The 144,179-nt window shown below is 41.2% G+C and overlaps 1 protein-coding gene, 2 non-coding genes and 1 pseudogene across 5 annotated transcripts; 2 read left to right on the top strand and 2 right to left on the bottom strand.

Annotated features, from left to right (window-relative positions):
• Positions 1-61,074: 61,074 nt before the first annotated feature.
• Ndfip2 (Nedd4 family interacting protein 2) lies at positions 61,075-111,782 on the bottom strand. 3 transcript variants are annotated; one of them, NM_029561.5, is made up of 8 exons: positions 111,371-111,750; positions 82,594-82,756; positions 78,008-78,141; positions 75,481-75,574; positions 72,246-72,370; positions 68,008-68,074; positions 65,537-65,642; positions 61,075-62,487 (listed from the first exon to the last, which is right to left on the bottom strand). In NM_029561.5, the coding sequence occupies exons 1-7, from the start codon at positions 111,698-111,700 to the stop codon at positions 65,539-65,541; spliced, it is 1,017 nt and encodes a 338-aa protein (NP_083837.2). In that variant the 5' UTR covers positions 111,701-111,750; the 3' UTR covers positions 61,075-62,487; positions 65,537-65,538. The 3 variants fall into 3 exon arrangements, 2 of the variants coding, with proteins under 2 accessions (NP_083837.2, NP_001177918.1); NM_001190989.2 differs by having other exon boundaries at positions 61,075-62,257; XR_001781167.2 differs by lacking the exons at positions 61,075-62,487; positions 65,537-65,642; positions 68,008-68,074 and adding an exon at positions 68,694-71,614 and having other exon boundaries at positions 71,727-72,370; positions 111,371-111,782.
• On the top strand, positions 77,352-77,874 carry Gm16259 (predicted gene 16259; annotated as a pseudogene).
• Positions 93,387-93,494, top strand: Gm24207. Its single transcript, XR_003951329.1, has one exon. It is a non-coding gene; the product is annotated as a U6 spliceosomal RNA (small nuclear RNA).
• An 8,474-nt stretch (positions 111,783-120,256) lies between the features above and the next one.
• On the bottom strand, positions 120,257-120,363 carry Gm22290. Its single transcript, XR_003951322.1, has one exon. It is a non-coding gene; the product is annotated as a U6 spliceosomal RNA (small nuclear RNA).
• Positions 120,364-144,179: the final 23,816 nt, after the last annotated feature.

The following is a 144,179-nucleotide window of genomic DNA, read 5'->3' as shown; positions in this document are numbered from 1 at the left end:
ACACCTGCTCTGTGGAGACTCATGATGAAAGAGAGGATGAGGTAATGATTGTAAATCCTGGAAGCGTTCTGAACCAACATTAACCTACACAGATTTTTTTCCCAGGTAACACTTTAACACATTGCACAACTTCAATGGCCACCAAGTGGCCTAATGACTTTGCCCTGAAGTCATTAGTATAGCTTCAATGTGTAAGGGCCAACATCTTACCACAGGTCCCAGTAATATGTCAAGTTCTCGGAAACACGGAACTCTTGTGTTGTTACTAATCCTCAGTGCTTGTTTGAAACTCTGTGTGCTTTAGCTTCTCCAACAAAAGACCTGAGAGAGATTTCCTACAGAATAAACATCAGCCAAGAGAATAATTGTAATGCCCTTTACAAAAACAACTGTTAGGATATTTAGACAGAGCCAGCAATGTGTAAACTTGTCCCTACATGCTGAAAGAACCAGGAGCTCTGCTCTGAGCTATCCTTACTCACACCATACAGTAGACAGCCTCCCTGCCTGGCTCGTGATGGGTCTTGTCATAATTCAACTGGAGCCACTGGTAACTATCCACCTGTCTATTACTCATTAATAGAGAGAGACAGGATGTCAGCTGTTTCCGTGACTTGGAAAAACAAGGGCTTTTACCACCTCCTGGCTTACTCTCAAAGTAACATAAGAAACAATGAGGCAGACAAAGATAAAAAGGGCAGGAAGATACAATGTCAAAAATAAAAATAAATCATCATTGTCTGATAGATACAAAGATAACACCCTTTACCTTGTTTTACAGGTTTCCATAATTCAACTTTGGCAGTTAGGATGTCTTAGAGGACTCAGAAAAAGTATTCCTAAATTTATTTGCATAGTCAAACATTTTCTTTCAGCAAATTATTTTCTTTGTTTCATATTAATCCTCCTAATTGATATTTTCACTACTCTATAGTTATATTGTTATATAGTTATATTGGTTTGGAAAGTAAATAATTTACATATTATATGCCTAATTACAAACAGATAAGACTACTTTTTTATTCATTTTTAATCCTAACAAGTTATTTCTATAGCAGTTATAATCTTGGTGGTTGTAATAAGAAAAAAAATATTTAAAATTCTGTGATCCAACACAGTAGAGCTTCATTTTTCATTCATCTGGAAGCCAGGCTGGGCTTTCAGAACATGAGAGCTTCCTGTCCCCTGAGTGGCATGGACTAAGCACTAAGTCATGTTCTATAGTCACCAGTGACAGGAGATTAAAAAAAAAAAAAACACACAGAGAGAAGGACAGCACTGGTCATACACACTGGGCTTGATGTGTGGCACATCACATACATCCTATGTATACAACACATATGGTAATAAAGTAATAAGACACAAGCACAGAGTTCGGGCTGGACAGCCACAACCTGTAGACACTAGAATCATGAACTCTGGGAAGCAGCTAGTCACCTCTGCTCTGAGACTCACCTATAAGGTTGAGGCACACAAGGAAACTATTCTCACATGCTTTCCAGCTTGAAATTTTACAAAGCTTTATTAAGATTGTGACTGTCTGTTGTAAGGCAAATGGTCTCCTAATTATTTACCTTGTAAGTTCATGTTTTTCTCCTCCCTCTAAGCCAGAAAGAGGTCTTGAAAAATACAGAGATCAAGAAGGGTGCTGTAGAACCCCTTCCTCTGTGGCTAAACCTACAAACTGACCCTGGACCCTACAGATGCTCTCTCTCTCTATGTCCCTAGAGAGTAAATTGCAATCACAACACCTTAGAAAACAAAAAACCTGAAACCCAGCAGTCTTAGAAAGTGACGGCCCTTACTGTTTCAGCCCAAGTATTGTAGCTACAACTTGTGCTTGGTCTGTTCTCAAGCTGTAGCCAAGTGCCTGGCTTGAAAAACCTCTATAATAAGTTCCTTCCTTCTATGTCCACATGGTGACTTGATCTTGTGAAGCAACTTTACCTACAACTGCCTCATACCATCTTTGGCTTAAGTGTTCAATAGTGAAGGGATTATCATTCCTTTACAAAACTAAAGCCATGGACTCTTATGAAGGTTCAGGACACAGTGAAGTTAGTGCTGGTATCATCCAAGACCTGAAGCCCAACTGCTCAACTCCAGCTAATATTCTTTCCCAGTGGAAAGGAACAGTAGGTTCCAAAGACCTACTAGAAGTGCTTCGTCCTGGATCTCAGTTGAGACCCTGGTTACCAACACAGACCTCTAGTCTTGTGTGTAGAGACTGGTTTCCCTTTGTGCCGTTTCTCACAGTTAATTACGGAAAACTATGTCCAAGCCACGAAGAAGTAGGCATTTTGCTTTCCCAAGGCTAGTCTACTCACTGATAAAAAAAAACAAAAAAAACAAAACATAACTTCATCCAAACCAAGTGTGAAATCTAAGAGCTGCCACTGACAAAGGTGGGGAAGCAGGCGGAGGAAACCTATTCATACAACGCTTTCAGGAAAGTCCCTCTTCCATGTCAAAACTTCAGCCAAGACCTGAGCTGTAAGGAGTGTACTGTGAAAAGACAGGGTTGATATTCCCAAGGTGTGAGTCCCTGGGGCAAGGAGTCAGAGTGATGCAAAGAGAGGAGAGGCCAATGTGAGTGCATTGCGATGGAGGAGCAGTGATGGGCATTTGGGCTTTATCTGATTTATAGTTGGGATCCAGTGAAAACATCTTAGCAAAAGATTAAGGTATTTTTTTTTCCTGGGCTATGGAGGAAAGAGAGGACGAGGCCATGGTGGATGAGTAATGGCAAAAAGGCACTGTAGAGATGCCAGGACTCCACAATGGATGCAGTCAAGGACAGAGCACAAATATGTTTTGAAAGACGAATAACAGGACTATCTTTGTCATCCAAGAGATGCAGGTTATGGTTTGTCGTTTGAAGCATTGGCTTTTGCAGCAGACCGACAAAGGTGGCATCTCTTGTGAATGCCTACCCACCTTCATTGTAAACCTGGCTAAACATATTGATTAGGAAGGGATAAGACTGATTGGAGCTGTATTTCCCAACTCGGAGATGCCTTTTTTTTTTATATACTTTAATATTTCTGAAACGAGGGTTTGCCTTATACACAGAATCAAAAGAAAACTCCAGAGACGCAAGCTGTGATAACAGTTATCATGCATAAGGACGTGAACTCGGCAGGTTCATCTGGTTGAAGTCACCTTGCTTATGTGCATAGGTTGCACAATCCACGAAATGTAACACATCCTATTTAATTGGTTTGTAAAAAGATTGCATCACAAGGGTGTAGTGAAACAAGTTATTGTGTATGCAGAAGAACAATAAAGATATACATAAGAAAAGCTAGCAGATACAAATTTACCATAAATAAAACATAGAATTCATTTGGGAAAATTGTTCATTTGTTTTAACACTGTTCCTTAACTAGTGTTTTCTTGATTCTGAAAATAAAAGATTACAAAATCAACTGGGGCGGAGGTCACAGAACACAGTGTGGCAGAAAAGCTTTTATTGACATGTAAATAAATGATCATTTGTTATTGGCATGGTATATTAAAGGCAGGACAAGTATATCAGCACTGAAGGGCTCACCATAGAACCCATCATAGAAAAGCTTAGTTTGATTCATTCCTTCACTAAACACCCACCTGCCTTCTAGTATTCTGGCAACTTTCAGATAAATTATTTGGGTTCTAATGAGATAATATTTGATTAATTGGGTCAAACACTTCACTTATACATATTTTCTGCTTTACCAGGAAAGAGGAAAGAGCGATGGATCCCTTTTAGGAAGGGGCTGGGGTACATTTCTAGCTCTGAAAAGGGACATGTATGTCTAGGAGAAGAATAAGCAACCCAGCAAGGCAGTGAGAACCAGTTCCCTGTGTTCCAAGACTTGTGTGCAGCCTCATCCTGAGCTAAGTGACCAGTGCTGCTAAGAAGTAGCCAGGCTGAGCTGAAGGGGCCGCAGCTGAAACTAAGAAATGGCTGAAACCAAGAAATGGCATGTTTTGTCAGGCATGGAACTGGTATAAAAACCAACCTGACAAGTCACGCTTACCCATACCAGGACCTGGCATAGAGACACATGAAGACCAACCACAAGAAAACAAAATGAAGGCTACATATTCTGAGCTTGCTGTAGCAAGCCGCCATCAGATGGATTTCTCAATTCTAAGTTGCCTTTTATCCCTTAATTTAATGTTTCAGAAATCAATATAATCTCAATAAATAGACGCCTTTGCCCACATTTACACAGACTCAAAGGCATCAGAAAATGGGGAGCGGGTGGCCTTAGGGTAAGAGCTGATTGAAGTATGTTGGAAGTGTGGAACCTGCTTGTTACAGCGGTAACTGTTTGGGTTTCTGGCTTATTTTTAGACATAGTAGTCTGGTTTTCACAGGTGTAACTTGCAGACAGTAGACTGCCTTCCCCCAGACAGGTTACGTAAATAACTGGTTTGTTTCTGGGGTACTTGATACTGAAACACGTCAGAGATTTACTTTATATGTGGCTTGGTCCATCTCCACTTGTATATTTCAGTCCTTCATTGGCTTCCAGAGATTTTTGTCAGTATGGGCAGGCAGAGAAAGGAAACCTAAGAAAGAAAATTCAGTTAATCATGGCCCTGACCTGGATTGGGAGCAAATAGAGAGATTTATGTAAGTCAGCAAAGCAACCAAAAATTCTAACAGAATTCGGGGTCTATGAAATACAGTCATGTGCCATGTATTGACGTTTTAATCCATGGTGGATGCAATGTGGCCGTACATACCGTAGAGCCTAGGTGTGTGGCAGACTGGACTCCTGGGGTGTGTGGACCTATATATACCCTGTGATGATCATGAAACAATAAGATCCCATAATGAATCATTCCTCAGAATACATCAGAGCAGCTTATGAATATGCCATCTTTGCAAGGTATCTTGTGTTAATGCGCCACCTGTGAGGTATGTAGTAGTTAATGCCGCATGAACTTCCTGGGGAGACATAACCAAATGTCTATTCACTCCACACAGGGCAACGACAACAGAACAAAGAAATCATGCCACTCAAACCTAGGTGGGTAAAGCAACCATTTTACTGAGCATTCTCCTCCACACATGGGCCTGGGTTTTTTGGGGTTGTTTGTTTGTTTGTTTGTTTGTTTGTTTTTACAGAGTACGGGTAACCCCCAAACAGTTGCCTGAGCATGGAAAACAATGTCTCCATAGTTGCAGGGTAGTGTCACCTCTTCAGTCCTTCAATTAGCTTTGAGACTATGGGTAGGGCGCGCAGGTTGTCATTCGGCATGGAGAGAGAGAGGCCCGAGGGAGAGGCTGCTGTCTCAGGAGGAGCTAATGGCCACACCCCTCTTTCAGGGAGGAAAACCAGCAGGACTGCCTTTGTTGAGGAGCTCCTCTGACTAAGGTGGCAATGGCTTTTGTATCTTCAGGACAGTATTTCACAGTATTTCCTTGTTTTGGTGCTGTGACAAAATACTGCTGGAAGCAAATGCAGGGAGGGAGGGAGAAACTCTTTTTGTACCTCTGTTAGCATCCGACATGTCGAAGAAGAGCATGACGTAGGTTTTCTCATGTGCTGGTGGGTCAAGGAGGCCCAATCACAGCAGCTGAGTTCCCTGTCTCAAAGGCTCCACAGCCTCCCAAGAATACGCGACTACTGAAGACAACATGTTCACGCGAGTTTACAGGAGACATTTCATAACCACACAACCCTACACCTGTGAGGGTCTTTGAGCCAAAAGCCTTTTGTCATTAAAAACTGTTAATATGGCAAAGTCTAGAGTGGGAATATCAAAGCAGCCCAACTCTACAGTGGTCTAAGACCTGCTATGTAGCTCTTTTAGTAACGGGGATTAAACAAGTTGTTCATTTTGAGGAACCCAATTCCAAAATCAGCCATCCAGATACTTCCTGGTGGTCCAGAGGCTAGCTCTCCCCTCCACTGCCTTTCTTCTTCCTTCTCACCTCTGTCATCTTGGCTTTCTACCTCTCAGGCCCCTTTCCACAGAAATCCCCCACTTTGGAAAACAAAAATTACCTCAATGACCATCTTAGTTAGCGTTTTCCATTTGTGAACAGACACTATGATCAAGGCAACTCTTATAAGAACAACTTATAACGTTTAACTGAGGTTAACACTTAACAGGTTCAGAGGTTCAGTCCATTATCATCCAGGCAGGAACATGGCAATGTCCATGCAGGCATGGTACAGGAGGAGCTGAGAGTTCTACATCTTCATCTGAAGGCTCCTAGCAGAATACTAGCTTCCAGGCAGCTAGGACCAGGGTATTAAATAAAGCCCACATCCACACTGCCACGCCTACTCCAACAAGGCCACACCTTCTAACAGTGCCACTCTCTGGGCCAAGCATATACTAACCATCACAGTGACACAGCATTAATGAAAAATATTAAGGACAGTCAGAAACATCGGAAGTGATGGTCAGGTCTGGGCATGGTCCAGGTTGATCACGTGTGTCAAAACTGCTCTCATGACTTGATACTTAAAGCAGACACTAAAGCAGATATTCCCTCTGTCACTGGTCCTTCCTTAGCCAATAGAGGTCTGTCTGTTAAATCACTACACTATGTCGGGATGGCATCAATTTTAGGGCAACCTCACACAATGGCCAGGTTTCCTGGGGTGGAAGCAGAGATTCGTGTGGGCTCTGTGCTAAAATCACAGTCCCCTAGCTAGTTAGTGGAGGTCAGTTTCAAACAGCTTTCCGTTGCCCCTCAAAGCTGCGATCTCCCTAATCTCCTAATGACTCCTTCCTTGTGGCAAACCTCTTAAAGGCAGAAAAATATTTAAATGGAACTCTTTTATCATGTATACCAGAAGATATACAAAAATAGGCGTTATACTTCAAAGTATCACAGGGAGCTAATTACCTATTTGAACTTTGAACTTTTCCTTTTCCTTCCTTCCTTCCTTCCTTCCTTCCTTCCTTCCTTCCTTCCTTCCCTCCCTTCTTCCTTCCTTTCTTCCTTTTTTCTTTCCTTCTTGAAACACCAACTTAAAGACCCCCTCTCACAAGTGTAACCACCCATCAGTGTAAACAGCTGCATTTTCCACATGGGTTTAAGAAGATTTAAAAAATGTCTCACTGTCCCCCTAGATAACGCCCTCACATGCTGGGTGAAGCCTGAAATCCCTTCAGTAAAAGCCTAATCCCTTTAATTTAAAGTTTGGATCCTCTGTTAAAATTAAAAACCCTGCAGGAAGCATACCCAAAGATCTGAAAGCACAGCCCAGTTTGCTGCAATTTACACTAATTCTCTCTTATCCTATTTGTAAAATGCTCTTGTTCACATTTTTCTGATTTGGGTTTCTTACCTTGAATAATAGGCCCACATTACAATGATAATGTATACGTTGGCACTTAATGCCATATATGCCCAAGTAAATTTTACTTTTATTTTTGTTTGCAAAATGCTCAAGCCAACTGTAGAAAACTTTTTTTTTTCAGACATACCTTCATATCCTAATTATTCTTTCTTAATCACCCAGATTAGCTTTGTGGTTTTCTGTTATTCAGTTTTGTATTACCATCACAAACTAATGGAGACAAGCTACTTTAAAAAAGAAGTAACGGTGTGTTAAGGACACCTTTGGAAGTCTAAGGGCACAACACCCAGCTGGACTCAGTTCTGACCTCAGGCAGCAAGATGGGAGTGTGTCCCTGAGGAGGTCATCACAGAGGAAAAGCAGACAGGAGGACACCACACACACACTCCCCCCCACCCCCGCCAACCCCTACACAAACACACGCACACACACCACCTTGACGCTCTTAACCAACACTTTTTTGAGAACTATCATCAGTGACATAAACACTGGTCCCTACTTCTCAGGTCCAAAGGAAATTCCAATTCCTCACATGCCAAAAGGTGGTCCAAATATCCAGAAGTGAGTTTAAGCTCTACTATAGGAGAATTTTTTGTGGTTAGATTAAAGCTAGCATTCTTCAGGAATGTGTAAAGCCAGGTCCCTCTGCCAAAAGCAGTCATTTCCCTTACCTCTGGCAAAGAGACTTAGACCTCTCCAATAAACAGATGCCCGAGGTGCCTAACATTTTAGCAAGGTGCATGCTACCCTTCAGACTCCCTCAGCCTCTCCTCACAAATGCTTGTTATGCAAGTCCAAGCCTCCATGCTGGTCTCTGGCCCTTCCAGAAGCCTCTGGCTGTTCTCTCTCTCTCTCTCTCTCTCTCTCTCTCTCTCTCTCTCTGTGTGTGTGTGTGTGTGTGTGTGTGTCTTATCTCTCTCCCTCTGTGTGTGTCTGTCTTTCTTGTTTTCTATCACGCTCTGTCTCTGTCTCTCTGTCTCTCTCTCTCTCTCATATCTACAATAAAAATCCTTCCCCTTGACCATACCATAGAGCAGTAATGTCTACAGTTTCTGCACTGTAGCCCTCTTGCATTAAAACCCTCGAACACACCCTGTTCTTGCACTTTCTTATCACCTACTACTTTAGCCATTCTAGAGACCAAGTTCCCTACCCACAAATCTCTGGGAAGGTTGAAATTATATTCAAACCAGTTGTAAAGCAGTTTCCTAAGAGACTGAAACATCTCATCTTATATGGATGCTCTTTAAGAAGAGAAGTAAACAACTCAAAATAGCTTCAGGTAGTCCCTGAAACCAACCAGATTCACGTTTTGTTGAACAAGGGGTAGAAGGCTCCGTTTTAGAATGTGGATTGTAGATACCGTCGGAGTTTTCAGCCTAATTACTTATTTGTATCTAAACACTCTGAAATACTTGTCAAATACACCCTTTACTTTGTTTTGTGCACCCACACACACATAAATGCACATACATGTGAATCAGGCAGATACATACAGTGAGAGCTCTTTTGTGAGCTGAAGATTTCATACCTCAAAATTGACCATATTACACTCTCACTCAGCTTTGACTTGGTGCTCACAGAAACTGATGGGAGGGCTTTCCACCCATTCATTCAGTTTAGGTCATTATCTGTTTATTCCTTTAAGTCTATATCTGTTTGTTTATTGAGATAGGATCTCACGTGATGCTGGCTTCAAATTCATCGTGTACCAGGAGTGACCCAACTCCTGATCTTCCTGACTTTGCCCTCCGGTAGTTGGCACTAAGTGTTACACAAGTTTGTGCAAACTGAAGTCATCTGTTCTCACACTCAACTTTTTTGAAGCAAAATGAGGTGGGGATGGAGGTCACTTCTCTTAATACTTAACTTTAACTTGTTCCCACACAATGGCTTAACAATTGGGAATATTAGATATTTTTTTTAAAGTAGAGCTATAGAGAGGATTTTGTCTGCTCACAATAAAACTGAAGAATTAAACTCAGGCCTTTTTTTTTTAAAACCTTCCCTCTCTCTCCCTTCCCCATCTTTTTCTTCCCTCTCAAATCTGCCCTCACCCTCCCTCAAGCACATGTTTAAATGGTTTGCAAAATGGTGAGGCATGGGCTCCTCTTTCTTTTGTCCTAATTTCTCTTGAGCTCATGGTACCTTCAGAGACTCATTTGGTTCAGCGAATGCCCTCCTCAGATTCTATTTAAATGACAGTAACATTTGCTGAGCGGGAATAGGACTGATGCTATCAGCAACTTAACAAGGGCTATGAAATTTGAGACAGACTGTGGGAAAATGCTGGCTCAATGGATAGCGCTATGTCCAGAATGTCAGAGAGATAAGATGCTGAGTTCACATGAGTTGCTGTCCCTGGCCTGGCTGCACACTGCGTGGCAGAGGGCCGAGTTGGAGACTGCTGCTCCTGAGTAACTTAAGTGTGGGTTGGAACCAAAGCCAAGTTATTATCTTCACTGTTTTTTTTTTTTTTCCTTGATCAGCGAGGCAGTCTAGAAACTCATGACCCCATTTTTAAACAGTGAGATGTCTTTTTCAAAAAGTTCTGGTTATTTTAGCTAACAAACAAGACAGAAAGAAAGACTCAGTAGTCTATGTATTAAGTTCTAAGCTATAAGAGATACTCTGTATGGCAGAGTCAATTAATAAACTATGTGATAGTTTCCAGGCAATGTTCTTCTTAAGTTATTTTTATGTATCAGTTATATCAAATATACAAAACATACATCTTTTCATTATTTGGTGTATTTGAGACTTCATGGGTTCTCCTTCCTAGTAACTTCTTCCTTCCCTCCTAGGGCAAACATTTCTTCATCTTTCCTTCTCTTCACAGTTTTCTTTGGTATGTATGTGCTCTAGATACTACACAGTCCGTGTCAACCTGTGTCTACTTCTAAAGTTGATGAGCACAGGATTCTTCAGCTTTTCAAATGAACAGAGCAAAGACCTAGTACCAACATTTTAGACATCTCACAATGATCCTGTACAGGAAGTTTTCTATGAGTCACTTCAACAAAGGAAATGACAGGTGGTCTCTGAGCATATGACTCGTGTCTAGCTTTGTCTAGCTTTGTGTGTGCTATTAGCTTCCTCTTCCGATAAGTGAATTAAGCCAATCCATATATTAGTCCCCAGATGTAAATGATCTACCCTGCTCAAATTATCATAATGTTTTTAACTTATATAGATTTTTTGAATACTCTCTTTCTCTGGGATTATATGGCCTTTACTCTTTTGCTTTGTATGCTTGTTTGTTTTATTTTTGTTTTGGGGTTTTGTTTGTTTGTTTGTTTGTTTGTTTGTTTGTTTTATGACTCTTTAGGAGCAATACTGTTGGGTCTGTCAGGGTGACCTTTGTGTATTTCTCAGCATCCTTGATCTTTTACTGTTTGGATTTTACTATCTGTCGTCTTTCTTCGATGTCTAGCTATTGCTTGTGTAATGATGAACTCATTTCTATTTTCTTCTCCCTCGCTCAGACTTTTACTGCATTGTGTGTATTTTGTCATACTACACGGCAGTTGTAAGTTCACTGTCCACCTTATTGCTCTTCAATGTGCTTACATGCACCAGTCCTCTCACTGACATTTCTCCACTAACATGTGCTAGAGGGCTCTCAGTTTTTTAGAGGCTAAATGTTTGACAAAAAACTTGGCTTGGTGACAAGCCCATTGGTTTCTTATTTTGGAGGTCATTAATGTGCTCTCTGCTTATGTATATCTTTCTGGATGTCCACATCTAATGACCTCGATCTTGAAAGTTATTTGAGTATCTCCCTGAAGACCTTAAAGAATTAAGCTTTGAGATTTGATAGTTGATTGATAATCTATTTTGGATCACACACAGGAATAATCATATCAACTGAAATAAATGATTCAGGTTTGCATTCAAACCCCTCCCTCCTTCTCTTCTTCCTCACCAGTCACTGCACAAGTCAAGCCCACTTTGCTTACAGCCCAGTCCAGTCTTCTCCGGGCAATATGCTTGGCCTCCTAGTGCTTGAATCTCCTTTCTGCCTTATCCTCCGTAAGCAACAGCCTGAAATTGCCACATAGTAGGTTTCCAAGTTTGGCCCTCGGGGTACGAAGTTGGAAACCTAAAGTCCTCTTTCCAATGTATACTACCTCTCCCACTCTAGTCTACCCTGGTTTACATAGATTTTTAGTTTACCACTATGAAATACCAAGACAGATGACGATAAATTACAAGTGCACTAAACACTCACATAAAGAAGTAATTAAGAAAATAAGTGGTTTTAGGATCCAATGCTTGACACATTGAATAAAAGCCATAATCTGCCACTTCTCCTTCCACAACATGGGGCCATGCGTGTGCCCTTCATGTCAGCTTTATCACCCTAAATACTACAGACAAGGGACATAAATACTTCAACATTTTAAATGCCCTTGAGGCCTGATACACAGAGGAGGCTAAGTGTGCATCATTTAAAAATCAGTATATTTCCTTAAGAAATGTTTCCATTGCATTTGTAGTGATTGCTTCCTGGGTTGCAGCCATGTTTAGTGGAGACAAATGAACAAAAACAACAGCAGCAGCAGCAGTAGCAAGAACTGAGCAAAGAAAATAGCAAATTGTTTGGCCACATTGACCATAATTTTGAATATAAAAGGAGTAGGAACACCTTCTTGCAAATTCTCCTCCTTTTATCTCACTTTTTAGGGGGGAACCCCCATAGGATATAAGTCAGAGGCTTAGGTTTTCCTGCCTACTTCAATGGCAGAGCACCAGTTGATGTAATAATTTGCATGTGCCAGAGCCTGTGTTTCTGTCTGCATCAGAAGATCCGTTCTATATCTCCTATCCTCTCCCTCTCATTGCTGTCACTATGAGATGACACAATGAGGCCATCAAAGGGAAATCAGCATCTCTGAGAACATCACCCACTGATATATGGCAAGAGGACTATTTCAAGCAGTTTATATATGAAGAAACAGAGACTACATCAATTTAAGAAACTTAGGGCTGGTGGAATAGCTCATCGTATAGAGTGCCTGTGTAAACATGAAGACCTCATCTCAGATGCCAAACATCCACACAAGAGACAGCGGTGATGGAAGATGGTGAAATGTAAATCTTCAGGGCTTGACGGCCTCTCTATGAGCTCAAGGCCAGCCTGATGTACATAGTAAGATCCAGACTTGCCAAAATGGGGAGCATGAGGGTCATACAAATGCAAAGGTGAGGATGCCAACTAACCTCTGGCTTCTGTACACACCTGCATGTACATATTATATATATATATAGTATATATAATATGCATTATATATATATACATATACATACATATATATATATATATACATACATACACACACACACACATATCACATACACCACACACATGAGGAGGAGGAGAAAGGATATAATGAAGGATGGAAGGAAGGAAGGAAGGAAGGAAGGAAAGAAAGAAAGAAAGAAAGAAAGAAAGAAAAAAGGAAAGAAGGAAAGAAGGAAATTCAAGTAGCTTTCACTGGTAAACCTCTGCTATTTACTTCTAAATAGGAGAGATCCAGATTAAAGTAGATTGAGACAAAGAAGTGTACTTATGAGCTTTCAAAGATCACCTCCACCTGGTTACAGTGGTTCATGCCTTTGATTCCAGCACTTAGGAGGCAGAGGCAGGTGGGTATCTGAGTTCAAGGCCAGCCTGATGTTCATAGTGAGTTCCAGAACAGCCAGGGCTATAGAGAGAGAGTCTGTCTCAAACAAACAAACAAACAAACAAACAAACAAAAACCAAAACTCATCTCCCCTGACCAGCAGGAGTGCCTTACAACTGAGCTAAGGAATCCTGTCCTAGAGGAGTCTCCTGCAATAAACCAAAACTGAGGTTCAGATTTGAGGAAAGTTACTTCTGCCTGTGGGAGTCAAAAGATCTGGCTCCATGAGACTGGAGAGATGGCTCAGTGGATCAGGGGACTTGCTGCTCTAGCAGAGGACCTGGATTTAGTTCCCAGCACTCACATGGTGGCTCAAAATATGAAGCTCAAGAGGAAGGAAGACCAGAGCATGGGTGTTACAGTTCTACTTAGAAGGGGGAACAAAATAATCAAGGGAAGTAGAGGATGGGAGGGACTTGGGAGGAAGAGAAGAGGGGGAAAGAAAGGAAAGAATCACATATGGGAGGAGATGGAGGAGATGTACAGAGGGTCAGGAAATTGAACAGAGGTGTGTAGCAATTGGGGATGGGGAACTGGGGTTAGCAACCAGAAAGTCTCAGACACCAGAAAAGCAAGAGCCTCCCAGGACCCCACAGGGATGATATTAGATGAAATACCCCACAAAGGGGAGGGAGAACCTGTCAAGACCATATCCATAGGTTAGGAATGGCCCCCTAGTTGAGGGATGGGGCCACCCACCCATCTCCAAAATTTAACCCAGAATTGCTCCTATCTAAAGGAAATATAGGAACAAAGAGTGGAACAAAGGCTGAAGGAAAGGCCATCCAGAGACTGCCCCATCCGGGGATCTATCCCACATGCAGACACCAAACCCAGACACTATTGTGGATGCCAAGAAGTGCTTGCTGACAGAAGTCTGATACAGCTGTCTCCTGAGAGGCTCTGACCAATCCTGACCAATACAGATGTGAATGCTCGCAGCCAATCATTGGACTGAGCACAGGCACCTCAGTGAGGAGTTAGGGGAAGGACTGAAGGAGTTGAAGAGCCTTATCTGGTATCAATGGGAAGGGAGGCCCTTGGTCCTGTGAAGGCTTGATGCCTCAGTGTAGAGGAAAGCTAGGGCGGTGAGGTGGGAGTGGGTAGGTGGGTGGGCGAGCACCCTAATAGAAGCAGGGTAAGGAAGGGTGGGAGAGGGGGTTTGCAGAGAGGAAACCGGGAAAGGGGATAACATTTGGAATGTAAATAAATAAAATATCCAATTAATAAAGAAAAGAAAAGAAGAGAGAAGAGGAGAGGAGAGGAGAGGAGAGGAGAGGAGAGGAGAGGAGAGGAGAGGAGAGGAGAGGAGAGGAGAGGAGAGGAGAGGAGAGGAGAGGAGAGGAGAGGAGAGGAGAGGAGAGGAGGAGAGGAGAGGAGAGGAGAGGAGAGGAGAGGAGAGGAGAGGAGAGGAGAGGAGAGGAGAGGAGAGGAGGAGAGGAGAGGAGAGGAGAGGAGAGGAGAGGAGAGGAGAGGAGAGGAGAGGAGAGGAGAGGAGAGGAGAGGAGAGGAGAGGAGAGGAGAGGAGAGGAGAGAAGAGAAGAGAAGAGAAGAGAAGAGAAGAGAAGAGAAGAGAAGAGAAGAGAAGAGAAGAGAAGAGAAGAGAAGAGAAGAGAAGAGAAGAGAAGAGAAGAGACCTATAACTCCAGCTCCAAGGGACTTAACAACCCATCTCTCCCACTCCCTGACTCCCCTAATAAAAAGTACTCCCATCACCATGATAGTAAAATTGAGGATTCACTGTTCACCATTGCTTCTCCATGATAGAGGAGAACTTCCATACCAACTCCTGCATAAACTGGAATTCAACCCAGTCCTGATCTATAACCTTCCAGGCATGGGCGTTGCCTCTTACAACTCCATCCTTGGCTTTCCTTTCTTCTCCTTGTTCTTTGTCATCAACACATCCCCTTGCTCCATCTCTAGTTTGGTAAGAATTATCCACCATCCTGTTTCATAACCAGAAGTGACTATGATAAATAACTTTCATATGTGTACATATGCACAAATGCATGTGCACATGCCAAAGCATACTTGTAGAAGTCAGAGTACAACTAGTTGAAGCCAGTTTCCTCCTTCCACCATGTGAGTCCCCAGAATGAATTTAGGTCATTAGGCTTGACAGCAAGTGCCATTATCCACTGAGTCATCTCAATAGCACAGAGTATATCGTGACCTGAAACACCTAAATATTCACAATCTCTTAGCTCCCGATAAGGTTTGATTCTGTAATCTGCCAAACCACTTTGGGCTATTGTTGAGGGAAATTATTCTTAATCTGTTGTAGTTGTCAAAGTAAACAAAAGAAAAGTCATTATGAACTTTTAGTTGAAAATCCATCCCCAAGTACTGAAAATTAATGTTCCACCTTAGGGGACAAAGGAGATAGTTGAAGGTGCCCTAAAGGGACAGGACACTGGCCCAGCAGTTGATCACACTCGTCATCCGAGCAGCAGGGGCAGAGAAGCCATGACTGCTATAATGGATGTCCACACTGTTATGCTATGATCTGAGCTTACTGAAAAATCTTCCATACTAGGATATTTATCACGGAGTAGTTAGAAGAAAAGAAAACACTACATAGCCTTATTTTAATACTGACTACGGAGTATGCTACTCCTAAAATATTTACTGATGTTTAAAGAATAGATCAATCGTATCAATTTTCATCAAAAATCAAAAGTATTACAAAGCACCAGGCAACAGAATGAATTACTTAATTAGATTCTAAAAAGCAAATAAAGAAAACTGCTGACTTGGCTTGGAAAATAGAGGTAGGGTCCATCAATAGAGATTATCTTTGAACTTAATATAGAAAAAAAAATCTTCACTTTCTCCTATTATCCTCCCCCCCCCCCGCCCCCACAGAGGACACAGATCCATTATTGTCACTGAGAAAATTAGTGAGATGGGAATACGAGCCCTAATAAAAACCTTCTGGCTTCTTCTTAGTCCCTAACACATAGTTTAGAGTTCATGCCACGGTTATCAGGAGAAATCTATGGAAAATAAAGCCGAACAGGGCTGCAGATCATCAGCAGGCTTAACCTTGTCAAGCAGGGATGAAGCCGGAAGTGCTGTGTGAATCTGACTGACAGGAACGGAAACCGATGGAGGAAACACACGTGCAAAAAATGGTAAAGTTAATGAGTTCTGTAGTCCGCCATGGCCAAGATCAGAGAAAACTGATATGCACATTATATGTTTCAACAAACCGGTAAGTTCTTCAGCCTTTTTTAACCTTTCCGTGGAACTGTTTATACAATCCTGATGGAGGGCAATGAGTGTCATGTGGAAAGACAACATCTCTAATTGTACAAATTACATTCCCAATGTCCTAATGCTGAAGTTATTGTGGTTTAAAAGTTGTACACTGTATTATGGGAGGTCATAAAGGGAGAGAAATTCCATAGACGAGCAAAATTCTTTTATTTAGTATTTCTAGGTTTTTTTTCCTTTTTAAAAAGTACTATTTCTAAATTGTAGTAAAATATATACAACATGAAAGTCACTATTTTAACTATCTCTAAATACATGATCTAGGATTGGAAAGTACATTTATTTTTGTGCAAACACGCTGCAGAATTCTTTTGCCTTGTGAAACTAAAACTCTCTTCGTCACGATTCCTGTCAACCAGCATTCTGCTCTCTCTATAGAGCTGGCCACTCTAGGTACCTCACGGATGCAATATGTATGGCATGTGCATCTGAGTGTATGAATGTCCATCAACCTGCATGTGGAAGTTACTCTTCACCTCATTTTGTTGAAATGGGTCCTCTCGTTGAACCCAAGGCTCGATAGTTAGCCAGCAAGCTCCTGGCTTCCTAGCTCCAAGCTTCATACTTCCTAACCCCCCAGTGCTGCGATTACTGGCATGTATAGCCATGTTGGTTTTGTACATAACGCTGAGTTTTTAAACTCAGACCCTCATGCTTACCCATGGTGGCATCTCCCTATCGTAGTATCTTTGAGTTTATGACTGGAAATTTCCACTCAGTGTACTGTTCTGAAGGTTTGCCCTTGTGCAGGATAAGTCCGAACTGCTTGCCTCTAAGGCTGACCGATATTCTATCTATTGTATGTGTGTGTGTGCTTTATGCTGATCTGTCCAGCCTATGAGAACTAGTATTCTGTTATATGTGTGCCCCATGTTATCCTCCTTCAGCCTTCTCCCCATTTATCTATAAGCCTGTTTTCCGTTCATCTATCTTTTGACTATTGTACGTAGCACAGTTATGGATCACTCTTTCCATTTCAATCCTGTTTACGTGGGTCTTAGACCCACGTTCATGAAGAACAAAAACAAAGCAAAACAAACCAAAAAACCCATTAAGTCATTCACATTTTCACTAATTGAAATGCCCAGGAGTAGCCTGAAGAAACTCAGCCCAGAAGGTTAGGTGTCCTTCTGCTGAAATATAAAGTTGTGTTAAGGAAAAAGCACCCAAAGATTGTCTCATGCTTACAATCTTTTCTTATTTTATTCATTGCTGGTATTATTTACTTTAACAAAAATCCATCCAAAAGCATTTTGTTAAGGCCACTAGTATGTATTCAGTGCCTTTCGATCGGTCTTGGCAGTAGACAAACCTGAGAGACAGAAAAGCCCAAAGACCTAAGCTGTCCTCAGAAAGAAGAATGGTGTACCATCAGGCCTGCCAGTGCACCAGGAGGCTCAAGGAGACTAAATAAACAGAGGAAAGAGGGGGAAATATGACTGAACATTCTAGATATGAAAAGACTAAACACAGAAGCATATTAAAAATGACAAATTATGAAAACAAGTTCTTGAGTTACATCAAATCGCAAAGACAGCGGTGGGAAAGGGTATTATTGTTACTATCCGCTAAGTGAGAATCACGAAAACACGGTCAGTGGGGAAAAAATGTGTATATTACTGAGAGCAATGATTTCTGACTCCCACCTTCCAACTGGCTTCCACATTCATGTTAATAGATCTCACTGCCTCTCTGTGGAGCCTAGGATTAGTAATGAAACGAATAAAACGATAGTTAAAAATAGCTTCTATTAAGATCTAAATCGAACATTTGCAGTGGAGAAACCACTTTCTAGCTGGAACAGCAACATGGCTTTGGTTACATTCCAAAGCAGAAATCTGACTCTGTTATCTTCGTTTGTGAGAAGGAAGGAGGACTTCACAATTTTCATTTCAGCTTAAATGACTCAACAGCCCTGACAAACATGGAACACATAAGCCAGGAGTCCCTGAGGCCTGCTAAAGGGGAAGTGTGTCATCTAATGCCTTCTCTGTCTTCCCCTCCTCATTTGGCCTTAAACTCCTTCTTATTCAACTCCGGTCTCGAGTCTGCAAGGAAGGCAAGATTTGTTTCTCAGATAAAGAAACTGGGCCTCAGAGAAAGAATGGAACTTCCAAGGTGGCCCACCACGTTAGTAACTGACGAAGCATCAGTCCCCTCTAGGTCTCCATGACAACATGGGTGTGCACCCATGACAACATGGGTGTCCTTCCTCCAGGGTCATGTTCCTACACGATTCCACTGTGAATATAGGTGTCATTCTTAAGCCTATTGTAAGCACTTTGCAAGTACCTCATTTCATTCTAAACCAACAGAATCATGATAATGTCATCATCATAATAATATAATCATATTATGTACATTATATAATAATAAATAATAATAATAATCAAATAATTGTGCTAAAGATGGAATATAAAGTTAAACTTTACGTGCACTATTTTCTCAACATTGTTATGGTTCCAGATCATTAGTTGTTCCAGAATGTTGTCTGAGGCCTTTGAACACATGTCCAGAGTCATATATTTTATGTTATATGTCAGACTCACAAAATGATACATAAAGAAATCTGTCTGTCATCTCCCTTTGTGAAAATTATTTTCTACATCAAATGACTAGTAATAAGACACAGAGGTGGCCCACATGGAAGTTCACAAATGTTTGTAGTTCCAGTCCTGCACATCTGATGCCAGCATCTTACCTCTGGGGACATGAGACATTCGTGTGGCACTCACGAACTCACACATGCACATAAAAAACAAAGAGAAACTCATGACTAATGACTAACGACCCTGCAGAGTGAATGAGTGACTGGATGAACACACAGTGCAAATACATAGCGAAAGCAGGATGCTAACGGCATCATACATGAACAATCAAGCATCATGGCCCAGCCTGAAAGAAAAAGAGTATCCGAACCCAGAGCAGGGGGAGGCACAAGTGGCTTGGACAAACTCCAAGTTTTCACATATAAACCTCTTGAGATTTGTGTCAGTAGCTTCTGGGATTTTAGCTTACCCCAACCAGATTATTTTTTTTAAGATTCAAACTAGAAATGGTGGGGTACACTTGTAATGCCAGCAACAGGAGGCTGAGGCAGGAGGATTTCGAGTTAAAGATCAGCCTAGGCTACATAGTGAGTTCCAGACTAGCCTAGAAAGACAGAAGAAAGAAAAAGAAAATAGTTGTAAACTTAAGGCACTTACTTACATTTGAGAGGTGCAAGTAGATTTAAAACAAAAACAAAGAAGGAACGAAGGAAGGAAGGAAGGAAGGAAGGAAGGAAGGAAGGAAGGAAGGAAGGAAGGAAGGAAGGAAGGGAGAGAGGGAGGGGGGAGAAAGGGAGAGAGGGAGGGGGGAGAAAGGAAGGGAGAGAGGGAGGGAGGACGGAGGGAGGGACAATGTGTTTCCCAGGAAACAGCAAATCAAAAGGAAAATCCTTTACTGCAAGTTTTTAGAATAATCTTAATAATTTATAGTATAAGCTTTTTCCTGTCAAATCTAAAAATAGTCTGTACTTTGTACCTGTAGGGGATTTTTATTTCCCTTTATTGTTGTCTAAAAAGTATCAGTGCATAGAATTTGACTTTTTTTCCCTTACTTTTAAAGAAGCCGTTTGGAGCTGGGGAGATGGCACAGTGCATGAAGTTCTTGCTGGGTGAGTACAGAGACCTGAACGTGCATTCTGAGCATGCATTCCCTCCCAGGGCTCCTGGAAATGGTCTGCAATCGTGGTAAGCACCTCTATTCCAGTGTTGGGAGGCAGAGACAGAAGGATGCCCAGGGCCTGCTGGTCAGCCATACTAGCCAACCAAATGCTGGTCAGCCATACTAACCAACCAAATGCTGGTCAGCCATACTAACCAATCAAAAAGTAAAGAAAAGAACATCTGGCCTCCTAAGGTCTATTCCAGGGTATTTGTATCCACATATACACATGTATACACACACACACACACACACACACACACAGAGAGAGAGAGAGAGAGAGAGAGAGAGAGAGAGAGAGTAAATAAATCGCACAGGAAGTTTGAAAGGCACTTTTAAACTCTAAGATCCCTCTTTAAAGTAAACAGCCAGGCTATGGGCACTGGCTTAAAATAAGTGAAGTGTATGGTAGCAGTCTGTCGTGAGGCAGACAAGTATTTACAGATCATGAGACTTTTCTGGGAAGCTTACAAGAGCAGAAGGTAGCGCTGAGAGAGGTCATGGCTATGCTTGGAAATTGCAGGAGAACCAGTGTAAAAACCATGGTTAATCAAAGCGAGGACGAGCACCTTCTCAGCACCAGCCCTTGCAGGTAGCCCTTGGGTCACTGATCTGTCCTGGACAGGAAAACTTGTGTGGCTCCTACCTCCTTGGGTTAATCTCAGGTCAGGGAGAGATCCCTGCAGGGCATACTGGATCTCAGCTAAATAATAGTTGAAACAACATAGCATAACTTGGAAGCAAGCAGTTTATGCTCAGTGCCTGAATTCAAGTGTGGTAAAATTTACAATATTAAGACAAGATTATTTGGAAGGGCGATACGTGATGTTCTCTCGCTTTTGTCTATTGTTCCATGGTCTTCTAAAGCTGAGATGTTTGTCATGGAATTGCCTCGACCCGTCTTGTAAAGGAGAATTGTTGCGTATTCTGCTTTCCTTGCCTTGCCTCGATTTTCATGCCATTATAATCCTTTGTTCCACTCCGAGTAGCACCTTACCTTCCTTGCTATTTAGACAACCAAGTAATTGCAGATGGTTATCAAGGCGCTATCTTTGCTGTCTCTAAGCCAAGGCCAACCTGCTTAATTCCTTCACCCTGTCCTCCTAACTCAGTCCGCTCCAAGCCCTCAATCATCTCCCTGACTCCTTGTCTGAACCTTTTCCAAGAAAACGTCTACAGCTTTCCTGGTCTCGGGCTCCCAGAACAAATGTGGTTCTCAGGTGCCATTTCAGCAGACTCACTTCCCTACCCTGGGGTTAATCTCTGGAATTCTTCACGTCTCTTTGGTCTTTTTTCTCTTTTCCTATATTCAGGGTGGGTCCAAGGTATTTCACGGCCCAAGGCAAAGTGAAACTTCTTTTTCTTTTGTGCCTGTAATTGGACTCATTTCAGAAGGGCCCATGCTTCCCGCCCTGCCTGGATTTCTGAATTATAGATGAATTGCTAACTTCTCTGGCTGCAAGAGATCATAAATAAATACTAGGGCTTGTAGTGTTTGAAAATGGCATGTGTTATAAGAGGCAGCATTGTGGAGGCTGGCAACTCATTCAATTCCTCAGAGTCTCTGTGTCCTCAGCTAATTAGGAGACCATCAGACAGAGGAGGTTCCAGTGCCGGAGTTTCCGTGTAAGCAAATGGAAATCCAACTCAGTGTAAACAGTAAAGTGAAATTTACGTTCATCCGATCCGAAACCGTCATTAGCCTCGAACTAGAGAATTTTCTTTGCAACAGTCCAAAAGCAGATCTTGCTCTCCCCAGCTAATCAAATATTTGCTCAATTTGCATTCAAGTCCCCCTTTGGAAGACTCAGCCCGGCCCTTCTGAAGGCCTCTTCTGGAGCTGCTCTATTCGTGAATCGATATCTGCTCAAATAAAGCTCTTCAAATTCTCCACGCACCTTAATTTATCTTTTATTATATAAACTAAAAAGGACGTGCACTATTTATAAACATTTTGTATAATAAGAAAAATATGTAAAATTGGGGTTGGGAGGTGGCTCAACGCTTGATACCTAACCATGAACGCTGAAACTACACTCCCCAGAAACCCTCGAGAATGTCTGGTGGACATGGAGGGATGGCGGTAATTTTAGCTTCAGAGAAGACAGAGGGTCCCAGAGAAGGTGGCTACCAAGACTAGACTTGTTGCTGAGTTTGGGGTTTGGCTGAGAGATGCTGCCTCGAAAATTAAGATGGAGAGTGTTTCCTGACATCAGTCTCAAGTGAACCCATGCATGTCTACACACATGTAAAAAACCTGCCTAGACGCATGCAGACATTAAAAAACACAAAAAAGCAAAATATACAAAACTGTGCATAATCCTTAAAGTATTATATAGATGGGGGGGGGGATTGTTGTTACTGTTTGATTATCATGATTCAGGTCGCCAGGAAAACACAACAGCAACGCCAGAAGATGCCATAGCAAGAGTTAACGTTCCATAGGGAGTAAATGCTAGCCATAAATGAGACTTCTGCCTCTACCCTTCCAAGACCTTCCAAACCATGAGTGACCTGTTTAAGTAAGTATCAAGTCAATCCTCAGCCTAACGCTATCAGAGAAGAGCCTGTGCCGAGCGTCTGCCGATACCATCCTATCAGAGCACAGTGGGAGACTACGCAGGTTATCAAACTCATTTCTTAAAGTCATTTTCTTTTTTTTTTACAAGAAACTTGAATCAAAGGTATTTGCTTGCATAGCTAACTTAACAAATCTCCAGGTCAATTTCCTAAGCACAGCTCCAAAGCAAAAGCAATTTGTTTGCACATCTTCTCTCGCTACTGGTCTTTAATATTCTCATTGTTAGGATGATCGATCGACCTCCTTGTAATTTCTAGACAGTCTTCCATAGAATGAAGAGAAAGCTGTTCCAGCTCCACCGAACACGTCAAGGCGCTGGATCCTAGCTTAGGTTCCGCTCTCCAAATCGATGTCTGTTTCCTGCTTGTTTCTATCAGGTAGCAGGCTAATAGTTTTTGGCTAAACCTACTTCTGTAAATTGACCTGTGTTCAAAACAGTCCAGCCCCACGGCATCCAGTGCCTGGCTAGTGGATGGTTAAGGCTTTAGGTGTGAGACTATAATGGCCCAGGGTCATAAAGGAAGGGGTAGCGGGAGCTCCAACCCCAGATACCTCAAATATGAGCTTGGCAGGGATTGGCTACCTCCCCACTCCCAATGTGGTGCCACAAAGCCGGCTCCCCCACCATCAACCCTAATAAGGATGTATTACCCTGACAGTTATCAGGCTTCACTCCTTGTTTGACTTTATAACCCACCCCCTATTACCTACTACCCCTAAGTATGCAGGTGAAACATCTTCCACCACCCCTGGACAGTGGCACATGGCCACATCAACCCTGCCCCAGAGACCCTGGCCACCTCCACAGGGGCATAAATACCCCCTCTCCATACCAACCCAGTTCTCCAGAGCTGTTCATGGCATAGGCATCTTACTCATCACTGACTGAGATCCTGCACTGCGCTCCCCTCTGCCCAGTCAAGCTTCCCTCCCTCTGGTCCAGCTCAGTGTGCAACAGGCCTGGCTACCCTAGGGGGAAGTGGACACAGGTTGGCATTTAGGCACCATGTACTCTGGTGCACCCATAGGCCTACAGACTTGAAAGGCTGTAGCAGGAAGATCACTGAGGCCACAGGTTCAAGATCAGTCTGGGCAGCATGGTAAGACTCGGTTGACTATTTGATTAAAGCTCTAAGGAGTAAATAAAGAACTTATTACAAGTGCTCTGTGGTTCAGCTTTTCCATCAGTCCTAGTCCCCTCTATTCCTCGATCAGGTTGAACATGCACACACTCCAATGATCTCACACCTAATCCGGATCCTGCCTCCCACAGCGCCCCTCGAGGTCCACAGAAGAACAGATTGAAGCGAGAGTTTGGATCAACCTTATAAACCTTTACCACCTTCTGGTGGTAAAGACTCTCTTGCTGGTTGTAGCGAGAGAACAGACAGCCTCTAGCACGTTGTTGAAACTTTTGCTTGTGGAACTCTGGGCCAGTGTGCCAGTTACGCGAGGGGATGGGTGGATGCAATGTGTCTCACGTTTCGATGCACGTGGCTGGGGTCAATCAATGCTCTGGGGAAAGATAACGCATAAATGAGGGCAACTGATCATCAATGAAGATATAAACGTTTCAGCCAAAAGCCCCTTTAGACAGCATATAAAAAGATTCTCATCTTTAAAACCAGAGAGTAGGAAAAATTTAGGAGGAATTAGATGGAAATCTTCACTTCAGAGTAGCAGAGCCCCGGAGGACGGTTTGAGCCCAGATTCATTTGCTTCTCGAAGGTCAGAGCCCTACTTGGACAGCAGTGAAAAGGAAAACACAGAATGGGAACATACCAAGATCAGTGTGTGCAAAACACTTAAATACCCTGAATTTTCTGAGCCTCCCAGACCTGCAGAAGTGGCCCCTTCCTCCCGGCTAAGTTTCAGTGACACTGGGACTCATCTATTCCCACTTTTGGTTACCAGACTAGTAACTAAGGTTAAGCCAAAAATACCGTGCCATCGAAGAAGCACTCAGTCTGCTCAGACAGCAAAGGGACTATGTCTTATATTATAGCAGGACCCCAGAGCGCCAGGGGGAGCTGGAGGGAAGAAGCTGGATCCCTGCAAGAGTCGATGCGGGCACAGAATACAAGTGAGAAAGAAAATGCTTATAGGATGTGATGCTGTCCTATGAGACAGAGCTTAGCCTGCCAGTGAGCACCCAGGGACACAACCTCAGGTGTTGCTACGGTGGTTCTGAGATGCTGGGAGAAAGCAATGGTCCTCACTAAAGAGAATAGAAATAGCAGATCTGCTATGGTAGATAGCAAGGAAAGCATCAAAAGGCCCTGGGGGTGGGGTGGGGGGAATCTACTCATGGCACTATCGTGTTATGAGCAAATCACAACTATGGGCAAATGGATGTCTTCTTTCTTGTACATTTACACACAGCTGCTACAATTACAACTGTTCTACCACTCGGTCCTGATCACATCGCTCCTGTCACACTCCCATACCAAACTAACTCCATGGTGTTAGATTTCTATTGTCAGTTTTGTTGCTTGTGCCTCTCGTGTACTGGTGTTTAGCAAATCTTTGATGAATCAACGGAAGGACCCCACAAGGTCTTTAAGACTGGGTTTCCCCTGAAGACTGAAGTGTGGACACTATGCCCCTCCTTAGATTTGGGAACAAAACACCCATGGAAGGAGTTACAGAGACAAAGTTTGGAGCTGAGATGAAAGGATGGACCATGTAGAGACTGCCATATCCAGGGATCCACCCCTTAATCAGCATCCAAACGCTGACACCATTGCATACACTAGCAAGATTTTATTGAAAGGACCCAGATGTAGCTGTCTCTTGTGAGACTATGCCGGGGCCTAGCAAACACAGAAGTGGATGCTCACAGTCAGCTAATGGATGGATCACAGGGCTCCCAATGGAGGAGCTAGAGAAAGTATCCAAGGAGCTAAAGAGATCTGCAACCCTATAGGTGGAACAACATTATGAACTAACCAGTACCCCGGAGCTCTTGACTCTAGCTGCATATATATCAAAAGATGGCCTAGTCGGCCATCACTGGAAAGAGAGGCCCATTGGACTTGCAAACTTTATATGCCCCAGTACAGGGGAACACCAGGGCCAAAAAGGGGGAGTGGGTGGGCAGGGGAGTGGGGGTGGGTGGATATGGGGGACTTTTGGTATAGCATTGGAAATGTAAATGAGCTAAATACCTAATAAAAAATGGAAAAAAAAAATAAAAGACTGGGTTTCCCTCCCTTTCTTCTGTGGGTCACTAACTTAAAATAGCTAAGCCATGGACTCTTGGTAGTTAAGGTTATTCCTACTAAAATCATTTAACACAAAAGCAAATAATAGAAAGCCAGTAGCAAGGCATTAGATCATTATGCAACAGTTGATTTGCAGTAAACGTAATCTATTACGGTCAGGAAAAATAATGTATTTGCCAGTGCTTAAACATGGTCTGTCTGCTTGTCTTAGTGTCCGATTGCTGTACAGATATACAATGACCATGGCCACTCTTATAAAGGAAAATATTTAATTGTAGCTGACTTAGAGTTTCACAGGTTTAGTCCATTATCATCATGACTGCCAGCATGGCTCAAAGAGCTGAGAGTTCTCTATCCAGATCCTCAGGTAGCAGGAAAGAAGAGGGAGGCACTGGGCCTGGTTTGGGCGTTTGAAGTCTCAAAGCCTACCCCCAATGACATACTTTCTCTGACAAGGCCGCACTCCTAATCCCTTCCAATAGTGCCACTCTCTTAGGATTTAAAAATATGAACCTGTGGTGGCCATTCTTACTCAAACCACCACACCCCTCCAGATGTTCACGCCGACTTCTCATTCCCTTGGAAAAGACTGAATGGATACAGACTTGGCTGATACAGTGTTTGGAAGCAAGGTTCCTGAGAAGAAATTAGGTCTTGGTATGTACATTCAGAAGAGGGCTAATGACTGTATACTGGTGGCATTACACGAAGAGAAAAAGAAGAGAGGCCTCATGTATCCATACGTGCTCTGTGTCTCTTGACGTATGACACATTGAGGGACTCCACCAATAAGACTACTTTAAACGTCTGTAATTAGAGCTAAAACAACCTTCTGTTCTGTATAAAGTATTTTTCTGTATTAATTCAATCTCAGGTTTTTCATTATAGTACAGAGTAATACTAAACATTTTATATATACCATCATGATTATATATATATATATATATATATATATATATACATACATATGCCAACTAAAAATCAAGATTGATCTTATTCCTGATTTAAGAGAACAATGACAATGTAATAATCTATTAGTTTTAAAGTGTCTAGTTCCACTAAGTAAACTGATTGGCATTGAACAGTCATATTACAATATAAATTCCAGGAGTGAGCTTTCCTCTTGAGAAACATACAGTTCAAAATAGAACAGTTCGAAAACACCCACAACAAGAACACTCTAGAAAGAAAGACAGTTGCTCAGGAAATAAAGCTAAACACTCAACAGATGGTTTTATGAAATAAAAATCATCTGCATAGCAAAGGAAACAATCAGTCATGTGAAGACAGCACAGGGGAGACAGAAAATCTCTGCTAGCTACGTTTCTAACAGAAGATTAAATATATAGAATATCCAAATAATTCAAAGACCTAAATGCTAGTGAGTTAATCAACGCAGTCGATACACAAACTAATGAACAGATTATTCTCAAAAGAGGACTCTAACAGGGCATGGTGGCACATGCCTTTAGTTCAGCACTTGGAAGGCAGAGGCAGGTAGATCTCTATGAGTTCAAGGCCAGCCTTGAGTTCCAGGACAGGCAAGGTTACACAGTGAGACTTTCAATAACAAACAAACAAACAATGGGTAGTCTGGAGGCCACCTATCACCCCCACTTCCTACTGGATATGACATGCACGTTGACGTCTTCTGGTGTTGCCACAGGCTCTGATTGGGTACTGTGCAGGTACCGCAGCAAGGATGTAGCTCAGTTGGTACAAGGCTTACTGAGCATAGTGGCCCAGGCCTGTCATCACAGCACTATGGAGACAGAAGCTAGGGCATCAGGAATTCAAGGTCATCCTACATCAAGTTCAAGGCCAATCTATACCACCATGAGTATATGGGCAATACAAATTAAACTTGGTGGGCTATAAACAAACAAACAAACAAACAAAAAACTTAATACAAGATAAAGTAGTCAAACCTGAAATCAATATGCCACAAACAACAAAAGAGACTTAGTAAGCCTAAATGTATATATTTATATGTACATATACATATGCATATACAAATCCGTAACAGGGATGATGGAGGAAGAGGCTATCAATATGAGAGTGAGAGCAGACAGAAAAGGAGTCAGAGCAAGGGCCATGGGGGTGGGGAGAGGAAATCTAAAAAGAGTTAGAGCAAGGGACATTCGAGGGTCTGGTGGGGTGGGAGAGAAAGGGAAATTGCATCATTGTGTTTGACTTAAAGTGTATAATAAAAAGCTAGCTAGCTTAGATAAAAAGCAGACATGAAGTTGGGATGGATGTGGCAGGAATTACAGAAAGAGTGAAGCAGGTTCTAACCAAGAATGCGTTTCGTTCCCACCTGAAATCCTCAAAGAGTTAATACAACCATATCATATCTTTAGGAAAGAAAGATTAACCTATCACTCACTTTAATTTTTTCTCTCATCTCCAAAGAGTAAGTAGAGTTCATATATGTTTATGTAAGTAACAGGAAAATGCTTATCCCTAGAATATAGCTGTTAGCCTATATGCTTCATGTCAGAGTCGTTTCAATTAAATCTCGGGTGTATGGTGTATAATAATTTCAGATTGCACCTCTGAGAAACAGACATTCCTGAACCGTAAGCTCTGAGGGATCAAGCAGTCTGGACGGCTGTGAGAGGAAGCGCTTCATTTACAGCAAGCCTGGGCACGCAGAGCCTTCAGAACCGGTTTGGAAAACTTGCATGGTGGTTTCTTCCAAACTCAAAGGATATTTGCCTATAATCTATGTACTTCTTAGACAAAGTTATGATTACAGACCAACATTGATAAGGATTTTTTTTTTTCGCCCAAGCTGTTGATTTCTCAAAGGTCCAGCTTTCACTGGTTGGATTTAAGACATGATGAGGCAAATAAGCATGCATTTAGGCTGCACTCCTGTAACGCTGTCGAGAAAGAGGGGAAGTCTGCTTTGGTGAGAGCTGAACAAAGACCTCACCGTCACTCTTTGAGAAGTGAGGCCACCACGGCATGTATCGTCCTTACAAAACAGCTACAGGACACTCTAGCCAAGTCTCAAAACACTGTGAAATAAATAGCGAAGGCAGCATTAGTTGCCACTTACTGTTGGATCTCAGGACAAAGAGCCGACTTGGTACTGCTGTTGTCTCTACACACTCAAGCCTGCAGGGTCGCTTCCTGTGGGACTCTAGAGGAACAAGCCACCTTTCCCCCATTACATGCCCACTCATAAAACTGGTGTGCTAAGAGGAGTATTTTGACAAAACCTAGAAGGAGGAAAAATAAGGTGGGGAAGAGGAAGGAGACAAAGGAGCAAGGTGGGTACTGCTTACCTTGCCCCTCATGGCTTGCTCAGCCTGCTTTCTTCTAGAACCCAGGACCACCAGCCCAGGCGCGGCACCATCCACAATGGGCTGGGCCCTCCTTCATCAATCAGTAATTAAGAAAATGCTATACAGGCTTTCCTGAAGTCTGATCGTATGGAGGCTTTTTCTTTCTTTTTTTTTTTTCTTTGTTTTTTTTTAATTAGATATTTTCTTTATTTACATTTCAAATGTTATCCCCTTTCCTGGTTTCCCCTGCAAAAGCCCCCTCCTCCTATCCTCTCTCCCCCACCCCCTACTCACCATCTCACCCATTCCTGCTTCCTGGCCCTGGCATTCCCTTACACTGGGGCATAGAACCTTCACAGGACCAAGGGCCTCTCCTCTCGTTGATGACTGATTGAAGTTCCCTTCCCTAAGCCATCTTTAGCTTGTTTCAAGTTGACATAGACTAGCCATCACATCTGCATAGACATGAATGTGTGTAACACACACGCACACACACACAAAGATCTTCAATCAAAGAATAAATTTAAAAGCTCAAATAAATCTGAGCCTCTCTCCCTCTCCTGTGACGAGTGAAACCCAGAGAATTGGATGATAATAGATAGCAATGTGAAGTGGAGAGACACAGGCAAATGTTGCTATAATGGGAGTGTGAAGGGCCCCACTGCTACGGAAAGCAATGGGTAACATTTACCAAAACTTCAATGTATATACTTTTGACCCCTTATCTTCCGCCTCTAGGAATTATTCCTGTGTAGGTATTTATAAATGTACAAAACAATATATATGCAATTATTCTCACCGAAGCTCTGTTTGTATTAGCAGGGATTGGAGAATGTCCAGGAATTGTGCATTTTACTAAACAAGTCCCCAGACATGTGAACCCTGGCAGGCACTCTTGCTTTCTTCTAGTTTGCTAACTGTGCCCCCCCCCCAACTGTGAAGATGACCATGAAGAGTCTATGTTAACAATGGCCATTCCTTTTTCCTTTTTGAACTCCATAAGCATCTAGTCACAGTCTTGAGGGAAGGGGGGGGGGGGGGGCTGAAAGGCTGGGAAATAGGAGCAGAATTGCCTTATATTGAAAACCCTTTTGAACCCGAGTTTAGTTCTTTGGATGTGTATACAAGAACTATACACATTGGTGGGTTTTTTTTTTAAATAATAACATCATACAGCTGATGCATACAGCTTTGATTTTTCACACATTTTAAGAACAATAGTAGAAAGCCAGGCGTGGTGGCACATGCCTTTAATCCCAACACTCGGGAGGCAGAGGCAGGCAGATTTCTGAGTTCGAGGCCAGCCTGGTCTACAAAGTGAGTTCCAGGACAGCCAGGGCTACACAGAGAAACTCTTGTCTCGAAAAACCAAAAAAAAAAAAAAAAAGTAGTAGAGCTACAGATGTCATTCAGTGGTAGTTGACAATATTTTAAGTCTTTTGTGAGTTTCCATGAGTCCCAACCTTTCAGGACATGTGGTTTGCTGTTATCTGTTTTGCTGTGTGTGTGTGTGTGTGTGTGTGTGTGTGTGTTTTGCCCAGTGAATGTACAGGATGAGTGACTGATGGCGATAAGCTCCCATTCTGTCTCTGTCTGTTCATGTGAATATAGCAAAATATCAAAGACTGAATAGTTTACAAGGAAAATTTAATTCTCATTGTTCTGGAGTCTGGAAGTCTAAGATGAAGGTACCAGCAGGTTCGAGTGTCCGGTCTGGCTGCTCTCTGCTTCCAAGATGGTGCTTGATGCTGTGCCCTCCATGGAGAACCAATGTTCTCACAAAGCGGAAGAAAAAGAAAATGAACCCCTTCCACAAGGCCTTTTCACAAGCAGTAACCTAGTCACAGAATAGGATGCTTCTCGATCCATCCATCACCTGCCAGAGTCTCATCTAGTAAGATTTCAACATTAATGTGGGAGGGGACAGCATTGGTCAGAAATGGTACCTGTCATTGTGTGTAGTGATATGAATGTGGGCAGGTATTCTAAGTATCCACACTCAGCTCATTCGTAGTCAAACAGAACAATCATGAGACCTCAAGGTTCCAGCATTTCTAATGGTTTAAATAATAATTTAGACCAGGAGCCACACCAGACTTTCATGGACACTCCACTGGATATTTTTACTTTTGTTGTGCTTATTTAGTTAAAACAGTTTTAAACAAATTTGGGAGTCAATGTTTGGGGAACTGGTCAACTTTTTTTTTTTTTTTTAAATAACCAGAAACATGGTACGGGGAACCGTCAGACCAAGTCTGGGATAACTCCTAGTTTTGTCAAGAGTACTACAGGCAGCACTTTTAACTTTGCCTGAACATTGAAATTACCTGGGAAAATTTACAACCAGTGCTTGGACCCAATGATTTGGTAGTTTGGGCTAACATTTAGGCATCTGGATGTTTGAAGGTTTCTAAGTTGTTTAATTGAGGAGCTAAGGTTAAGGTCCACCAGCAGCAATCCATCAGATCGTCTAGGTTATTGTTGGTAGAGGTTTTGAGGTCTTGTTTGTCCATTTTACCTACAGATTAGAAGTTTCACTTGAGTTTTATTCTCTATATTTGGGAAAAAGATCTTTTTGTCTTCTTTGTAGTCTTCCTGAGTGCCTTGTAGAATCTCATCATCACTGTTGCTTGACTGCTTATTACTTTACAAACCCTGATGGCAGCTGGACCAGGGTCCTCTTCATAAGATAGGTTGTCTAACCTACTGCCGGAACATCCCAGCCCTGTAGGGCCTACCCACCTGCCTCATTACATGGCAAATATTATAGATCCTGATCTGATCCCTGGGCATAGTAGTCTCTTCCCCCTTGCTCTCCTCCTCTGTGTTTCCTCCAACTTTGAACAGATTGAATAATGATAGGCACAAAACTGTATCCAGAAGTAAATAATTACTGAATGTTTATTTTCTTTTCAGATACCCAGGAGAAGAATGGACTGTAGCAGAAGAGGGGAGACGAGGTCAGAGCATGGGTTCGAATGCTAACCTGCCACTTGACCACAGGTGATGTCACTATTAGAACCCAATTTTCTAATTAGCAGGTAGATAATAATACAAGTATTGAAACAATTATATGTGTATGAGAGACGATCAATTTCTAAAATATAAAAAGTTTTCAAATATTAATCATTATGTTCACAAAAGAAATAATCAGAAACATTATACAACTTACTAAATTGATCCTATCTAGCATTTCCTGACCATTGTCTATTTAGAATAGCATTTCCTGTGTCTGTCTTTTCTAATTTATCCAACCATTAGATCCTGCATACCTATGTAAAACTTTATTCACTTGCCTTTACTCATTATTGATAGGACTAAAATTTGTTCTCTGGAAACAAGTGTATCATAATGGTCATCTTCCTTTTGTCTAGTAGACTCACTAGAAGAAACCTATAAGGGACTTCACATTCATTCTTCCTTCAGATGTGAATTAAGAATTTGCCAACAAAGTTTGGAGCTGAGACAAAAGGATGGTCCATCTAGAGACTGCCATATCCAGGGATCCATCCCATAATTAGCCTCCAAACGATGACACCATTGCATACACTAGCAAGCCTTTGTTGCAAGAACGGTGATATAGCTGTCCCTTGTGAGACTAGGCCAGGGCCTAGCAAACACAGAAGTGGATGCTCACAGTCAACTATTGGATGGATCACAGGGCCCCCAATGGAGGAGCTAGAGAAAGCATCCAAGGAGCTAAAGAGATCTGCAACCCTATCGGTGGAACAACATTATGAACTAACCAGTACCCCAGAGCTCTTGACTCTAGCTGCATATGTATCAAAAGATGACCTAGTCGGCCATCACTGGAAAGAGAGGCCCATTGGTCAGGCAAAATTTATATGCCCCAGTACAGGGGAACGCCAGGGCCAAAAAATGGAAATGGGTGGGTAGGGGAGTGGGGGGGAGTGGGGGGGGGGAACTTTTGGGATAGCATTGGAAATGTAATTGAAGAAAATACGTAATAATAAAAAAAAAAGAATATGACTTCAAATTAAAAAAAAAAAAAGAATTTGCCAGATGGAAAGTACTACACCTTGTTGGAAAATGACTTAAGATATCACTGAGAAACATGAGACAGATGATGGGATTAGCAAGAACCTCTCAGTGTCCAGCGATAAGAAACCACCATGAACATGGTGAAACTCTCACAACTCTCCAGTCCAAACTTAGCTTTACAGTGTTGGTGCTTGGGATTCGGAAGTCATTCAACTGTTGGAAGAACCGGATGAAGAATACACAGTCACACATCTATATTTCCATGTGTTTGTTCTGTTCCTGTTGTTAGATTGCAGTTTTGGAACAAACATTTGAGGGGAGTACTGTCAATTTGAGGTAAGGATCCAACAGTTCACAGCTGTCCTCCAAGAACAACGAGTCATGTGTCCCAAGACCTGCACAGCTGTGGAACTGACAGGAGCAGGGTGATGGAGAAATGAAGAAATAACAAACACATTGGAAAGCTGGGATCAGGTGGTCTGTGCATTCTGATGGAGACATATCAATACCAACCCAGAAACTCAGCATGGTTGTTACATACAGTGCTAAGGAGAAAACGGTAGGTCAGCTAACAGTGGTGGGATGTCTCTGTGGGGAGGCAGTCTCAGACTGTAGTCATCTCAGAGGAAGAAACTGGCATTGAGAGTTTCTGTATGTGGTTTTAGCTAAAGGTGAACCATTTGTCAATATTTGTCCTCGGATCAGGGGAAGGCTTTGAGGTTCCCATGGCTCTGGGGCATTGGGGATCTTGATGTGATTGTGCTTATGTGTTTACGTGAATATTCACTAAGAATTTCATTCACACCCCACAGAAGTGGGTAACTTAAGAGACATTTAGAAAGCCAGATCTATGGGAGCTGGAGGGAGAAAGGACCAGAGGATGTCAAAGATGGAGCAAAGGTTTGTGGTCGGAGTCACAGGGTGGCTTTGGAAAACAGTTTGGAGAAGCAGAGAAGTGGGTTAGGGTGGCTCCTGAGGTGGCTGCAAATCAAGCAGAGATGCTACAGAGCCAGCAGGATAGATGCATGGACTCCCTCCTTCCGGACCACTTACACTGTGGGTTCATATATGTTATCTCACACAACTAAAGTCAGCTGTAGCTATGAATAATTAGCTATCTAACCTTCATAAATTATGGCCATGCAGATCAATTCATTCATCTGGACAAATGAGCAACTTATTTCTGGAGGGGTTAGCAAGATGACCAGAATAATTTCATTTCCTGAGTTTCCCTACAGCACAAAGCAAAGCATAATTTGATGGCTTGGTGAATGGCTTTATCCCCATAGGTCATTTCGTTTTCCCATGTTTCTCATGAGTAATTATGGGGTCCAGTTCGCTTTACACAATCCTAAGAGGCCAAAGAGGGAACCAGCCTCCCCTGCCACCTCCAGTAGCACTTGTTACCCCTATTCCATTCTAAATCTCTTTTCATAAGGATCTCCTCATTTCCTGCTCTGGGCAAAAAGATTTGAAGAGTCAAATCTGTTACATACTTATTCTTCATAGTGATATATTCTGTTCATTTTTGCTATGTGTCCAGGAGCAACATTCTGCATTCAAAACACATTTCCACTCTGTCTTCCAAGCCCACAGACTACTAGCCACTGATCAACAGGACCAGGCACCTTGCTCTATGATATTTTAGAACAGAGTTTATTATTCATAGATGGTCCTGTCGATGCAAAACACAGCTCCTTCCTCCAAGGGAATAAGTGATGGTTTGCTTTAAGCTAAATATGAGTAATCACGGTTGGCCCTGGAACATGGATTCTGACTGCCCAAGTGACATGTTCCACCATGAAAATAGTTACATAAACTTTTATAGTCACAGAACAAAAAAACAGTCATAGTTTACATAAGTGTACATTTACCATCTACACTGGTGGGGACCACAGGTAGGTGGGTGATAGCTAAGCAGGGAAACTCTACTGAAGATTTCAGAGGCAATCTAATGTTAGTCTCAGCTTTGGAAAAGAATAGCACCAATCTGGTAGTTTTATGAGTTAACACATTACAATTGTTTTATCTGTTAGTGGAGAAAACATATTAGGTAACATACAAAAGGTGGCCACTACATGAGAATTAAAGGGACAGCCTGTGGATCTGGAACATTCCACTGTCCATATCACTAAGTCCAAATTAATTAGTAAAGTTCTTCAACATAGGCGTGGCTTTTGTCTAAGACGTTAAGATAACAATAGTGGCCAGGCACATAAGGACCAGGAGGGCTACTTCTTAAAATGCACTCTTGCATCCACACCCAGGTTCTCCGAGTTTCTCAAGACGCGGCTAACAAATGGGCACTTTGAGCAGCTGTCTGTGATACTTGTGTACACCAATGTTTAATAACTCTGGATAATTTTTATAAAGTAGGAAATCATATCATATAGCCCGCCAGTGGAAACACTATGCACTGCCTCCTTAAGGAGAAGCAACAGGCCAAAACAAGCAACACGGGAGAAAATATTTGAAACTTTAAGCTGGAAAAAAAATACCATGGGGCGGGGGAGGGCAGAGAAAAACATTTTACCTGTCTACTACTAGATTACTTGCTAAAGAATCAACTTATTGCTGTCTTAGACATAACTCGCAGGTGTTACTCGTTGATCACAAAAAGCAAGTGAAGGCAAATACAACTAAAAGGAAGTGATTTGCCATTACTAAGAATGAGGAAAATAATTCCTAATTTCTGCTGCTCTTGTTTTAGAATTTGCTGCTGATCTTGTTTAATTGCTTCTCTTTGCGTAAGAGCTTTTGAATAATGTTTCCTTAAAGGTATAACAGGACCAATTCACTGAGTTAAACTCTCAGCTGTCCACAGACCTTTACTCTGTATTCCAATGTCTATGCTGGAGCAGAGAAAAAAATATATATATAATGTAGAAATACACATGATATTATATGTAAAGTCATTGTTTAAATATAGCCAATAATTCATAATACAAATACAAAATGGCTAAAACTCTTTGTCAAGACAAGGACTGTATTTGAAAGACTGAACAAATAGCAGTATATAAGACTAGATCTTGTTGAAGTATATGATCTATATTTCTTACATTTGAAAGAGATAAAAAAATTATTTGTGCAAATTTTGTTTATAAATATATTTTATTCAGGTGCTAAAAAGTTAATTTTTAAATGTGTGGCTTTTGCTGAATAAGTAGAAAATTCCATTATCTATCAACTAGACCCAGGTAAAAAGTAACAGAGAGTGATCAGAGGAGAGATACATTATGCATGCAAGGAAAATTAAAACTCGGGATGTTGGGGGGGGGGGCTGTGCTTTGATGTATGAAAGAGCCATTGTTGTGGGACAAAACCTCCCCAGTGTGGGACAGAGATTAAAAAGGAGGGAATTGCTCAGATCAAGGTCAGCTGAGATATATGAATAACATAAATGCTATTAATCTAGTATTGAATGAATCTCGGGAGTTCAGCGGGGTACAGTTTGTGGCAGAGTTCGAGGCGGGAGAGGTTTTTCTCACTTTGTATTAGATAATGAGCACATTCATCAGGATTCCTAAATACCATCCAACCCGGCAAAGGAGGTGCTTTAAGGAGCTCGAGAGAACAAATCAAAGCCTAGATCTGAGGCTGAGAGAGGTACTAGGGATGTTCCAACAGCGCAGTGAGTTTTGTCCTTGCAGGCATCCATACAATCTCACTCGGCAGGACGCGGCATGAGAAAGGATTTCTGGGTTGGCTTGGGAGCAGCTTATTATGTCTACCGTCGCCGCACTTGTTAGGACCTCGTTTGATAGTCAGAAAAGATGCAGACACTACAAATACAAAACGAACTGCTTCTCCTTTCTTCAGGGAAACTCTAAAATCACTAAATAAGGATGGTTTGCTGTTCTCAAATTCAAATCTGCCCGAATCCTTTGGGTCTGCAGCTGGTATAAAAAATGCACGCTACTAATTAGTCAGATATACATACATGTGTGTCTATAAGACATTCTAGATTCATATTTTAAAAAAAAACACAGTAGTGAAGAATTGAAACAATAGAGGACAAAAAAAGAAAAGAAAAGAAAATGTAGATTAAAATAAAAAGACTGGTAATAGTAACCAAATGGGAAGAAAGCTAAGAGCAGAGAAAATAAAAGTATAAAAATAATTCAAAAATCAGCATATTAATAACATTAATCTTTCACACTAATGGATTACATTTTTGTCATTCTACTAAGGCATGGAACTTTATATAAATACATTGAAAACATCATAACAAGTGAGCTGCAGAAGGCTTGTGAATAACATCTTAAATCAGACCCAGTGCCTACATTCACCGAATTGCTTGGGTCCTGTTTCAACCTCATTCACTCATTCCCATTCAATAAATACTCAGTGCCTAATAGCACTTGAAGCATCGAAGAGTCTAACGGACACAACTCCTGCCTCCGTAAGTCTTTGTTTTAAGATTGGGCGCTCAAGGAGCTGAAGGAGTCTGCAACCCTATAGGTGGAACAACAATATGAACTAACCAGTACCCCCAGAGCTCCTGTCTCTAGCTGCACATGTAGCAGAAGATGGCCTAGTCGGCCATCATTAGGAGGAGAGGCCCCTTGGTCTTGCAAACTTTATATGCCCCAGTACAGGGGAACGCCAGGGCCAAGAAGTGGGAGTGGGTGAGTAGGGGAGCAGGGTGGGGGGGGGGAGATAATAGGGGACTTAGGGGATAGCATTTGAAATGTAAATGAAGAAAATATCTAATAATAAAAAAAAAAAGGATTGGATGCTGGGAGTGTAATATAATTCAGTGTTGGATGCTTGCCTAACAAGGCTCTAGGTCAATCATCAGCACTGGGGGGGGGGGGCGTAGAAAAAAAGAGGAGGAGGGAGAGGAGGAGGAAGGGACAGTGATGATAATGTAGATGGCTACTAAATAAAGTCCTTCAAAAACTTACATCCATGAAGAACCTCAGAAAACTATCTTAATTGGGAATAACAGTCCTTATAGATGCAACCATGCAAAGATCTTGAGATGAAGTCATTTAGATTGAGTCCTAACTCAATGATTGGTGTCCTTATGGGCAGACACAGAGGAAGCAGTGACTGGGAAGGGCATGGAGCACAGGATGGTGTGAGGCCAGGGTGGGAAGCCCTGCGGGGAGCAATGGAGGAGAGAAAGGGCTGGTTCTCTTAGAGCCTTAAGAGAAAACCCAATTTGCCCAATTTTCATTTCAGACTCCCTAGCCTCAAGAACTAGTCGATAATGAATTTCCTTTTGTCTTTTTTTTTTTTTAGATTTATTCAATTTATGTATGAGTGTTTTACACGTGTACCATATGAGTGCTTGGTGCCGTTAGAGGTCAGACTAGGGTATCAGACCTCCTGAAACTGAAGGTATGGATGGTTGTGAGCCACCACACGAGTGCTGAGAGTTGATCTGTCTCTCCAGTTTGAATCTCTGTAACCTTCAACAACCCTGCCTCCCTAGATCACTCTATTGTTCAGCCACTGTCGCTACTGCTACCTGCTGGGAGTCCACCTAGCTATTCAGGAGACTACATGTGGACACCTGCAGCTGAATGAAGTGGCGGGAATGGGCCTCCCCTCTCCTTTATAAAGTGTGTCCACCGCCATTAAGGAGGAGAACCTTGAACAGACTAGCATGTCTTGGTTCCGTTATTTCTCAACCCGCCTAGGTTCCCTCTTTTCTTTCAGCTCCAGGTTGCCTCCCAGGCTCGTACCCAGACATGAGAGCCGCAGGCCGGCCCCAACAAATCTCCTTGTCTTAACCCACTAAGTTTGTGGTAAGATGTGTTATCTCTGCCTTGAGAGATAATGACAGATTGCTGAGGAAAACTGATGGACCAGCCTGACTCCAGTTTGAGATAAAAAGCCATCTTGTTACAAGGTCAAAACTATGTTCATTTTCATTTTCTGTAAAATTTGGATTTAACAAGGTCCTGACCCATTTTCTAGAATTTGACACATTCCAAACCCTGTATATGCTGACCTCCACCCACCCAGGTAAGACATTCTGCCAAAGAATTGTGAAACGTTCTGCCACGTTCCTACATAACCAAAAACCTTTGAAACCTCCTAGCCTTGCAAGTTGAAGGCTAATATCAACCTCATCGTCTCCTATGTTCAATGCCATTTTTTCAAACCCTGCTTCAGGGAGCCTGACTGACAGAAAGCAAAGCTTGCCTAATTCAACTAAAATTTAATTTACTTTGGTGGGAATTAACAAGTGAGTACAAAAGTGAGCATGCAAACTAAAGCCACCCTATCACAGAGGGCCTTGGGGAGGCTGAGGACTCAGCCATGCAGTGGTGGCGCTGTCTTCGGAAAGTCCATAATAAAGGGACTGAAAAGCCAGGATGGGCTCCCCAACAAATGTTCAGCCCATCAGGTCTGGGAAGAACTTTGACTACGTGTCGAGCGGTCTTGTCATTTTACAGCTAAAGAAAGGGAAGTGATCTGACTTTTGGCTTCCTTTCCCATTTGCCTCAAGAGAGGTGTAAGTGGTCTGTCCTGTCTCAGGCAGGAAATCTCCATCGGACAGACACCCTGAATAATGCAGCTGGAGTTCCAGTGAGAGAAATAGCTTAACAGTGGTATGGTAAAAGGTTCATTAATTCCACAGTTATTCTAGAGCCCTGATGTTGAACATCCCCATGGGGGAAAGGAGTAGAATGAGCTGTCTGTCAGAGTCACATACCTGATCCGAGAAGAGTCCCATTTCATTAACTATAGGCACAGTTCTTAAGGTTAAAACTGAAGGGTCCAAACAAGGCAGAAGAGAAAGCAAACAAGGTGATCTTTTCTAGCTCTTGTAACAGAATATCTAAGATCAGGTAATGTAAAAGACGTTTTCTCTCATAGGTTTACAGGCCCTGTCAGATTGGCATAGTGAGGGTCTACTGCCTGGTTTACAGATTCCTATCTTCTCTCTGTGCCCTCACATACTGGGAAGGGCAAAGAATCTCTACGAGTCTCTCTTACTTGGCCACTAATCCCATTAACGGATTAGTTATGAGATCGCATTAATTAGGAGCACCCTGCTCTCATGACCAAATTGCCTTCCAAAGGCCTCACCCCTTAATGCTATCATTTGGCAGGTGAAAATTCATCACGTGGATTCAATGCAGTCGGCCCATTACAAAACTGTAGACCATTTCCATGCTTGGTACTTAAAAAGTGCAGGATTTCACTTTCGAGCTTATAACACACCCATTGTACTACTGGTTGTAAAACTTCTACTTGTAGGCAATCAAATCCAACAACACATAAGAACTACCAATGGCCCAAAAGAACCATAAACGTATTCACAAACCTAAGAGAGTTAAGATCTGAGAGAGAACAGTTAACCAAGCCGAGGTGCAGAGGTTCAGAAGGTAGGCAGAAACCATGCAGAGAAGCCAAGCAAAGCTTTTACCAAGCGCTGACCAAACCACCACCACCACACTTGGCATTATACAGGGGCAGTAGGGATCCAAAATCGTATCCTGGTGCTGTGAAGCAAGCAATTGACCCATCAATTCGTCTCCCCAAGCCCTTCTATGGAATTGGCCACAACTGTGCTTCTTCAATTGGTTTGGTCTGGTTTGGCTTGGTTTGGTTTATTAAAACAGGGTCTTTGTAGCCCAGGCTGGACTCAAACTCACTATGTAGCTGTATAAGTTCGAGGATAAACTTGAGTTCCTGATCATCCAGGCCCTACCTCCCAACTGCTGAGACCACAGGCATAGCATATAGCACCGCACCCAGTCCATAGGTGCACTTCCTTACACCTTCATAACTGTTTTCATGAAGCCCAGCTTTTCCCACACTCGTGAAGTCTTGAACTATTGCACAGTGCTTGAAGTTTGAGTTGTGCACAAGCAAGAAGTTTAGAGAAGGGATTGGTCATAGAGTGAAGAGAATCAGAGTACAGTCTGCAAGTCATTATGCCAAGCAAACTGAAGGAGTTTAGTCACAACCTCAATTCCACTAATACTCCTTTATTGGTTCTCATCAGAGACAAGGGGAGAACACAGGCAAAATTAAGATAAAAGCTTCTATAACCTCAATCAGTCACCTCTCTTAGGATTTTTCTCCTCCTCCACTTCCCCCCATTTCCTCTGAGGACATGCATTCCCAACCCTTAAGCTGTCCTGAGAGTTATGCACACTCTACCGCCTTACCCCTCTGGCAGTTTCTCTGAGGTAATAGCATCTGGAGCCAAGGCCAACATAAGAGAGGCCACAGGGGCCATTCCCCGGCAGCACTAAAACCCCCAGAATAGCAAGGTGTGTGTGTGGGGTGGGGGGGTGTTCATTTACTCCCTGTAAGTGGGCCTGTGGTGGGCTTTGGGAACCACATCTGTATGATGTCAAATGTGAAAGATGAAAAACAAGGAGACGAGTTTTGCTCAGCCTCCCCTTTCCCACAATTCCTTTCAGAAATGAAGCAGTTAACGCGGCTCTCCTCCTCTTGGCTGGAGCGTTCATGTTTTATTGGCACTGTTTTATCCCTTGAGACAATGGCAGATTGTTTCTGGTGTGCGCAGAAGGATCTTGTTCTGGCAGGCAGGCTTCCAGTCAACAAGCCCCACATCCTCTGCAAGAAGCCAGCATGTGCTTTGTTCCAACCTGACTGTCAAGTAGCTTTTCCCAGTCAGACTCCCAGCCCAGCCTGCCGGTGTCAGCGAGAGCTCTGACAAAACTGAAACCAAAAACACTCAACAGAGTTTCCAACCCATGCAAACCCAAGCCAGCCCGGTCAGGGAAGGAGGTGGCTACTGAAATCCTTCGGCTGAGAGGCTCTTCACAAGCATGCTCTGCTCACATTACCTGCTTAGAAAAAGCCCTCTTCCCCTCAGACCTTTGCCCTGCTTAGCAGCCTTCAAACATCGAGGATTGGGTAATCCTAACTGCAGCACTCGCTCCATCTTGAAGAGCTGCTCTGCCAGCAAGTAGGGAACAAATTTAAAACAATAAAGAACTCCCTACTTTACTTGAAAAGTCCATCACCACAATCAAAACCACCCTACCCATCCACTCACCCACTCAGGCTGTCTCCTCCTGAGCATCCGCTGCACCGTACCTAGGAAGGAGTCACCCAAGATAGCCACCATGAGTTGCTCTCTAGCGATTAAGAAATTAGAACTAAGAAGTACTAAATACCAAGACTTCCATTCAGCTATAGATCAGAAAGCACAAAATATTTGACTTTATTAGATCTTAACTTTTTTTTTCTAACCTGAGCACAGCACGCACGCTATCATAGAAGCGAGGCAGAGGCAGGACGTCTGCAAATTTCAACCCGTGCTGGGTTACAAAACAAGACCTTATCTGAGAAGAAAAAAATATATATATTGTATAGAGACAGAATTTAAAGATAAGGAAACAAACCAATCAAGGTTAAGGGTCTATCAGTGGTTATGTACTAGGGAAATGATAAAGCTGGTTATTAAAACCCATTTTCCAGTGGAGGAAAGACAAGTCTTTCGGTAGCAAAAGGCTCTCTCCGGTACCTTCAGAAGTTTGCATGACACTTCCTAAAGGTGGCTGTGCATCTTTCTTCCCTCTTTGTGTGTAGATGTATGTATTTATGTGTACTCATTGGAGGGTGTATGCGCACATATGTGGGGGAAGCCAGAGGACAACAGCTATCTCCTACATGGCTCTCTACCTTCTTTCAGAGATGGAGTCTTTCACTGGACATGGAATTTATCCATGGGGTGGACTGGTTGCCTAGCAAGCCCAAGCTTGGAAGCCTATCTCTCCCAAACCTCTTGCTTCTTGTAGTTCAAGACCACAACCAGGGTCACCTCGGGTGGATGGTGCCTTGCGTCTCCTCCTTTGCTCAGCTAGATGATACCCTGATGCGGAAGGAAGCTTTTGAGTAGTTAGTTGCTACAGTGAGTTGGGTTAAGGCCTTGGGGAGATGTTAAGATGGAATAAATGCATCTTGTATGTGAGACATTAATGTGGAGGAGCATGGATGGAATACTAAGGTTTATATGTGTCATTCCAGCCTCTAACGCTGACCATAGTAAAAGGTGGGACCTCGAGAAGGTGATTGGGCCATGGAGGTCCCTTCCTGGAGAATGGGATCAGGTGTCCTCATGATGAGCATGGCAAGGAAAGCCGGTCGTTCCTTACCCTTCAGCCTTCTTCCATGTTAGGGCACGGTAGGAAAGGAGGGCACCAAGCAGATCAAATGTCAATACCCTGCTCTTGAACTTCCTGATCAGCAATAGGCTGTCACAGCAGCACCAATGGAAACACACACTAAGGTATACTGTTCACAATCAAATCAAGAATGGAATGAAGTTGGAGTCCACTGGGCCTTTAGCTGTTCTTTGTCTGTTTGTTTGTTTGTTTTTTGTTGTTTTTTTTCAAGACAGGGTTTCTCTGTGTAGCCTTGGCTGTCCTGGAACTCACTCTGTAGACCAGGCTGGCCTCGAACTCAGAGATCCGCCTGCCTCTGCCTCCCAAGTGCTGGGACTAAAGGCGTGCGCCACGCCCGGCTCTTTGTGTGTGTGTGTGTGTGTGTGTGTGTGTGTGTGTGTGTGTGTGCTGAATGATGGATACAGCCACACATCTGCCCGAGGTGGTGCCCCTTTCACATATTGAAGTGATAACTTTTAAACCAAGTGCTTGGAACTTGATTTAAAAAAAAAAAAAAGGCAAAGAAAACAGTGTGAGGAGATTAATTAGGCCTGTCGACTACTTTGAGAGGCTGGGATGCTTTTAGAACATGGAGCTGAGCTGCTCTGGCTGAGGCGGTATAGGCCTCCCATTTCAGTGTGAGGTTGTGTGAGCAGGTTCTGGAGCAAGGGAAGTCTCCACTGTTTGGTGCACAGCCTGGTTTTAACTGGGGGAGCTTGTGAGGCTTTCTGTCTGTTTATCTAGCAGTTAAGCTGTACTTACCATCTTCAGCAGCATTTGTGTCAGAGGCTGAGACTTCCTTTAGCATCTCTGTTGTTGTTTCCTCTGTTGTTTGTCTTTGGGCTTCCCTGGTGACTTCTTCTTAAATAAAGCAAGGCAACAGCCAAACTGGGACGTAGTGTAATAGATAGATAGATAGATAGATAGATAGATAGATAGATAGATAGATAGATAGATAGATAGTAATATATGTATATATATTGTTGGAAAAGGGATAAAAAAACAGTTCTATCTAATAGCTTTTCTGAATCAATAGTCTCCTTTAAATTGAGCTTTAAGCCTGTAATTGCATTCAGGAAACAAACAAACAAACAAACAAACAAAAATTGCCAGGAGCTCACATCCATACTGGGCTACATAGCAAGGTCCTGTGTTTTAAAAAATAATTAACTAGTCTTAATGTTTAAAAATTAACTAATTAACCAGTTAATTCAAAATTTGGTTTTATGTTACAATATTTTTCTGACAACATTATAACAATACTGTTGACATGTGCTTCATAAGACTGTTTCTTTAATACAAATGAGGAATCTTCCCGGGGTGGCCTGAATGAAAACATGTTCATATATGTTCATGCTTGGTGCTCAGTTGGTGGAACTGTTTGGGAGGGATTAGGAGGTGTGGCCTTGTTAGAGGAAGTGTGTCACTGGGGTGGGCTTTGAGATTTAAAAAGCCATCCTCATGTCCAGTGTCTCTTTCTCTCGACTTCCTGATTATGGGTGAAGATGTAAGATCTCATCTCCTGCTCCAGCGGCATGCATGCCTGCCTGCTGCCGTGCTTCCCGCCATGACGGTCACAGACTCTGCAACCAGGAGCCCCAAATTAAATGCTTCCTTTTAAAAATTGCCTTGGTTATAGTATATTACCATAGAAATAGAAAAATAATCAAGATACTTCCCTAAGGTAGGTAGTTAGTAAATCGTGATGAAATTAATGTACACATTGGAAACTTTCCTCACCAAAGGCTGATAGTTAAGCTTTCATATGTGAATATTTTATGGTATTTGATCTGAACATGTAAAGCAAGATACAACTTTTGAGAAGGTTCTTAGACTAATAAATAACATACTTTGAATCTCACAATCTACAAATTCAGATTACAAAACGTAGTTTCTATTCAATGAAATTCTTTCCTTTATAAATGACATCTAAATTAACGCTCGTGGAGCAAAACTTCTCCAGACAGTTTGGGAAACTTTCCTCACCCTCTTTCTCTTTTCCACGAGGTAGCATCTATGATGAACAAGGATCTAAGCAATACCCAGGTACTAAAGGGCACCAGAGCCCATTGCCATCCATTGCACATGCTGGCATTTTCTGTTTGTCCTCATTCTCATTGGTCTCACTGCCCACAGTCCTGTCTTGGTTCCATATAAACTGACCCAGTTCCTCTGGGCCAGCCTTGTATAAACCTTGGGGCACTCACTGTAGGTCTGATAACTCTCCCCCGACAGCCCCTCCCACCCCTCCCCCACTCCCGAATGCTCTGTTTCTGTTATCTTAAGGACACAGTGAAGTTTTAGACTCCCTCACCTTGGCATGTCTAGAACCACGTCTGCACTATGGCAAAGGAGACACGTAGAACCTCATGCCCTCCCAGAGCCCACCCAAGAAACAGCACTGGGGGTGTGACGGACACCCTTATGTGTAAGGGCTCCTTCCTTCCCTTACCCCACCCTTCAACCATGGCTATCCTTTTCTATCCCCTTCTTTCCCCATATTGAGATGACTGTAGTCTGGGTGAGCGGAAGCCCTCTCTCTAAAGGTACCATCTTGTTCTCTGCCTCTTGTTTATGTTATAGTGTGATATTTCAGTTTTCTAAGATACTGATATTTTTAAACCATTCATTTGAATAATGCAAAACACCTTCTCCTTCATCGTCCTTGGTCCAAGTCTCAGACACCTGTTTGAAAATTTGAAAGTGAACATTAACGTTTTGCTTAGTTAAATCCTTCAATGCTAGGCTTTGGATTGTGATTAAATGGCTATATACTGAGAACTGCTGGGGTCTCCTACTGCCTAACTGGGGAGTAAGTGATCAGAAGTCACAGGAAAGACCAAGAAAGGACACACACATTAATATTCTAGGCTATTATCTCACTGCTCTAAAAAACTGAAATTATTTTGATACTTTATTTCAAAATAAGTATGGCAGTAAAAACGGAAGAATTTTCCTTTGACTGCCATAATCACGTGAAAAGGTCCAGCTTTAAACATATTCCCGATGGACTAACTGCAGCCCCGCGGCAAGCCAACGCAGCCACCTCACCCTCGTGTGTGTGGACAAATGTCAGAACTGCAAAAAAGCAGGACACTCATCCCAGCCATGGTGAGGCAGAAGGCAATGAACGGAACCTTCTGATGCAAATCACTGGGTTATTCCAGTCCCGCCATACCAGCAGTAGCCTCTTTACGAATCCAATTGCTTTTTCCGAGTCTGGTTTTCAGGTGACCCAAGACAGAGCAACATACCTGTCCGAAAACAAAACAAGGCAGTACATGGAAAGAATGTCACCTATGCCTCTCTGAGCCAGGTCTCTGGCGGGAGCTGTGGAGGGGCCGGAGGGGGCGGGGCCTCCCTTTCATTTGGTGCTGACCGCAAGGAATCCTTGTACCCTGCACCTCCTGCACTCATTGGTCTTCTCCTTCTGCCAAGTGAGGAACTTTATAAGAAGCATAACAAAAGAGGCCGAGCTGGACCATGAATCACCCTCCTGTGAACCTCCGCTGGACCATTAGAGCCCCTTGAGAGGACCAAGATTCATGATTAGAATCTCCACTCTCTTGGCTACTGCTGAAAGCACCCATGTCATGTTCCATCCTGTTTATAGGCCCTGATTTACCACTGCTGGACAACAACGGCACTCGCTGTTTTATTTCCATGCGTAATGCTGCCATGGACATCTTTATAGAGTATTTTTTTTCCTTCTGTCGAATTTTTTCCATGTGATAAATTCCCATAAATGAGATTATTAAAACTCTTCCAAATGATAATTATGAGAATTGTATAAAAAAAATCAAATTTAGGATAAAACACTGTTAAAAGAGAAGCAAGTTTGCCTGAAAACTAACAATAACTGTGCATGTGGTCACGAAGTGGAGCAACATGCCGGGATGAGAATTGTACCAACATAATGGGGCTGGGGCTGGTTTCTTTTCTCTTTCCATGTTTATAAAATAGTTACATTTTTATGGAATTTTTAAGGAGACCACTGACATTCTCTAAGCTTAGGCATATGTCAGTTTCTCATTGAAGATTATTATTCATATTCTTTAAAGAGCCTATGAAAAAGAATGGCTTCCCTTCAGAGCCTTGCAGCTTTAATTACACAGACTATACTTCCATTGTGCGGTGGAGGCCTCGGTAATTGAGAAGTATTTACGGGACAATGAGAGAAAGCATTACTGCTACACTGTCCGTCCCTCTAAATACGTACACTTGGGGACTGTAATCATAGCTGGCTAGGAACTAAGTCCATGGACAGTGGACTTATGTTTTCATATTTCAGTCCTCATTCAGAGCTTAATCTAATTTACATCTTATATGCAAATTCCAGAGGAAAGGCAAAAAATGAAAAGGAAATACCATCACAGTTTAAGTGGCTTCGCTTTGGGTGAACAAGCAAGACATTTGCTTCTATTTGTAAAATTATCTTTAAAACTATGTCTCAGAGCCATTAGTGTATTCTAATTGCTTATTAATTTAAATTAAGCATAATAGGCCACAATTCTCTCTTCTTGTTTCCAAGTGTCGTTATAGTCATGTTACTCTTTCTCTTTTAATAATCTTTTTTTTGTTTGTTTGAAAATTTCATACATGCATATGTTTTGATCAAACCATGGTCCATTGCCTTCCTTCCAACCTCTTCCCAATTCCCTCATCTTTTCCCTACTTTTGTGTGCTTTTTAAAAACCCACTGAGTCTGCCCTGAGGCCTGCTTGTGCATGAGTGTCAGGCCATCTGCTCGCTTCAACAACTACAGAGCCTCTACAAGTCAGTAAGAAGTTTTTGGTTTACATTTTTAAAAGCCCTACATAGACTGCAGCATATTTTCTTAGGCCGTATATCACAATCCTGTATGGGGTTGAGTAACTGAATATAGGGAATACACACATACACATACACATACACACACACACACACACACACACACACACACACACACGCACACACACACACAAATTGACATTAGTAAAATATTTTTAAGCATACAATGCCCCCAAATCAATCCAAAAGCAAACATTCAATGTGTCCAAAGTATTTCTTCCAGCCTTTGCTGGTGTTGTGGGACTTCACTGCGACCTTGGTTCAAACACACAAGGAAAGAGAAGTTACAAGGGAAATGGTGTTTGAAGTTCTATAGACTTGTGTTTGCTAATCTGGACGAGAGTCCTGCAAATAGGTCACTCATTAAAAGTTTATATGGTGAATGGAGGAAGGCTGAACCTGAGAATAGCAATGAAGGGTTTACAGGCCGTCCTGGGTGGGCATGAGCAAGGTGCAGAACCAAGTCTCTTTCATAGACCCATCTAACAAGTCTCCATCCAACCATACAATGGGTATTCAGTCATCACCCTTAAATAAATACAGCAAATCTTTTTAAAAACCTCCTTCTTCTTAGAAGAGAAGAAAACTTGGTTGCATAATCAAACAATTCATTCTTCACACAGGTTTGTAGGTATGTAAATGTTAAAGTGTCAGACCTGGGTAAAGAGAGATGTAAAATATACAGTCAGCAGGCTATTTTTCCTTGACTTAATGATGTCATCTTTTAGTTTTTAATTTTCAAAATCCACTAAGACACATGTTGACCATAACTGGCCCGGTATACTTGGCCCTGTGCACTTGGGATGGAGATGCTGAAGTTCTTGCGAAGGCTTTTCAGTTTCTGTTAACATGAACATCCAACTGCTGACAAGAAAATTTGCTCTAGTTTTTGTTACAGTGGACTCCTGCACACTAGGAATCTTACTAACTTGTTCTTTCTAGTATTTCCAGAAAAGAAAGCCAAATATACAAGTCTTGTTTCTATGTGGCCACTTTAGGCTCATATCTCAGGGTCACTTGATGCTCTGAAGGTCTCTGTTCCTTCCTTGTAAGCTCTGATCATTTATGATGAGCATAGCATCAAGCCTGGGACACAGACCTCTCAGGGCTTTCTATAAATCTCTTTAGCATTGTGCTCCAGGCAACAGGGTCTGTGGTTGCTTGGTTGCCTCTACTCTCCCCCCTAGTTCTTCTCCTTCATTTCCTTACTTTCTCTACTCATCTTCAATACAATGGCTGACTTTTTAGAAAGATTATATAGTTTGGGAGAATTCAAAGACCAAGGGAGACCATAACTAGACCAGAGTTGCTTATGGGCCTCTAAAGAGAAGCCAGAAATTCAAACTATCATCACACATGTTAGGAAGCAAGACAGATGAAAGGCTGTGCACTGCACAGGGATGAAGGATAGGGAGAGAGACGGATGCAACTGCCTCCTTGCTCATGAGTCTGGAAGTCAGTCACTGCCAGCAACACAGTCCTGTCACAAACAGGCATACACTATAAATGGTGCTGTGAGCAGAGCAAAGATCAGGCACCTTAAGTCCAAGTGACCGAAATGCCACAACCAACACAGTAATTGGACTGGTTCAGTTGGCTAAAGCCACAGAGGACACACTGGTAATTTGGGGAGGATAACAATTCCTTTTAACTGTTCCAAAGAAAGAGAAGAAGGAGGAGGAATAGGAGGAGGAAGATGAAACAAACAAGCAAACAAAACAAGGTCCTCGTATAAGGCACATCACATCATCACATACCGTTCTTCCATTTGAGTCATCTCTATGGAAGGCGGGACGTGGAACAGCTAGTGAACAGGAGCTCTCATGAGTTGTTACTGGGTCTCTTCTCATCGAACTTAGGCACCTTTCTTTCCCACCTGGGATACCCATTAATAAGTAAATACACAGCAGTGCCGTGTGGAAATCCAAATAGTAGCTCTATTCCTCATCAAACTAGAGCAGAGGAAATGACCGGAGAAATAAACCCTACAAGGGTGCACCCTGGCCCCTGACCCAAGCAACCCTAGCATGGGACCAACTTCCAGAGACAGAACACACTGCAGAGAAAAGGAACTCCTGAGGGTTTAGCTCCTTGAGAAAAGAAGAGCAGATGAGACAGCTTTCACACTGACATTTCAGATTCATCATCCAATAACTGAATGACTCCCCTGGGCAGGAGCTAAGCAAAGGTGGAGGGAAATTAGGAGTTTTACCAATGACAACCACCCCTGCCCATGCAGGAAGAAAGACAACGGGAGGGGGGGGGGCTTCCTCATGCCTTAACAGCAGCAAGGTGAACCATTACAAACAAATAAAAAATGAGTTCCTATGTGCAAAAGAGTATGAGAATGTAGGGAATTAAAATATCCATGAAGGGCTGAGTCATTTCACTTGCAACTTTCTTCCATTTTTTTTTTTAAACATAGGCTGTAACTATGTTTTCAGTTAAGTTAGATATATATTTAGCAAAGAGGTAGTAGGAAAGGCTAAGACTAGGGAGAAAGGGAAGTAAGGTAAATGGAAAACAAAGTCAAAGGAGGTGTCCATGAGATGGCTCGCTGGGCAAGCACTTGCTACTGAAGCCTGCAGAGCTGAGTTAAGTCCCAAAGACACAAAGAAAGGACCAATCGCATAAAGCTGTCCTTTAATCTCCCTGCACACGAGTAAACTTTCACATAAATATGGAATTTTGTTGTTGTTGTTGGTTTGGTTTGGTTTTTGGTTTTTCGAGACAGGGTTTCTCTGTATAGTCCTGGCTGTCCTGGAACTCACTTTGTAGACCAGGCTGGTCTCGAACTCAGAAAATCTCCTGCCTCTGCCTCCCAAGTGCTGGGATTAAAGGAGTGCGCCGCCACACCTGGCTCACATATGGAAAGTTAAGTGGCCAGGCACAGTGGTGCACAACTTAAAGAGGTAGGCAGAGTTCAAGGCCAGCCAGGTCTACATAGTGGGTTTCAGGACTGAGAGACCCTGTCTCAAAGATCAAAAAGGAAGACTGGGGGTTGGAATGTGTCTGTGTGTGGGGGGGGGTGGGGAGGTAACTGCTGTTTACAAGTAGGTAAAAATAATCCTAAGACTTTTTCCTATAAATCTCCCTTGATCAACTCTGGCTAGAGTGAACTATCATTTCAAAATCTGTAACCTTGACAGACAGGAGGAGTCTGTGTCTGAAGGACGTCACCATGTCTTCTACCCTCACGCCTCTCTGAACGTAAATTATCATTGTGAGATGGACTTTTCAGTGGGAAGACATGTTATGTCAAACTTACATTAAGGAGAGAGTGAAGTAGCATGCGCTGTGGTGGTGGTGTCCACCCTTCAGAGAAGCACCGGTGCTGGAACTCCCTGGTAGGACATCCAGGGAGTCTCCAGGTCATTAACCCTGCAATGGAGCAAGAGGACAAGGCTTTGGAGGCGGGTTTAAGTGGAGGCTGAAGGTGGAGAGAGGAATGGAAGGGAAAGTGCTCCCTACCAATAGCAGGGCCTTCACTCAGGACTGTCCTTGGTTTAAAGGAAGCAATCTTGGCTTTTTTTTCTGAAAAATAAAAACCAAATCTTGTATTTGAGAGCTGGATTACTACGAAAAGGAGTATCCATTTCACTTAGCAGGGACCTGAAAATGCCACCTATTTATTTGGAAGTGTTTTTACTGGTGGTCAGGGTCGGTAGCAGTTAGGAACTTACAGATGGAGACTAAAGAGAGTCAAGTAGGCAAAGCCACGACTTACACAGTGCTAACGTAATAAATCAGCTCACATAAACCCGGTACCAGGAATCTGAACGGCCAGCAAGTGTGAGCAAGTCTACTGTGACGTACGTACAGTGATGGCTAGGGGAAGAGCACCATTGTAGCAGCATCTTTAAAGTCCTTACCAAGAGTTCCCACGTTATTGCCAGGCGCTACTTGGCCCTGGAGAGCTCACCTTCCAGCATACTGAGAGGATTCTAAGAGTCAGTACATAGTCCACGGCACCCAAACTTGGGCTACAGACGGCACTGCACTGGAGTTCAGGGCGGAAGAGCTCAGGAAGAGAGCAGCAGGGTGGATTACTTGAGCTGAGGCTTGCTGTTCCAGTTTCCATTCTGTTGCTGACTAAGAGGACAAAGGCATTCAGCTTATACGATGAGAATGTCCCCCAACGGGATCTGATGTTTGAACATATTGTCCTAGTTAATGGTACTGTTAGGGTAGAATTATCACCTATATCCTTGCTGGAGAAAGTGTCCCTTGGGGTGGGATTTGAGGTCTCAAACACTCGTGCCATCCCCAGTTTTTTCTGTCAGTTTCCCACGTGAAGCACAAGATACGAGGTCCCAGGAGCTGCGCGAGCCAGCATGCCTGCTTCCGGCTGCCTCTGCTTCACCATCATGGTATTTAACCTTCAGAACCATTATCTCAAATAGTTTCTCTCTTATGCAGTGCCTTGGTTGCAGTATTTTATCACAGACACAGGAAAGTAACAAATACAGCTTTTATTTCCGGGTCGTAGTCCATTACGGAGGGAAATCGGGGCAAGAACATAAGCAGGAACTCAGAGCAGAAACCGTTCTCTGGCTTTGGTTTAGACAGCTTTCCTATACAGGCCAGGACCATGTACTGAGGGATGGTGCCACCCAATGGGCTAGACAATTAATAGTCAACATAGTTTCCCCAACAGACAAGCCCACAGTCCCATCTGATCTAGGCAATTCCTCACCTGAGGCTTTCCTCTGAGATGTCTCTAGGCTGTGTCAATCTGACAGTTAAAGCTGATGCCCACAGATGCCCAGAGTTCATGATGCATCTGTGATGGTGCATCCAGAAGACAAGCCCTTCTGGGCCTCCATACTCACATAAGCCAATTCCCATAGCAAATCTCTAGGTAGGTAAATGTATACACACACACACACACACACACACACACACACAGATTCTGCTTCTCCCAAGAAATCTATTGCAGAATGGATCTAAACATTTTTAGATTTAGACAAAGAATGAATGATGTACCTTGGAACCCATTTTGATCCTTAGGCAGAAGTAACTCATTTGAATCCAGAATCATTTGGTCTTTTTTCCCATCAGTCCTGAGCTCCTTCTTTCTAACAAGCTAGTTCCAGCGTCTTACCAACTAGAATTTTAACATCATAAAATAGAATACTCAAATGCAGCAAACATAAGATCTTGGACGGTGCTGTACTCAAAACTTTGAAACTACAAATCCGCCTCTGTCTAGAGACAAAAGGTGAGAAGGATGCCCCTAGTTTTCAACAGAAGTTAACTGTGTAGAAAGAAACAGCAAGAAGTGCTTAAGAAATAGAATACAACGAAAAAGGAAGACCGTTAACTGGGATGCTCTCACGTGGATGTGAAACCACAAGTTCTGCTGACAGCTTAGAACACAGACTCAATCATCCTAGTAAGTAGTTTATGGAGAAAAAATGTCTGTAAAGGCCTGTAATTGTCCCCAGGAGTTAATTCTAGGCAAGAGGTGGCATTAGGTGATGGGTGAAGGAGTTGCTTGCAATTACCGTTTCTTGCATTAGTGTATTTAGGATAGAGGGATGCTTATATCAGTGATGACATCTGCAGTCAGGGATACTGCAGTGGTAAAGAGAAGTCACTTCCAAGAACATGAGGACCATCTTGATTTTTACTTTAATAAATATTTATTTATATGTATGAATGTGTTGCCTGCATGCATGGATATGCACCCTGTGCAGCCTCGTCAGAAGGCATCGGAGCCCCTGGAGCTGGAGTTACAGATGGTTGAGAGACATCCTGTAGGTGCTCAGAATCAGAACTCGATTCTCAGCAAGAGCAGAGTGCTCTGAACGGCATGTCGCTGGCCCCTTGATTTGATCTTGAAAGATACTGTCTACTAGAAACGTCAAACAGGCTACAATCACGCAATCCAATCAGCATGGTTTCCCAAATAAGTCCTGAATGAGGACAACACTAAGGGACATTCTGACACGGAAGGAAGGACCTCAACCCTAGACAAGGACTGTGGGCAACTGGGCAATGCTGAGAGTGGTCTCCCCAGGGAAGAGTCCCACAACTGGTTCTCCAATACCAAGTGGTCAGCACTGAGATCACATACATTCAAGTAAATTATACACATTCAGCAGGTTGTATAACAACAACTAAAGATGATTATGGATTTGAGAGAAGAAGAGAGGTTCATGGGGGCACTAGAGTAAGGAAAAGGGAGGGGGATGGTATATAATTTCAAAAAAATATTAACATTTTTAAAAAGAGAAGACACTACGTTCAAGATACATAGAGACTATGATTATACTAGAGACCTGACCCCAGGCAGAGAGATGAGGCATGAATAGAACGACTGAGACCCACAGTGAGGCTCAAATGAAGTGGGATGAGAATCGGAAAGGTAACTAGCTCCTTCTGAAGAATATCAAAAGAGGCAAACAGAATGCAAGAGTCAGATGACTCCTTAGGGTGAGAGGGGTGCTAGATGGGAAGAAGAGCAAAGAGCGACGGAAACAAGCTGCATGTGAGAATGCCAGAATGAAACCTACTACCCTGTCAGCAAATGTAAAGAATACACCAGGGGCTGGAGAGACGGCTCAGCTGTTAAGAGACCTGCTGTTCTTCCAGAGGACTGGTGTCAGACTCTAGGACCCTCTTCTGGCCTCTGCAGGCACTCTCACACACATGTATATACACCCCCACACACGTAAGTAAATATCAAATCTAAAAATGACACCTTACAAAAATAAAAACATTTAATGATTAATAAGCCTCCCACATATTTCTATTTACTCTTTAAGACCTAATTTTAGCCCTGTTTCAAGCAAAAGGTACCTGAAAACTTCGAGTTCAATTGTTCTAACCCATATATATATACATATATATGTATATATATATATATGGGTTATACGTATATATATATATATACATATATATGGATATATGAATGTGTATGTGTGTATGCATGTGTGTGTGTGTGTGTGTGTGTGTGTGTGTGTATACACACACACACATACAACTTCTCCCTTAACAAACACATTTTCCAGTTTATAAATGAAACTTCTTTTAAACTTAAGAGCTAAAGGTCAGAAAACATCTTTCTATCCACAGAGACCCGGGTAGCAGAATTGATTCCACCCATTGCTGAGTTTTCTGAGTTCTGTGGTAAGCATTGAGAAAAATACTAAATTAAAGATATAAAAGTTGATAATCAAAGAACTATCTTAATCGGATTGACAGAAATGATATTTGGAGTGAAAATATTAAGATAGGAGGAAAGAGAAAGACTTCCCCCAGAGCCATGGTAGAGAAACTTCTTTTTTAATGTGTGGGTGTATGTATACACATGTGTGTGCAGATGCATATGAACATGTTGAACTACTTTTAAAGGTAAAACAGGGGATAGAGTATAAGATATATTTATACACAAGTAAAACCATCATTCCTTCAAATACCATAAGCAGGCACACTTGACCATGTTTACTGGACCTGAATTATCACCATAGTGGAGACTAACAGACATACCCTTTCATTTAAATGTTTCCTTTTTGAAGTAAAGATGTTCGTTTAAATCCAAAGTTAACCCTCAGTAACAGAAGCTGCACAGGAAATCCAGCTTGGAATAAGAAACAACGTGTTGATGTCCTACTCACTCCCCTATCCAGGACTTCAGGGCACTGTCTCATTTGTACATAAAAGAGTTACATCAATCCACAGGAAATCCACAGGCTGGCCAGAGGGCCCCCTTTTCAGAAGGATCTGTGAGCCTCCTAACAGCTGAAGCTAGAATGCTTTGTTGCCTCCATGTGTAACAGTAGCAAAACAAAAATGTCACATAAGCAACTTTTGCTTTAATTCTGATTGTAACAAAGAAGAATAAACAGTAGTTTAATATGATCCTAGGCACCCTGACTTTCAAAGTTACTTAAAGATATGATGGTGTCACACAATAGCTTATTTCAGCTTTTGAAGGTAAATGTTAAGCTAACCGGCAGGTCAGGAAGAACAGCCATTTGATGGACGGATGCTTATCTTGGGTCTCCTGGAACCTCAGGTCCCTGACTGTGCTTCCCAATAAACAGGCAAGAAGTCGGAGGCTTCGGTTAAGCATTGTGTCTAAACTTGTTTTGGAGTACCAAGTCACTCCTTTCCGTAACACAAAGCTGCCTGTCACTGTAAACTACAAGGATGGGGAGGGGAAGATGCCAGTAGAAAGAAATCCTATGTGTTCAGTCAGAAAAATCGCTGGTGTGAGGGAGATAAACACTCATGTTCTTTTTAATCACAATGGAGAAAGTAAGTGACATTCTGTCCCAATACTGCCACACTCTGGTCATTTGGCTCTACAGTCACGTCATAGGTAGTGAGGTATCAAAACTAGAAAGGTGTTCAACACCTAATTCATAAGGCAAGGCCTCAAACTAAAAACTGCCTAAGTCCTACAACCTAATTTTATATGCCTTGAAATCTTACATACGTGTGCTAATTTCCTCGATTTTCTATCACATGTGTGCAAAGAGCGAGGACTCCCGGCAACACGTCAGTCCACAACTTCAACTCAGAAAATGGACTGTCACTGGGGCAGACTTACGGGGCCGGGGCTTCTGGATACTGCGTCTGGGATGTTAACTTTGCAAACACCTCCAATTGATCATGTAGGGCGCATGGCATTGACTAGTAACCTCTGCCCTGGAGAAAGGTCTTTTAAGAATCATTCAAACAAGGTTTCACCCCTGGAGTTTCTAAAGATTAGAGAAATGTCTTTTCAAAGACTCTTCATATGTCAAACAATAAAACTTTTTAAGTGTAAAATGCACATTTAAAATATCTTTAAGTATTTTAAACACTATTTTCTTTTTAAAGTTAAAGCTTTTGGTGATGGAGAGAAGGCTCAGTCATTGCTGCTCTTCCAGAGAACACGTGTTTAAAAGTTAACTCACAACCACCTATGAACCACAGACCCCAGGACCCAGCACCTCTGGCCTCCGCAGATGACACATAACTCAAGATGAAGTAAACCTTATGTTTTATGCTCATAGCTGTCAGTGAGCTGATGTTATTTATTACTTAAAGTCTTCATCAAACCCCTTCTGCCAGGGCTCAGGAGAGGCAAAAAGAATGTAAAAGCCAATAGTGATGGAAGACACCAAGGAAACATGGCCTTGATTATGTACACAGCAGGGCTGATGCACATGCAAACTCAAGAGAGCCCATGACAGCACACACAGGGTCTGCACAGGTCCAAGCCACACGGGGTCCCAGTGCTGAGCCGGGAAGTGAGCACAGCCCTCATCCACACCCCAGAAGCTGTCTCCAAATGTCAACCACTTCACCAATGGAGTCTCAACCAGGGTAGACAAACCACACTCAAGGGCAGTCTCATTGCCCAGGAGGAGAAGTCCAACACAAAATGAACTCAGTGGTATTTCCATAGACTTTTTGTCTTGGATTGCTTTGGGCATTTTTATTCACCTTACATGCTTTTTGCTTATGTAGTATGGCTTTGGATTTTCTCTTTACGGTGTGTATGTGCGTGCATGTGTGTGTGTGTGCTCATATACACTCACACACACACACACACACAATGTTGATTTTCCTACTTTCTCCCCACCTCCATTTATTTTATCTTGTTCGTATCAAGGCAAAAGCCTGTTTTCTAAAGAGAGTGAAAGGCATGGAGTGGGTGGAAGAAGAAAAGGGGCTGGATAAAGGAGAAGGAAACAGGTCAGAGTCCACCACATGACAAAGAAATTATTTTCAATTAAAAATACGTCATACTCTATCACAACCCATTCTGTCAGGATGACTGACTAGCAATGCCTGGCAGCAATGGAGACTCTGGATCTCAATGAATGCACAGCAATTAGAATTTCACAGCCCAAATCACATGTCTCAACCAAACCACTCAGAACTCAGAAGGCTGACAACCTATTTTGTGAGAAATACATTTGCACAATGTACACACAACTCTGCAGAAGCCACACTTTCCAGTACGGTTATTTGCTACTCGCCATATTCTACATGAAGTGGCTGCTCTCCAGAATTCATCTGAGCCTAAGCTAATTTGTAGAACTTACTACTCTTTGGTAAAGCCAAGAGAAGAAACTGCTTCTTCATGTCCCGGAAGTGATAATTTAATTAAGGTGAACACACCTGACAGGGGTGGGGAGGAAAATGGAGAGAGAGAAGGGTGTGTGTATGTGTGTGTGGTGTGACTGACAGAGTGATGGAGAGTACCAGACCCAGTAGCTCTCTGCAAAGAGAGACCAGCCTCTATTTCCTGCCTGTCTTCTTGATGGCTTCTCGAATGGTTTCCTCCGGTTTTAGGTTTGTTTTCTGGGTGGGCAGAGCACACACAAATGACGGCCTATGCCTCTGCATGTGTGTGAAAGTCAGGAGACAACTTATAAAGTGTGGCTCTCTCTCTCCTCCATGGGGGTTCAGGAGCTCAAACTCAAGCCGTCAGGCACCACTACCTTCAGAGACATCTTGCCAGCGCCCGGACTGGAGTTTTAAAAGTGGTTTTCATTGAAATCATGGGGATTTGCTTTTAAGAAGCAGACAGCACGACCCTTCAAAATAAAAGCAAACAAAAATGCATCAGCTGAAAGCATCAAGACAGTAAAGCGTGGGACGGGAAGGAGCTCGAGGAGAGGGCTTGTCCTGCTTACACAAGAAGCCAGAGTCTTGCTCCTACACCAACAAAACCAAGGGGAGAGGGGAAGGGAAGAGAGGTGAGGATGTGAAAGGAGGGGAGGGGATTGATACATGAGTTGAAAAATCAACAGTTTGCACTTTTACTGTTGCAACATAAAAACAAAAGACATCTTCAAGGCGAGGTGGTATGCTTATATGTACTAAACACCTATATCCTAGAAAAATAAATCCTGCAAGATTAAACAATGCGGCACATGCCAACCTGGGTCCACATTGGAGTTGCTTCTGCCTCAGATCTTGAATACGGTACACAAACATGGCAAAGAGATCAAGGTGGTGACAATATACTTAGACTCTTGTTTTAAAAAGGATGACATTTTCACCCACACATTTTATTAACAAACTACACAACATTCCGTTTCCTTATATAGGCAAGTGCACTGTTGAAATGACAAATGGCAGAATGTCATCTAACAGGTGAAATGATGAATGGCAGAATGTCACCTAACAGGTGAACCTTATCAAAAAGGATATCTTAAAAATGCTAATATTTCACGGCTACTTAATGAGCAATCCCAATGATATAATTAAAACCTAAATTCCGTTTATTAAATATTATAAACTATAATCAAATATAACTTCTTTCAAATCTAACTATGCCTCTTTTTCAACCATTTCAAATAAATGGTTGCTTAAGAATGTAACAGCCTGGGGGCTGAAGGCTCAGTGGTTAAGAACATTGACCACACTTACCTGCATTTCATTCCCAGCACCCACATGGCAGCTCCTAACTGTAACTCCGAGATCTGACACCCTCACGCAGACATACTTGCAGGTAAAACACCAATGCATATAAAATAAAAGTAAACATTAAAAAAAGAAATGAAATTGAAAAAAGAACTTAACCTCCTCTTTTGGTTCCTGCCCTTACCCAGTTCTTTTTCTCAGGCAGCGGGTTACAGTCCCAGGACTTTGGACAGTGAGAGGAAGCACCATTAAGGCTGAACAAAACTCTGGTAACAGTTGTTCTGAGAAGACTCAGACACAGGTCAGGAGAGCATCCATCCCTCACTGGCACCATGCTTGCATCTTTAAAACAGCAAGTACCATTTTGGGGAAAAGTATTAAGAATATCTGACTTTTTCTCCAGATATTGTGAACTCTACTTTCCAATTGTGAAAGGTCTAACTGAAAAAGAACATGGGATAGCTGTGTGATTTCAGCTGTGTGGGCAGCCGAGGCAGGAGGCCGGACATTCAAGCGCTGCTCTGAGCTTCAGGGTGAGTCCTGGGACAAACCAGGGATACTCTGTCTCAGAATAAAAAGAAGAGGGCTGGAAGTGTAGCCCAGTGGCAGAATGCTTACCTAGCTTTCAGGAGGCCGGAGATGAAAAAAAACTGGGAGCGGGGAAGAAAAACAGAAAAAAATACTTGTGATTTTTTTTAACAACTAAAGTTTATGAGCTACTTCAAAGATATATCATAATTGAGATTCACCTGACAGGCTTAAAGTAATTGGTTAAAGATTAGTGGTTTTCTTTATGAAGTAGAGACTTTTACTTTAAAACTTAGTATAATAGGACTCATATTTTAACTTTCAAATTTTAGATTCCATCCTAATGCACTACATGAAAATACATATTTTGCTGTAGAATAATCTACTGCATAACTACATCAAAATGGATTATTCAACCCATAACAAGCTTATGCAAACATAAACATCCCTGAAGGTATTTTGACATGACTATCCAAGCCTTCATCTTACTCACTTAAATGGCCCGGACACTGTGCGTTCTCACTGTCTTTACGGCATCATGTAAAGGTGGTGGGGGGGGGGGGCTCTCCAAAATACCACAGCTGTTCAAGCACAGGAGACGACAGGACTCGTGTGGGGTTCCACACATCTGGAAAGGCATGCTAAGCTTTTTAAGTAACACTTCTATTGATCCTGCTTGGATGATGAGATATATGGCTACCATTCAACTATTACAGTTACCGAGGATTCGGTAATGTACATCTGCACTCGACAGATTTAAGAGAGAAATAAAAATGAAGTTCTATGTTGGATCAAAGTGGTCCATACATATGGAAAAATAAAATAGGAATGCTTCAAAAGCTAAGATGAAATGTTAACAAATTGATGTTTGGTAGCTGAGCTTCCTCGTATTTTTAGTTAGTTCACTTAATCCGCAACATCAATGAACAGTTTACAAAAGGATTTCCCACAGGAATGAAGAGAACACGGAGCCCCAGCCCTGAGCTCTCTGTTGCCACTGCACGCTCCCTGTGAGGCGATGAGGCGCACCACTCAGGAAAATCAACAGGAAAGGCTCTAGGAAGGAGAAGAGGAAAGGGAAGTGGGGAAACAGTTAGGAGGCTCTCAAAACAATGAGAAAATCATAAAATACAAGAAATACAAGAGGTTATAAAGTAATAAATTTTATTTTTCCTTAAGATGGGACAAACAGCCCTGAAGAGTTAGATGCACTTTTTAGTCATAGTGTTGCAATCAATTTTGTATGTTCTTTACGGCTATGTTAAATGTTTTTTTTTTTATATGTAAGCAGCAGTGTAATTTCCATCATCTTTTACTTTTAGCATTCATAAGTTAAGATAAAATGAAAACCACAAAAGTCAGAAAATGATCTGTGAGATGGCTAGCATTGTAGCTTTTGATGTAAAAGCAGATTCCAGTTGGAGTAATGGCCACACAAACTCACCACACACACTCCACACCCTAAATTCATTCTATAGAGACATTTCAACAACATGAAATCAGGTATTCTGAGGATCTCAATTCAGGCTGTACGTTTTTACAAATTAGTCTTGGAATCACTAAACGAGGCACTATTAACAGAACAAGATTTTATTTTCTACACTTAACAAATTAAACATTTAAAGAAAAATGATTGTAGTAATACTCTGAAAGATATCTTTATTGGCTTTTTAAAAGACAAATGCAAATGAGGATATATTTGGTAAATTAATTTTTAAATTGTTTTAAATGTAAATAAATATAAGATCTAAAGCAATCTCTTCTTATAAGAACTGTAAGGTGAGTAATCTTAAAACCTAAGGTTCTCATCTGAACACCCCTGAAACTGGCGTACCCCTAACTTGCTCTTTAACTGGCATTTGGTAGACTCACTTTCTTAAAGCCCATCCTAAACCACACATCTTTAAAAAAGTTTATTTTTATTTATTTAGTTTACTTAATTTAAAATTAATGAAAAGATATCTAGACACAATTTAAGAAAACAATGTAAAAAGCAATATATGCATGGTTATTTACAGATTTCCTAAATAATATCATATTCAAAAATCTGACAAATTCTTTCTAATAAGCACACCACAAGTTTTAATAAACATCATATATAACAAAGAATATTTCGTGTGTGGATTACTAGATGCATCTAAGAGGCAGAAAGTAAAGCACTGGACAAGAGTAATAGTGTAACTCTGATTACGCTAACGGCCACGTCGGAAGCGTCACGTGCTGGAAGGCTGCTCGTTACCCAATTCCTCCAATTGTATCAGCACTGAGTAACCGAGCAGGACTGGGCTCTGCTGCTACAACGTTATAGATTCTTTCAAGTATATGCATATCTGTAAGACAAGCACATATGCAAATGTGCAAAATAAATGAAATACACAGATTAAGGAATGAACAGAAATGGCTTTTAGCGTAAACCACCCTGTCATTTAATTCCGAAGCTCCACCCTTCACTACATTTCCTTCTGCTCTCAGCAGTCTTCTATCTTAGCAAAGCTGTCGCTTTACAGATGATGTGGACGGTTCACATTGGTGTAAGAAAGGAATGATGGGTTGATGCCACCTAGAGACAAAAAAAGAAGTTGCCTAAAGTACTAAGTTATCCTTGTAATTATAATACAATAAAGTCCCATTTTACCAACTATAGAGCAGTCTTTGGATGAAGATAATAATGTGCTTTTTACATTTTTCTAAGACAAAGCCTCTATGTAGTCTATGATATTTACATTATATCTGACTCATAAAAAATTACAAAAGAATCACACTTCTCCGGGGACAGTGCACACTTACCAATATTTTTTGCCTTTTATTTTACTGTTAGTACTACCAAATCCTTGGTGCCACTGTTCACAAAAACATTCTAACAATTAAAAAGAAAATTTAGTATCTTTTGAGAGTAGGAAATGTTAAGGAACACTTAAACTAATACTTTCATACAATCCAGAAATACATTTTATATAGACATTATATTTACATGTGTGTTCTTCAGCAGAAATAATGGTATATCCTTTTTACTTTTAAATTTTTAATTAAAATATAATTATATAATTTCCCCCTTCTTTTTTCCTTTTTCACCTAAGTCCCTCTTGGAATCAAGCCTTTTTTTTTAACTGCTCCCATTTTATACATACATATATATATATATATATATGTATGTATGTATGTATGTATGTATGTATATATACACATGTGTATATGTGTGTAAATATATAAATACAACCTGCACAGTCCACTTAGAGTAATTTACCTATATACAATTTCAAGGCTGACCACCTGGTATTGGATAATCAATTAGATGGATCATTGCTGGGAAAACTATTTCTCCCACTCTCAGCACTCTTTGCTTGCCTATAGCCCTTTGCCTATGGGAGAGACTCTTACAGCAAGTCACATAAGCTAAAAGTGTGAGCAGTCAAATCATAACCACACGTTACTACAGGAAGGAGTATAATCTCTCAATAGCTACAGTGTATTGGTTTCAGGACCTCTCTCCAATATCAAACTCCTCAGATGCACATGATAACATGGTATGTTATGTGCACATAGCAGACATATATCTTCTGCTAGAGTGCATCACCACTAGCTACATACAATACTTAATACAACTTAAGAGCCACACTAATGATTGCTACACAGAACTGTTTTTGAATAGTGGCAAGAGAAAAATGTACATATTCAATATGGATGAAACTCTTTGTCAAATATTTAAAAATCCATGGCTGATTAAGCACATAGATACAGAACCCATAAATACAAAGAGCTCAGTAAAGAAACAGTGCATTTATTTGAAGAGACTCCTTGGCTGTTTAATAAATGTGATACACAAAACTTCCACAAACTCAACGGGTAACTAGAGTTATCTCCACTCATTTCCGTCTTTTCTTACTATGGGACAAAGTGTTTCTCAATCACAAATCTGTGGATGTCTGCACGAACTTTGCATTACTTTTTCAGAATATCCATCCTTCCTATTTAAGTATTTTGTTATAAAAATATGCTTTATAAAGTCTTCAATTTTCATCCATTTGCCTAAGAATTTCATAAATTCATTGTTTTTAATAGCTGAGTAATACCTCATTGTGTAAATGTACCACATTTTCTGTATCCATTCCTCTGTTGAAGGACATCTAGGTTTTTTCCAGCTCTTGGCTATTATAAATAAGGCTGCAATGAACATAGTGGAGCATGTGTCCTTATTACATGTTGGAGCATCTTCTGGGAATATACCCAGTAGTGGTATTAGTAGATCCTCAGGTTGGTTGTATTATGTCCAATTTTCTGAGAACAGCCAAACTGATTTCCAGAGTGGTTGTACAAGCTTGCAATCCCACCAGCAATGGAGGAGTGTTCCTCTTTCTCCACATCCTCACCAGCATCTGCTATCACCTAAGTTTGATTTTAGCCATTCTGACTGGTGGGAAGTAAAATCTCAGGGTTGTTTTGATTTGCATTTCCCTGATGACTAAGGATGTTGAACATTTCTTTAGGTACTTCTCAGCCACTTCTTTAGGTGCTTCTCACCTGGTGATCCATCCCATATACAATCACCAAACCCAGACACTTTTGTGGATGCCAACAAGTGCTTACTGACAGAAGCCTGTTATAGCTGTCTCTGGACAGGCTCCACCAGGGCCTGACAAATACAGAAGTGGATGCTCACAGCCATCCATCAGACTGAGCACAGAGTCCCCAATAAAGGAACTAGAGAAAGGACCCAAGGAGCTGAAGGGGTTTGCAGCCCCATAGGAGGAACAGCAATATGAACTAACCAGGGACTAAGTCACCAACCAAAGAGTACGCATGGTGGGACTCGGCTCCAGCTGCATATGTAGCAGAGGATGGCCTAGTCTGTCATCAATGGGAGGAGAGGCCCTTGGTCCTGTGAAGGGTCTATGCCCCAGTATAGCGGAATGCCAGGGCCAGGAAACAGTAGTGGGTAGATTGGTGAGCAGGGGGAAGGGGTAGGGAATGGAGGTTTTCAAAGGGGAAATCAGGAAAGGGGATAACATTTGAAATGTAAATAAAGTAAATATCTAATAAAAAAAAAATGCCTTCATGAGACTTAACCAGAGGGGAGTAGGGGAAAAAACGAAGTCTTTAAGTTTTGTGCTACTAATTATTTCAAATGTGCCTGTGACAGATCATTAAAAAGTTGAAAAGTAGGATTTAAGTTTCTCTGAGGATACCGGTGCACACCTGTAATCTCAGTACTTAGGAGGGTCCCAGTTTGACGCCATCGAGGGCTACAGAGCACAAGTCTGTCTCAAAGACCAAGGGTGGAGCTTAAAGCTCTTTCTTGTTACACATGTAAAGTTCTGAGCTCAATCCCAACAGCACAGAAAACAGAAGTGGGATGTAAGTGAATGGAGTGATTAGTAAGCTAAAATAAAAGATAAAAAATTTTAAAAAAAAACACAAAAAGTACATAGAGCTCTTGTTTATAATTTTGTATTTTAAAATTTAACTTAATGAAATTCCACTTAAAATGTTTTATCTAAATTGTCTGAAAAGGTCAGCAGCTTATTAAATTTCAATAAGCTACTAGCAGTATAGCCATAATAAATATGCTGATATGTAATATGAGTAAACAAACCCACACTAACATTTCTTACCTCTATAGCAGGAAGAAGTACCTCGTCCTATGTGCAGCCGCCATACTTTCAGACATGTTTCTGACTTTTAGGTAATTAACAAACCCTCTGAAGAAAAGGAGCAGGCCTGAGGAGAGAGATGACAGACACGTTCTTACTGTGGGGAGCAGGACAGCATAGGCACGCATAAATACGGTCCCTCTGCTCAAGGAGGACAATCCGCAGATTCCACTGACTCTACAGTAATCTTAAACTACATGACCACACTATCATGATAAAATAGGACTTTTTGACATTCTTTCAATTTCTTAATCCTAACTATAACAAAATTAAAGCAAATGTAAGCTATTAAAATCCACACTATCCACACTAAACTACATGACCACACTATCATGATAAAATAGGACTTTTTGACATTCTTTCAATTTCTTAATCCTAACTATAACAAAATTAAAGCAAATGTAAGCTATTAAAATCCAAACCACAGAGAAGAAGAGAAGCAGTGAAAGCTGTACACAGCAAGGTTAGCACACTTTACACTCCTACAACTCTTACCTTTTATGACACTTTTCAATGACTCTAATAGTGAGCAAATGAAGGTGTTGGTTTTTAAAGTAATCAGACAAAATGAGTGCACACAGATGTTAACAGTACAGATTAAAAAAATAAGACTGGCAATATAAAGTGCCTGCCACTTTTGAAATCTATATTCAAAGATGGACAAGTTTTAAGTTTTTATTTTTAACTAATCAAAGACTACTATCAAAAACTAAGATGAGTCAGGATGGTCTTTGGGAAGCAGTCACTCTAGTGATCTCTGTGATTACATGGCTGATGGAGCTCTCTAAGCAAAACACTATTTTTAAATGATACCCATTTACATCACCTACATCTTTAATAATTGAAAAAGCAATGCCTATGAAATACTTTAGAGCTTCAGATGAAAAGTACTAGGTAAGTTCAGAAGCATTAACACTCTTAGTACACGCCTCGGGAATATTTAAGCACGCAGTTTTCTGGGAAGCACTCATTAACTCCAGGAGATTCATAACCAGAAACAGTGGGGCGCAAACAAAAGCAGGAGCGTGCATGCGTGACTTCTTTCACCAGGAATGAAGAGCCTGTGGAGAGGAGCTAGTCTCTAGCCCACTATCAGAAGGTAACCTGAGCATACGGAAGAGCACGTAGCAGTCTAGACAAGGTGAACACACACGATAACAAATGAAGGGCTAGATGTCAGTTAAGTCTCATCCCACTCCATGTATGATCCTGTCCCTCCCAACTCTACCCTCATTCCCTACCAAATGCAAGGCATAAACATAAGCGCGGTTTCTGCTTTTCAAATACAGAATACTATACTATTGAAAACAGCCGACATTTTGTGGGATCCCTTCTTTTCCCTGTGGAGGCTGCTTCTTAGACCCAGTTTGTTCTACTTCAGCATTTTCTAAATTACGCCAATCATTTCTAAAGTCCACTCGGTGGCTCTTAGTCTTAGCATCCTCCTGGTATTCAGCATTGTTTTAAGTATGGGGCAGCAACATTTTTGGTGCTGATATTTGGTGCTGATGAAGTCTGTGAATAAACCAGGACCATCGCTGGCACTCTGCCCCACGGCCACCCTCCTCTGCCTGCACTCAGCCCTTACAATGGGCATAAAAGCAAATGCACGCACGGTGTGTTTAAGTGCATCACAGAAGTCATAGGTTTGTTTTTTTTTCCTTCAATTTTTAGGTAAGAGACTCAATAAAAAGGATATAATTAACAACATATAAATCCATCTTAACGCTTATGTAATTAATTACGACTCCCCAACCTAGTTACTACACTAAGATAATTTTACCATACTATTACATTAAAAATTTAGTGACCTTAACTGGCCACCAATAATATATATTCCACAAAAATCCTCAAAGTCCAACTGCATGACTAAAAACCTACAGAGAAGACTGCCACCTACTGAAATCTAAAAGAATTAAAATGAGTCAACAGACATTTGAAATACGGGCCAAGGGTATAAAGCTAAAACTAACTTAATTACCACATACTATTGAAAGTTTCACCAGCATAATAAAAAATGAGCCTTACAAAAGAGACGACTATATAGCAGCACTGTGGTCACTGGGCAGAAGCCCTGCCCTGCCTGCAGGGCAGGTTCATGATTGATAAAAGGCACCCTTCAAACGCACAAAGAATGTTTCTGTGATCCGAAAACAAGAGACAGCATTGAGTGCTGAAAGCCTCCCACATGCTACATTATCATGAAGTGTGTACGTGTATGTGTATGTGTATTATCCCTAAGATAAGAGAGAACAGTTTCATTAGGTGGAACCTTTCCCTTCCGTAGCACTTACTTCTTTCCCTATGTTGGTAAGAAGCAAAGTGGGAGCCAACCTTCCTTCTGCACCGCAGTAACACAACTTCCTCGCACCAGTTAAGCTGAGTAACAAACTACAATTATTTAAACTGAACTGTATTAGCGATAAACTTACCAAGTACGAGAAATATCCACCAAAGCCAATACTGTCCATTGAAATAGCCAGTAAAATAGTCAGAAAACTATGGAGTAAACATAAGTACATTAATCATATTTGTTTAATTAAATTTGAACATTCAGATTATCATAGGTTTCAGAATAAATGATCTCTTTAGATAGTCTTTAATGCTTAAAAACAGCATATAACAACAGCACAGAGGAAAGCCCAGGAACAAGGCTTAGTGGTAAACATGTATATTTGAGAAGAAACTCTTACGCGATTGCAAACTTCTGTGAAATACTTCATAAACCAAACTGCTTGCAAGAAGATAAATGCCTGTTATATATTGGAATCAAACAATGTTTCTGACTGAAAAGTTTACATCCGTTTCTTATACTCTCCCAAAGCCACAGCTACAAACCCAAACGGGTTGAGCAACCTGCTGCTTTGGATATTAACACAAAAGCCACATTAGTTTAATCTTATCAGATGGAGATGTTCTAGTGACCTCTAAAATGAAGTTTTTGACCTTCTGTTACACCCCCTACTGTTACCCACTGCCAAAAATACTAGGCACATAAAGACCCCCCAACTCATTAGAGACTTTTTATTTTCAAACTAGATGCCTGGCATTCAGCTCCCAACAGTGAGCTGAGAATAGCTAAATGAACCTTGAAGTGACATTTCAACAGTTGTTACTGCTGGCCATGTTAGTTGCTCTTTTATTCTGTGTGAGGTGGGAGAGTTCAGCCGGCATCTGGAGGCAGGGCCCCACCCACAGCACAGCACCTCTCTAGGGCAAGACACTGCACTCACAGAACTTGAAAGTTTATCAATCCAGGGTTCTTAACCTATTGGATAATTCTTCCCAATTTACATAGCATCTTAAACTGCCTCAAAATAATTATTCTCAAGTGTTTCAGATAACATATTCAGTTAAAAACAAAAAAAAAGATTGTTTTAATTGATTTCTCTCTACTGATTTCCAAATTGAATCTAATTTACCTAAAAAATTGTGGAAAATGTAAAATGACATTTAAATCTAAAATTAGTTAGAAGTATTTCAACTATTTGTTAGTAATTTCCATTAGAGCTTAAAAATCTATAGCTTTGGTAACAGTAAAAATACAAATTATACACGGTGTTGCAACTTGGGAGGCATATAAATGAAGCCGACCAAAGCATGTCTTTAAAGCCTGTGAAGTGCTTCCTCTGGAATAATTTTAAATTAATGAAGAGCTAGGATCTATATTCTAAGCTAAGAGTTTTAGAAATTCACAAGATTTAGACTATCCCAGCCCTTTGGAATGTAGTAAAACTGTCATTGCTGCAGACTTCCACACATAAAAGATTCACAATGAGGAAAAAATTGATAATTGAAAAATTACTTTTTATTCAAAAGCAGTTTAATAAGCTTTAGAAGCTTAGGAAACAGAAAGGGAAAGAGCCAAACAAAACCATTTTCAATGCTCTACAAATGCTCTCCCCAACAAGCAGCAAGCAGAGACTCCAGACAGTGAGCGCTGATGCCCTGAGTACAGGCTGCACAGGGAGCTGACGCGACCTCCTTCTGTGTCTGTCAGCGTTGACTCTAGTAAAGCAGCGACTGAGGAACACGGAAACATTAGCTTGTGAATCGTTTACCATGCTCTAGGATTTCATGAGAAAGTCCATTTGCGCAATAGCGACAGTTCTGTTGGCAATACAGCTAAGTCCTAACTCCAACTTATTTCAGTTTCTCTAGCAAGAAACTCTGCAAGGGCAGGGTTGTAGCGTTGTCTTTGTGTGTATACAACATCTAGCTGATTTAAGCTCATGGTAGAAACTGACAGGACATCATTTGAAGTAAATTTAAAACAAAAACTATCAAGAGTTCTCACAATGATTCAACCTTCAATCATTTTATAATAGAGTCCAATAGATTAAGAGTCAAACCTATTATCGGATATGTACCAGTATAGGAGCTGTTAGAAGAACCAAAATCCTGCAAAGCTACCAAAAAAATTCAAAACTAATAAAAATATCATTCAAAGTATTAATATTTGTACAATGGCTACTTTTAATAAATTAATAAAACAAATGTACTAACAAAACTTCTGAAGCATTTAACAGAAGCAGACATTTTAGACTTGTAGTTCTACTGAAAACTTTAGCAAGATTTAGCTTTCAATCAGAAAGCAATGTTGAAGTAAATACTGTTTGCATAATTTACATATTCTAATTTAGAAATTGTATAACACCATGAAAAATTCTGTGAATAGACTTGTGAGCTCCGTTTTTCCAAGCACACAGAGCTGTTCTTAGAATATGCTTTCCTGCTCCTCCCAGGCGCAGTGAACAGGAGTGAGTTTGCTCCAGCTGTTGGCATTCCTGTGCCTCCACCGATAAACAAGTAGCTTGTCTTTGAGATTGGATTTCCTAAGCCTCAAAGTATCAACTGTCGGAAGCACTGGATAATGCTGGGTACTGCATTAAGACTTTAGTCACCCTCATTTTCAGGCTCCATTCTCCCAGGGTCTGCTGGCTTTAGAGTGGTAGACAGATAGCTTCGAGAAAACTTGACACAACTTGTCACCAAGTCTAATGACCTGAGTTTGAACCTGAAAATCCATATGGTGGAAGGGAAGAACAGACTCTCTAAATGTCTTCCAAATCACAGACAGAGAGACAGACAGGAAAGTGCAAGCACACGCACACACGCTCACACAAAATCAAAGGTAAAAAAGCCAGGTAGAAACATTTTTGAAAAAAAAAAGCCCAAAGTAAACCTTTAAGAGGCAAAAGAAAGAAGCAAGCTAGATGAATCTGCCTGACAAGAAAACTGCTGAGACAGGAGCAAGAAAAGGTTACTCCACTTTCCCCTGAACACCAGCTTGTGAATGATAACCAAGCACAGAAGTTATTCTCAGGAACAGGAAATTAGGAAAGGCTTTGAAAGAACCCGTGGGACAAGGGATGAGGGTTTTCCAATACCCCTCCCGCCCCCCTCTAATATAGGGTCTTACAATGGACCCATCTGGCATCAGAATTATACTGGCTTGACCTCACAGGCTGGGCTGTGAGTGTGTACCACATACCCAGCAGGAGTGAGCACTGATAACTGTCTCACAGGTCTTTACTTTCCAGCCTTCAAAGCTTTAAAGAGGGAGAAACTATTTAGTTATTATTTGAAACAAGATTTTTCCAAGACTCATCTCTTCTTGTATTTCTAAATGTCAGAGTTCTCAGTCAGATTTGGATGTAATTTTTTAACGTCCTGGGCAACCTCTACATTACTCTCAGTGACCTTGATGATCTACATTACTCTCAGTGACCTTGATGATCTACATTACTCTCGGTGACCTTGATGATCTACATTACTCTCGGTGACCTTGATGATCTACATTACTCTCAGTGACCTTGATGATCTACATTATTCTCGGTGACCTTGATGATCTACATTACTCTCGGTGACCTTGATGATCTACATTATTCTCGGTGACCTTGATGATCTACATTACTCTCAGTGACCTTGATGATCTACATTATTCTCGGTGACCTTGATGATCTACATTATTCTTGGTGACCTTGATGATCTACATTACTCTCGGTGACCTTGATGATCTACATTACTCTCGGTGACCTTGATGATCTACATTACTCTCGGTGACCTTGATGATCTACATTATTCTTGGTGACCTTGATGATCTACATTACTCTCGGTGACCTTGATGATCTACATTATTCTCAGTGACCTTGATTATGTCTTTGGCCAACATTAAGATCAAATGGACATTTAAACCACCTTGGAGAACTTTAAACTCACAATAACTTACTAAACAGAAACCTTCTGTTTTACTTAAGGCTCCTGTGTACTGCATCACAATAATAGAAAACATGATTTGTTCAAAGCATAAATGCTGTCTATTATTTGTGAATACTATAGGAAACTGAGTAAGGTACTCTCTTCTCTTCTCCTTCCATCCTCAGAAGCAATCCCTTTAGGCAGATTTTAATCAACGTAAGAAGAAATGAAGAAAATGTTGAGAACATTTAAATAACTTTAAGCAAGGACACAGATACCAAAATCTGGAAGCATCTTCTTATTTCAAAGTTTCTACCTAACAACTTTTCACAGTCATGATACATATAGTTTTACTAAGCTGTCAGAGTTACAGAATCAGAAGTGTAAATCTTTACTCAGTGGAATGCATGTGCAATAAGCAACAAGGTGAAAAACAGACATTTTACATAAAAATGATCAAGATGCTCACCCTGACAATAAGGATCCATTTGATCAGTGAAAGGCCAAACCCACAGATAGCACCGTATCTTCCAGCGATGGTATTGGTGATACAGAAGGATAAGCAGAACCCAAGCCAGTTGAATATGAATGCCACTAAAGATAGCAGAAATACGTTTTTAAGGTCATAATTTCTATACAAATAAACAGAAACATGGTACCAGCAATGCTGCACTGCTTGAGTCAAACAGTGGTTTATTTTAACTCTACACACGGGCTGTCCTTAGAGACCACCACAGCATGCTGTTTGCAGACCTATCAGTTACACCACTGGTCATCAGGGAAGGAAGTCAGGACAGGAACTCATTCAGGGCAGCAGCTGATGCACAGGCCATGGAAGGGTGTTGCTTACTGGCTTGTTCCGCATGGCTCTCTCATCCAGCTTTCTTATAGAACCCAAGACCACCATACTAGGGTGGCCCCACCCACAATGGGCTAGGCTCTCCCGTATTGATTACTAAGAAAATGACCTACAGGCTGATCTCACGCAGGGATTTTATTAATTTAGGTTCCTTCTTCTCAAATAACTTCAGCTTGTGTCAGGGAGACATACCCTACCAGTCACAATTCACATTTCAAAACAGTCTGCTGGTTCTCTTTTTTGCTGCCGTGGTTTAAGTTACAAGAACACTGATTTTCCTTTCAGTTTTCCTGTAGTCGAAAATATGAGTGATCTGGGCAGTAAACTGCAATGTCTTGTTCGGATGCGAAGATCCTGACACACAGAAGACAAATGGCTGAACCTTGAAGGGAAAGTTTCACAAGACGATCTACCACATCTGAAAGCACTAGCATTCAAGGTCATTTCCAAGCAGGTCAGTTACCCACTGGATCCATCGAGAATTAACTGACAGGCAACTCCTATTGTATTCTCTTACCACTTTTTGTTTAGGAGGCACTTTATGATACTGCCTGAGTGAGATTACTTCTAACACTCTTGCTAAACATTATTCAGAGATGCGCACACTTCTTTCCTTTTATTCTCTCTACGTGAAAATGGAATTATGTCACTAAATTTAACTGTAAATCTCTTTGAACATTACATGAGTTAAGCAAAAAGATAAATGTAAGTAGAAAAGTCAAGAATTGAACCTATTAAAGATTTTTATTAAAAATCTTATATTTTCTGTGATGTTGTTTGCAGAAATGGAGCCTGAAATGCTTAACTTATAATAAGTTCTCTATTTTCTAAAAAAAAAAAAAGAAATTTTTTAAAGATTTATTTATTTATTTATTTATTTATTTATTTATTTATTATATGTAAGTACACTGTAGCTGTCATCAGACACTCCAGAAGAGGGTATCAGATCTCATTACAGATGGTTTTGAGCCACCATGTGGTTGCTGAGTTTTGAACTCAGGACCTTCGGAAGAGCAATTACTGCTCTTAACAACTGAGCCATCTCTCCAGCGGTGGTGCACGCCTTTAATCCCAGCACTTGGGAGGTAGAGGCAGGTGGATTTCTGAGTTTGAGGCCAGCCTGGTCTACAGAGTGAGTTCCAGGACAGCCAGGGCTACACAGAGAAACCCTGTCTCGAAAAAAAAAAAGAAAAGAAAAGAAAAGAAAAGAAAGGAAAAAGGAAAAAGGAAAAAGGAAAAAGGAAAAAGGAAAAAGGAAAAAGGAAAAAGGAAAGGAAAGGAGAAAAAAAAAAGACATAAGCTCTCTATTAAAGCCAGTATAAGCATGAAATATAAACCCAGTTGCAGTCTGGAGAGTAACCACTAGATGGTAGTAATTACAAACAAATCTATGTTTATCAAACCAGGCTCTTGCATACCAAAAACAAACAAAAAAGAATCAATTTTTTTTTACTATTTATGAAGTATTTGTAAAACAGAAATAACTTGTAAAAATATAATTTCACGGAATTTTACTAAAATCTGGAAATTCTGTACAAAATCCATGAATATATATATATATATATATATTTATATAAACCAATATACTGTCACTGAGCAAACTCTAAAAGACACATATTAAATAAAGCCATGGGTAAAGGAAATGACCTAAGCTCCTCAGTCAGCTCGAGGAGCCGTAGCTCGCTCCAGGGACCCACAGGCAGCTGCCACACCTGCACAGCACGGGTTAGGGGCTCCCAACCCTGGCCATGGCAAGGGAGCCACCTGCAGGGTCCCAAGGTTCTGGACAGATGTTAACAAAGAAAGGATATCCCTTATGTAAACAAAAGATGTGAGGAATCTGATATCAAAATGGAAGTTTCCTAGTTGAATAAAAATCAAAGATTAAAACTAAGGTTCACTAGACTAACAGTACAAAAGCATCAGTAAGCAGCCATCTGAAACCAATGAATTTGCTGCCTTTTCCTTGGCTCTACCTTACCCAATTAAAACTGCAAGACAAGCTTAATACTTATATACTGCACATACTGGATAGCAACGTAACTATAAACTCAGTTGGAAAAGAAAAGCGTACTGCCTGCCACTCCTCACGCACTTCTGTGGTTGCACAGATGACATGAAGAGAAGCACGGAGCCTGTCCAACTGGGAAAGGGATAAGCCGACCTCCAGACTAAAAGCAGTTCAACACCTGAAGAGTGATTCTCTAGTTTTGAATTTGGGCGATCATTTTACATAAGTAAACGGTTTCTCATTTTACCCTAGAATAAGCCACACATAACCTAATACATTTTCACTGAGCATTAGGTGTAATACTGGCTTTAGCCATTTAAACAATTTGCTGCATGCCTTAATATTTATCAAAGAATTTAATTCATGCTAATCACTGTGTTAGGGAATAACAAATACATGACACAGTCTTCCCTCACAGTTTAAATCTGCTATGTAAGTCACATAATTTGTATGACGTTTAGTCTTCTAACTGTCACACCTCTGTGACACTGCTTTGGGCTTACAGAGTTTCCCCTTCCCCAACCCTTCTGGCTCAAGGCCACTGAAAAAGAAGTCTTTTGCGTCCAAAGCAGACAGGCAGAGTTCACTGTGTGCATGCCTACAGCAGAGTGCACTGTATATATGCCCACAGTCTTAGATGGTCAGCAACAGTTCTTTTAAATTCTCCTTCTGCCTTTTCCCCTGCAATCGACCATAATGGTTGCAATCAAAATTACCTAACAAATGCTTATGCAATTTACACTTTAAGTGAGGTATACTCATGTTAGTAGTATTTTTTTCTTCAGTTATTTTAAATATTTATATAAAGTAGAGTACTAGGACAAGGTCACTTACTGAAAAAGGCCAGCATGAAAATGCCGTCGTTGCCCACTCTGAGCTGCTCTACATCACTGAAGTCATCCCGTGGCGTACAGTCTTCCTCTTGGTTCTGTAAAAAAAAACCAAAGCAGTTCACTAAAATAATTACAATGATCTGACCTTCAGTAACAACTAATGCTCTCAAGTGGTCCTACAGATAAGACATTAGCAGCATTACTTTATCGTAGGTGCTGTTAAGAAAGGTAAGCTGAGGGCTGGTCGACAGCTCAGTCAGTACAAGCTCAGACATCTGAGTCGGGAGGCGAAACCCACACGAAGCAGCATGGCACGGTGGCTCGTACAGTGCCACAGATGCCAGCACTGGTGGGCAGAGACGGCAGATCCTAGAACTCACTGGCTGGCCTATCTCGTTACGTTGGCCAATGTTTGGTTTAGTGAGAGGCTGTCTCAAAAAAGAGAGGTGAAGAGAGATAGAGGAAAGGTACCCCAACCCCAGTAATGCACCACCCAGTGGTTATCTCAGTCCTCCATGGAGAGAGGGAGGGAAGAACACGGGAGAAAGGGACACATCAGCTTCAGGAAATGATATGAGGAAAGCATAAATGCCAGGTGGCAAGTAGGGACACTCATCAACAGTGACGGATGTTATGTGCCGACTCCAGACAGCAAGGAGACAGCTTTTATTCAAAATAAAAACATATATGCCCTCTGATCCATCAATTTTGACTCTTGAAGTAAACTGTATACATGTATATATTACCACTTATAAGAAATAAAGCATTAAACATTTCTTGTAGTGGTGATATCAGAAAGCGCAGACTGGATGCAATTTAAATGCAGTGTTAAGGAAGAACTCTCCCTGCATGTCTCCATGTCTGCATGTCTCCCACACAGAAACAGTGACTGCCTTTTCCTGGACTCCTACACAGTGGGAAGCTCTGAGGTGGAGCGGGACCTCCCAGCAGAGCAAGGGGGTGAGCATCCTAACAACCACTGAAGAGTTGGGATCCTAGTAACATAACCACAGCAGGGAGGATTTTCACTTAGTCCCTACTGTTGCCCTGTGGGCCTGGCACTTGATGAAAACAAAAGCAAGACCACTGCTACTGCTGCGAACAATGAAGCCTTTACCCAGTGACTTCCTCCTTCTTTCCAAAATACTAGAAACTGACAAACTAATAATATGTCTACAAGCTGCGTGCATTAAAATTTAAGTCAGTTCTTGATAGGCTAATAATTATAGGATATATATCCTATTCATCATTAAAATGTTCAAGTAAATTTAAACAAGTTTTTAATATCTTGATGTCTTTACTATTCTAATAATCTCTAAAATAAACTAAGAAAAATACTGTTTGCATAGTATACCTTAGGCTTAAAAATAATATACAAACATATAGGTGCTTACAAATTTAAAGAACTCTAAAATTACTTGCAAAATCTGTTACCACTCATGGCTTCTAAGATTCAAGAAATATTACTACACAAGGTTCTGCTTCCTTAGCCTAGGGCCCTTTCAGCTCACACAAGACAACCCTGCACGCCCTTCTAGAGTCCACAGCTCAGTCAGATGGAAGAGACAATAAAGACAGCCAAGTTGATTACACAAACAGTAAAAGGTGTAAATGCATGTACAAAAGGTAAAACCAAACGTAAATGGTATATCGGGGATGGGAGGGCAGGGAAAGGAAAAGCAAGCATGATAGACAATAAGACAGCAGCTTTGATGACAGACCATGGAGAACAGGGCCACGGGCAGTAAGAGAGCCAAGGACGTGGGGTCCACAGGAAAGAGAAGAGCTATCTAGGTGGAGCTGCTCAGAAAGGTCTGACTTGGATGACAAAGTCAGTGTGGGATAAGTCTGAAATCAAAACTTGGGAAGAGGCCTCTTCCTGTAAAAAGTGGCTAGAGGGGACCTGTGAAGATGGTTCGCTACTCTCTTGACCCAGAAAATCCCACAAAATCATGCAAATCAAGAGGTTCAAACCTTCGTGTTCACTTTAAGACACCTGGGGAAACTGCCCAGGCCATCAAGGGTACGCATATCCGCAAAGCCACCAAGTATCTGAAGGATGTCACTTTAAAGAAGCAATGTGTGCCATTCCGGCGGTATAATGGTGGAGTCGGTAGGTGCGCCCAGGCCAAACAGTGGGGCTGGACATGGATGATGGCCAAAAAACAGTGTGGAATTTTTGCTGCACATGCTTAAAAAATGCAGAGTAATACTGAACTTAAGCATTTAGATGTAGATTCTCTAGTCACTGAACACATCCAGGTGAACGAGGCACCTAAGATGCTCCGAGGAACCTACAGAGCTCATGGCCGGATTAACCCACACATGAGCTCCCCCTGCCACACTGAGACGATCCTCACTGAGAGGGAACAGATCGTTCCAAAACCAGAAGAAGCTGAAGAAAAAAACCTCATGGCATGGGAATAAATTCGGCAGATAAAGTTAAAAAAAAAAAAGGAACGTGATAAATATATTGTAAAACTCAGTTATCTAAGGCTGCCGTAAGCTGAGGCAGTGCGCAGACTTACTCTCTGAGGTGCATCTGCTGCAGCAGCTGCCAGGGCAGCAGCTTTAGCCTTTTCAGCTTCGTCATATGTAGGCAGAGAGGTAGCAACACTGTACGGAGGTGGCACAGGGTAAAACTCACTATACACGTCAGTATCTGAAGAGAAGGATTAAAGAACAATCATTAAAATATCTTAATGTAATTTTATTATAGTCATGATCGTACTTTAATAACTTATAATAAGACACTAAAGATTACAAATGCTCCTGCAGGTCTATAGTATAAACTATATGTCACAAAACACTGTTATCAAACACTTGTATAATATTTTATTTGTCCCATATTTGTTATAAAAAGAAGGGATGACAAGTATTATCTAAACTCAAAAAAACCACCTCAAGATTGAGCGTTCTTGAACATTATTTATTCTTATGTTGCGCGTGTGCACAGGAGGATAAACACAGGAACGCATTCTCTCCTTCAGCTCTGCCTATCTTTGGGACCAAACTCCCAGACTTGGTAATGAATGACCTGACCGGCTCAGGCATCTTTCTGACCTGAAACTGAGAATTTGAGAGGGGTTTCAGACAGGAGGTGAGACTGCCACAGTCTGTGTGTGTGTGAGTGTGTGTGTGTGTGTGTGTGTGTGTGTGCGCGCGCGTGTGTGTGTGCGCGTGCGCGCGCGCTCACTGGTCTGCACAACGCTCACCTCTTTACTCACTGTCTCACTGTGAGCCAAGCCAATCAAAGCAACAGTGGTAAAACTTAGAAATGAGTGCAGCTACGCAGTGCTGACCATGCATCAATGCTGTCAGCCCTGAGATCTGGGGAATGAAGTGACTTACAGGTCCCAGGCACAGAGGAAGGGGCAGCCCCAGAGTCCCGAATGTTTTAAGGACACTCTGGGCTCCCTCGTTAAGACTTTTCTCCCGTTTCACTTTCACCCAGTTTTCCAATATCCACAGTTCTTTAGAGTTTTCTTTTAATTTACAGTTTCTGTCTCTGATTGTTAAAGCATTTGTGAGAAATTGACTCCAAAATTATAGTAAAGTTCATTTTAAAAATAAAAGTACAGACTATCTTTCCAATATAAGGCAAGTTCAGCATGACATTTATAGTAGAATCATAACCATGGAAAATGTACATTTTAAAAGCAATCTCAAACGTTTGGGAAACAGAATTTCCTCTGCCTATAACTATGGTATTTTGATATTTTCTGCACTAACATATGCTTTTCTCTATATTAGAACTTTCTGCATCTCCAATATGAAAGGTTTTTATTTTAGTATTATAGTAACCCAATCACAAAAGAACTCAGTTTACTTTATGCCGCTGAATGTCAAACCACAGGACGACAGCTAAAGCTTTAGATCCCATTAAGCTGTGCGCTCTACTAAAGTATTTGCAACTTTAAATCTGGAAACGTTAAGCCATGGTGGCATGATAATTCATTCCAAAAAGTAAAGACGGATGAATTTTTGGAAATCTAATAATATGATTTTATTTCAATAAAAATTATGTAAAAGCCACGTAATTTTATGATTAAGTCCAAAAGAACAGCCCGGGAGCAGTGGATTCCCACCCTCCTGATGCTGCGGCCTTCAACACAGTTCCTCAGGACATGGTGACCACAACCACGGAGTTCTTTTCATTTCTATTTCATAATTATAGTTGGCTATTGTTATTCACTGTAATATAAATATTTTTCCGAGGGCGTTAGCAGAGCCCTGTAAAAGGTCACTCAACATCCAAGGCGTCTGGACGCACAGGTTGAGAACTGATGCTTTGAGTGTTCCTGGCCAATTAGAGCCTTTCACTGCAGCAAAGGCTGCAGAAGAGGGCTCGGTGGAAGGAGGCAAAGCCAGGGTGCAGCTGACAGAGCTTTCCTTCAAAGTTCTCACCAAGAAGCACTACACAAGCACACTGCCCAATAGCACTCTAACTCTGCACTGCCCAACAGCACTCTAACTCTGCACTGCCCAATAGCACTCTAACTCTGCACTGCCCAACAGCACTCTAACTCTACACTGCCCAATAGCACTCTAACTCTGCACTGCCCAATAGCACTCTAACTCTATACTGCCCAACAGCACTCTAACTCTAACACTGCCCCACTAGCACTCTAACTCTACACTGCCCAACAGCACTCTAACTCTAACACTGCCCCACTAGCACTCTAACTCTACACTGCCCAACAGCACTCTAACTCTACACTGCCCAACAGCACTCTAACTCTAACACTGCCCCACTAGCACTCTAACTCTAACACTGCCCCACTAGCACTCTAACTCTACACTGCCCAACAGCACTCTAACACTGCCCCACTAGCACTCTAACTCTACACTGCCCACTAGCACTCTAACTCTACACTGCCCAACAGCACTCTAACTCTAACACTGCCCAACAGCACTCTAACTCTAACACTGCCCCACTAGCACTCTAACTCTGCACTGCCCAACAGCACTCTAACTCTACACTGCCCAACAGCACTCTAACTCTACACTGCCCAACAGCACTCTAACTCTACACTGCCCAACAGCACTCTAACTCTACACTGCCCACTAGCACTCTAACTCTACACTGCCCAACAGCACTCTAACTCTAACACTGCCCAACAGCACTCTAACTCTAACACTGCCCCACTAGCACTCTAACTCTGCACTGCCCAACAGCACTCTAACTCTACACTGCCCAACAGCACTCTAACTCTACACTGCCCAACAGCACTCTAACTCTACACTGCCCAACAGCACTCTAACTCTACACTGCCCACTAGCACTCTAACTCTACACTGCCCAACAGCACTCTAACTCTACACTGCCCAACAGCACTCTAACTCTAACACTGCCCCACTAGCACTCTAACTCTGCACTGCCCAACAGCACTCTAACTCTACACTGCCCAACAGCACTCTAACTCTACACTGCCCAACAGCACTCTAACTCTACACTGCCCAACAGCACTCTAACACTGCCCCACTAGCACTCTAACTCTAACACTGCCCCACTAGCACTCTAACTCTACACTGCCCAACAGCACTCTAACACTACACTGCCCAACAGCACTCTAACTCTGCACTGCCCAACAGCACTCTAACTCTAACACTGCCCCACTAGCACTCTAACTCTACACTGCCCAACAGCACTCTAACACTGCCCAATAGCACTCTAACTCTACACTGCCCACTAGCACTCTAACTCTACACTGCCCAACAGCACTCTAACTCTACACTGCCCAACAGCACTCTAACTCTGCACTGCCCAACAGCACTCTAACTCTACACTGCCCAACAGCACTCTAACTCTACACTGCCCAACAGCACTCTAACTCTGCACTACCCAACAGCACTCTAACTCTACACTGCCCAACAGCACTCTAACTCTACACTGCCCAACAGCACTCTAACTCTAACACTGCCCCACTAGCACTCTAACTCTAACACTGCCCCACTAGCACTCTAACTCTACACTGCCCAACAGCACTCTAACACTGCCCCACTAGCACTCTAACTCTACACTGCCCACTAGCACTCTAACAAAGTCAGCACGCACCACTGCAGCGGAGGACCTCAGGACACGGCTTTCAGAGCCTGCCTTGAGAGGAAGTGAAGAGCCAGTGTTTGATCGATTGCTTCACTGGTCACACATACAAAAGTGAGAACTAGACAAGGCTAGCATGAGTCACTCACATGGAGTCATTAGACAAAGAAACAAGGAAGATAATGTAGTGAACTCTGTGTGTGTGTGTGTGTGTGTGTGTGTGTGTGTGTGTGTGTGTGTGTGGTGTTGGTGATTAGTCCAAGAGCCTCCTGCAGTCTGCCATAAAAGCACTCTCCCCATGAGCTACAGTTCCAACTTAAAAAGTGTGGTTCCTTCTGTTAGCATGTTTCTCAGTAACGAATTTCTAAGAATGAATTCTAAGAGTAAGGAACTCATTTCTAAGAATTCTTTATAATACATGTGAAATAGAGAACTCATAGATACTTTTTTTTAGAACTTATTAAACTACTCAGATGATAGTAGAAAACAGAACCATACAATTATATAAACAAGAGTATATAAAACATAGTATATGAATTATCCTATGACCAACTGAATGCTGCTGAGAGATTATACTTGTGGCTAGAGAAATAAGTCTAAGTAGGATAAGCTGACAGAGAGGACAGCCAGCCAGCAGCAAGCAGGAAGCTCTGACTTGTAACACAAGCATCCTTACCACATGTGTGGCATAGCACTTTGCACACTGCCCATGTCTACTCATACCCACCCACGTTCTTACTCCTATCATTAGAAACCTCATGAATATATAAGCATAAACATATGTGTATGTAAGTACGTAGACATGTGCATAAACACATATATACATACATGTATGTACTTGTTTCAAAGTTCATTTAACAAGTGCAATGCTACATGCCTGCACCCTAAGCACATACCAGTTAGAAAGCTGACACAGGAAAATTATGAGTTCTAGGCCATCCTGGGCTACACAGTAAGTTCCAGGCCAGACTGGGTTATAAAGCAAAACAAAACAAGCAATCAGCCCACTGAAAGACTTGATAATTACACACAATCATACTGACAGGAAGGGAGGGGAGTAGTGAGTCACCTGAAGTGGTAGGAGCTTCCACAGTGATGCTGCTGTAAGGAGGAGGAGAGTCAGGGTCCAGTGCTGGTGCTGAAGCGGCAGCCTCCACAGTCGGCGCTGCTAAGCTAGAAGTTGACGGCTGCTCCACAGCAGATGATTCTGAGTTATCTTCTTCATTGTGAAGCTACAGAACAAAGAAGAAAATTAATGCAGTCAATTTGTTACTTCACTTCAGCTAATTCTTAAAGATTATTTAAAATTTAAAGGTATTCAGGAAAAGAAAGAAACATTAACATTTTAAAATATGAACAAAAAAAATGAATCGGTATAGGGCAAAGCAAAACCAGGAAATAAATCTACTAGTGTTACCCTTCAAGCAAATGTACCTGGCTCTCTGCACCTTGCTTTGACTGTGCACTGAAATCCGGTTTCATGTTAACAATGTTAATACTGTTTGCTGCAAGCAAAAGTCTTTCTTGTTGATAAACAGAACACATGAATATTCTACACATATGGAGTTCTAAGTGTCCCAACATCCTTGCAAGTTTGCATACCTGCTTAAAATCAAGGGTCAGAAGGGACTTTTATCAAACACAACTGAGATGACTTAACAAAAATAGATGTTTCATTTTCATCTAAAATCGCCTGCCTTAGTTTGCGCTCTATTACTGTAATAAACACCATGACCACCAGAGCTCTGTGTGTGTCGGGGGGAAGGTGATACTTCTTCTCACAGGTTTTAGTCCATCATCAAGGAAGTTGGTGCAGAAACTGGAGCAAAAACATAGAGGCAGAGACCATGGAGGGATGCTGTACTAGCATGTTCTCCATGGCTTGCCAACCTGCTTCCTTAAAGCACCCAAGACCACCTTCCCAGGAGTGGCATCACCCACAGTGGGCTCTCTCACATCACTCAATCAAGAAAATGCCCTACAGAATTGCTTACAGTCACACACACACACACACACACACACACACACACACACACACACACACAGCCCTAACCAGCACATTGCTGCTGTCTATTCTTATAAATGAAAAGCTACAGAACAGTATAAAGTATAATTGGATTTTAAGATAATGAGTACATAATACCACTGGGTAAACAAATACAAAAGAACAACTCCAAATTTCTAGAAAGTTACCCAAAGAACGGGTATTTAAATGGGGAGAAGACCTTTCATTCTTGTTATTTGAAATTTTTACTTCATATGTCAATTAATAAGTTTCAACATTTTGTTTGTTCTTTGAGACAGGGTATCCCTATGTAGCCTTGGCTGGCCTGGAACTCAAAGAGATCACCTCTGGAGTACTGGTATTAAAGGCATGTACCCGGGCACTTTGATATTTTTAATAAAGTAAAATAGAACTTAGAGCTTTAGTTTTACATGTTTCAGAAACACTACTCCCTATGAGAAAAGGTTTTCTCCAACATAAAATATGGCAGAGATTGTTACTGCAGCTCCATTGTTTTTTGTTGAAGATGCTACAGCACAGATCTTTAACTGGGCAAAAATGTACCTAAATAATACAAATCAAAAAAGGTCCCTATCTTCAAAAAAAGGAATGGAAAGATATTAAAGTCTACAAAATAACTGTACAATAGACAATCAAATTTATATTACCAGACTAGACTCTTCTAGGCTTCAAGCCTGCGTATCCCTTTACTAATCCACTTTAAAACAAAACAAAAACAAAAACACCAAATATTGACCAAAAAGAGGACTCTTGATTTATAGTCAATTCTTTTCATCATCTCCCTCAGTGTCCAGCTAACCTATATGGTGTTGAGGTCTCAGCTTAAAACCTAAATTTCAGGAACTTGCAGTCCTTATAAGCAGGGTTCTCTGACTTGGAGACCTTCTCTCTCTGTGCAGCCCACACTGTCCTAGCACCCAGATCTCCCGGTCTCACATACTTTACTTGTCAGGTTACAAGCTTGTGTTTTCTTGTAGGAATAAGAAACCAAACCCAGGGCCTCCCACAAACTGATCTCTACTAACAGCTTTTTAAACATTCCTAACGAAGTGTTCTTCAAAGGGCTTAGAGCACTTTATGTCATCAATAATTTCCAACAGGGATCACAACTCCTTTTCACAGGAAAAAATTTTAGGTAACCATGAATATAAGAGGCTATAAAACAAGTATACAAATCAAACACTTAGTGACAAGATATCAAAAGGAAATTTATTGTATGGAGCGATATAGTCACCAAATTGCTTTCAAAATAACTATGCTTATGCTCAATAGATTAGAGCTGTTGTCAACCCTAATCAGAGGAACTTCTTTATGCAGTGGTCAGTGGGAACTGCAAAGATCTATTAAGTGTCAAAATGAGAAGTGATTGTTGAACACTCAGCCATAAACGGCACATTTATATCACCCTGCCAACCTTCAAGAATATCACAGGAGAGGCATAAGGAATATAAAAGCTGTGGGGAGAAGGGAAAGAGGGTGTGGAAGGAATGGTGTCCAGGCATCACACGTCTGTTGCACGCCTGAACTCACAAGAGCTGTGATTATTAACTACCCACCCAAGACCTGCACAAGACTGGACCCCAACAGCAGTCATGGAAGAGGGAGGGGCTCATGAGACTCCTTCCCTCCTTGGGTATTTATACAGAGTGACCAACTGACGGAGAAAAGAGAGACATTTTCTTCAGCAGTGTAGCCACTAGGCACCCATACAAATCCTTACCCATGTTGTTATAAGCAGCCACAATCAACTCACCAAGCCATGAATAAAAAGTGACAGTATATTTAGGAAAAGCCGTGCATCTATAGGAAGAAAAGGAATCAGAGGACACGAGTGTTAACATAATCCAACTGCATTATGTACGTGTATGGAAGTGTAGTCTCAATAGAACCCTTTATTAGGTACAATTAATAGATACTAACAAAAACATTAGAAAATAAATTTATTTTGAAGCAGATCTTTGATATACATATAATTTACCATTAAAGATGAAAGCAAATCTCCATACGAATTAGATAAACATACTTATTTATAACATAAAGAAACAAATGCTGACTTAATATTTGAAACTGCAAGATACAGAATATCTTCAACATCTATCCCTCTACCTTATTCTTCGAAGACAGGGCCTCTCACTGAACCTGGACAATGGCTAGTAGCCAGCAAGCCTCAGGGATCCTTCTGTCTCTGTCCCCAACAGTGATGAAGCTATAGCACATGTGGCCATGCCCAGCTTTTTATGTAGCAGCTAAAATCACAACTCAGATCCTCATGTCTGTGCAAGTGGTGTCACCGCTGAGTCATGGGACCCTCAAACAGCCAAGTTAAAGTTACACATTCTAACTCAATACAACCCGAGGATATATGAATTTTGTACTCACACAATGACAAATAGCAATAGGAAAAGTATGTCTGGCTTCTGTAATTAAACCGGTTTCTCTAAAAGCAAAACACTTTGTGTGTACAGCAAAAATACTGCAGTTCATAACATACAACTAGTCTCAAATCTGGGCTGAGATGTTTTGGCACTGCACTGCACAGTGCAACAGTATGTGCCAAGTGCATATGTGCGTTCAGAACCAGAACTGTGGGGGGCTATAGCGCAGCATGAGCAAGCATGGCCACCACAAAGCACAAAGCCAGAGCCATCTTCAATTCAGTACATGTTTCATTTGTACTTCATTTCTGGGTGTTGCACATCTTTACTGACAAGTTTTGCCAACTTGACACAAACTAGTGTATCCCTCAAAAAGGAGGGAACCTCAATTGAGAAAATTCCTCTCTAATCTAGCTGTAGACAAATCTGTAGAGTATTTTCTTAATCAGTGATTGATAGGGAGGGCCCAGCCCATTATGGGTGGTGTCATTCCTGGGTTGCTGGCCGGGTTCTGTAAGAAAGTGGGCCAAGGAAGCCATTAGGGAGCAAGCCAGTAAGCAGCACCCTTGCATGGCTTCTACATCAGCTCCTGCCTCCAGATTCCAGCCCTATTGGAGTTTCTGTCCTGACTTCCTTTAAAGATGGACTATGTTGTGGAAATGTAAGCCAAATAAACCCTTTCCTCCCCACCTTGCTTTTGGACATAGTGTTATGACCAAAAATCTCAGCAACAGAAACCCTATCTACGACAATAACTGGAAACCAATACTGTTGCCAAATTTTTGTGCCCCACCATTGACTCCCACAATTTAAAAAGCTATAATCCTAGACCATATCCAGTGGTTAGGCATGGCCCCCCAGTTGAGGGATGTGGCCACCTACCCATCTCCAAAATTTTAGCCCAGAATTGCTATCTAAAGGAAATACAGGGACAAAGAGTGTAACAGAGACTGAAGGAAAGGTCATTCAGAGACTGCCCCACCTGGGAACCCATCCCACATGCAGCCACCAAACCCAGACACTATTGCTGATGCCAAGAAGTGCTTGCTGACAGGAGTCTCCTAAGAGGCTCTGCCAGATCCTGACCAATACAGATGCGGATGCTTGCAGCCAACCATCAGACTGAGCACAGGGACCCCAATGGAGGAGTTAGGGGAAGGACTTAAGGAGCTAAGGGGCCTCATCTGGTACCATTGGGAGGGGAGGCCCTTGGTCCTGTGAAGGCTTGATGCTCCAGTGTAGAGGAATGCTAGGGTAGTGAGGCGGAAGTGGTTGGGAGGGTGGGAGCACCCTCATAGAAGCAGGGTAAGGAGGGATGGGATAGGAGGGTTGCAGAGGGGAAACAGGGAAAGGAGATAATTTTTGAAATGTAAATAAATAAAATATCCTATTAAAAATTTTTTAAGGGGTATAATCCACAATGTGTTTTACTAGCCAGAGATAAAAGTGGAGGTTATGTCTGTCTTAAGCGCTGTGAAAATAAAAGCACTTATTCAACCCTGCTTGAAATGAAAAGGGTCTGCATTACAGGTTACTACTCACAAAGAGAATAGGAAGGAGCAAAATGGAAGAGGACAGTCTTCCTACTGCCCCTGGCACTTTGAAGTCCCTCACAGCTAGTCATTGACTTCCTTAAGTTAGAGGTTAGGAATTAAAGTTTTTTAATCTCAAAGACTTCCAAAGAACAAAGAAATCGTGTAGGTGGGTAAAAATCTTATATAAACGTCTACTTTCAAAAACCTTACACCTCTGCTTGACTCCCTGTCATATGCTCAAGTCGCAGCATAAGCACCTGGGAGACCAGGGTTCCCAGCCTCTGTATGGCACACTCACTGTGTCCAGTCTCTCAGTTGAGTAACCTATGCTACTTAAAATGTCGTATCAACCAAACTCCACTTAGGAGGGAAGGGTTAAAAAATGTAGCAGTGGGGAAGGTAGATACAATCAAGGAGGGACACATGCATGTGTGTACAGGGACACTCATTAACTTGCATAATTAATGTATATTAGTAGTAATTACATAGTAGCTCACTTAGACCCAGCTATGAAAATATTTATAAATGTGCCTTATATGCATTCCTCTTTATCAACTGGGCACTATAATCTTAGGAAATGATTAGCAGATTGCTTAGTCTAGTCCTTAAAGAAGAAAAGGGGGAAACTGGGGTAACTGGGAATTTTAACGGTTTTTTCGAGACAGGGTTTCTCTGTGTAGCCCTGGCTGTCCTGGAACTCACTTTGTAGACCAGGCTGGCCTCGAACTCAGAAATCCGCCTGCCTCTGCCTCCCAAGTGCTGCGATGAAAGGTGTGCGCCACCACCACCCGGCAAATGTGGCTAAATTGAATAAATGTCCTCTGTCTGCTCATTACTTGTCTCTCTTATTCGTTTCTTGAGGATCTGTGACTGAGTCCAGCTCGCTAGGGCTGCCGAGGCCCACACTCTGATCTAACGACTCCGGGGACAGCTTCCAACTCCTCAGGGCTGGGGTCCAGGCCTGCTCCACCATGTCAGGTTTGGGTTTGCTTTTAAAAGAAGGACGTTTTTAATACTAGTCTCTAGGTTTGGTGTAGTATCCATCCCTGGCACACTATTCTAGTTCATCACTTCAGTGAGCTTCTTCAGACATAGTTATTCGTGGGTACACTATAGTTTTATGGAATTAAGAAAATGTATATGGCTGTTTCCCTCAAAGGCTTTCCTTCCTTCTGCATTACAGATCCACCCCAGACCTAGACATTAATTATATCGCTCCTCATACTCCTTTAGCAAAGCAAAGGACTGCAACACTCAGCAAAGCCTTCCTTCTAGGAAGGATACCTGGGACAAAGACAGAAGCCAAAATAACAGCATCACCTAATTAAGGACACTCAAAGTATACAACTAAGGACAGGACAAAAAGGAAAATTCCTACACAACTAAGAAAGCATCAAGGTATATATCTGCCTTGGCAAGCTAACAGAGCTCATTCATTTTCCAGGCAAACATGCTTCCCATGAAACTGCATATTATTAGAAATAACAACACAGCAAAATCCTAGCTTTTAAGCTTCCGTTCCTTACAAGGCTTGGGAACCAAAAATTAGACACTCAGATGGAAAAAATGCTATGAAACATTTTCTTAAGGAAAAAAAAAGTTTCAAAGATAAATGTTTGGCTTCATAAAGCCATTTAAACGTTGAGCTTTAAAAAGATTCCAATGGTGATTTACTACTTCACTGTACCATTTGTCCCATACGTGGCCTCACAGTACAACAGTCACAGCAACTTGTAATAAAAGCTTTTACTCCTTTCCTGCTCCTGTAATCAAGTTAAATAAGAACATTTTGACATATGCTCCAGAAAAATTCTAATTTGCATGAACTAAAATTAAGTCAGCAAACTGGTAGTTGGTAAAGTTTAAAGACTAAAATTGTCTAAGAGCACATTTCCTAATGAAGGGCTGAGATAGCAAACCTTCAAGAATAGATAGATAGCTATCAAAACAGATGTCACTGCACTTGGAATCTGTCCCTTTTAGCTATTAGAATCTGAAGATTCTAGAAGATTTTAAAACCACACTAATGGGGTAGGGGCTACAGAGGCACAAACAGAAAATAGAAGCTGGCAAACTCTAATGGCAGCCGTTCTCTTCCAGGAAGCACCAAGTTGGTGCCGCTTCAGGAGGCTCTCGGGCAGTGGCTCTAACCTTCACATTGCTGCGGCCCTTCAATACAGTTTCTCGTGTTGTGCTGACCCTCAACCATAACATTATTTTGTTGTTCCTTCATAACTATAACTTTCCTATTGTTATGAATTGTCATGTAAATTTCTGGTATGCAGGATATCTGATATGCGACCCCAAAACGGTCACAATACACAGGTTAAGAAAAGGGCTTAGAGACGTTGGCTTGATAGCATCTGTTTCACTAATCAGATCATAAGCCTAGATGTGTAGGCAGTATGATTTGTTCATGTTAGTAGCCGCTAAGCCAAGCAGCAGGGCCTAGGGTATGTGCAATCCCCTAAGTCTCCAGTTTTCTCTCATTGAGGGGGAAACTTACTCAAGCAGTGTTATATATGGTGAACAACTCGAGATCAAGTAGTTACACATCGTATGGATAGCTATGATTCTCACAACAAAATACAGAGTAAAATGTAGAAATTTCATCACTCAACTATCATGAGACAGTCAAAGCAACTTCGTAAGCAAGTATCTGCCTCCGAAATTTACTAAATTATACTGTTTTCCAAAGCCACAGATCACTATACACTGTGAAACATAAACTCCAGGAGCTGGAAAGATAGTTCATAGGTCAAGAGCACTGGCTGTTCTTCTAAGAATACCAAGGTTGATTCAAAGACATATGGCAGCTCAGAACAGTGTGTAATTCTAGTTCCAGGGGATGCCTTCTTCTGTACTCCACAAGTACTGTACACACATTGTACACAGACATACAGAAAGGCAAAACACACATACAAATAGAAATAAAGGTTTAAAAGATAAGTAGCAAAATAATGTAACAAACACAATTCATATCATCAAATCCTAAAGTCTACACTATACAGAGGAAACATGGTAATCAACAGAAGTCAAGAAAACATACATAGACAGGTGGGATTTTAGGATCTTTTGAGGAAGGGAAGAGAAAGGGGGGCACATATGGCTTGGAACATGGGTAGGTGGGGGAGAGATGTTTGAGACACAAAGCACAACAAACATTAACATCGGTTGTTTCTAAGGCAATACAGAAGTCTTTTATATTATTATGTTCTTCTTACAATGTACCTAAAGCATTTGTTCCATAAACTGAGCAGTCAACTGTCTTTCAAACACAAAGCCTAGAACATTTGCAAGCTCACGAGCAGTCAAGGATCACACGGCAGCACCCTTGGGTCCTTGCAGTAAAGCTGCTTCAGAATGAAACAGGCAAACATAGGGCCAGCCCTTGGGAAGCTGAGGCAAGGATAGCATGGGCTAGCTAGCAGCACAATGAAACTGGGCTACCGAACTAAAAATCAAAATAAAAAATGAACAAACAGAAAAGCTACATCATTTTTTTTATATGTAGAACCAAGACTAAATACAGAACTAAAGATTAAATAACTTCTAGTAAACAGAAAGCAAATCTTATATATGCCCCCCAAAACTAAAAACAATACAAATACCAGAAATGCAGATATAGATGAAATACTTCTACTGCTCACCACACCAAAAAAACTCTCCAATAGTTAAATCTTCAGCATAAAATTTCAAAATTTATTCTAATTTCTTATGATTTTTTTAACCTCTTTTCTAAATTTTGGTGCAATCTTATACAATTTAAAACTCCTGTGGTGGCCAGGCACAGTGCAACATACTTTTTTTTTTAATTAGGTATTTTCTTCATTTACATTTCAAATGCTATCCCAAAAGTCCCCCATACCCCCTCTCCCCCGCCAACTTCCCTACCCCAGAACTTCAGACAGGGGCAGCTATGAGTTCAAGGTCAGTCTGACCCACGTATTAAGACCCAGTCTCAAAAGAAAATTAATAATAACACAAAAGAGTCCTATGCTAAAGGAACATTGACTGAGAGTTGAGTTATTAATGTTTCTCCCTTTTCGGTAAAATTAAAACGACATCATATATATCATATTTTTATTTTTAAAATAGCTTAACCACACTCACAGAATCACTCCAATCTGTCTCTATATAAACACAAATGAGACAGTGCCCATGCAGTGTTAGCATTGGTTTCGCTGGCTGCTAAGAGCTTGGTGCCCAGATCGCTTGTGTCTTTGTACTTGTCCTGTGTACACTTTTTAAGGTAAGCATATATCGCTTTTTGCAAAATCAGAGGAATCAGGAGAGAAGCCCACTCTAGGACGAGCCCCTGGAAAGCTAAAGCAGAGCAGCCATCAGCGGTTCAAGGCTAGCATGGGCGGGCTAGCACCACAGTGACCTGGGCTACGCATAAAACCTGCTCTCCAAAAGAAAAGCAAAAACACGAAAAATTATAAGTAAAAGAGAGGACTACTAAAACATATGTTTCAACCTAATATTTCCCATTTTAATATTACACCCTACAAAATTATACAGAAAGTAAACCAAAAAAAAAAAAAAAAAGCAGTTCGTATAAAGCTATTCATCACAATGTCCTATTAACAGAAAAAGAAGAAAAAGCCTATTAATCCAAAATAGAATGGACATGGTGTATCATTATAATAGAATATAAGCATTGTAAATAGTGTTCTGTAAGAATACTTAACCTGAAGAAATTAAAAGACTTGAGAAGTGAATCATGTTACCCAATTTCATTTTATTCCTTGTGTGCGTGCGTGTGTGTGTGTGTGTGTGTGTGTGTGCGTGTGCGTGTGGTATGGTGAGCAGGCATGGACATGCAGCAGTCATGGTGCACATAGGGAGGGCAGAGGCTCACATGCAGCTGGCTTTCTCCCTTTACCTCTATGTGGGTGCTAGGGATTGAGTTCAGGTCTCCAGGGTTTTACAGTAAATGATGCCATTACTGTTGAGTCCTCACCAGGCCCCATGAATCCAGTTTTAAATAAAACAAGGGTTATTTCTAAATAACTATTCCATCTCCACTATTTCAATTTTAAATAAGACAAAAGGTTGTTTCAAAATGACTGCTAATAAACAAAGTGGGTAGAATTAATTCTTGCAAATTGTAAATTTTTTTTTCATTTTCTTTTCCACTTGGCTATATTTTCCCAAGATCTCTACAAGAGAGATAAAAGTAGGAGCCACTCTTTGCTTGTTCCTAACACAGGATAAAATGATGTAATAAGGAGATTTTTTGTAAGTTGGAAAACAAGCCTCAGGGAAAGGGGCGTAACATTTGAAATGTAAACAAATAAAATGATTACTAAAAAAAAGAAAAGAAAAAGAAAGAAAAAGAAATCTTACATCTGTAAAGTCTCCATGACACTGAGCGAGGTTATCACAGACTCCACCCACATAATATTCACAACCTTCAGTAACCCTCATCGGGAGAAAAGTCCATGTATGATGCTGCTGCCTCCCAGCCACCATCTGACAGCACTTAAAGCCGGTACTATCAGCATGCATCCATTTCCCAAGGATGATTTGCTAATGAACTTCAGCTTAAAGGTCAAAAGATGAATGTCCTAGGGGCTTCATGGTGCTTTGCCACCTGGAATAGCACTTTTCCTTCTCGGTGCTTTTTCCCACACAGTATATAAACCATATATAGTCACCTATAGAATCTAGAAGGCATGCTGAAGCCAGGCTCCTCACTTAGAAAGATCCTGCCTCAAAACAAAAGACAAAGAAAATAAAAATAAGAAAGGCATTCTGTCTGCAGTTTTGAGCTCACACTGGCCCTTCCTCAGAAGGATGATGCTCTGTGCAGTCCTAGGAAAGATGCTCACTAAGCAAGGGGGAAAGCGGGTTCTCCCCGACGTCCTACCTACGAGTGCAGGCTGCCTTTCCATCATACTACAGTCAACAACTCAAACCCGTGCTCGCTTCGGCAGCACATACACTAAAATTGGAACAATAATGGTGAAGATTAGCATGGCCCCTGCGCAAGGATGACATACAAATCCACCAAGTGTTCCTTACTTTTGGGAGAGGGGATATTTGAAATGTAAATAAATAAAATATCCAATTAAAAAAAAAAAAAGAACTCAAACCCCCGCCTTATTTAAATGTCATATGGTAACAAAGTGCCAAATCATGAACATGTCACAAAGACACAGGAAAAGATAAAAGAGGCTCCTGCTGAGTAAGTTGGAATGATCTGAATATTTCACTAAGTAAAAGTAGTAAGTATGCAATTATAGCTCATAGAATAAAATATGAATCTGTGAATTCAATCCGATATAAGTGAATAAACAAATTAGACCATGGGGAAATTCCTCATTGTAGAAGGAAAATTAGTAAGCTCTTAAATACTGAACTGGGAAACTACCATTTGACTACTACTATAGTTATTACTTCAGTCAACAACAGTCAATGAACCCTATAGCCGGTAAGGAAAGGAGAGCTTTTTTAAAACCAGGACATTTGTAGGCAGAAACTGACCTGACTTTTTCCGAAACAGTCAGGAGCTTTGATTTCCTTCCCACGCTGCCTCTAGAAACCCTACGTGCCTGCCCACAGACTCCTCTACTCTACTCTAAGCATGGCACAACCTCCTCTCCACAGGGCATGGGATCCACCTTTGCCTGGACGGGGCTGTTTTCTTCATACCCTCTCCAATAACAACGTTAGTCCTGTCCCCACTTGCCGAAGTACAACAACAAAAGTATCCGGGATACTACAGATGGCGATCATAAGCCTCTCGTCATGTCCCCACAGGCCACACGCCTCACAGACCCTTTTGAGGCAAAGTAGGAAGGAAAAAAAGGGGCCATGAGAGATAAAGAGCCCCTCACTCTCCTGCATTTGGTTTAAGTCTCACCGAATCAACACCTCCCCCACCCCACCCCACAACATAAAGGACAAAAGTTGCAAGACAAAGTGATTAAACTCTTGGTTTTGTTTGGATTTTGGGGGGGGGGGTGTTAAGAAATATTTGAAACAAGAGCATTAAAACAGCTGATGAACAACGGTAAGGTCAAAGCACAATCTTAAGCCCCTGTGACTTTTGATTTTTTAATCTTATCTTCATCCTTTATAATCTATAAACATGGATAACACCCTATATAAACCATGCCTCAATCTCATAAAGGAAATCTTTAGATAAAATAAACCTTTGCACCTTATTTTTAAATTGTATTGTTTAAACTTTTTCTTTTTTTTTTTTTTTTTTTTGGTTCCATGTGCACTGTTGTTTTGCATGTATGTCTGTGTGAGGGTGTTGAATCCCCTGGAACTGGAGCCACAGACAGCCATGAGCTACCATGTGGGCTCTGGAAAACAAACCCAGGTGCTCTGAGAGAGAGAGACAGACACAGACACACACACACACACACACTCTCTCTCTCTCTCTCTCTCTCTCTCTCTCTCTCAACCAGTGAGCTATCTCTGCAGGCCCTAGTGCCCTCTCTCTACATCCTCCACACTGTGTGTAGTGTCCCGATTAATAAGCTTCACTCTTGTTTCACAATGACTCGCTCTGCCTTTCTTGCTTCCTGTGAGTGCAGATCTCCGGTACAGCTGAGGAGGAAGGCCTGTCTGGATGTTAGGATCGAGCTTCCCTTCCCACTGTTGGAAACATGTTTTCATGGGCTTCTTGTTAGCATTCACATAAGTCCAAATCACTCTCAGCTGTCAGCCCCCTTCCCCAGTATCATCGGCCTGACTTTAAATCCTACTTTGACCTAAACAGCCAAATCATCTTTAGCCCTTTACGAAGATGAAGAACAGTATATAGAGTATACAGAGTGCAGCAGCACCCAATGACTATGGTCTTTGCTCCCAAGGCAGGGAGAGACCCAGTGTGATCCACACCGAGCTTCTGAGAAGAGGCACGGAACTTAAACCCCTGAGCCATCACAGTCCCTGTCCTTTCTCTGCACCCAGTCTAGTGCTCCATTCACTCACTACCTTCTGTCCTGTGTCCTCTGGAAGAGAATACGAAAGACAAATGCAAAGGTTCCACCAATTCCCTAGTCCCCTGTCTTGGGCCACAGCTACTCTGGCCAAACCCATCAGGATGAGACTATTGCCTTCTGACAGAGGAAGAAAAACAAATCGGAAAATCAGATAGTCCCTAATCCCAGCAGAGCTGACAGCATTAGTCATCTCATTTCCAGATGGGGTGCGGGTTTAGCTCCCTCTTTCTCCTTTCCTGGCTTCCAACCAGAAAACTTATGGTCAAAACTTTGTCTCCTACTTCACATAGGGAATTTTTAAAAAGCTCTTAATTTTTCTCTTAAATAAAATCTTTCCACTTCTCTCCCCTACATGCCTGCATCTCTAAACTTCGTCTTACACACCTACCCTAGCTTATATTCTTCACTTCCAAATAACAAGTATACCAACACGATCCTGTCTCCCAGCAGTGTCTCTTCATTTAAATTATTCCTGACTTACTGCTGTCTACCTACATCACCCACATGTATTTTATTTATATCATACTAACAAACAACAGCACATAGGGACCTGCTCTGCTTAAAATTACTCTTTTCCTGCTTTTTGAGCGCATCATCCTTCATTCCTTCACATACAAACAACCTGGAAAAGAAAAAAATAAACTACAAGATGTTGAATTTCATTCTCTGTGATTCCAATTTTCATTCCCCCCCCCCCCCCCCGACCATTACCATGGTCTTTTACTCAGACATCTAAGAATGTCTAAGTATGCTAAGAATGATGACTTCTAATGGTTAAATATGAGGTTTATTTCCAGCCCTCAGCCTCGCTAAGGTCTTCAACACTTTTCAACACATTGAACAGCACTGACTCCAGTCATCCCCTTCTTTTCCTCACTGACCATTCGTTCTGCTTTTTGAGAGATCCATGCTTTCCTTTACAGAGTGTGGTGGTTTGAATGAGAACAGCCCCCTAGGCTCATATATTTGAATAACTGGTCCTCAGATGGAAGAATTGCTTAGAAAGGACGAGGAGGTGTGGTGGTATTAGTGGAGGTGTGTCTGATAGCAGGCTGATGCTCTACCATTCTCAGTGGGCTTTCTCCTTCCTGTTTGTGGATTTGGATGGCAGGCCTCAGCTGCTGTTTCAGTGCCAGCCTGATGCCATTATCCTCAGCACGACACCATGATGATGCTGTCCTCCTACCCTCGGGATCCATAAACCCCACATAAACCCTCCCTTCTGGAAGTTGTGCCCTGGTCATGGTGTTTCATCACAGCAATACAAAAGTAACAGAAACAAAGACTCTTGGCTACAACTGACTCCTGAGCAATCGATACTCTTGTATCTAAGAGCTGGACAGGAGCTAGATTACACATCATGGTTTGGGCTAAGTTACTTTTAAAGGCATTAAAGTCCCTAACCTAGTGTGCTGTTACTGTCAATGTACTGTCACGAGCATTCATCTGACATTTTAGAACTCAGCGTGACACACTCTCCTATCCACTATGGTGCTCAGCCTTCCTAATGCTGACACCATTTAACACAGCTCCTCAGGCTATGGTGATCCAACCATAGCATTATTTTCACTGCTATTTCATAACTGTAATTTTGCTACTGATATGGACCATAATATAAATATTTGTATTTTCTGGTGGTCTTAGGTGGCCCTTGTGAAAAGGTCATTTGACCCCAAAGGGATGGAAACCGACAGGCTAAGAAGGGCTGTTCTAGAAGAGAGCGTAGTTACTAACTAAAAAAAGAACATGATTTGGTGTCAGGATATCTAAATTTAAGATATAGATATCCTACTTGCCAATAAGCTTGAGTGCGTTATTAATCTTATTAAGCTTCACTTTATTTCTGTGATTCATGTAGCCTTATTTGCTCAGCCAACCAGTCATTAGTTTTACAACCACCACTTACTAAACCTAATAAGCTCCTAGTATAATACTGGACATGGTAAATAGACTCAGTCCCATTGATGCACAGAACCTGTAGGTTCTATAGGTTCTAATGACCTCTAGGGAACAGCCATGCTTCAGCAAGGACAATAGAGGAGACTGACTGACTGTAATCCTAGGTAACAGTGGACAGAGGCTACCAAGGACCAGGCCAAAATGCCAACTTCTTCATAGAAAGCTTTATTCTCCCCTTTACAAACGGAAAGAGGCTAAGAATAGAATCCTCTAGCAAAACTAAACACAGTGACATAAGTTACCAAGGCGTGCTGTTGCTGATGATGCATTCGGGAAGTAGCAAGTGCCAAGATACCACTACAGATACTATTAAAAGGCTGATCCATCAAAGTGTTACATACAAAAGCAAAAACTCTCAAAAGTTGTCAAGGTATAAACACATAAACTGAGTAACTCTGGATTATTAGAAGACAAACACCGGTGTAAACATATACAATGAACTCCCTTCCCCTCTCTATCTAAGTTAGCAATAATACATCCCTAAACTTATTTACCAGATAATAAGTCTTAGTGAGTTTTTAGATTTAAACTCACAGCAAATGTCAGTCTCAAGTGTACCAACTTCCCATATAACCCTGTCCCAGAGATCCAAGACCCCCTCCCTAGTTTCTTTATCCCCACCAAACTGGTACGACTGTGAAAACCGACGAGCCCACTCTGACCCACGACACACATCATTATCACTCAAAGTTCAGTCTGGCTGTTAATTTTGTGGTTGATGGCAAATGTCAAAGGACCCCACCCATCCTTCCTAACAGTACAGTTACTATACTAACACTCCTCTGTACACGCAACCTAAACTCTTTCCTCACCACGACATAGCAAGCATTGATAATGTTTTTAACTGACTCCAAAAATAATGTCTCCAGGATATCACACAGTTGAAATCATGCAGTACCTAGATTTGTAACCCTGGCTTCTTTCAGCTGGTAATATGCACAGACATTTACTCCCTGTTGTTTGATATTAAAATCACTCATTTTAGGTCTAAATAAATGTCACTGTCTAGGGCTGGAGAGATGGCTCAGAGGTTATGAGCACTGACTCTCGGTTAATGGACTTTTCTTCCGAAGGTCCTGAGTTCAAACCCCAGCAATCACATGGTGGCTCACAACCATCCTTAACAAGATCTGATGCCCTCTTCTAGAGTATCTGAAGACAGCTACAGTGTACTTACATATAATCAATAAACAAACAAACAAACAAACAAACAAAATGTCACTGTCTAGAAGCACTCCAGTTTATTCACTTACTGAAATGTGTATTAGTTGTTTCCATTTGGGAAATTACAATCACAGGTACTGCAAACACGTATGTGAATATGGTACACAAGCCAAACGGCTTTACAGCTTCTGACTTTATCCGTTCACTGGTTACATAGAACTGACTTTTTCACGTTAATGTCATATTCTCATTGTAATTCTTATAAGTTCCAAGAGTTTTGCTCATTCTTCCATATTTTACACAGATACTGCCAATAAAAATTTGTTGTTTCCTAATCTATACCTTTTATTTCATTTTTTGTAGTGAAATGCGCAAAATTACTTTTGTTATTTTGAAATATATATTATTAACAGTAGTTATATAACTAAGCAACAAAACACCAGAACTTATTCTTAGCTAACTGTAAGTGTGCATCAACTGGCCAACTCTCCATCTCACCCTCCAAATCACTTTAAACTTCACTGAGCCACGCCAGAGTTTCCTAAATGGCAGACACTGCTTTGGAGGCCCCCGTTAAAAGGCTGGCTCACGGAGAAATGACACAGCTCTGAAACCATAGAACTACAAGCAAAGAACAAAAACTCAGCTTACAGGAATATCAATAGGCACTTAGGAACAAAAAAACAAATAAAGATGTCTAGAACCTCCAACATTAAAGAAAAACAAAACAAAGAAGTTTAATAGAGTGAAAAAAATCTCAAAAACTTGTTGTTGGCTCTTGTTTCAACATGGTAGTGGCCACCTACACACCAACCCTCCCACTGCAAAATATCCTGTTGCTTACTGCAACTATAAACTCAGGAAAAACTATTAGGAACAATAAATCTCTAGACAATTCTCTATATTAAAGAATATGTTCTGGAATATAAAGGAGCACACCACACACACACACACACACACACACACACACACACACACACACGCACGCACGCACACATGGAGTGGGGTTACATCCTGCACAGTCTGTTTAATGGGGCTGGTATGCATTAGGAGTGACTCCTTGGCAATGGATGACCAGCTGAAGGACTCATTCCTGAGGAAAACTAATACCCCCACTTGCAGCAGTTATTAATCGCTTGCAGTGCTCATCTACGCTGGAGGCCTGTTAAAATGTCCCTGACCGCATTGGAATGTCAATTTGTGTTGTTATTTTATTTATTTATTTATCTACTTACTTACTTACTTACTTACTTAATGTATTGAGTATACCACTACTCTCTTCAGACACACCAGAAGAGGGCATCAGATCCCATTACAGATGGTTGTGAGCCACCATGTGGTTGCTGGGAATTGAACTCAGGCCATCTGGAAGAGCAGTCGGTGCTCTTAGCCACTGAGCCACCTCTCCAGCCCTTGTGTTGTCATTATTCAGGTCTTTGTTCAGGCAGCCATACTGTTGAGATTTCAGGGTAGGGCTACCTTGTCCTCTCTAGAAAATACGCCTTTGCTGCAGACTTCCTACAATCTTCCACCCCCTTTTTCTTGATGTTCCTGAGGCTTAGGTGTAGAGAGTGCTCTGTAGATGTACCAATTGGGATACTCCAAGGTCAGATGCTCTCTGCATTTTGGCTAGCCATGGCTCTTGGTAATGCAATCTCCATCTGCTGCAACTGGGAGCTTTTTGGTGAGATAAGTATTTGGAATGCAGTTAGGACTCAAAGTGGCATCAGTAGATTCTCCTCTAAGATCCATGACCTCAGTCACCATAGACAACTAACTGGATTTATGGTATCAGTCATGACTATTCTCTTACAGTAGACTTTAAGTCCAAGTAGACTGCTAGTTACCACCAAGAAATGACTATCACTATTTTCCCATGCTGGTCATTGTAGTTAATCGGTATCACTGCTGGCTCTTGGCAGCTTGCATAACACCTTTAGAATGGTAAAGGACACTTCTTAGGGGAGACTTTCAGATGAGTTCCAGTTCAAACCCTCCTAATCCTGTGTCAGAAGTGAGTGGTGTCTTCAGCAACAGCAATAGCCTATATTGTTTACAGAGTTTCTCGGACACCCCAGATCAAAAACTTAAAAGGGAGTTTTTCATGCATGGTACTAGAGCTTTTGTTAGATGGTCTATGGCTCCTGGGGAAAGTATTATTATGCCAAGTGGAATAACTTCATTTAAGGTATGTATTACACATGCACATACATATACATATATACTTTTTTCAAACATCCTTAGAACTATATCTCCATCCTCCCCCCCCCCCCGTCCTTCTGTACTGTTTTGGTATAATTCTATACTACAATTCATAACAAGGAATGAAATTTGCCCTCCAAGTTTTACTGTATAGCCTCAAACAGAAGCTCCTGTAGATGAGACTTCCATCAAATGATCCGGATGGCTGAAGAAACAAACCAGTACTCCCTACTTACAAAGCACCGAGGAACAACTGTTCTCCTTCCATGGCTACAACAATCTACCCATGGTTACTGTCTTACAATTGCAAGCTGTTAAACAGAAGAGACATTATTTAAAAATATCAGAATTAAGTAGCAATAGAATATAAACACAGCACCTATCCTAATGTTGAACATGAATGATGTTATTATATAGGTTGTACAGTATACTTTACTGTTCTAGTACAGAACTTTATAATACACTCCTGTATCTTTATTTACATTTCCAACTACTCAGAAAAAAAAATCAGCTATTTATTTTCATTTTCTCTCGTGTATATTTGCCTGCTCTGGTTTTCAGAGATAGTATCATGATGTAACCCAGACAAGCCTCAACACATAACTCTTCTGCCTCGGCGCCCCAGGTACTGCGACTGTGCATCACCACATCTAGCTCATATTCCTTCCAGAAGTTATTCATTTTATCCCAATGATAAAGAGGCCCACAACAAATGGTAACAGCCTATAATATACTATTATAATCAAGACAAATTTAGTTCTTCCTTGCTATAGATTTATTCCAGTGAGCAAATATACAATAAAATAAGAGCAAAACAAGCCTAAGTCCACTAAAAAGGCACGTATAACTTGAGCATGCATAAGTCCACGGTGCTAACAGGGCACGTATAACTTGGAAGTAAAACGTGGGAAAGGGCAATGGGGAGGCAGACAGAGAGAGCACTCTCCAAAGAAAAGAACATTGAAATGCATACACAAACCAAGACTAGAAATTAGTCCTGAGAAGATAGGAAGACAGAAAAGGGGAAAAAAAAAGTTTTAACATTAAACATTAGAAGGCCAAGCGCAGCTTGGTTATTACAAAGGAGAGAGAACAAGAGAATTCAGAATGTAGATATGGTCTACTAAAGTCTCAAGTTTTATCTCAATACCCTGGTTTCTTGGAGGAAATTACAAAAAATGTCATATGACTTCAATAAAAGCTCTCCTGAGGTAAAAACAAATGACCTTTAAAAACTGCCATTAAGACTTCATTCCAATAGAGATTCTACATGTCTATTAGTAAAGAGGTTAACAGTGTCACACTAAAAGACAGGTTTATAAAATAAATTCTAGTTTAATCTCTTATTCTCAAATCTGCTGTCCAAGTGGCATGATTCTCTACATAATTTTAGGAATTATTCTGAAGATATATCACAGATGAAACAGCACATTCCTGACCTTAAAATTATTAATTTGTTCATGTTCAAACACATCTCAAAAGTAAGCAAGTCAAAACAGTGAGATAGCCTGATAGTAAATCTTAAACTACTGCAGCATTTCCCAACTTGCACTTGGCATGTCTTTAACAAGAATTTTACCCACACCTTAATTCCAGCTAAGCTATCAAACTTCTAATGAAACCATAACAACATGGCCAGAAAACAGAGACAATAATGATGACTTAAAATCACATGGTAGATAAGGCTAGCCTTGATTATAATGATCACATCAGTACACTATCATTAATAAATGTCAGCAGACTATATTCACTGGCTATTTAAATTCATGTCAAGACTATCTATATAGAATTCAAACAGAATTCCAAGATAATATGTTACCAATTCATACACAACTAGACAATATTCTAGAATGTAAATTGGATACCAAGGAAAGAATAAAGAGACCATGACTGCTAAGTAATCACTGTAAAGCAAGTGATGACAAGCGAGAGAGGGCTCAGTGTTTAAGAGCATTTAACTCTCTTGCAGAAGATATAAAATCAGCTATCAACATTCATACTCTGTAGCTCACAATGCCCTAAGCTCTAGCCTCCACTAACACTGCACTTCTGTGTGTAAATCCACACAAAGGCATGCACATATACACATAATTTAAAACTGTTTAATGTAATTTGTGGTCACTGTCTGGAAATTCTTAACACTCTTATCTTTGAATCTAAATTCTGTACGTGTTGTCTGGGAGACTGGCATGAAGCATTGCTGGGGACCTGCAATCTCGGCTCAAGTTGACCTTTCCTGCAAGAGCGGAGTCCAAATCACCTTCTCACTCGGCTTGTCTCCAGCTTCATAAAGATCCACAGGGAGTAGCCATGGATTGTAGGCAGGCATCACCTTAGAGCTTTAAGCAGCCAGCAAATCAGCAGAGCCTCTCTATACCACTGCCGATTCAGATAATAGCTGGTCCTAGCATGGGAATGGCAAACCCTTGGACCTGAGGTCTGTCTGCCGTGAACTGAAGAAACAAACCACTGAAGGGTGAGCTGATTTGTTTTCACTTCAGGCCAGTCTCACTTGTTAGTTGACTCTGTCCTCTTACTTACCCAAACCGGGCTACTTTCATGAACTAGAACTTAGAAACTAGAATCACCGATGGAGTTCCACTTCCCACAAGTCATTCTGAGTTTTGGCCCCTGCCCACCCCACCTCACAGAAGCCTCATGGCTTTCTGTCTTCAGCCAACAAATTCATGTAAACCTAACATTACCATGCCATACCCTCACCCATTTGATCTTCCTATTTCCGTGGAATTGAAGCCTGACTACTACACCTTAATAGTGGATGGGGTCTCAAATATCCTGCTATTTATTTACTGAAGGGTCAAAATGTAAAATTCGAAAATAAACATCAATTTCTTCCTTCAACGTCGGTGTATCCTCTATGCCACTAAGAAAAGGGGGTGGAGCCAGTGTGGTAGCTCATGCCTATAACTGCAGAACTTCAGAGGTAGAGGTAGGAAAATGCCTGAGAGTTCAAAATCCAGCCTGAGCTAGTGTGTGACTATGTCTCAAAACAAATGTGACACTGAGGCAGGGGACTTTTATTCCCTTTCCTTTCCAACAAGGGCTGGCCTTACCACTGCCTTGACAAGAAATAAATAAATAAATAGCAAGAGAAACTGAACGCTAAATTTTCAATCCTAGATCTCACAAAAAATAGCAGCAGCTTCCTCCTCCTATGGTGTCAGAAGTCAAGGCCATATTAGAAGGCATGTTAAAAAGACATAAAAAAGCACACAGAGAACTGGGGTGTTCCTATCAACATACTTTACATTTCCTTTAAAAGGTTTTTTATTATTTTTAGTTATGTATATGTCGGAGGGGGGAGTATGTGCACATGTGAGCAGGTGACCTTGAAGGTAAATAAGCATCACACAACATGGATGCTGAGAACTGAACTCAGGAGCACTGCAACAGTACAGACCCTTAACCCCTGAGTCACCTCTTCAGCATCCATGGATTGTCAGCTTATGGATTGTCTATGTCATAGTATTTTCACAATATAAATCATATAACTATTACTACATATATATGACACTAGTACTAGAATACATACAGCTCAAATAGACCTAATGAGGGTCTGCACTTGAGTCAGCATTGCTCATGAATGCTGCAGTAACTCGGTGATTGACTCATGCATATAGATGTTTTAATGAATACATTCAAGTCAAACACACAGGTACAATTCTTATGCACAAAACAGCAAGAGAACTTTAAGATGCACTGGAAAACAATACAAAAGAACTGAAGACAAGACATCAGAGTGCTGCTGCACACCTTAGCAAATGAATGACTTGGTACAAAACACTTGCATGGAAACTTTCTCAGGTACAGATTTTCTGAATCTGCTAAAAGTCTATTTTAAAGATTAAAAAAAAAAAATCAGTCCTTCACAGAAGCACTTAAGTGTCTTTGAGGAAAGTACTAACTCCATGGTAGGAAGACAACCAAGCATGTAATTCAAGATAACAACTTTTCTAATATGGACATTCTCGACTTCTCCCTGGCATAAATGGTAGCTCCAAAAACACTTTTAATTATAGATTTGAAGGGATTCTTAGATTTAAGAATAAGATTTTAGTGGCTGGAGAGATGGATGGCTCAATGGTTAAGAGAACCGACTGCTCTTCCAAAGGACCCTGGATCAATTCCCAGCAACCGCATGGCAGCCCACAACTGCCTGTAACTCCAGGATCCGACACCCTCACACAGACATAGACATAGGCAAAACACCACTGCACATAAAACAAAAATAAATTTTAAAAAATAAGATTTTATGAGGCAAATCAACCAAATTATGGCTTGATATAAAGTAAGGGAAGTGAAATAGAATAGACTACGATTGAAGAATTAACAAGAAGTAAGTCTGCTAGACATTAGCAATCAGTACATAAATGAATGAGGGAAGGATGCTGAGATAAGAGTCTATACAGGAGTGAAAGGCCCACACTAAGAACCTGTATGCTAAGACTTCAAACATTAAAATAATTCATCACAGTAGAAAAAAAACTTAAAGACCGAAATGGTCCAAACTTTAAAGATCAAAAATTTATTGATGAGGGAAGTTAAAAAAAAAAAAAAACTAGACAACTATTTCAGAAGGAAAAAAAAGTCTAGATGTGGTGGTTTCTTGTGTAACTATACCCATGTTACTGCCCAGTGATTCTTACCAAATGAGGTGCATGCCCACAAGCAGACTGATACAAGAATATTCATAAGCTTCATTTATAATACCCAAAAGCTAAAACATACCAACTGTCCACCAACAAAGCAATGGATAAGAAATGGATATTCACACAATTTGTCATCAGGTAAAATTATACAATTGCAAAGAGATGATACACTGACATTTATAGCAACCTGGGTTTATCTCAAAGCTTCTCCCTGCATGGAAGAAGCTGTGGATTCCATATGCTACACTACTCAAAGTGGACAGATCATCTCAGGGATAGGGACTGACTGGCAGAGGTTCAGGAAAACCTTCTGCACTTAAGAACATTCTATATGATGACACTGAGTTTTATTTGAAAACAACAAAGACACAAACTGGGTACTTGTGTTTCTCAGTGCTGCAGAGTGAAACTTTGTCTCAAATTTTAAAAATTAAAAAGAGGTGCTAGACATGGTGACCCACACCTTTAATCTGTACGCTCTGTCCAGGCCAGCCTGGTCTACAAAGTGAGCCCCTGTCTTGAAAAAAACAAAAGAGAAAGAAAGAAAGAAAGAAAGAAAGGAAGGAAGGAAGGAAGGAAGGAAGGAAGGAAGGAAGGAAGGAAGAAAGAAAGAAAGAAAGAAAGAAAGAAAGAAAGAAAGAAAGAAAGAAAGAAAGAAAGGAAGGTAGGTAGGTAGGTAGATTAAAGCAAGGACCCTAAGTCAGGAGGGAATCTAGTGAGAGTAGATGGGGAAGGATTAAGAGGGGGAACAGGAATGAATATGATCAAAATACACTGTGTGCACATATGAAATGCTCACAGAATAAAAAATATTTCAATTGTAAAATGACACTGAAGACATACAACAGCATGAATGTAACAACTGTTTAAAAACTATTCTTCCAGTTTTCTATATATTGCTACCTATTTGAAAGTTTTAATAATAAACACCACTGAGTGATGGAATGGGGTTTTAAAAGGAAACCACTAAAGGTTTTTGAGGGGGAAAAAAGAAACAAAAAGAAAGAGAAAGAAAAAGAAAGAAAGCCAGCAAACAAGCAAGCCAGCCTAATTTATACTGAAAAAGAACATGCCATACAAACAATACACTAAAGAGCAGTCAAGCAACAGAAGAAAGTAGCAATTATTTCATAGCATGAAAAAATGTGCATTCAAGGAGCGGGAAGAATTCACAGCGAGAATAAAAAACAAAGATGTCAAAAGAAAGCTTCTAAGTATCAGGAATTTTTAAAAGTTCTGAGGACAAAATTCAATCTCAATATAACAAGAGCCTAGATGTATCAGATTATGCAACTGGGCAAGCTTGAGAACATAAAAAGCAGTAATACAAGACAAATAATGTATATTGATAAATTCAAAAGAAACAAATGAAGGTCATGGAAATCAGGAGAGACAAAAAAGATAACTAGAAAACATCATACAGTTTAAGACTGTGGTGTTTCTTTAAAATGGAAAATGAAAACAAACAACTACACCTAAAATTCACCTTCTACTAGACACTTAGAATGGTCTATTGGGTGAGGCAGTGGTCCTGGGCCTGAAAGCATCTCAGCTTCTTAGTTCTTCATAGGGGGCTGTCCTAGGCACAGCTGTCAGTTTCCTGATGTCAGTTACCTTCCTTTTAATAAGTTACACAGACAATAGAGAGAAGAAAGAACTAAGACAAGCGCAGAAGCTGCCTTCAAAGGCAAACAAACCATCATTGTTTGCTACAGTGTTAGCTGCTTCCTACAAAGTAGATAGATAAATATAAAGAGCTAGGTTCTGGACTCTGGCTGATTCAGAGGTGTGGCAAACTCATTGCTGTGTCTCTCCAAACACTCATTAACCCCACAGGACTTTGGAACAAGGAAAAGGACTCAAATATGCGGTGTTCGTGTTGCTTGCTGTACCATGAGTAAGGCCATTTGTTCTGACTTAGGAGTCTTCTGTTTTCTGCCAACCACCATGAAACGTTTACAGACTAATTCATTAGCTTACGAAAATAGTAGTTATTTCCATGTGACAGTCTCTACATCAGTGGTTCTCAACCTTCCTACAGCTACAAACTTTTAATACAGATCTTCATGTTTTGGTGACCCCCAAACATAAAATTGTTCTTGTGGCTACTTCAAAACTGCACTCTTGCTACTGTTATCAGTCATACTGTAAATATGAAAGATATCTGACTCTGTGACCCTCGGTGAAATGGTCATTTGACCCCAAAAGGAGTCGAAACCCACAGGTTAAGAAACACTGCTCTGTTTTACCTATATTATGGTATTTTAATTCTCATAATAAATAATAACTATGATGTTGTACTAATATGAGGAAATGATGCTTTAAGATATGAAGTGACTCATCTAATGTTTGAAAACTAGCAAACAAAAGGCAAACAGGATGGCTCAGTGGCTAAGAGTATGTGATGCTCTTCATATGACCAGAGTTCAGTTCCCAGCACTCACACCATCAGATGACTCACAACCATCTGAAACTAAAGCTCCAGGAGTTTTTCTCACTTCCCTAGGCAGCAGCACATGTGTGACACACACACATATTAAAAAAAAAGAAAAAAGAAAGAAAGAAAAGAATTAGGTTTTCGTCTACAAAATGAGTTCCAGGACAGCCCAGGACAGCCAGAGCTATACAGAGAACCTAAATGAAAGTCTAGATGACTTTAATGCCTCTTTTGTTTTGTTGTCTGTGGTGCTGGAGAGGGAACCAGAGCCTTAAGTGCAAACAGGTTAGGCCAAGCACCTGGGCTACATCTCCGCTCACTACCTTGATTTTAGCAGTTCAAACCTCCTTTCTTAGCCGATTTATCAGGTGCAGCTGAAATTCTCCCGATACAGAAGTACTCAGAACTCTCTATAGCACACGTACTTCAAATTTTGTTTCATAGAAAGCTTACATTGTAGAATTGTTACTATTATCTTAAAATATAAAAGAAGCAAAAACATTATGCAGTCAAATATCAGAAATAACCACAGTAAACTAATCTAAGCTACTCTCTACTAAAGAATTTCTCACTATGTGAGGAGGTTAGATGTAGTCCAAGAAGTCCTATTATTGGCATTCTAGTATATAGTTTAGGAAACTACTGCTAATTGTATAACACTGCCGATTTAGTTATTGAAAAAATACCTTTTAAACCTTAGTAGTCACCTTGTTGTGGGTCCATGAGCCTTCAAAGTAGATACCAGCAAAGCAGAATGCAAGCTGCAGTGGCAGATGCAGAGCAAGTTAGCTAGGCAGTGTGGCGCATCGCTCTTTTCCTATCAAGCACAACTCAATCTCCCAAAACACACTGAAAGTAAACACCATGCCTCATCTTTTTTTTTTTCTGAAATTAGAAAATTAGCAAGACATTGTAGCTGTACATGTTGTCTATTGTTGTGGATTTCTAGCAATGAATAGGGAATGGGGTGGGGGGACATTATTATAGCCAGGGATGGTGATGTGTGGCTGTTAGCCTAGTGGGAAGCTGAGGCAGGAGGATCATGAGCTCCTTGGCTACTCGATGGTTGAATGCTTATCCAGAATGTGCACAGGCCAGTCTGGCTAAAAATAATAGTCATCCAGATGTGGACACAGCCTGGAGGCCCAGCCACAGATAAATGGACAAAGAAAATGTATAGATACATGAGGATGTTTTATTCAGCTGAAAAGAATGAACATTCTTAGGAAACAGGAAAACAGATGGAACTGGGGTGGGAAGGGACACAATATGTTAAGTGAAATAAGCCAGATTCAGAGAGAAAAAGGCATGTTTTCTATCCTAAGAGGAAATGTAGATTTAAATTTATATATACATACGTATGCATATGTAGGACACGAAAGTACAAAAAGGACTTATAAAATCCAACACTTAATATGTTGGCTAAAGCAATAATAAAAGAATAAACCCTTTGGATACCCTAAAGAAAAGAAAATGTCCTGGATAAACTGTATACGTGGATTAAAGACAGTAAGCCATTCTGATCACCAGGCATCACCAGTATGCAGAGCTGAGTTTTAGCTCTTTAAATAAGAGTAAATCCACACAGCACAGTGTTTCTCACCCCTATGTACAGTTCCCTATCTCCTGACCTCATCATCGCTAACAAAGTTGTTTACTGCTCCAGTTTATTAATCATTCTAGAGTTTCAAAATAAGGCCTGACCTAAAGGTAGCCATAAAACAGGCATGCCCATTACATAAGCTAAGCTTCCAGACTGAACCCCAGCTACCGAGTCTACGCAAAACTCAAACTCAGTTGTATCTATGCCGTTTTCCCAGACAAAGCTACTCGCAAAAAAAAAAGGGAGGAGGGCAGTTTATCATCCTAAACACACGAACTTACTATGTAACCACAAAAGTAAAAGAATGAAAATACAAATTTAGACTATAATAAAATTCTCCAATGCTTCTCCCCATAAAAAATAATATTCTATCTAAAAGAAATAATTTATTTAGAATGACTGATTTCTGCCCTCTGCCCTTACAGAGTGGCTCCACCCACTCAAAGTCTTTATAGGACACAGCTTCAGTTTTGAAGGGAAAAAAATGTAGTATTTTATACCTTCTTTCAAAGTTTAGACAAAAGTAAACTCCAACATTATCTGAAGAGATTTTGAGAGAAAAAAATAGTCTCAACTAGTTACCTCCATCAAAAGCAAAAGAGACAATATAATAAATTAAAACTATTAACACTATTTTAAGTATCATCCATGGTTGAGCCCAATAAGGAAAAGCAACCCAAAGAAAGAATTCAAATCAAATTATATCACTTAGAGACACAAACAGAAGTGGGTAAGATTTGAGAAGTAAAACAAGTATCAATGATAAAATTACGTGGCTTTTTTTTTTTTTGCAAACACTTAGAAAGGGAACAATGTCTTTTAAAAAATATAAAGTTACCCAAAGCTGACAACTTGAAAAGCACCTTCAATAAACTGGCAAGATTTCTATTTCCTAAGCCATTCTGAAAATGTTGATAATTTTCAGAAAGTTCATAATCTAAATCACCTGGCCATGCTATAGCAAATAGACACAAATGACAGAGAATTCTTACCAAAGAAAAAATGAAAATTTAAGTCTCTACCACAATCCTTCAGATTTGTCAAAAGGCACAACACACATGCAGACAGACAGAAAAGATGACATATAGGACTAACTGTGCAATCTTATAAACCCGACACGCAATAGCAACAATATGCACAAATGCTTTTCTTCTCTCCCCCCGTAACTATGTTCCACTAAATTATCTAAAAGTTTATAAGTGAAAACGCAATAAAGTAAATATTGCTGACAATGCTATTCACAATATTTATCTCCAATGACATCACTAAAACACACAGGGTGTAAAATACAGAGATTCTGACAAAGAAAATACAGGGCGCATTTCACTCATTAAGCATAGCTGGTGGTTTACATACTTGAGTGATTTTAAAACTCTGTATTAAATGAAAACTATTTCATTTCAAACAAGGTTTGATTTTTTTTTCTAATAAAGCGCTGCACACACGAACACAGGCAAAGCAGGAACAGATTTAAAAAAAAAAGAAAAAAAAAACGATCACTGTAATACTAACACAATGGAAAAGGGCAAAATGACAAGGTTAACTAGAAGAGAGGCACCTTCCCCATCACAGCTCTTCTCTACCCCTCACGCCGGTTGTAGCCCTGCTGCACCCCACTCTATAACCTCACACAATTCAGGCCACCGGTCGGGTCGACTCCCTGACAGGTACCTGCACCCTGCCCCGCCGCAGGGGGACACCACTCACTGCTCACGGGTGTGTGAGTCAGGGAAGAAGGAGGGGAAAGAAAGCCAGCCGGGGTGAGTCGGGGAGCGTCGCCGGGGAGGGGGCTCGGCGGGGCGCTGGCCGTCGACTGCGGCCGGGGGCTGGCGGAGAGGTGGGCTGGGCGGGAAGGGGCCCGCCGGGACGCCCCGAGGCCAGCGTCCTCCCCGGGGCCCGCGCACTCACCACCTGGTAGCGACCAGTCCCCAGCTGGTGGTGATCCATCCTGCCCGCCTCGGGGTCCGGCTTCCGAGCGGGCGTGTCCCCTCGGCGCTCAGCTCCCTCGGCCTCCCGGGTCGACGTCGTCGCCGCCGCCGCCGCAGAGCCTCTTCCGCCGCCTCGGGTTCTGCCGCCGAGGTCGCCTGGCGGGGCCGCTTCACTTCCTGTCGCTCCCTCGGCTCCAGCGGAGAGCTCCGCGTCGCTCGCCGATCGGCGCCGGAGCTCCGGGGAGCCGCGCGCGCTACTGAGCATGCTCGGCGCGGACGCGCATGCTCTCTGGCTCCGCCGGCGTCCCATCCGCCGCCCGGCTCCGGAGGTGTCCCTAGGTGGGAGGAGATGGAAGAGTCAGGCAAGTCCCCGGGAGCCCTCTAGGTTGTCATCTAGTCGACAGTGGGCGGTGGCAACCGAAGCGGAAAAGAAAAAAAAAAAAAAAATCGTCCCACTTGATTGGATTTTCCTGTGAGGGCAGGTTTCACTGTGGGGCGAGAGGATGCATCGTCACTGCGGAGGGTGGAGGCGCTGCATTCCTAGAGCACCTGAGGACAGGTCGCCCTTTTATTAGTCCCCAGCCTAGAGCATCTCAAAGAGATCCATCTCAGGACAGGCCTAAAAAGGCGCTCATTCGAAATCATTAATGAGGTAATGAATTACCAAATACCAGGGACATATACATATACAAAGACCACATATACATATATAAAATCAGCTTTAAAGTCACAGTAAAATTTCGAGGAAGGAAAAAAAAAAGACAGTCTTGCTTCTGAGCACGCGTAGCCTTCCTCAGTAGAACAGCTCATTTGTGACAAATGTTAAACCCATTTGACAGCGTACCATTGTCAATCACTTAGAATCCATAATAGATTGCATTGGAGTTCATTTTGAACATTGTACGTTGTAGGAGTTCTGACAAATATACCCTAACTATTATATATCATACTGAACAGTTTCATTACTCTGAAAATCCTGAATAGGGCTTTACCCTCCTCTTTCTTTTGCCCCCTTGTTTCTAAGAGATTTACAAATTCTTCAAACATATTCTGATGACATACAGAGAAAGAGGCCTTTAGAAATAGGAAATGGGAAGGACAGAAGAAAATAATGAAGTGAGGTAGGATTTTTGTGTGTGTGCTAATAATACTCAGATATTCCTAAGATAATGGTAAAGAATCAGTTTTTGTGGCGCATCATAATACCCTGTGACACCTCTCTCTCCTCTCCTCTCCTCTCCTCCCTCCTTCTTTCTCCTTCTTTCTTCTTCCTTCTTCTTTTTCTTTCTTCTTCCTTCTTTTTCTTTCTCTTTTTCTCCTTTTTCTTCTCCTTTTTCTTTCTTTTCTTTTTCTTTTCTTCTTTTCCTTTTCTTCTTCTTCTCCTTTTCTTCTTCATCTTCGTCTTTGTCTTCTTCTTCCTCCTCCTCCTCCTCCTCCTCCTTCTTCTTCTTCTTTTCTCTCTCTCTCTCTCTCTCTCTCTCTCTCTCTCTCTCTCTCTCTCTCTCTCTCGGCACAGAGCATGTTTCTCTAACAATTAGAAGACTATGGCAGACCAGCAAAAGGTACCTTTTAACCCAAACATCTGCTTCTTGTACCCTGAGATCTGTGGCCCTACTCGATCTGGCCCAACTGTTCTTTTTAAGATAATCAAGCCCTTTCCCCATAACTGTTCTTACTATGGAGATCTCCTGGGGATCCGGGGAGGGAAACCTGGAGACCATCTCTCACTTTGCTTCATACATGTGCAGATGAGATTGCCGAAAGAAAGGAAGCCAGATGAGACTGGTACAACTGGCCAGATCCAACAAAGTTCAATAAACTTTGTATAGTTGTAGCTAGAAAAGTTAAGTCTTTCTGATATTTTTATTTTTCAGATGATTTATCAGATCTCTATTAGGATCATCTTAAAATATCTAATATTAGCATTGCCAGACCAGAAATAATAAAAAGCAATTGGTGTTGTCATACCTAATTTTCTTCATGTGTTCCAATGTAGTATATTTTAGATCCTAATTTAATCGATATTATTAGCACAAGTGCCAACTCCTTACAGTATCATCCTGAATAGAATTGCCTTTCATGAGCTAAACAACACCCAGTGTTAGCAAAGAAAAATTAGATCCCAATATAACTTGTTATTATAAAGGTAATTTAGAATTGAATTCCTGTGCCCTTTTATTTTCATTAGCTGTGTAGGTTCACTTGTCTCTAAATTTTATTACTTCTAAGAAAAAGAGGCCATTAAAAATCAGAGACCTGACTCAAAACAGACACCCCGAACCCTGGGTTATATCAGCTCTTCCATTCTACCCACACCCAGGTTCTCTGACTGTTTCTACTCTCACAGAGCAGATGGCATGATTCAATGACACAATAGATTTTCAGTGAGGAAGTTTGGAAGAACAATGAGACAGTGAGATCTGAATCTAGTGTTAGTTTAGCCTCCACACCACTCTGTGGTGTAAATAGGCATGATTAGTCTTAACAGAGAGAGAAGCTAAGGGGCAGAGAGAGCAGCAACTTTACCAATGCTAAAGTCACTGGTAAGTGCTGATAGATACAAGGGCCCCCAATGTTGGTCACCATGATCAATAGTGCACCCTATAAAAGGGCAAGTCCCTGTCTCCTTTCCCTGTCCTGGTCATCTGCACTGTGGCACTGTGAAGAAGAGATAAAGGAATGATTCATCATAAGTAGCCAGTCCCACCCTTCTTCGTCCATATGGAATCACGATGCGCTCCCATTGCAGAAGAGGCATCCTGTTCACTCACCTATGACCTTAACAAAGCATGAGCACTGGAAGCCATCCCTTGTGGATGAAAAAAGAAATCCTCTTGAGAGAACGGAGTCAGGAAATGACAATACTCTCTAGAGGTCTTAAACAGTATCTGGTAATGTTTTCAACATTGAGCTTTTAGTGTCAACTCTACTTACCTAAAAAAAATAGAACTTGATGTCCTAAGCCACCTCAAGTCAAACTGTAGAATTTCACTGCAGTTGACTAACACTTCTCACTAACCCAATCAAATTCCATCTCCAAACTCAGCCACCCAAATGTTTACAGGTGCCACACTGCCAAACTGGGCAGAACATCTGCCCCAGATTCTCTTTCAGGAATGTGCAGTTGCTCATCTGTAAGGAATGTGGGCAACCAGCACCAGCCAGCTGTGGGCTTTGAAGCATTAGACCTGCAGTGATTCACTCTTCTGAACATCGTCCAGCCATTCGCTGAGCTAGGCGGCTGGACAGTAACAGCGTAATCTGTTACAGCTAACCACTTTCAGACCAAACCTCTTTCAGCCCGACTCACCTAACCTTTGAGCAAGTACTTTGTCGAATCTGCGTTGTATTGCAGCTGCTCTCCCTGGCCAGCCCCCTTTCCATTCAGACACTGTTAGTCCTCAGTGAATATCTCACACTCTTAATATTATGTCGGCATCTGCTTTCTGGAAAACCCAGCCAAGACAAGTACCAAGATGCAAAATGATAGGATATTAATGATGCTATACAAATTGTGATAAAAATGACCACAGCCACTTTGTGTTGTTAGTTTTTCACGCCCATGATAACTTTCAGTACTTTACATTAGCATTTTCTCAAATCGACACAATGTGTCTTCAACCTTCACATTAACGATAACTGATGTTCTATAGAACAAAACATGAGGGCATAGCTAACTCTTTGTATCGGGACTTACTTTTCAGTGGGAACTGTTCCCACCTTCCCAGAGGCAGAGCCATTCCCTCCGGGAGTAAAGTAACTTCGTTGGCCATCTTCTCTCCCAACCAGGTCTGTTGAGCTGCACATACAGACAGCAGATTCTTCGTTAAGAGTCTCATAAGTTTACGAGTGGTAGAGATAGATGCTGTTGCCCACAGAGAGCCACAGTCTAAGTCACAGGTTGGCATAGGATCCAAAGTCTCCTGGGGAATTTCTTGGTGTGGCTCTCTTCACACTGTATCATATGTAAATATATGTTATCCTCAAAGTACATTCTAGTATTTGATGGGTAGTGGGACCCAAATCCTGACAGTTAACTGATGCACTGACTATATGTGGCTTTGTACATGTATCTACCGAGTGACTAAAAAGAAGTAAATTACCATCTCCTGGAGATGTCTATCTATAGCTAACTAAAAGCCATTGTCCTTTGCTGAACTTGAACATTTTAAAATGTATTTCCGAGCATACAAAAAAAAAAAAAAAAAAGGTCTGCTTTTCACTTTAGTAAATGAAAATGAACACATTTATCAATCCAAAATTTCTCAGTATTGCTGTGTCTATTTGTCCTTAAAGCAGTTATAGGCTTGAACCTCAATTTAGCATCATACCATGTTCCATATTTAGCTGGGATTTCTGTCATCTGTTCAGCCCTACAGTTTTAGAGAGAAAATGTGAAGCAAGCGATTTGACGACGAGGCACATGATTTTTGCTCTCTCCTTATTCTCTTCCAGTAGAAAGGGAAACTCTAAAGTGAAGCTGGTCTTCCATGTATCAGACTTCCACTACAGAAACAGAACTAGAAGGAAATATATATATTAAGACTGTGTTTGGGAGGGCTAGAGAGATGGCTCACCGTTAAAGGTTACGTTTACAACCGAAAAGAATGTATTTTTGCCTTTGAGATCTTGTTGTTTTTTCCTTTGTTTGCTTCAAGGGTATTTATTATAAGTGGTTTTGTTTGGCAGAGATGAGCGCATGTAGCTGTAAGTGCTGGCTAGGCAACTGAAGATCCACTCTGGCAGGAGCTAAAGGTTCTTTCTGTCTTAGGCAGAAAAATCTTAGAGGAAACCAAGTTCTGCTCTCAAATACACTTACGTGATCAAATCAGGCCCATTCAGATTCTAGAGGGTAACCTTCACCTAAAGTCAACAACTGACTGTGAACTTCAGTCGTACTTTAAAATGCCATCCCAGCAACACTATTTTTGAATGATTAATAGCCATATCGATGTGCTGAACTGGTTAAACATAAGCTAAAGTGGTTCTGTAAAATCCAGATAAGGCATGACTAGAAAGAAGAGAAATAAAGGAAAGGCACAAAAGAGGTCGCTTTATAGATTAAAATATTTTTTTATATTTGGTTCCTGTCAGGCTAATCTCATATAAGGTACTTAGGTGTAGTTATGTACGGAGGTCCTATTGGGCAACAATTCAAGAAGACCAGCAGTCGGATTAGCTGTCTTTCAGTCCTGATGATATAATTAGCATTTTCGTTTTTTCCCTAATGTTTGGTTGTGGACAGCAAATGCAGACAAATCAATAGACACTTTGCATGCGGGAGCTCAAACTTGAATTTGAGCAACACATAAGTTATTAAAATAATCTCTTCTGTGCCAGGAATACTTTTAGCTCTTGGGGCACTAAAGCAGAGGGGGCTCTATGTGATTATTTTGTCTTCTTCCCCCACCCCACCCCCCACTCCCGCCAGTGATCCCTGGCGTCGTGAGAAAGCAGGTGTGACCCGTGACCCTGAGCTTTACTGCCTGTTGTGTTTCCTTTAACTGATTAACATGCCATCTCTGTGTAAGAAGAACGAATGTGTTGGTGGAAAACACTAGGACAAGGGCTGTCTACTGCGAATCAGCCCTCAGTGAACACCATCATTCACATGTTAGTGAGCATGTGTTCTTTCCTCCACAGTGAATCTGTGTGTCCTTATGAAACGTGATCTGGTGTTAAGTCACTGTCTCACCACTACAGTGTCGCACGTCAGCAATAATGTCACCAAATGAAGCTGCCTTATTTGCAATCCTGAGAATAAAGGACATCTAACATCCCAAAGGGTAAATAGAGATAATAATCAGGCAAAATGTCTTCCCAAGTGCTGCTTTTTCCAATGCAAGAAGCAACTGAACTGTCCTTAACTTCCAAGTAGGGACAAGGCTGGCCGGCTCACAGAGCCAAAGAAACAAAAGGATGTTCCTTTGACGTCTCACTTCACTGTCACTAGTATGTAATGTTTCCTTTACGTATAAATCTCAGTAGCTAAGATCTTCTAAGCCAGGCATGGTGGCACACACCTATAATCCCAGCTCTTGGAAAGAGGCAGTTATCTGTGACTTCAAGGCCTGCCTGGTCGACATAGCAAATTCCAGGCTAGCCAGAGCTACATAACAAGACTCTTTTCTCAAAATAAACATATAAACAAGCAAATTTTAGCCATGAGTTCCTCTGAATCGAAAACAATAAGTTTACCTGTCTTTCTCCAGGTACCCTTAAAAACAAATGATCCAGACATATGTGTGCACATACATATTCAGCATATCTAGTAGAAAGCCAAAGTTTTTGTTACTTCTAATAGGGCAGATGATATGATTAACAACACTTGACTAAAACCCAATGATCTAGAAGACAGAATCATAAAACTCTATGTTCTTACCACCCAAAACTACAAGAGCCCCCAAGCCAACGCCTTCATTTTTTTTCAGCTTTTTTGGGGGGGAGATATTTTCTTTATTTACATTTGAAATGTTTTCCCTTTCCAGGTCTCTTCGGAACCCCCCCATCTCATCCCTACTGCTCCTGCCTCTGAGTCTGGAGGCATAGTGTAGAGGTTAAGAGCACTGACTGCTCTTCCAGAGATCCTGAGTTCAATTCCCAGCAACCATATGGTGGCTCACAACGTCTTCATTTAAAAAACACAAAACAAAACAAAACAAAACAAAACAAAACAAACAAACCTGAGGTTCTAGGTGCCAGGGAGATAGTTCAGTCCGTAAGGTTTGATCCCCAGAGTCCAAACTTAAAAGGCAGACGTGATACCATATGCTTGTAGTTGCAGCCGAGTCGAGACAGACATGGGTGGATTCCTGGAGCTCAGTGACCAGTCAGCCAGGTCTGCTCAGGGGCTCCAGGTCAGGGAGGGACCCTGCCTAAAGCAACCCAACAAAGTAGACAGTCTCCGAGGAATAACACCCATGGTGCTCTCTGCCTCATGCCACATGTTCACATGTCAAACATGCACATGCACACACACACACACACACACACACACACACACACACACACACTGAAGCTGAGAGCAGAAAGCTAGACATTTAGGCTCTACCTGCAGTCAACTACCACGTCCCACCCAGCTTCCCTTAACTGTTGAAACTTTAAAAAACAAAAAAACAAAAAAAAACTCCTTTTCCCACTGTAAGGTAGAACTCCAGCAGTCATGATCTCAGTGTGTCAAATTCTTCTAGAAGAAACAAGACCACTAAATGCATTGCCAAAAAAATAAAAAAGGAAGTCTAAGTTGGCATGAATTCTCTTCAGGTTTTCGCTTTGGGAAATATAAGACAAATGCAATAAAATATTTTCCCCACAAATACATTAGGTAGCATCAATTGCACATATTCAGGTTTGAACACAAACAATCCTTTTCATTTGCATAGAGTTGCGGATGTAAGAAAACCTAAATGCAGCAATAAAGTAAATAGATCGTCTCTCTCTTGACTAAGTCTCCACTCTATGGCCATGGCCATTTTGAAGTTCCCTAAAACAATATAACTACACACTGTCCAGTATGATAGGCCCTAGCCACACATGGTCATTTACGTGTAAACTCAATGAAACAATTTTTTTTTTTGCTCACCCAAGATACATTTTAAATATTCAGTCACCACAGGTAGATCTAGTGGCTACCATACTGATCACTTATAGATCAAGAACACTTACATCACAGAAAAGTCCACTGTGCATTATTGCTCAATAGACATTGTCTTATGCACATTATACTATCCCCACCTTCCTTCACTTCCTGAATGAGCCAACTAAGTTGGCAATGACCTTGTTCTCAGCTTTGCCATGTCTTTGCAATGGAGCTCTTGGGTAACTCAACCTGCTGAGCTGGTTTGCACATCTTTAAATCATAATAATTCCTTCTCTGTCTCTTAGATTGTTGTAAAGCTTAAGGTAAAAATGTAACCTACAGATACAAAGGACTATTGTTCCAGAAGACCCTGTTCCTATTATACGTGTTCCAGCGGCTGTCAGGGTAAAAAGGAAAAAAGCTATAAAATGTTTGCACTTAAATTATCTCTGTGTAACACTGAAGGGAGTTAGGACTTCCAGCTTCGCCACACCACATGTTTTTCTAGAATGACTGGGCTTACACTGAACATACCAAGTTATCATAAAATAATAGACTCCACTGTAGAAAATATGTCTGAAGTGGTTTATTCAGTAGTAAAATTATGACGTGGCATGTTATTCATCATAATTACAGTAATAATGTGTAATGGTTCCTGAATAATGTTGCTACAGTTTTGTTGAATGTTTCATGCATACTGGCTCACTATATTCTCAAGGAAACACATGGAGTGAGCACTATTGTTCCTAGCTTTTCACATAAAAGAAAGCTTACAGTCTGAAGAAATTTACCAAAAGATACAAGCAAGCCAGGGAAGGGGGAATGTGATATACTATACTTTAACAATATTTTATTTCAATATAATCACATGTAAGAAAGTATACAACTCATAAGTCTATATCTTGGTTTTTGTAAACTACATAATACTGCATAGTCAGAATCTATCAGATACAATTATGTAATAATTCTATCTCTATACAATTATTTCCAGAATACCCAAAATACTAAAGAGACTTGTTTCCTATCTTTTCCCTTGCACAAGAAATAACTATTTCTTTAAATTAGGTATTTTCTTCATTTACATTTCAAATGCTATCCCAAAAGTCCCCCATACCCTCCCCACCCCCAGTCCCCTATCCACCCACTCTCACTTCTTGGCCCTGGCGTTCCCATGTACTGAGGCATATAAAGTTTGCAAGACCAAGGGGTCTCTCTTCCCAGTGATGGCTGACTAGGCCATCTTCTGCTACATATGCAGCTAGAGACACGAGCTCCGGGGGTACTGGTAAAAATATAGAAGGCTTCACGAATTTGCATGTCATCCTTGCGCAGGGGCCATGCTAATCTTCTCTATATCATTCCAATTTTAGTATATGTGCTGCCGAAGCGAGCACTATTTTTTTTACTATATGAGGAAACAAAATTTATTATAGTGTGAATACATTCTTCTTAAAAGGGATGGTTTCAGTCATGTCTGCCATAGAAAAAATAATTATGTTTTAAATAAGTATATTAATAACATAGAAAATTTTTCTTGCACTTCCTGATGGTACAAAACTATTTTAAATATTCTTGGCTCATTTTGAAACTTTTGACACAAAAATTTCAGTCAACTTTTCTAAATTACACTTCTCAAGAGGAAAAACAGATTTCTTACTATTGTTTAATAGCTTTATATATTAAAATGACATTAAAATGCCCAAAAGATGTGAATTTGTGCCTATGTTTTAAATGTATGTGTGTTTGTACTTAACACAAGTAGAAATATCAAAACCAATATTCTAAGAACATAAAGCTTTAAAAAATTACTGCTAGCAAAATTCATTTTTTTCCTTTGTTTCTTCCTTTTTTTATATAAATTGGATATTGCCGCAGACCTTCTGGGTCCCTGTGTCTGCGTGGAACGGGGTCTCTCGACACGGGTGGGCAAAGTGTGGATGAATGACAGACAGACACACACACAGGAGAGTTTGTGTGGAATCTGAATGTAATTTTTCAAATCGAACATCAGACTTTTTATGCAGAAGACAACAGGTAGTTGGGTGACATACCCGCAAGGTACAAATGAGGTAACCAGATGCTTAATGGCTCTTACACAGAACAGAGGAATGAAAACACAAAGACTGGCAGAAACTGGGCAATAAAATAATTGAGACAAAGTCAGCCCTATCTAAGGTCATCTATAGTCTTAGAAGCCAGGTGTGAGATCTTTTCACTCCTAGGGCAAGGGCTTTCACACCCAAGTCATGGTTCTAACTAGGGAGTTCCGTTCTAGCTAACCATCTCATGAATAATGCAATACTCTAAAACCACAGCCGGATCTACTTCCTAAACCATTGTAAATTCCTGTATATAGGTGTAACTCAGCTATAATTCTAAATATCTATTCTGGTTTCTCCTACGGTCAGAAACTTCTTTCTTCCTTAGTGATGGTAAATTCCTGTGAAGGGCAGTGACCTAACTTTTACTCAAAGAGATAGTGTAATACCAGGGGCAGTACTGAATTCCAAGCCCAAGGTCTTGCTAAGGACCAACCAGGACTGTTGGAACACTGGCGGACGGCTTTAGCTATGTCAGAATTCAATCTTAAAAGGCACTTATGATAGAAAAATATTGAAAGAGAGCACGTGGATCCATATACTAGACTAACGTGGGAATGGAACGCGGGAATGAAAAATCACTGTATGGGTAGGGAACACTAGACTCCAGGAGGAAAGCTTCCTTGAAACTCTTTTGCCTCATGAGTGACTTTTAAGCCTCTCGGCTTGTCCAGTTGACTCGACCAGAGAGTGTAGCAGGATATTTTCTTTATTTACATTTCAAATGTTTCCCCCCTTCCTGGTCTTCCCTTCAGAAATCCCCTATCCCAGACCCCTCCCCCTGCCTCTATGAGGGTGCTCCCCCACCCACTTACCCACTCCCACTTCCCACACTGGCATTCCCCTACCCTGGGGCATTGAGCCCCCTCAGGCCCAAGGGCCTCTCCTCCCACTGATGCCAACAAGACCATCCTCTGCTACATATGTGGCAGGAGCCATGGGCCCCTCTATGTGTACACCTTGGTTGGTGGTCCAGTCCTTAGTAACAAATATTTTTACTTGTAGCACTAAAAATTGGTTTTAACTATTTGAAAATTTACATTAAATTTACTGCTTCATTTTGTTTAACCTTATATTTTTCAGATTTATTCCTATTGTTCAGTGTGGTTGTATACCTATTTTGTCACTGCATATCTATTGGAGAATATAGTATTCATTTATTACTTGCATGTCTTACTGAGTAAGCATGGTTCATATTCCTTCCCTGGACTGCCGCCGGAAAGTGCCATACTGTGTGGCATAAGAGACAGAAATGGGACTGCAGTGCTTAAGAGTACCAGCTGCTCTTCCAGAAGACCTCAGTTCAATTCCCAGCACCCACACGGTAGCTCCCAGCCATCTGTGACTCTAGATCCAGAGGCTCCAACACCCTCTTCTGGTAAGAGGGGCACAGATATACATGCAGGCAAAACACCCATACATACAAGGCACATTTTTCAGATTTAATTTTAGCCAACTTTTGAGTCTAGCTTCTCTTAGTGGTAATAAATTTGAATTCATGTAGCTTCATTTTGATCAGCATGATCATCTTATCTAAGCTGCTCATTTGTCTACTACCTACAAAATTGACTTTCTTTTCATATTGGGTTTGCCACCATTTGAAAATGGGTCCTGCTGGGCATGGTGACGCATGCCCAGCACGTGGGAGGCAGAGGCAGGCGGATTTCTGAGTTCCAGGCCAGCCTGGTCTACAAAGTCAGTTCCAGGACAGCCAGGACTATACAGAGAAACCCTGTCTCGAAAAAAAGAGAAAGAAAGAAAGAAAGAAAGAAAGAAAGAAAGAAAGAAAGAAAGAAAGAAAGAAAGAAAGAAAGAAAGGAAGGAAGAAAGGAAGAAAGGAAGAGAAAGAAGAAAGAAAGAAAGAAAGAAAGAAAGAAAGAAAGAAAGAAAGAAAGAAAGAAAGAAAGAAAGAAAGAAAGGGAGAGAGAGAAGAAAGAAAAAAGTAAAAAAGAAAAAACGAAAAAAAGAAAAAGAAAAGAAAGAAAGAAGGAAAATGGGTCCTTTGCTAGATATAGCTTTGGAGTTAGCAATAGATATAGATTCCATTTTCATTCTTCTTGATCTTAGGAGGCAAGCATCAAGAGTTAGACACGTGATTGATTCTTCTCCTTTTCTGCATTATTCCTGTGTGTCTTTAAAATACCTGTTTTACAGCTGACCCCTGTTGTTGAGTTGGGGAAAGCTGAAAGAAGCTGAGGAGAAGAGCAATTCTGTAGGAGGACTAACAGTCTTGGTTAATCTGGACCCCAGAGATCTTTCAAACACTGGACTACCAAACAGACTATATACCAGCTGATATGAGGCCCCCAGCACACATACAGTAGAGGAGTTCCAGATCTGTGTTCATTCAGAGATGATGCACCTAACCCTCAAGAGACTGGAGGCCCCAGGGAGTTTAGAGGTCAGGTTGGGTAGAGGGCAGGACATCCAAGTGGAGATGGGGTGGGGTGAGGAGGAGATGTGAGATGTGGAGCAGTCAGAGGGTGGATGGGGAGGGTGGGTGGGGAGGGGCGGGGAATGGAATATGGAGTGTAAAAAATAAATTACAAATAAAATTAAATTTAAAAAAAAATACCTGCTTTAATTAGAGTTTCTAAAGCTATGAGAAAACATCATGCCAAAAAGCATCTTAAAGAGTAATACTGTTTCAGTCCATCTCTGAGGAAAGTCAGGGTAGGACTTTAAGCAGGGCAGGAACCTGGAGGCAGGAACTGATGCAGAGGCTATGGAGGAGTGCTGCTTATTAGATTGTTCCTTATGGATTGCACAGCCTGCTTTCTCATACCATCCATCCTGGACCACCTGCATAGGGATGTCAGTACCCACAGTGAGCTGGTCCCTCCTACATCACTCACCAATCAAGAAAATGTAGTACAGGCAAGTCTTATAAAGGCATTTTCTCAATTGAGATTCTATCTTCCTAAATGGCCTTAGCTTGTATCACCCTGACATAAAAATCAGCCAGGACAATGCCACTCAGTGATGTAAGAGGAAAATCATCCTATAAAGCAGAGAGAGGAGCTATAAGAGGAAAATCATCCTATAAAGCAGAGAGAGGAGCTATACTGTATAGAGCCAACCATCTATCAGTAGACAGCCTATGTGAAGATTTGTTTTCCTTCACTCCTCAACCTTTGTCTCTGTGAGCATCAAACTCAGGTGCTTCTGAAGGTCTCTTTAGAGGCTGTAGCTGTTTTCCCTCCTTGTCTTCCCTCTTCACAGGTTGGGCTCAACTCTCCTTTCCTCGGCTCTGCTTTCATGGGGACCAGGTGTGTCCTCTTCTCAGAGCATATTATGGGTCCTGCACAGAGTAGGACACCCTTATTACTTTATCTACTCTAATTGATTCATGACTCCTATTCAGTCGCAATGTTGAGATGATGATAAAATGCTATTTCATTTAATATGCATTTCCATTCTCAACAAAGAAATATTTCAAGAAGCAACAGAAGTGCCATGCTGTACAAGCGAAGTTTAAAGGAAGTTCTTGAACTCCCCCTAAATGTAAGTGGGGTCTGACCACTTATCTGCCTGTCCTTTCTATTTTTATCTATGATTGCAGATAGAATCTCTTAGGATCCTCAACGAAGTATTGCTCCTATAATTAGTTAAAATGTCACTGAGGTTTTCAAATGTCACATTACTATGGTAAAAGAAAAAAAAAAACATAGTAGGAATTTACCATATTAATCATTTTATATACTCACTAGCGATAAGCACAGCCTTGCGTTTTCTTGTCTCCACCACCTCCAAAATCCACATCCAGAATGTTCACCATTGCATCCTGTAACTGTGCCTAATGAACACTAACTGTATTCTTTCTCCTCCCTGTCTCTAGGACTTGGTCACCTTTCTGCTTTCTGCCTCTGCCATTCTGTCTGATGAAAGTACTTCATCTTTCTGAAATTATATAATATTTGCTTTTCTCTTTGACTTATTTCAATTATCATAAAGTCTTCAAAATTCACCCATGCTGGACTGGTGAGATGACTCACTGGAGGATGGAACCTGCTATCAAGCCCAATGACCTAAGTTCAACATGATAGAGGGAGAGAACTGACTCTGTGTGTGGCACACACGCATGCACGCACACACACACTAATGCAAACAATGTCTCAATCCATATTACAATTAATGTCAGAATTCCATTCATGTTGGCAGCATGTTAGGGCTGTTTATTTGGCTAAATAATATTCTATTGTATAATAAACTACAATATATATTTATATAATTATTTTAATGGACATTAGGCTGTTTCCACTTGAGATATTTTAATTTAATCTCTGTTACTACAGTCCAAAGCAAACTGATGTTTAAAGCTAGCTATGACACTAGATATCAGCTGATCCTAGCTAAGCTGACGATCTTAATTTTCTCATTAAAAACAAAAAAGTGAACATAGGCACCGCACTGTAGTGAAGATTTAATAAGAAAACAAACTATCTAGTATCTAGAGCCCATCAAATAGTTGGGTATCTCTTGACTGGGTAGAGCTAGACGTGGTTCACACTGGTAGACAACTGAAGAGTTTGCGCCCCACATCTGAGAAGACATCCAGAATGATGTATACGATACACATCTTGTTTTATGAACAGTAATCTTAGGTCAAATACATCTGGCTCATCTCCAAGATCCTTTTAGCTTCTACTGTATACTAAAAATCAATGAAGGGAGACGAGGATAATTTGTGAACTTCTGCCCGTCATCTATTTGCCAACCTCAGAGAGGTTAAAAACATCAATCCATACGTCTGGCGTAAGCAGTATCAGTTTTGTTTCTCAGAAAAATAAAATCATGCCTTTAAGGAAAATGGACACGGTGACTTATATAAAAAACATCTTCAGAATCAGCTGTAAACTAATTCCCAGGGTGAGCGCTGAGGAGACTTTTCAGAAAAAAATTCTTAAATTTTTTTTAAAGCTGTGTGTGTATCCACACTTCTGTGGGTGTGGTAGCCAAAGGTCAGCTTTGGGTAACTTTCCTTTATTGCTCCTCAGATTTTTTTTTAGATTATTTATTAGGGGCGTAGGTTCTGCCTCTGTGTCACAGTATGTGTGTGGAGGTCAGAGGGCAGCTATGGAAGCCAGTTCTCCCCCTTAGCCTCGGAGCTTCTTGGGATAGAACTCGAGTCATCGGGCTTGGTGGCCATCTTGCTGAGTCATCTTCCTGGCTCTCCACCTTATTCTGTAAAAATTCTCCCAACACCTGGAGTCATCTCTTTCAGTTCTACTAGCTGGCCAAGGAGCTACGAGATCTGTCTGTCTCTGCCTGCCCCCAACCCTACATCACACACACCCTTGTAGCACTGGGTCACAGATTCATATCACCACACCTACATTTTATGTTGATTTTATTTCAAACTCTACCTCGGGTTCCCATGCCTGTGTGGAGAGCACTTAATCCACTGAGCCATCATCACCAGTCACCTAGGAAATACTTTAAGTGGATTTTATAAAGTTTTAAAAAGTTGCCTCATGTAATAGACTAATATAAACTGTAGGGAACTTTAAGTATGCTTTATGATTTTAATAGCTAGAGTTGTAGAATAGACATTTTCTGATTAAAGAAATTAAATTTCCCAAAAGGAAGACAAAAGATTAAATTTTGGCCCTTTTTCCCCTAACACAGCTTTTGAAGAAGACTAAGACTAAGCCTACTAACTTTTCTATATTTGTCTTGTCTTATTTTGTCTTGTTTGGTTTGGTTTGGTGTAGCCCCAGCTTGCCTTTAGCTGTCAATCATCCTATTGCCTTGGCCTCCCTCCCGAGAGTTGGGATTAAAGGCCTGAGGCCCCATGCCTGTCCCTAGTCTCAATCTTCCTGTCTTTTTTTCACTTAACGTTGGAAAGCAATACCATACACATATTTTTTTAAAGTGATGCGAAATTTCGTGAGCATGCTTTAGAGCTTAATAATTTCCTTTTAAATCTGTAAGCAAGTTATTTCAAGAGAGGTAATGATAGCCGAGTAATTAAGAATAAACTTGCACAAATTTATTGGTTCAAATCCCAGACCTACCAACATCAGATGATAGCAGAATGCTGAGAAGCTGCTTTCTCTATTCATTGTTTAACTGAAAATACAAAATTCCTAACTACCCGATGAAGACGGTAGCAGAGTTCAATATGACAATATACTTAAAATACACATGTTTTATATATATATATATATATATACATGAAGTAATTACACTTAAAATCTATAACATTATTGTTTAGGCCTGAACTGCGGCCCACCATATGCTGAAGCCCTAACTGCCATGCGACTTTATTTGAAGATAGTATCTTTAATAGAGAGCATTGAAGTTCAATGAGATCACGAGTAGTCCTAATCTCATAAACTTAGACTCCTTTATAAGAGGAAGAGAAGCCAGAGACTTCTCTCTACACAGAAGAGAAGTCCCGTTGGGATACTGAAACAAGAGCATCACAAGCCAGAAAAGAGGCTTCCACAAGCACCATCACTCACCCCTTCTGCCTGGACTTCTAGCCTCAGAGCCATGAGAAAGTGGATTCTTGTTGCTTAAGCTACCCAGTCTGGGACATTTTGCTAGGGCCTTCTTGGCAGATTGAGATATATCATATTGATATCGTATCTATGATATCTATTGAGACAGGGATATATCTATATACAGTCATTTTTAATCCATATAGATATATAGATATAGAGTTTGAATTCTATAGACAGATATAGATATTCAATATGAATATATATATAGAATATGTGAGTCTGGTGAGTGCATGATCACATTTGTGGACAAATTTGAATGTGTTGTGTGTGGGGGAGTGTATGTGTGTGTGTTTCTGTATGTGGAGAGAGAGAATGTGTGTGTATGTTTGTGTGGAAAGAGAGAGAGGGGGAGAGAGAGTCTGTCTGTCTGTGTTTGTGGAGATAGATTGTGTGTATATGAAGACAGAGTATGTGTATTTGTGTGTGTGTGTGTGTGTGTGTGTGCGCGCGCGCGCGCGTGTGCGTGTGTGTGTATTTTTGTGTGGAAAAAGTGTGTGTGTGTGTGTGTGTGTGTATATTGGTACACATGTCTGAACATGCCTGTGAGATCTGAGTGTCTTCCTTGATTGCTCTTCCATCTGATTCTTTGTGAATCAGAGTTTAATGATGACTAGTCTCCCCCACTAGCTTGCTCAGAGACCCACTCCTCTCCTCCACCTCCAAGGCTGAAATTACAAGTGGGCCTGCCCTTTCTCCCAGTATTTACATTGGTTCGGGGCACCCAAACTCCTTGGTTATGTGGCAAATACTTTACCTACTGAGTAGTCTTCCTAGCCTCTGATTTAATTGTTTAGAGATACTGTAATGCATTTCCAGTTTAAAGTTCAATAATTTGATGTCAAGCAACACAATAGACTATGATCCTTAATTTTTCATTTATGTAATAATCTTGTAATTTTATTTGCTTGTTTTCATGTAAAACATTGTGCATGAAGAATGCCCTAAGCAGTATGCAAGCCATGCCAGAGCTTCCAGCCTTTGGCACTGTGAGAAAAATACTTTTGTTGTCTACACTACCTACTCTATAGGACCCTGAACAAAGACATATCTGTCACTGTAAGAACTCTTTTTCACATATCAGAACATACTTGTTATCACAACTTAGAAAATAAAGCCCAACAGAAGTTCTTACTGTCATGTATATCGTAATTAAGTTTGCCTTTTCAAAACTCACAAACCCGATTCAGTTCTTCTGACTTTAACACCAGAAAATGTGAAAAGGTTATCAATTTAAAGTCACCGTTCCACTGCTCACACAGTCAGTGGTTCTCAACCTTCCTTGTGCTGTGACTCTTTCTTTAATAGACTTGCTCATGTTCAGGTGACCCATACTCAGAAAATTATTTTTGTTGCTACATCATAACTGTAATTTTGCTACTGTAATGTATGAGTCATAACATAAAAAAAAATGAAAGGGGTCCCGACCCACAAGTTGATAACCACTACCATAGATCAATGCTTTCTTTGCTAACACCTGCTCCCCCAAACTTCTTTACAAACAAGCTCAAAAGAAGCTAGAAGCAATAGTATTTATATAGCTCTAAGTAATAAGTTGAATAATTATAATGGAAAAATAAATAAAGGTACTCGTTAGTATGGCTACCATAACAATAAGACAAAAAAGAAGGCATATGTGTGTGTGTGTGTATGTGTGTGTATGTGTGTGTATATGTGTGTGTATGTGTGTGTGTGTGTATGTGTGTGTATATATGTGTGTGTGTGTATATGTGTGTGTATGTGTGTGTGTGTATATGTGTGTGTATGTGTGTGTGTGTATATGTGTGTGTATATATGTGTGTGTGTGTATGTGTGTGTATATGTGTGTGTGTGTATGTGTGTGTGTGTGTATATGAATTGTGTGTATATAGTGAGATAATATGTAGCCTTAAAATGTGAGACGTTCCGTCACAGCAAAATTCTGTTACAATGTGTGCAAAACCTGAGGGAAATCAGGTAATCACAAAAAATACTATACATTCCATTTGCAGGAGGTGGAATAATCAATCATAGAGACAGCATAGGATGAAGGCTGCCTGGGTTTGCTTTGCAAGATGAAGCAGTCTGGAGAAGGACAGATGATGGTTGTGCACTTAAAATGGTTAACATGGTATATTTTGTTATATATATTTTGCTACAATAGTACAAAAAGAATCAAGAAAAAATACCTTTATCCTATCTGCAACAAAAAGCAAACATACTTACAGTGTGAGATGAAGTAGCAGCTAGTTCATTGGTCTGTAAATCCAACATGAACATACAACTTATCCCAGCATACCTGGAAGAACAAGGTTTCACTTAATGGCTGCACAAAGATTTTTATCATTTCTAGTTCATGTGGGGACGCTAATAGTTAAAATGATTATAAAAACATAAAAGGTCAATGATAAATGTCAGCAGAAGTGGGAAGGAGTAAGCTGATTCACTCTGTTAAAACTCTCTCTCTGTGGTGAGGAGGAGGGGCGAACAGCGGATTCTGAAACTTCCTACCCAGTTCGTTCCAACCACAGAGGTTCAAACACAAGCACGGCCAGCCAGGGCATCCCGGCACTCGAGGTGAGGCTGTTGGTTGGATTTACAAGAAGCTTCAGGACACTCAATAGCCCTCGCGGGGAAGAAAAATGAAAGTCCAGAAAGCCAATGCGGAAACCAAACAAAGCAAAAGAAAAGAACTCAAGCAGCAGCTGACTATAGAGCAGTTACTTGGTAGAGGGTAGACAAATCGGCGTCACATTCTATATTTTAATTTTTTTTTAATCACTAGACATTTGTAAAACGGACTATATGAACTCGGAAATTTTGTTCACTTTTCACAATTCAGTTGAGCCAGGCATGGTGACTCGGGCGCATTCCCTTCACAGCGCTGGGAAACAGGAGATGGATCTTGAGTTAGAGGCTAGGTTGATCTACAGAGCGAGTTCCAGGACAGGCAGGGCTACAGAGAAACCCTGTCTCAGCAAGGGGTAAGGGGGTGGGGGGAAGGTGACAGCTGGAACTTAGAATATTAAACCTAAAAGTGACCATTTGAAATGTTATTTGTGTTCTAATACTTCTTTCCAGGAGAAACCATGTTGACTTAATATTCTTATTTCAGTCATTCAATGATTTATACAGACTGAATGAACTCCAGTGGTATCTCTGTAGACTTTGGAGAACAGTTTTTTAATTGTATATTACGGTTTCCAATTTTGTGATTTTTTTTTTATGGTGCATGTGTGTGTGTGCCAGTGTGTGTCAGTTTGTGTTTGTATTTCTTGGTTTTTTTCTTTCTTTTTTTATGTTTTTGCCTTTTTAGTCTGGTATGTTTACTTTTTTTTTTTTTTTAGGAGAACGAGAATGAATATGTGGAGTTGGGTGGGTGGGGAGATGGGGAGTGTCTGGGAGGAGTTGTGGTAGGAACCATGATCAGAATATATTGTATCCAAAAAAAAGAGAATATATTGTATGAAAAATATATTCAATTAAAAAGGAAAGCACCCATAACAACCTCTTATGGACCTGTGGTATACTGTGAGGGCTACAGAAATGAATCTGATCCCTTCCCTTTAAGGAACTCAGTATCAGTTGCTAAAATGGAAAGGTATTCCTGTAATCCCCTCCTTATAAGGGGTAAGGAGAGAGGTAAAGAGCCCGCTACAGGTGTTCCAAGGAGCAGAGCTTCGGAGCCGCACAATAAAACCTGGAAAACAAGAATGAACAGTGCCCGGAGGAATTACAGGTGGCAAGCATTCTTCTGGGAAAGAGTGATGAACGATTTGTCTGCTTGGTTAGTAGAGGGATCATAATTAAGAGCTCCGTTTGGCATGCTGAAATTTTGGATTTTGTCTTGAAAACAAGGAGATTCGTTGAATACCTCTAAAACATGAATTTACGGCAGTCTGTCTAGGGCTGGTATGGTACTGCAGGAGAGCAGAGATACAAAGAACAGCTAGAGAGAGCCACCTCATCCCTGTGGACACTCAGAGACAGAGAGAGCAAGGCTGTGGCCGGGTGTATCAGTGGCCAGCCTGAGGATGCAGGACGTCTGGAGAAGGGCCTCAAAAGCAAATGTATAAATAAAAATTCTCATATCAAACAAGGTGTGGAGACCCAGCCAGTCAGGAGTTCAGACCAGCTAGGGATACATAGTGACACCCTGTCTTTAAAAAGGAAAAAAAATGTTAATAATTAGTCAAGTTTGGGGCCCATTGTTCTGTGCTCTGTATCAAAGAGCTTGACCTTCAAAAAACAGAAGAGGGGATGACATTTAGAAAGCCAAGGAAAAGCCTTTGATTAAACATCAAAGTGTCTTAATTGTTCCAAGGCAATCAAGACACTAAAGGAAAAAAAATCACTAGCCAGTGTGAAGTGGAGACAGGGACTAGATGGCTTGTGAGTTAACTTCCCAGGAGCTGGAGTAATGCTGCTCACTCAGAGAAAAGTCTTCAACAGGAACAAAGCAAGAGCTTAAAAAACAACCAAACAAACAAACAAACAAAGAAAAAACCAAGCCAAAGGGATGGGATATGGGGAGGGAATTCTAGGTTTCCTTGCCGGGCCATTCCCATTTTCTCAGCGAATCTGGAAGCGAGAAGCCAAGTCGTCCCCAGCAAAGTCACACGTGCTAAGGATCAATGGCAGGAGTGGTTAGGGGCACTGGTCACAATGGTATCCTTTCCTCCACTAACGCCTGCTCACATGAACCTTGAAAAGGTAATAGATACATTTTTTAAAAAGTAAATATGCTTTATTCGATGTGGGAAACATAAGCTCAGTTTCTTAATCATTTGAGATGCAAGCTTATCTGACCTCATATATGATCTGGCAAGCGCTATGCCAGGAGAACTCGAGCAAATCAGAAGGACTATGACGTCATGCTGATAGTGAGGTTGGGAACTTACTAGACAGGCCATCGTCATTTGTTAATAGTTGTTAATTCTCCTTGCCAGCATGACTCACTGTTAGCCCCAATCTGCCACAAACACACACTCATAACAACCACCACAAACAACACCGATTAGGGCTTAGCTACCGGCTTCTTTCCCATCCCCCAAGGCATCCACCTGGCTGTGGAATCAGCGTTTGCAATGGGACTCTCCACTTGACCAAGATGGAGTCCTTCAAGCCTGCGTCCTTCAATACACTGTCCTTGTGTTCAGTGTGAGGCTTGAATTCTCCTGGGAGCCGGATTATATTTCCATTGAAAAAAACCCTGCCCCAACATTTAAAATTTTCTCTCTTACATTAATAGGTAGACATTACCAAGGTACTTTTGTCGTGTCACGTCACACCTTAGCGCTTAGAACATTATTCTTATGAGAATAAGAAAAGCGGGTCAAATTACATAAATATAAAATTATATTTTAGGTTAATTATTAGGGCTACAGTTTTAAAATCACTGGGCCAAGGAAAGAGTTGGCATATATATAAATATTATATATGTGTGTGTGTGTGTGTGTATATATATATATATATATATATACATATACATACATACATATATATATATATATATATATATATATATAAATAAAATGATTTCCTAAAAGTACTGATTTGGAGATATCCATGAGTAAAATATATAAGATGACAAAGTATATGCCTGTGTCTGTATGTTTGTGTCCTTAGTGCCAAACACAAATGGCTAGCAACCTATCTTCTTCTCTGAACTCAAATATCTTAGTTATGTAGCTCCAAGTAAATGACAACCATATAAACAAACTTCAAGGAGACCTGCATTCCATCGGTTCAGGTGTACCATTACCACAGGGCGAAAATGAAGACAACGTGATTCAGGAGTCAAGCTTTGATAACTTATGCCTCCATTATAAGGACAGTGTTCATGTCCCTATTCTTCTTAGGAAACAGAGCTCTGGCTTTTATTGAAGGTACACAGGACAGCTAAAAAGCAATTTGCACAGCCTCCTCTCAAGTGGAGCAGCCATTTAAAAGGCTAGTCAAGAGAACAGCCAGCTTGCATGAGTCTTTCTTTCCCTTTCCTTGGCTTCTTGCCTGGAGCTCGAGCACGGGTCTGGACACCGGCAGCCCTCTGCAGGACCATGAGAAACCTTGAAACTAAGAGCCAACACCGGCACAGTGAAGATCCCTGAAGCTGGGCCTAAGAGGACTATGGTGACTCTGAGACCTTGGCCACTTATCCTCCAACTGCTTTTATTTGAAAGAAAGAAAAATTAAAAGATTGTTATTTTTATTATTAATAGCTACTAAATGACAATCTTAGCAAACACAGTTGTTTAGTTGGGAATATTGGTAATCATGAGTATTTCTTGGATGAGTAACAACTGCAAATTTTCAGTGCTTACTATATTCTAATCTCTGAAATACTTCCTAAATATTATCTTCCTTAATCCTTATACTGCTCTACTACTCTATGAAGTAGGTATTATAATTAGCATTTCTTTTTTTTTTGTATTAATTTATTAACTCCTGACTGCAGGCAGCTTCCCCTCCCTCCCCTCCTCCCTGTCCCTTCCCCCACCTCACTTTCCTTTCTCCTCAGAGAAGGGGAGGCCTCCTGTGGATGTCAACCAGCCTTGGCATATCAAACTACAGTAGGACTAGGTGCATCTTCTTCTGTTGAGGCCAGACAAGGCAGCAGTTAGGAGACAGGTCCCAAAGGCAGCCAGCAGAGTCAGAGTTCCTGCTCCTGCTGTTAGGGATCCCACATGAAGACCTACACATCTGTTACAGATGTATAGGAGGCCTAGGTCTATCTCATGCATACTCTCTGGTTGGTGGTTCAGTCTCACTGAGCCCCTATGGACCCAGGTTAGTTGATTCTGTAGGGGTTTTTTTTTTGTGTGTGTGTGATGTCCTTGACCTCTCTAGCTTCTTAAATCTTTCCTCCCCCTCTTCCACAGCTTCCCAGAGTAGTACCTGACATTTGGCTGTGGGTCTCTGCATCTGTTTCCATCAGCTGCTAGGTGAAGCCTCTCACATGACAGTTATGCTCGGCTCTTGTCTGTAAGTATAGCAGAATATCACTAATAGTATCAGGACTGGGCTCTCTCTCATGGCATAGGTCTCAAGTTGGGCCAATCATTGGTTGGCCATTCCCTCAATTTCTGCTCCATCTATATCCCTGCACATCTTGTAGGCAGGGAAATTTGCCAGTCAAAAGTTTTGTGGCTGGGTTGGTATTCCCATTCTGCCATTGGAAGTCTTGCCTAGTTACAGGGGGTACCCATTTCAAGTTCCATATCCCCCATTGCTATGAGTCTTAGCTAGGGTCACCCTCATAGATCCCTGGAAGTTTCCATTGTCCTAGGTTTCTAGCTTTTCCCAAAGATGCCCCCCACACTGATTCCAGTTCTGTCCATCTTCCCCACACTGATTCCAGTTCTGTCCATCTTCCCCACACTGGATCCCTCTTGTTTCCCTCCCCATCCCCTCTCCCATCCAGTTCCTTCCCTCTATCCATGTCCCGATGTCTATTTTATTTGCCTTCCTCGGTGAGACTCAAGCACTTGTTACTTAGCTTCTTTGAGTCTGTGGATTGTAGCATGGGTATCCTGTACTTTATGGCTAATATCCACTTATAAATGAGTGTATATACCATGTTTGTCTTTCTGGGTCAGGGTTAGCTCACTCAGGATGGTCTTTTCTAGTTCCATCCATTTGCCTGCAAATTTCATGCTGTCCTTGTTTTTAATAGCCAAATAATATTCTACTGTGTAGATAGATGTACCATATTTTCTTTATCCATTCTTTGGTTGAGGGACATTTGGGTTGTTTGCAGTTCATGGCTGTTAGAAATACAAATAGTTGAGCAACTGTCCTTGTGGGAAGGTCTTTTAGATATATTCCCAGGGACAATATAACTGGGTCTTGAGGTAGAAATATTCCCAATTATCTGAGAAACCCCCAAATTGATTTGCAAAGTGGTTGTACGAGTTTGCACTCCCACCAGCAATAAAGGAATGTTTCTCTTTCTCTACGTCCTCACCTGCATATGCTGAGTTATTTATCTTAGCCATTCTGAAGGGTTTAAGATGGAATCTCAGTTGTTTTAATTTGCATTTCCCTGATAACATTTCTTTAAGTACTTCCTAGCCATTAGAGAGTCCTCTGTTGAGAATTCTGTTTAGCTCTGGAGCCCATTTTTAATTGGGTTACTTGGTTTGTTGATGTCTTTTTGAGTTCTTTATATATTTTGGATATCCTGTCAGATGGGTAGCTGAAGATCTTTCTGTAGGCTGCCTTTCAGTTTCATGTAGTCCCATTTATTAATTGTTGAGCTCAGTGCCTGAGGTGGTGTCCTGTTCAGGAAGCTGTATCCTGTGCCAATACATTCAAGGCTATTCCTCACCTTCTCTTCTATCATCCAGTTTTATGTTGAGGTCTTTGATCCACTTAGACATAAGTTTTGTGCATGGTGATAGATATGGATCTATTTGTATTCTTCTACATGCAGACATCCAGTTAGACCAGCACCATTTGTTGAAGATGCTTGCTTGCTTTCTCTCTCTCTTTCTTTCTTTCTTTCTTTTTCATCGTGTAGTTTTGGCTTCTTTTTCAAAAATCAAGTGTCTGTAGGTTTTCTGTGGATTTGTTTCTGGGTGTTCAATTTGACTCCATGGATCAAACTATCTGTTTTTATGCCAACATCACAAAGGTTTTGTTTTGTTTTTTTTTTGTTTTTTTTTTTTTGTTTTTTGTTTTTTTTTTAAAGGTTTATTTATTTATTTATTATATGTAAGTACACTGTAGCTGTCTTCAGACACACCAGAAGAGGGCGTCAGATCTCGTTACGGATGGTTGTGAGCCACCATGTGGTTGCTGGGATTTGAACTCCGGACCTTTGGAAGAGCAGTCGGGTGCTCTTACCCACTGAGCCATCTCACCAGCCCTTGTTTTTTTTTTTTTTTTTTTTTTTTTTTAAATCACTATTGCTTTGCAATGTATCTTGAAATCAGGAATGGTGATACTTCCAGAAAGTTAATGTTAGCATATTGTCTAGGCTCCACCCCATAGTTACCTGGCAACAGCCAGATATGCCTGACTCACTATAAAAGGGGCTGCTTGGCCCATCCCCCCCCCCCCACTTTTCCTTCTCCCTCTTTTCCTTTCTCCCTCTCTCCCTCTCCTCCTCCTTCTTCTTCCTCTCTTTCTCTCTTCCTCCTTGCTCTGTCCTCTTGTCCTGCTCCCCCTCTCTTCCCATTCCCTTTTCCCCTCTCTTTCCTTTTGCTCATGGCCACCCTCTACATCTGTCTCTGTCTGTCTCAGTCTCCCTCCCCCCTTTCTCTGTCTTTACTTCTCTATCAACTCCACTCCCCATGCCCTGAATAAACTCTATTCTATACTATAACATGGCTGGTCCCTCAGGGGGAAGGGATGCCTCAGCATGGGCCCCCAAAGGCACCCCTTCCCCCCACACCTTATTGCACATCCACCAAACATATTCTCTCTCTCTCTAACTTCTTATAAAACTCAACAGCTAACGCACTTTCTAAGATCTTCAGGAGGAAGACAGACTGTACTTATTACTTAATATGCCTTCAGCATTTCCCTTGTCTAAAGAACATTTTAAAAAGTCAAATAATTTAGTATATGAATAGGTTTACAATAACATCATATACCCTAATCCGCTAGAGAATCATTTCTAGCAGAAGATGATTTTCCTCCCAATAACAAAAGATTCAGACATATTTAATTTGCCATCTAATTTTCTGGCTCCAGTATTTCTTGGCTTCAGAAATTAGATTGCTACATTTGCACAATAGGCTTTTGCTTAGTTTTGTATTTTGAAAGGGCACAGAAATCAGGTGTGCTGGCTTCCCTGTTTCCTCCTTGTTCAGTGCTTGCTCTTTTGTAGTTTTTGAAAGGAATTCTGTCCTGAACGATCAGCCCTATCACCGGAAGTCTTTGAGCTGCAATCATCCATTATGCTAGCCTCAGTATTTTTTTTCTCCACTTCCCAGATGATCTAACTGCAGTTATCTCCCTTTATGAAGTTGTAGGGTGATCTGGATTTGGATAAAAATTCTATCTTCACCTTCCCTAAAGATGCTCAGACATTTTTATACAGGTAAGGTTGTCCTGAAGTGACAGTCCCGGGGCAACTGAAGGGTAAGATAAGGATAGGCAGTCAGATAGACCATCTCATGGAAGACAGAGGCCGTATAGAGCTGACATCATACACGTAGCTCACAGTCATGCCTGTCTCTGAAATGGCCAAGCCACGCCCTCTAGTGGAAGAGTCACTTGCAGACTGAGTTGTGGCTGGATGTATGTTTGGTTACTAGTGACAGCTCTCCACTCCCATCTCTACTGCACACTGAATTCTAGAGAATCGCCTCAATTTCCAGTTCTGCCGGGGCAGGTCTGACTCATGCTCTCTCCTCTTTATTGACCTCTTAGAGGGCAGCCACCATGTCTACTTTATTTATTTTGTAACTTCTCTTATAGACTTTTTTTTTTTTTGCTTGAACACATGCTATAATTGGGTTTTTAAAAATCAATAAATTTGTTATGCATCTCTTTGGTCTATTTCCCAACCAGAATTGTTTTTCCATTTGGGGAAAAAAAACAAAAACAGAGGAAGAGTATCTTATACCCTATGAGACAGTGAATATAATATTTCCCAAATAATGCTATCAGCAGTTGTCTAGAGTAATGTGAAAAACTGCAACCCTAAGGGTCCTGTGCATGTCGATCTCTTTATTCATCGCTCTGCATATGGTTCTCTCTCTAGAACGAGAAGGACGCCAAAGCACGTGAAGCTGAAACACGCAACCTGCACGACTCTGCAGTGGTAAGTAATTGAAAATTAAATAACCTCAATTATAGTATGTTTGTTTCTCTTTTCATTTTATTGTTAGAGTTCTAAACTGTTATAATTAAATATAATACAATAGGATGGAGCTCTGACTCAGCAGTTAAGAGTACTAGCTGCTCTCAAAGGACCTGGGTTCAATTCCCAGTACCTGAATGGGAGCTCACAACTGTCTGGAACTCCAGTTCCAGGGAATCTGGCACCTTCACGGTCATACATGCAGACAAAACACCAATGCATGTGCGTGTGCATGTGCGTGTGTGTGCATCATATATGTCAGCTTTTAGAACTGAAATCCCCGGAACTCACAGGTCCAAATCTTACATAACTGGAAGTAGTTGGTGTGTCTGAGTACCTCAAATGAATGATAAAAGAGAAAATAGCCATTAATGGGTTAAAGGGCTGGAATGAAGCCTATCATGACTCCAGGAATTGTAGCAGATTCTAAAAGCACGTTACAGCAAAAAGAAAAGAGTGTGTCGAGTGTCCAAAACAGTAGAAAACGAATTACCTAAACTGACAGCAGAAAATGGAAACTCCAGTGGTGGGGCCTCAGCTGACTGGGGGGGCCAGGCCTTGAGGTTTATAGCCAGATCTCTCACCCTATTCTAACTCTGCATCCTAGTTCATCAAGCTGTGAAGAGTCTCAGCCCCAGGCTCCTGATGCCGTGAATTCCACCATACCACTCTCACCATGGTGGTCTGTATGCCCTCAGACCAAAGATCAAGGTAAATTCTTCCATACATCTCTTCCGAGGTATGGGGCCACAGCAGTAAGTAACTGATATCACAAAAGCAGTAGTGATAATACACAAAAACAGTCTGGAAGGGAGAGCATACGGGGAATGGTTCTCTACAACACTGATTCCTGAACTATGGTTCCCCAGACAAGCGTCACGTAACAATGTGCTGCTGGCAGGGCAAACACTCTTGCCTTGCTTACCGAGTGAGCTGCGAGCTTCGAACTGTGAGCTGCAGACTTGGAGCTTTCCCAGGCCTGCTGGGAGATTCCGATTCTGATACATGCTGCAGTAGGAGAGTGTCTTTCTCACATATCAGCTACAGCTTCAGAGTAACTCTGAGGGCTGATCTCTGCCTCCATTATTATAGGCCAAAAGGTTATATATATTTAGAGAGAGAGAGAGAGAGAACTAAAGTCTTTATGTTGTATTTAGACCTTAGAGATCAAACACAAACATTTTTGTTAAAAAAAAAAAAAACACCAGTTATAGAAAAGAATGCTATTTTCCTAACCACCAAGAACTACAGTGAGCTTTTTTTTATAGTTTTGAAAATAAGAGACACCAGAGAGAAATCATTTGTACCCCCATCATTAATGCTCACCCCAGCCATTGCATGACAGAGCAGTGCTTCTCAAAACCACCTCACAACTTCAGCTAAGACGGTTTCTGTTGTGTACTCCGAGACAGAAGAGATCGGGCTCCCTCCCCAGCGTGTCATCTTCTCCTTGAGCACAGGAGCTAAGAGAATGAGAAGCACATCACAAACTGGAATGTGGCCTGATCCTGTCCTGACACTTTCAGTGAACAGAAAGCAACCTGCTTGCTAAGAATATGGCTTCCTTTTTGCAGGGTGCTCTAATCAGATTGTGTTCTCTAACGTGTATTTTAAAGTTCAGTGTCCAGTGTATTGAAGGGAGAGTCTTTGGGGGTTGGTTAATGGGAGTATAGCCCCATAGAAGAGGTATAAGGAAATCCTTTGCCTCTGTGTCACCTTGCCCAGCCACCACGTGTGGACAGCTAGACAGTCCAGTCTATGAGGAGAGGGCCCTCGCCAGACACTACTACTACTACTGCCTTGGTCTTGGGTGTTCTAACTTTCTGATCTGTGAAACACAAACATATATTGTTTGTAAATTACTCATTCTTGGTCTTATGACAGCAATGCAGAGGAACCGAGGCAGAATTTATGCATCAGGATTCAATGGTATAACTGAACCTTGACAATCATTTGAACAGGAGAAGTTCAATATGAGAAATTGTTAGACAGCAGAAAGTGGACCTCAATCAACATGGAAGAGCTGGAGTTCTAGAGGAATCCAAATGTGTCACTTGTAAGTCAGGCATGGTAGCACACACCCAGTACTCAGGAAGCAAAGGCTGTTCAGGGCTAGCTAATCTACATAGGGAGTTCCAGGACATCCAGGACTATATAATAGAGAGACCTTATTTAAAAACCAACAAAAATGCATCCAATGTAAAGCATCAGCCACCCCCTCTACCCTACCCCCCACCTCCTGTTCCATTCTATGAAAATACAGACTGGCTAAAATGAAAGGAACTGGTTATCTGTAGAGGGCTGATGCCTAACTCGAGGCAAAAGCAACCAACAGAGTGTCCACTGTAAACCAGTGGGGAACGTGGTGGCCAGAGTCTAGGTTGGCATCGGTTTGTGCAGGTGGCCCACCTTTGTAGAAGGTGGACAAGCCAGGAGTGGAAAGTCCCTTCTGGTAGTGCCCCCATGGCCTCAGAACAAAACTGGAGCATACTGCATGGCTGGCTGGTGACTGGGTAATGGTACCTAAGGAATGGAATCTGAAAGCAAAGTAACTTCTTGCTGCCTTTGCATTTCAGGGTTGTCGTGGGTTTGACAGAATGATGCTTATAGTATGTTAATTTGGGTTCCCAAAATTGTTTGCAAGAGAATCCACACGTCAGCGTGCAAGACACTGAGGGACCTTGCCCCCAATTGGTTCTGATTGGTAAATAAAGTTGCCAAGAACCAATGGCTTGGCAGGGCAGACCGAGGGGAGACTTTTTAGGATCCCTGGGCTAGGCACAGAGAAGGAGGAGACCCACCATGCTGGGAGGGGAGGAAAGACGCCACGCCTGAGAAAGTGTGGGACAAAGAACATAGTTGCCCTGCAGGAGCCACGGAAGGATGGCCCCAAAAGGGCTGCTAAACTGGGTCCAGGGCAGCAAAGATGGAATATAGGTTTTAGTACATAATAACTTGGGAATATCGGAGAGAGGTAGGTTAGCCACGCGGAGATTAGGTAGTGTCCCAGCTACTGAGCTGCTTTAGACATACCCAAATATAAGGGCTGTGTGCATTTCATTCAAAAACCCAGAACATTGGGGTGGATAGCAAGGAACACTCCTTCTCCAGGGTCAAATTAAGTATTTTAATTGGGTAGTACTACACAGGGTCACATCAGGGTCCATCCCAATGGGACCCCTGGGAACTGTTTGAGAGTTCAGGGGTGTATCGGAAAGCCTGACAAAGAAAGCAGCGTTCAAGAGTCAGAAACAAAGAACGACTACTTAACATTCCCAACCTTTGACTTCTCAGCTTCCATCCACACCTTTGTCTACAGACTTCCCCCTAAACAGCAACACAACTCGAGTTTCCTCTGAAGAGATGGAGCTCTCATTCCAGCCAGGCCTCATTCAGTTCCCAAAATGAGTTTTGGGACACACAGGTCCAAGGTTTATCATACAAACTGCATTATAATTTAGTAAGAACTCAACCAAATATTTATCTACAACCTAAGTTGACCTTACATTTGAAAACTTATATGTATATAGAATAATAAACAGAGGATGGGAAGAAAATCATTAACATATGCAAATAGGTATGTATTCAAAATAAGCTAGATTACCGCTGCCTTTGTTTCTAGAAATTGGCCATGAGGCTATGACTTTCCATGACTCCATTATTTGGTGGAAGATATGAGCTACCTGGAGTCTCTCTCCTAGCAGAATGAAATGGAAGTTAATGAAGTGTCTGAATGCTTAGTCATCTTGGTTTTCTATGTTTTGTTTTTGTTTTTAACTTTCACTGCCTGTTGTTGCTGTGTTTGTCATAAACTAGCACACAGCATTTCCAAGGGTTGGGGCAGCAAATCCGAGGAGCTGCAGACAGAGGCTTTCTTCCACTTGTAGAAGCTACCATATCCCCCCTTACTAACTCATGTGCCAGTTGGCTAATCACAATAGCGTACCAGCCTGTTGAGTGATTATTTTTGTTCTTCCTTCTGAACTGATTTCAAGACATAGAAATGTGGCAAAATAGATTTTATTTCAGTAGATGCATTGTGTGATGTTCTGGAAGCATTTCCTCTGAGAGTCAGATCTTAACATCAGCAAAGCCTAGAATTATTAGTGAAGTATTAGGCAAAGTATTAAAAAAAAATACACTCCCAAATGTATTCCTTGATTCCCACTAAGAGATGAAACAGATACAATGGGGAAAGGATATCCCCACATCCACTGAGCGTGTACTATGTTCTGTAAGACAGAACCTTATATCTTCAATCTGCACATGCACATGCGTGCACGCGTGGACACACACAGTAACTGACATGGTGTACTCGCTTTAACTAGGTCAGCTCCCACACCCTTGATTTCATGTCTTTATAAAGAGAGGATTTTAATGTTTGCATTTAGAGTAGATAATGAAAATAGCTTAGATTCCATTATTCACATTAAACAAGTAGATCATGACATGATTATGAAACAGGTAGGGAACCATAATTTGAATGCTAGTTTAGAGAATAGTTAAACATCCACTGCCAGCATGTTCATAGGTCAGATGACCATGCCTGGAGAAACATGCCCACTTTATTGTCTCTTCAGCCTTCTAATGTATTACATGCTGATAAATTATATAGCTAATTGTCTTGTTCTGCTTTGTGAGGATGGAGTACTAGGAATTGAATCCAAGGCCTCATGCACAGTAGCCAAGCTATTTTTCACTAACCTAAATCAACAGCCCCCATGATATATTGAGGGCATGATTCAAATCTATAATTCATAAGGGACACAAATAAATTGAAAAGCAAGGTGTTAGTATATCCATTAAACTTAAATTTGGGACTCAACTTAGCAAGATAGAGTTTAATATGGATTGGATACATATACCAATAAGCTTTATAATTAGACAGGCTGGTATTGGCACATGAAGGAAAAATAAAAAAGTAAGAATAGCAAGGAAGACACTGAAAAAGAAAAAATTGACAGGAGGAGTTTGGTCTACCAGATGTCAAACCAGTACACAGAGATCCTCTGTAATTAAAACTGCATGGAACAGACAGAAGAACAGAGAAATGGAGATATAGGAGATAATGTCCAGAATACATCCAAATAACTACTTACATTTATGATGTGATGAACGAAACATTTCAAAATACTGAATGAAAGACAAATTTTCGAGTCTGGAGAGCAGTTGCTACTCGGGCAGAGGACCCAGGTTTAGTTCCTTTCTAGCAGCCATAAGATGACTGGCAACTGCCTGTAACTGGTTTCATAGGTCCCCGCACTCTTGTGTGGCTTCTGCAGGTACTAGACAAGTGGATTTCCTAGGTTTGTGCAGGCGCTTGCACATACAGTACATACATTTATATAATAAAAGATGAGTTTTTAGGGCCAACAGTAGTGTGGCTCAGCGGGTTAAACCACTTCCTTTCAAGCTCCATGGCCTGAGTTTGAACCTGGAACTCATATGATGGAAAGAAAACACAATCCTAAAAGTTGTCTGCTAACACACACACACACACACACACACACAAATAAATAAGTGTAGTAAAATACAGATGATTTTTAATAAGTGTGCTGAGACAACTAAGTAGTTATTTGGAAAAAGATAAGACTTGCAGTTCCATCTTACATCATTCACAAAAATAGCCTCCAAGTTGACTATGGATCTTAGAAGAAAATATGGGTAAATTCTTCTTTAACCTTGATATTGTGAAGGAGTTATAATTATGTCTCAAAAAAAGGGGGCAGTAATAATGAAGCTGATGTTATAAAAGCTATTTTTCACCATGAAGAAGCTCCTCACCACCAGCAAAGCAAAAGTATACTTCCAAA

This window comes from Mus musculus, chromosome 14 (assembly GCF_000001635.26).
Source record: "Mus musculus strain C57BL/6J chromosome 14, GRCm38.p6 C57BL/6J".
Taxonomy (NCBI): domain Eukaryota; kingdom Metazoa; phylum Chordata; class Mammalia; order Rodentia; family Muridae; genus Mus; species Mus musculus.
The sequence above is the reverse complement of the archived record's forward strand: the minus strand, read 5'-3'. Positions and strand labels throughout refer to the sequence as shown.

What these genes read in the sequence shown, in the direction of transcription:
- Ndfip2 (NM_029561.5), bottom strand. Translation starts at nt 111,700, where the DNA reads ATGGGACGCCGGCGGAGCCAGAGAGCATGCGCGTCCGCGCCGAGCATG. An exon ending in GGAAGCTCCTACCACTTCAG is followed by an intron (nt 78,142 to 82,593) that starts GTGACTCACTAC and finishes CCTTCTCTTCAG; the next exon opens with ATACTGACGTGTATAGTGAG. An exon ending in GTGGATATTTCTCGTACTTG is followed by an intron (nt 65,643 to 68,007) that starts GTAAGTTTATCG and finishes CTCTCTCCTCAG; the next exon opens with GCCTGCTCCTTTTCTTCAGA.